General features: G+C 42.4%; 4 protein-coding genes across 7 annotated transcripts in view; 1 reads left to right on the top strand and 3 right to left on the bottom strand.

Annotated features, from left to right (window-relative positions):
- The window catches only part of LOC309674261 (cardiac-enriched FHL2-interacting protein), a 22,347-nt gene extending 11,601 nt beyond the window's left edge, over positions 1 to 10,746 (top strand). For all 4 annotated transcript variants that reach the window (XM_082486262.1, XM_082486260.1, XM_082486263.1 and 1 more), the window contains one exon: positions 1,279 to 10,746. In XM_082486262.1, coding sequence (XP_082342388.1) covers positions 1,455 to 6,107 — 4,653 coding nt within the window. In that variant the 5' untranslated portion in view covers positions 1,279 to 1,454 and the 3' untranslated portion in view covers positions 6,108 to 10,746. The remainder of the gene's footprint in view (positions 1 to 1,278) is intronic.
- A 12,125-nt stretch (positions 10,747 to 22,871) lies between these two features.
- On the bottom strand, positions 22,872 to 39,703 carry DRGX (dorsal root ganglia homeobox; the record flags this gene model as incomplete). Its single annotated transcript, XM_082486581.1, has 6 exons — positions 22,872 to 23,137; positions 33,168 to 33,280; positions 33,612 to 33,784; positions 36,387 to 36,488; positions 36,732 to 36,829; positions 39,670 to 39,703. The coding sequence occupies 6 exons, from the start codon at positions 39,701 to 39,703 to the stop codon at positions 22,872 to 22,874; spliced, it is 786 nt and encodes a 261-aa protein (XP_082342707.1).
- A 16,696-nt stretch (positions 39,704 to 56,399) lies between these two features.
- Positions 56,400 to 61,242, bottom strand: LOC309674553 (bone morphogenetic protein 2-like; the record flags this gene model as incomplete). Its single annotated transcript, XM_082486623.1, is given in 8 exon segments — positions 56,400 to 56,848; positions 58,488 to 58,689; positions 59,497 to 59,613; positions 60,389 to 60,528; positions 60,762 to 61,086; positions 61,088 to 61,124; positions 61,126 to 61,208; positions 61,210 to 61,242. Coding segments are annotated over 8 exon segments (1,386 nt in total).
- Positions 61,243 to 67,851: 6,609 nt separating this feature from the next.
- Positions 67,852 to 117,619, bottom strand: ERCC6 (ERCC excision repair 6, chromatin remodeling factor). The gene is made up of 20 exons (XM_082486531.1): positions 117,165 to 117,619; positions 114,513 to 114,633; positions 112,030 to 112,138; positions 109,429 to 110,143; positions 100,048 to 100,173; positions 96,096 to 96,254; positions 91,241 to 91,376; positions 83,587 to 83,757; positions 82,958 to 83,134; positions 81,537 to 81,653; positions 80,031 to 80,126; positions 77,987 to 78,205; positions 77,108 to 77,218; positions 76,188 to 76,307; positions 75,047 to 75,141; positions 72,851 to 72,996; positions 72,035 to 72,766; positions 71,218 to 71,419; positions 70,806 to 70,884; positions 67,852 to 70,364 (listed from the first exon to the last, which is right to left on the bottom strand). The coding sequence occupies exons 1-20, from the start codon at positions 117,593 to 117,595 to the stop codon at positions 69,936 to 69,938; spliced, it is 4,491 nt and encodes a 1,496-aa protein (XP_082342657.1). The 5' UTR covers positions 117,596 to 117,619; the 3' UTR covers positions 67,852 to 69,935.
- Positions 117,620 to 144,179: the final 26,560 nt, after the last annotated feature.

Genomic DNA, 144,179 nt, shown 5'->3' with positions numbered 1-144,179 from the left:
GCAATTGTACTAGGAAATGGAGATATAGATCAGACTTTCTTTAAGGAGTCTAAAAGCACTTTTACCTAGCTCTTGAATATGCTTTTGCAGTAAGTCTCGCCGTAGTTTAGTCTATACCCTGCTCATGCCCTTGAATGTGAAAATAAGTATCTAAAGAGTTTGCAGAGTAAACTTTAAAGAGTTTTAGTGTATAGATTTCAAGTATAGCTGAAAGGTCTATTTTGCTTATACTTGTTCCATCCAAAGATTCCCCCATCCTGTCTTCAGACTGACATGGAGATACAAAAAACCCACAATGCTGTGGCTCTTGACTGTGCATCGTAATCGGTGATTAATGGAAGGCTGTGAGATTTTAGAATTGTGTTGAATGGGTTACCTTTTGCTCTCAGCAGTTCTGGAATTGAAACCAAATGTTTCCTGTGCTCCTTTAGTGGGTCTGCGAGAGTCCCCTAGGCACTCCTGCCTTCTGCTGGTTAAGCTGATATTAGCAGCCTCTTCAGTTTCAATATACCAACCCAACCGTATCTGGATATGGGTGGCTGATGGATTTTACCCCAGCAATATTTGCTTGGAACGTGCTAATGCACAGTAAATCCTCTTTACCTGTGGTGCCATTCTGCTTTCTCAGACAAGGGTTCTGCTCAGGGTGATCGTCACAGCAAAGCTCCAGCCCCATACAAGCAGGTTCATCTCTATAGACTTCATTTTCCATAGTCTTGAGCTAACAGATGAGTGAGAATAGAATCCTCTGTAATAACTTTGGTTTTCACAAAATATTTTAAATTATAATTATGATGTCTTGCCAAGTAAGTTTTATCAACTTTTCTTTCATTTTGGACGTAGCGTGCAATCGATGTACCCAGTGACATTCTTTTTTTAAGTATGTTTTCTCCCTTCTTATTACTAATTCTTCCTGTCCAAAAAATGGTTAACCTTAGCTAAATACATGCATAGCACTTGGAAGTGTTTATCGTTGGAGGTATGGAAAGGGGAGTACTTGAAATTTAGCTCTTATAACCTGGTTTAAGAGCCCAAGTAAAGAATCTGAGGTGGAACCACTTTTTTTAATGGCACTTTCCAGAAATTAAACTATCTACAATAAGCTACTTGAGTTGACCAAAATAACAATTATTTTTCATGTTGTTTATTGTGTTGCTAGCGTCTTGTTTAGAATACATGCAGGAGCAAATTAGTCAGTGACTGATATATCTGGAAAAAGCTTTCTGTCTAACAGTGTTAATATTGAAAAATGGTAACTTATAATTTTTGGCTTTGCAGAGAAGAAATTTTCCTTCAACTATTCCGTAAGATGAATTGATATGCAGTAGCATCATCTGGAGGAATTGCTTTGTGCTTGTGAATTGCAAACAGCTGGAACCACCCCACACAGTCACCTGCCTATTTGCCACCTGAAATTAATCCTTTGGATAAGTCATTCATGACTCCCATGAACAATGCAGGGAAATAAGAAACATACAGAAGGACATAGTGACTCCTCAAGTATTGGGAGTCTCCTGGATGACACGGACAGAGAGGTGAGCAGCCTCACAGACCGAGCTTTCAAAAGTTTGTGTGTGGCAGAGCTTGAAGACTCTTACAATGAACCGGATCTCGCCATTTCACCTGACTTTACCCTCCAGTTGTCTGCTAAATTTCACCCAGGGACGTTAAATCACGCCATCAAGAAAAGCAACGTCTGTAACAAGCTAACGGCAAGAAACAATGAACATACAATATGGGCTTCCACATTCCAGCAGTTACCAAAGTGTGCTCCGGAGGAGAAAAGGATTGCTAAAAATAACACCTTTGCCACTGAAAGGAAAAAGCTGAATTTGCCAGTACCTAGCCCAAGGAACAATAAACATGTTTCAAAAGTGTCCTCGTTGATTAAGACATTTGATAAGACTGCAAACCAAGGGTCAGGAGGTTCCCTGATAGCCATTAAGCAGCCTATTAAGAATAGCTTTCAAAAATATAAATTAAATCATGGAAATGATATGGCTTGCTGGGATGACACAGGCATTTTAAGCATCCACAAGGAACTTTCTGAATTTTCTGAGGCTAGTCAAGGTAGCCACTCTCTCAGAGGCAAGCATGAGCCACAGAGAAGACCTAATAAAATAGACCTGAGTTATTGTGGCTCTGATGGTTATTATCCTGTGCTGATTGAGATGTCAAAAGTAGCCAAGTCAAATTTTTCCCGTTCTTCTAAAAAGGCTTTAAAAACCAGAAGTACGAAAGTTAATGAGCCAGCAAAAAAAGGTAATTTTCTTCACAGCGAGAACAGTGCTTTTGAATCATGGAATGTTCATCATAAAAAACTGACTGAAAAGGAGGAATTTGTTGATGTGAAAATGAAAAAGGAAGGTCTTACATACCTGGAAGAAGCACCATTTATTAAAGGATCCCACACACATGAACATAAATTGCCACCTGTCAAAACCACTGTTGCTAAGAAGCAGGAGAAAGATCTTCAGATTGAGCCAACGTCATCAGAAGCTGCTTTCAGCATCCCTCTCCCAGCTGTATGTGTACCTCAGGGCCCCCTCCCTTCAGAAACTGAATTTCTTGCTGCTCTTCCGCCCACACCTCCCCCTAGGATTCATGTGCACCAGGGACCTCCTCGGCCACCCCCTCTCCCACAGGCACTTCCTCTTCCACCCCCCACCCAGCAGGGCCATCCCCCAACACCCCACATCCCTGAAGCCCCTCCTGTGCCACCTCCCCCAGTGCCAGCTCAGCTTTCCCCCTCTGCCATGTCCCAAGTCTCTGTCTCACCCCAGTCCACATCCTACAGGATGGTTTCACACTCACCTATGTCCCAGGCACCCAGCCCACCTCCACCGAGAGCCCTGGCCACCTTAACTGAAGAGGAGGTCCTCAGTCCCCAACTGGGCAATACATGTCCACCCTGGAGGAGACAGAGGGCTACAAAAGGGGCAGCAGAGAGGAGACAGACTTCAAAGGAGCAGTTCACAGCCAGCGATGAGATGGTTTCATTGTCTGAAAAGGCAACTGGTGCTGAACCTGGTCTGGATGTGAGTCCTCTGACTAGACAGGTAAACTCCCCTGGATCGAATAGCCCCTCTTTCAACATCACCGAACTCTTAACACCCATCATACCACCAAAACAGGAGGTAGACCCTATGGAAAGTGAGCTGATTCCGCTGACACCTCCTCCCACTGAGAGCGCGGCAGCGAGAGACCACGAGGGGAGCGTCTTTAGCGATTACAGATCTCGGGATAGTTACAAATCGAAAGCATCGAGTCTGTTATTCAATTTGAAGGATGTGCGTAAACGTGTTAAAAGCATTTATACCCCTTCTCCCCTGTTAAAGGCCTTGGAGGAGAAAAATAAAACTAGGGAAAACATACAGGAGAGTACAAAAATGAATGCCTCGCTCTTGACTTTACAAGAAAAAAGTAACAAAAATATTGCAGACAAAGATGAATCAAGTGATATAACCTCTGTATTGTCTGGCAGTGTACCCGAAAAGGACAGTAAAACTGATTTAACTGGACACTTTACAGACAATTACCTGACTTTGAGTTCACCCCAGACAACAGCAGACCTTTTATTTTACCAAACGGAAGACAACTTACAGCAAGACGATTCAAAATGCGAAGGTCTGGTTAAAAACACAAGGGGTAATGAAAACATCCCCTTGTACAGACACGAATCATATGAACCTGATTTAAGGAAACGTCTGCAGTATCCACCATTGAAACCATTCAGTAGAGACAATGCAGGTGCAACAGCTGGGCAACCTGTGCAAAATCCCAGTGTCCGTGTCCAGGGTGAGGAAAATGAAGGAGAGGCTGCTAATCAGAATGAAGAGTTTGTCTTCAAAATGCTCCCAAACCAACTCTCACCAGCAGAGGATGTACCTTACAGCGACATCCAAAACAACATGGTGGTAACTGGGCATGAAGCACATGGCAAAAGAAGCACAAGTTCTTCAGAGCAATCTTTCGTCTCCACGGTAGAGCAGCCACTTCAGGAAGAGCCGTTTCCACCGGTGCCCCTGATGCAGAAGGCAAGCCTTCAAGAAAGCCAGAGGACTAGGAGTGAAGTGAGTTCAGACAGTAAGAAAAGCCACAAGGAGAGAGGGAAAGAGGTTGGGGAAGATGAACTGCAATATTATGCTTGTATCAGCTCTGGTACTGGTGCAGCAGAGAAGAGGGAGGGGAAGGTTACTGGGAATGAACAGAGGAGCTTGTTGAAAGAGAAACTAAAGACAGAGAAAAGGCAAGAGGCCAAGAGCATGGATTCTGCTTCTGACAGTGTAAGGGACATGTCCATCCACAGGTCTGAGGAACCGCAAACACCACCATCTTCAAGCTCAACCAAACCCAGTCTGTTTATGATTAAAGATAACACATTCAGGTCACCTCAGGTAATAAAGGCTGTCAAGCTGCCCCTGTTCAGGTCCTTTTCCCTGGATGATACAGTAAGCAGCAGTTACAAGGAAATGGAAAGTAGGTTTATGTCCCCAGCAGAGCAGAACAAGAAGCACCAAAACAGGTTGCGTGCCCAGGAGGTAGGCTGGTTGGCATCAAGGTGCAGAGGGCAGCAGAACGTGAGGGATGGAGCAACCGACAAAGAGGCCAGTGAGCCTGGATCTACTTCAGCAACACTGGATCCCAGTCTTGGGGAAGATACAGAGAGCTTTTCATTAGGGAAGCTGATGGAAGAAGATGAAGAGACTTGTGCTTTGTTAAATAAAGTTGGGAAAACGAATGAGGAAAGTGTCTGCAGAAGGAAAGAGAAACCCCAGGCTAGGAAGGCAAGACACAGCTTAACACAGCCAAGTTTAAGTCTGGAAAATGACCAAGCACAAAACAACCCCAGCTATCCCGCAGAGGGAAAGACAAATTACTTTAAGAATCATCATTTATCTAATCGCAGAGGTGGCTCTTGTGCGAAAAAAATAATCACTAGGGAGACAATTTCCCCTGTGACTGGCTCCATATCAGAGGACCACACGTATTCTCCTGTATTCCATGAAGCTTTAGAGGACATCCTACGTACAGAAGGTGCATCGGATTTGTTAGACAGTCTCACGTGCTCTGCTGTTACAAGCCCCAGGTCAGGCAGCACCATGCACTCGCTTGCTGCCAGTTCATCGTCAGACAAACCAACAATTTCTGCCCTTAGAGAGGCAGAGGATGTTACAAACCCTGCCTTGCTGAACATGGCACTAAAGAACCAAGCTGATATGTCTGCAGAAGAGATACTTGATTCAGCACAGAGGAATCTGCTTTCCAATTCTGCAGGGGAAGCTGAGAGACTGGAGCCCAGGGGACTCGGGGAGAGGGCAGCAGGCAAGCCTCCCGCTGTGCCACCAAAAACAGAAAAGGCTCTGCGGCGGGCCAAAAAGCTGGCAAGCAAGAGAAAGAAAATGCAAGAGCAGCAGAAAAAGCATCAGACTGAGCATGAAGATGCTATAGGGAGAAAGCCGCCTCATTCTGGACAGACACTAGCACCTCCTTCACCTTTGGGATATTCTCCTCTCCATCCTGCCCCTCACTCAACTTTTACTCCCACAGAAACCAGTACAGGAAGACCCAGTGCTGCTTCGGCAGTGAGCCCTTCACCCTCCTCAACCCAGCGTAAACTCCTCCAAGACCCTGACTCTGGTCAATACTATGTAGTTGATTTACCAGCTGAAGTGAATTTAAAGACATTTTATGACCCAGAAACTGGCAAATACGTTCAAGTCTCAGTCCCTTCCTCGGAAGGGAACTTAAATCAGCCCCCCTCTTCAGAAATTATGAATTCTCCCTATGCATCCTACCCTAGAGTGCTGCCTTTACCAGCTTCATCTGTAGCAGTGCTGAAGTCACCTTCTCAGCTCTCTGAACCTACCTGGTTAATGCCATCTGTACCAGGAGAACCAGCTGAGCTACCAGAAGATGGCCAGCAGGACTACAGATACACGGAAACTGTGGATACTCAGCCCTGTATTCAACCCGCCTCTTACTCCTATAGTCAAGAGGCTGAAGAAACTCAAGTTCGCTTACAAAAGGACATGAGCCCAACCCCAAATACCAACATAGTGTCCCTCACTGATTTAGATGATTTTGCTGCTGAAGGAGTATCTTGAAAACTGAAGTAACAAAATATGCCAGCTAGTGTTTTTAAGAACTGTTTGGACAGACACATGCACACAAAAGCACACGCAGATTTGATGTTTGTACAACACTTTATGTCTGAATCTTGTTGTGGTTTGGGTGGGAAGGAAAATGAAAGCTGACCACATTGAGAGATGTGAGGTGATGATCACTCTGAAGAAGTGTGAAACTGAGTAAGCAACAAATTATCAGTGAGATGAAGGGGCAATGCCAGCTAAACAAATAAATACGACAGAATGAAGCCACTGCTTGCTGCTGCTGCTGCTTTGCCATTGTGATGGCTGGGATTGCCAAAGCAGGTGTCCTTTTGTTCAGATGTGTTGCATACGTGACAAAAAGTAAAACCTATGAGACCATCCTGTCCATCCTATGAGACCTAGGAGAGATGCTGCATCTACCGAACTTTCCTCATTCACTGCCTTTGAACTATATTGACGGGTAGAAAGCATATGGCTGCAAATATGCCATAAACCCACGATTCATTTTTTGCACACATTGATTGCCCAGATGTTATTGACAAAAAGATTGTATACTGGATGCACAATACAACAGCTATGTCAGAAAACCTTTAAACCACCAGAATACACTTACAGCTGCTCTAGACTTCTGCAGACACTTTTGCAGTGTCCACTAACATGCTGCTGAATTCTTTATATTTCTTGATAATCTCCAAATAAGTTCTCTTAGAGTCAGGGGTTATTTATAATGCAGCTTAAAACTTCAACTTATCTTGATATACTTGGCCTGAAGTATTTTGGTAAGGAGCAAGGTTGAATGAAATCCCATAACAGTATTTAATTTCTTGTTAGGATGAGAACAACTTTGCTTATTGTAATTGGAGTGCTTTTTATTTTGTTTTGTTTTCAGGCTCCCACTGAAATACAGCCCTAACTTTTAAAACCTGAAAAACATCGTACCTAATTTTGGTCTTGTGAATTCCGTGGTGTAAAGGAAAGAAAAAATAAGAGACAAAAACCATCCAAAGTATTCATTTCTAGAAAAATGCTTCTTTGGATTATCACTTTTCTTTGAAAGATCTGTATCAAAATATCACTCATCCTTGCATAAGCTTTTTTTTTTATCATCATAGATAATGATAGAACCTTGGTGAAAAGATGGAAAAATTGAATGTAATATACCTGCTTATAAATATCTATATTTGGTTATGGGTTTCCTTTTTCTCTCTCTCATTTTTCTACTGTTTTCCTCAATTGAAACCAAAGCATGGGAGCTCTAAGGAAGAATTCTATCAGTGACTTTCAGCTTGAGTCACATCTCAGGCTATTTTTACAGGATTGTTTTCAGTGAATTGACTCTTAGCTTCCTGAAAAGAAAGGGAAGAGTCAAGCCTTTAGCTAATAAATGCAACGTGGAGAAGGGACGCAGGCACTGCCCAACTCTCCCAGTTTTAATATTTATGATAGAGGTTTTCTTCAGTAGGTTCTTAGTTTCCCAGGACTGAGGCTGCTCTCAGGACACAGACCGACACTTGGTGGTTTGGCTCCCTCCCTAACCTGAACTCAGCTCCCAGCCTTCCCCAGCCCTGACAAGAGCCATTCGTTCAGAACCTGTCCTCATCCCATCAGACTCTTCCTTTTGTCAGTGCTAATTGCTAGACTGTTTCCCTTAGAGGAGCTAGATAGACACTAAGGACATCTCTTGATTGATTTCAGTGTGGTTTGAATTTGGCCCTTAATGATTTTCTAATGTTCATTTCACCTGTTATGCAGAGTTGTGTCAGATTTGCCATTGTATGACTTGGCAGGGACATTTGCAGCAGCGTGGGGTGGAAGTGGAGACGTTTGTACTGGTTTGGTTTGGATTTTGAGCACATTCAGCCAAATGCCCCTATTTGAATAAACCTTTATTTGTTCAGTCTCCACCCTTGAAAATTTTCAACACCTGACTGGATAAAACTCTGAACAACCTGGGCTGGCCTTAGAGCTGACCCTCCTTGAGCAGGAGGTTCACCCAGAGACCTCCTGAGATCTCTTGCAGCCTAAATTACCCCATGATCCTATTCTGCAAACATTGAAATTTTTAAACCAACTTTGACTTGGAACTCAGAAAATGCAGTCTGCCTGGCAAAGGGCTCATTTTGAAAGAAATAAAAAAGAATTTGAAAATCAAGAGTGTTTCAGGAAGCAAGGATCAATTTTCAAGTTGTTAAATTAAGGGAAATGGCTCCTATTATGAATATTTTTCCTTTTTTTTGGTCACAAATATTTTGGTAAACTGACCTGGTGCAATTCATGTTGTACTTCTCTGTTGCTTTCACTGTATACAGCATAATGTCTATCCAGTATAGAGCAGAATGTCATCTACGTGTTAAAATATAGATAAGTAGGTTGATTAAAGTTTTCCATGGTACATTTAGACAAAACCTATGTAATCTGAAAGCCTAGTAGAGTGCACAAGCCATTTTTTTTGTTTGATATCACAAATTTAAATGCCCTTAACAGCCACAAGTCAAGAAATAGGCAGGCTCTCAAGAGGACAGGAGGAGCTTTCCAAAGGGAACCTGTGGATACAAAGTATCTGTGCACAGATATAAAAGCTGGTAATTTGCTAAGCAAAATACATAACTGCATTAAAAACAGCCCTTTTTGCTTGGTTAACTAGTTTTGTGGATGCGCAGCCTTCTGCACCCTTTTTTCAAGGGCCGCCTTGAACTCTTGCTGAGGAGAACAGGATCCTCCAATATACTACTTCTAGGTAGGCAAGGAAAGCAGGGTGTATTTTTCACTCTACTGTGAAGGCAAACTGAAACGTGGGCATCTGAAAAGGAGCCAGTCCTAACTTGGATAACAAATACATTTCAAGTAGGACTTCTTTATTTTGGCCAATCCTTTCTGTTAGCTGGGGGAGCTGCATTTACAGCAGACTCTTTCTAAGCTTGCACATGTCCCAGAGGGAGTTTTGAGCTAGAGAATTTGCAGCTAAACAAACACAGAACTGGGGTGTTTTGAAAGCAAATATGAAAGTGATTCTCATCATATGACAGGCTGACAGAGTTGGGGTTGTTCAGCCTGGAGAAAAGAAGGCTTCAGGGAGACCTTATTGCGGCCTTCCAGTATCTGAAGGGGGCCTACAAGAAAGCTGAAGAGGGACTTTTTGCAAGGGCACGTAGTGATAGGATGAGGGGGAATGGCTTCAAGAGGGTAGATTTAGATTAGATATTAGGAAGAAATTTTTCACTCTGAGGGAGGTGAGGCACTGGAACAGGTTGCCCAGGGAAGTTGTAGATGCTCCATCCCTGGAGGTGTTCAAGACCAGGCTGGATGGGGCTTTGAGCAACCTGGTCTAGTGGGAGGTGTCCCTGCCTGTGGCAGGGGGGGTGGAATTAGGTGATCTTCAAGGTCCCTTCCAACCTAAACCATTCCATGATGTATCTAGATCTTGCCCTGTAGCACTTTGCCACAAGGAGTGAGTGATGTTATGCAAGTGTTGCTCCAGGTCCCAGCGTGGTATTGACTCCATTTGAGTATGAACCTGCCAGCAAACCTGTTTCTGGCCTAGACCACACTGTTGGCCAACTTCTTGCTAGGCCATGGGAGTGTGTGTGCATGCAAACACACATGCAGGCACATAAACAACCCTATATAGATAGATAATATTCTTTTTTTATATATATAAAATATACCTATAAAACTTCCATTTGCATATCAGTATAAGACAGCAGTAATGCCTGTGATGGTGAACACAAAATGTTTGTGCATTAAAAGGAAGCCAAATGACACCTTTTCAAATAACAAATATTTTTCTTTCCTTGCCCTTTTCTGTTTGTGTTTGTTGTTTGTTTTTTTTTTTTTCCATTGCTGCTGTGGGAAACTGGGATGGAAGAGGTCATTACTAGGCAAAATGACAGCTGTGAATTGACCTCTTTCTTTTTGGGGGGAGGGGGGGCGTATGGGAAATGTGCAATAGTCATGAAAGCAGTTGTAGGAAAGCACTGTTTCACGATGCAAAATGACAGTGATATTAAAATAGCTTAAAGAGGTGTTAAGGCAAATTGAGCTGAATTCTGCCTTGCCAGCAGCCGGTGGTTAGGACTAAGGAACACAGCAGGCTCTTTGCGTGCACACAAGCACAGCAGGCTGAAGGGAACAGGGGCCCATTCCTTTCACTGTTCCCTTCTCCTGCATGTGGCTTTTTTTGCAAGTTGCATTTCTGGGTTCCCTGAGGGTCATTTACAGCGGTGGTTCTTCCACGGCAGATGTGACTGAGGCCAAACCTGCCTCCCCTAGTCTTTGGCTCTAAGGCCATAACCACCTCCCTTTGAACCTGCTTCTCTTTCTGGGGCAACTGCAACGCCTTCCAGTCCAGTATTCATGTCCACACAGCAGACTTGGACTGCCATCCCACAGCCATGGCTCTGTCCCAAGAGCTCAGATTTCCTTGTGCAAAATGCTGGATTTGTTTTAGAGAGTGTGGTTTAATTGACATGGCCTACGTGTGTGGATTTTTATCAACTCCTCATTGCGTGTTCAGTGCCTTCCTAAGTCATCTGTCCAAGAAAATGTGTGTCATCGGCACAGACGCAACTGTATTTGCAAATAAGTAATTATTTATTGATTAATAAACAAAATAAATGGGACTTGTTTTACAGTACTGGAATGACTTCTAGCCAGCTTTTTCATTGTAATTATGTGTCGTTTTAATTTCATCCCCAGTTATGCCAGCAGAAGAAGTGGACAGTATGGAAGTGTGTGTTTGTGTGCGCATGTATGTGGTATACAATTAAAAGATCTAGGAGATGACTGGATGCAGGGCTTCATCCCCCTTTCTCCCCCTCCTAAAGAGAGAGAGCAGAAGGCTGGGCAGAAACACCTTTGGCCCAGGACTCCAGCGCTCATTCCCACATTTCCCTGCTGTGCGAGGGCAGCAGTCTGGCCAGAGGACCCTGGGGATGTGGTACCAGCACCCAGTCCAGCAGCATTGGAAGAGGATCACCTTCTTGCCACCACCCAGAGGACATCAGGGCTTTCGCATTCCCTGTGGCCCATCCACCTGGGGGAAGTTACCAGGTACATAACTTGATGCAACTTGTCTTTTTCATTACTAACCAGTCCTGCAGACTGTATGTAGCCTCCAACGTCTTGTCAGTGATGGTTTTACATTTCTTCTCAGTTTCTTTTATTGTCTGTTGCACTATGAAACACAGGGGAGACTCTTCTCGAAGTGAATTTCATTTAGATCTGCTGTACTTTGATCCCTGGCTAGCCAAGCAGCTCTTGCTAACAGTGAAAGAGTTACTGTGGTGTGAATATAACAGAAAAGTTGGGTAGTTATGTTTTTATCGGAAATACATTGACAGATTTGCATATCTGTATTTGGGGATATACTCTGTTTCCATTCTGAGTAAATAAAGAACTCTAAATTTGATCTTCGGTCTCACTCAAAAAACAGCACCAGAAACTGGTGATATTGTACATGATGGGTTACATGGGCTCTCCCGATACATACAAGTGTGTAATTTGGAGCAACTGGTGTTCATCAGTCATTTTTATTAAAGAAACTCTGCTTCAGAGCCTTTTAGGAGATATAAAGAACATGGAACACTTGAGTAAATTGAACTTCAGTGTGGGGTTTTTTGTGAAATGCTCATTATAACAACAGAGGTCAATGATTAATTTTTTTTGTCTTTAGGATGATTGTTCTGGTCTTATGATGATCTTACATTCACCACTGTCCCCTGATATTAAAGATAATATTGTAATTACGGGGTTTAAATTGGTAGGGAATGGCTGAAAATGACCTGTGGTCTTCCCTTGTTTCTTTTTGATATTCTCAAAGTTTTCATGATGTTGATTTTTCACATTAGACAGTCAGGTCTTCGGTGCTCTATGGCCAATTAGAGACTTGTTTCTAATATGCTACTGAATATACTTAGAAAGCAGCATTTCAATAGTGCAGAAAGAAAAATCATTTATGTCCCAATTGCCTAAAGCTCTGTGCTTTTATTAAAGCAGATTTAACTCAAGCCTTTGGGGAAGCAGCTTGCAGTGCTAAAAGGTAAGCATTTTCCCATGTCAAAGTGCCTATCGAATAAATTGAGACCTGGGGTACTCTGAAAGAAGGAGAGGGGGAAAACTCTGTGAGAAGCAGGGCCAATCTTTGAAATCCTTCTAGCAATGGAAAGAATTTGAACTCCAGCAGAAAGTAAAAAACGTTCAAAGCTGGAGCTACGCTTTGAAAAGCCAGGGCTTGTCAAAGTCAAGCTGCCCGACCGCTAACACTTCTTCCTTACTCTGGCTTGGACTCCCTTGTCCTGGATCTCCCTGGTGTGTTCACGCTCCTGCCTGCCGGCGCTCGCAGTCAGAGCCTCGTCTGCCCCTCCAGTTGCTTAAAACTGGCATAGGTAGTGGCAGCACTCAGAGCACATAAAAAAAAAAAAGCCCTCCCCTGCTTTTTTGCTGTGCCAGAAATGCCAGTGTTGTCACCAACACCGTGAAGCATTTCAGGTGAGCTAAGGCAGCCCGTTTCAGGGTCTTCCGTACATTGACAGGCCACAGATGGCACAGGCAGACTCTGAGATAAAGAGCCATCCTTCTTTCTATTCCCAGCGCTGACAAGCTGCCGAGGACGCGAACTGGACCTGGCCCAAAAGAGACCCTTTCTTTGACTGCTCTGAGATTGCTGAAAGTCTGTTTGCAGAATTGGTTTCTGCTGGTGAGCACTGCCTGCCTGCATCAGGTCTCCTGAGACTGTGTCCCTTCCCAAGAAATGAGGATAAAAACATTTCAGAATTATTCCATGCCAAAACTGGCTGTAGCTTTGTGAGCTTTCCAAAAGGAAAAGTCAGAAAGGAATGAAAGGAGAACGTCATACTACATTATAAGACAATGTTATTGTTGATAATATATCCATACATGGATGTATGCCTATATGAAGATATATCTAGGTACGTCTGCATGTCTATATATAGTTATACATATAGTATTCATGTCCTGCTGAAGTGTCTGGATGTGATCTAAACAGTGTCCCTGAACCGTCCTTTGCATCTCCCACCTGTCAGTCCGCGTGTCCTGTTACTTGCAGGGTCTGCCCCAAGGGAGCTCCGTTTTCCCCTGGGCTTCCCGCGTTCTCTGGCATGTTCCACTGCCCTGAGAAGATGAATGTTCACCTCTTTCCATATTCTTGCCAGGACTAGGGGGTGTACCTGGGATGCCCCCATACCTCCATCTCTCCCGCTGGAGGAGCAAGGGGTCACCCTCATGCAGACTCCTCTTGCTAAAGGTGGTACAGTTGGTGAGTCCTCAGCAGTCCACCCGCCGAGGCCAGATGGGACAGTAAAGGGAGATGGAAAAGCCCTTTTGCTTAATACTCCCCCTTCATGCAACCACTGCATTATGAACTCCAGACAACAAACACTTCTCCTGGCATTGGAATCAGCCCCAACTGTCCAACCCAGCAGCATAACTGGCCCTAGCACTGATCCAACTAACAGTAAACTTCTTACCTTAGCAACCAGATAAGCCCTAACACAAACCAAGCAGGATCAAATACCAGCTGGAGTACTGGCCCAAAAACCTACTGACACAGCCAAGTCACATGGCTGCACCTTAGCAGGAATTTTCCCATAAAACAGCTTCTCTGCTGAAAAAAAAGGCTGCTTTGACAAGACTGAAACTGCTGGTTAAAAAGCATGTTTGGAGTGGTTTTTTTCAACTGCTGTCTTCTGATTTGGGAAATTTGCTGAAAAATTATTGAGAAATCATCATTTGCTTACATGTATGTATAGGTAAACAGCCCTAGAGATTTCTTCTGGATTTTAAAAGAAATCATTCATTAAAAAACATGTATTAAGAAGTTAAAACTAAAGCAAAAGTTTTCAAATATCTCAAAATGTTTCCAATAGTCCAAGTTGGTGTATTACTTTGTGGTTTGTTGGGCTGAACATTGTTTTGGCTTTTTTTTTTTTTTTCCGTGTTTGTTTTTTGGATGGGGGTTTTTTGTCAAGTTTGCAATGAGGAAGAGATGTCAGTGTCACCAAAAGGGCTATGTGAGGGAAAAACAGTTTCTGGTCCAGTCACAGACAAGTGCTCCCAGGGCTGTCAGCCACGGATGAGCCACTGTGGAGCTCCCTCTTGTGCTGGACTGTCCGTATCTCTGGATACAGCTTCCATGAGACCAGCTCCGGGCTGATGGTCTTGTTATTAACGGGGACGGGGGGTTATTCCCACTGCTAACTAACTACGTTTGCAAGTGGTAGAGGAACCTGGTTGTAGTTTTATATCTTTCTGGGCATCCAAGACATGTTTAATGGTGTGCAATATCTGATCCCTGGAGTATACTCAGCGAGGTTATCTGATCGCACTCAGTAGGACATTAACCATGTGGATTATGCTTGTCAATTTTTACGCTTCTCATTTGAAAAACCCAAACAACAGCCTGGTCCTTGAAAAGCTTCCAGACACATTCACGGCATGAGAGCGGCACTAATGTAAGAGCAATGGTATAGTCATACTGCACTTGAAGCGCTCCTTCAGGGACCACAGCTTTGTCAGTAAAACTGAGCTTTGCACCATGGCAGTAAGACCACCCTGTAAATAAATCTGACCCAAGTGGTAAAACAAAGGTTCTATATATGTGACTGCATCTGTACTATGGGCTTTTGCTGCAACAGCATTGTCAGCCAAGGTGGTGTACGCCTGATGGGGCTGAGCAGGAGGAAGCCTGCGATGCTCAGGAGCATCACAGATCCCAATGCATGCTCTTTAATCACCTGCCCACACAGTGGCAGTAGGAACAAGGTGTCTCCAGTACCTTGGCTCCTCCTTTCCTGGCTCATTAATGTAATTCTAAAATCTAATTAATAACAATGACTCTCATTTATTCACTCCTTTCCTGTTTCCAAAGTGTCTGACAAACAGCGCATTGCAGAACAGAAGAGCACCAGTGACCGGTGTCACTAAAGTAATTTTAATATGTATCTGATTCATCGAGCTGGTGCAAAGGCATAGCTCTTAACTCACTGGATTATAATTTAAAAAGTTTGATTTGATCTGAACTGGGTAGAAATTGGAAGGTGTCCAGAGTTTCCCATAAACAAGAGGCTTCCCAGCCTCAGCAGCTCCCTAGAGGTTTGACATTTGCTCAGAGCAGCAGACCTATGACATTTCAACAAAGGAAATGGAATCCAACCAGCACTACCTCAAAAGAAAATTTCAGCCCAGATCTAGCGATCATTTTGTGTGGGGCAAAAGTATCGCCTGTATCTTTAGCTGTACTGCTCCTCATCTCTGGTGACGGTGTGACGCAGCCGAGGCAGAGTGGCATTGAGCAGCCCGGTGACGCAGAGGCACTGAGGGCTCCCAGATGGCTCCTGTGCCCTCACTGAGGGGACAGCAAGCATCCCAAGCTGTGGAGACTGGTTCAGTTACGAAAGAGGGGGATGCCTTAGCAAGAAATACCTCCCTTTGTTTGTCTGCACTGAAAAAACAGTTCTGTAGGGCTCGGGGTAGCTGGACACGGTGCAAAGGGATCACTTGTAAGAAAGCACTGAGTAGGAAACCGTCCTCCTGCCTTTCCTTCCAGCCTGGACCCAAGTTGTGAGTTCTGTCCCACAGCCTCACAGTGGAGGTAGGGATAAAATGTTGTGCAGCACATCTTGGGCTTCGCTGACAGGGAAACGGCTCTGTGGGGCGCATGAAGCTGACTCACCTAAATGCAGGTCCTGACCCCTATGGAGGGAAACCCCATCACAAAGAGATGAAGCTGGGGTTTGCTAACACACACACACACACACACACACACACACACACACACACACACACAGGAACAAGCCTGGCTGCTTGTTATCTGTGTTATTTGTCTGAACAACAAGCTGCAACATCGATCTGGATTATTCCCGGGTTCAGCCCCATGGGAGAAGTATTCAGGTATTTGGCTTTCTGAGTGGGATTTTGAAACTTTCCTTTCTGACCCCTGTTGGACTGTGACTGTGAAACCCTCCCTGGAGAACCTCTGGCTCAGTCCCAGTTAGGTTTAGCTCTAAACATGAGTAATCGTTCAGAGGAGGAATAGGATCAGCTCTTTTCTCCTGTACATCTTCTTTCCCTGCCAGCAGCCAATTTCTTGTGCATTGCTATGGAAATATTTCTAATAAAAACGAACAACTCCCAGGGTTGTTCCTGTCCCTTGCTGTGCCAAGGACTGATGATCACATCAGCATCTTGGTTCTCAAGCATCTGCCAAAACCTGATGGCTTCAGCCAGAATGAGGAGCAAGGGTGAGCCAGCAGTGCCGTAACAGGCAGAGTTTAGGTTCCTGGGGAGTCTTCTTTGCAGAGATGGGCTTCTTCATTTAATGGGCCTTGGATCTTATTTAACACATCGGCTCATGTACGGTGCGGGTGTAAAGAAGCTGTGTGCATATAATAAAAGACCTCAGCCTATTCAATACCTATGGGAGTCCTAATAAATTTGCCACTATAGCAAGTGTTGGTCTCTAGGGCCAATACTGAATGCTAGAGTTTAATAAACAAAGATTCTCAAGCAGGACAACTGAAAGGTAAACCAGTTCAGTTGACAAAGGAAACACAATTTAATTAGAAATTAAAAGTTTTCTCCTGGCCTTGACCAGTCTCAAGGACCAGCATCTCAGCCTGGTTGTGTCCGGGCTGCCTTCTAAGGGCTGCTCTCAAAGTGCCCTCTCTGACCTTACTAGCAGAGGTCTCCCAACCGGGGCTGAAGGACACTGCTCAGACTACACGGGAACCTGCACACCAGAATAGACCTTGGCAGCTAATGAGCCGTGTTTGTCCAGGCCATCTGTGGGGCAGAAGATGGGTAAGCTAAGTTGTGAAGGATGACATACTTCCAGGTGTCCACCTGTACACAGCATTAATGTCACAATACTCTGGTTTGTGCTGGGGCCTACAAAGCATGGCAGTAACAACCACCCCACCAGTAGACCAGCCCAGAGAAGTGGGTATTTCCTCTGTACAAACAGAGCTGTCACAGTCTCAGGTGCTCCAGGAGACTGTAGGGTGACTTAGCTAAACTGTCAACTGGCCAAAACCAGAAACAGCTTCAATGCTGCTGTCACCTTTTATGAGAAAATATAGATGTAAAGTAACTTCCAGCCCCATCAGAACAGAGCTGGGGGTGGACATTAGATCTGGAAGTGATTCAGCCTACAGAAAAGAGCTGCCTTTTGTTGCTCTGCATGTGAGAACTCTTCTTGGCTAAAATGACACAGGTGGTTACGTTTTTTACCTTCTCTGTTTCATGTCATTTATGTTACAGCAATATTGCAAAAGCACTGACTACAGAAGAAGCCATCCAGGTTAAATACTGGAAAAGTTATGCAGGCCAATACTTTAAAGCCTGGTGAGTTTTAACTATTATGAGTTTACCACAGGAGATTTGTCATAGCTCCAAAAAATGATGCTCAGTCTTCTGAGACAGCAGACCAGCAGCTACTTGTCTTGTGGCAGAGAACTTAGGGAAGGCAAAAGGGACGTTGTGGTTGGATTATTAAAATATTGTTGACACGTCACTCTCAAATAAGGCTAGGTTTGCTATATGCCAATGAAATTCTCATTCTCACGGGCCAGATCTGTGTAAAGGCTTCTTTGGTTGGTATCAGGAAAAGATCGTGTTTTGCGGTAATATGGTCACCTGAAGTCAATATTTTACTACAGTGCAAAGGAAGTTTTTAACTGGAAAGAATAAAGCATTGTTTATTGCACTCTACTGCTCTTTTATTTATGGCAGGGGTGTCAAACTCTTCAGTGGAGAGGTCTGAATTATGTACTTGGAGCCTGGGTATCAATTCAGGGCTTCTCGCTTCCTCCCTGCCTTCACACACTGCTTCCACCGCACAAACAGCCGGGCACAACAGGATCTTTATCGAGTAACAGCTCTTTTAGAGGGAGAATGTGCCACAGCAGCACACCACAAGCATTTCATCTCCATCCCTGCTCCCTCGTGGTCCGCCCGGCAGCAAATGACTTCCTCCTGCGCTGCGCTGGCTTTTTTCTGCTGCGGGGATGTACAAAGCTTAAGGATGCAGCAGAAGTGCAAAATTCCCAGAGACACAGCCCTACCAGCAGGCTTTTCTCCCTGGCCCTGGCACAGGATGGGGGAGTCCTCCGGGAGGTGCAGAGAAGGTCAGCCCAAAAGTGCCAAGGGCAGCAACCTGTGGGGAACACGCACAGGAGGACACCAACTGCAAGAGGGAAGAGTTTAATGGTATACCAAGATCTTTTTCTGCATGCACATGGCCTTCAGCATCATTGTAAATAATACTCTTAATAAAGAGCCAATTAGCTTAACAATCTCATTACTATCCAGCGTGCAGTGCAGGAAGCACTACCCTACAGCATAACTGAGCGAAGGTGCATTCACATTTCCTACTATAATGTATGTAGGCATAAGGAAGCCTGCATAGATGTATGTGTAAGAGGTAAAAAGCAGGGAGAGCCAAGAGGATGGCATGCAACCTTATAAAGAAGGTCCCACAGCCTGGCATTTTTTCATCAACCCCTATTAACAAACCCCAGACCAACGCGCTGCAATAACCTCGCACACAAGCCCTGAGCGCCGATTCCCCTGCTGGCTCTGCCGCAGCCTCCCCGGGGCTCGGACAGGGCTCTGCGTCGGGACAGGGGGACTGTGGCAGGGGAACAGCACAAGCAGGGGGTCAGCACCAGAGGTGGAGGCGGGACTGTGGGCTTTCTGCAGGGCAGGGAGCGGGGATGCTGGAAGATGGCCTGTGCAGGGAAGGTGGGGGATGAGGGGAAATCGGGGCATTGTGCATGTCTGTGATTTCTTGAGAAAAGAGCGCAGACCTGGAGATGCTTTGCCAGAATCATGGAAGTGACATTTGCACAGAGGCCATTCGTGCTGCGCCTGGCTCATGCTGGTATGGAAATTCACAGAGAATTACTGCATGGGATCTAGTGACAATGCAGTAAGCCGTTAAACAAAACGTCTTTGTCTTACATCTGTCCCTCAAACCTTGGGCCTCCATTTTTCCTTCACAGAAACTGAAAAAATATCACGCAGGCTGATTTTGGAATAGCCCGCATGTAAATCATCCCCTTGGGCTTGGGCTTCTCACGCTGGGGTTCAGCCTCAGTGACTTTTTATAGCCGAGTTATAAACTTTTAAATGCCAGACTTAATCAGAGCTACTGACATGGCCATTACAGGAGTGGTTTAAGTGGCATAGCCCTGATATATGACAGCAAGAAAGAAGGTAGGTGGCTCACCCACAGTGGGCAGTCTATTTGGGGGTCTGGTGGCTAGAAGCGGGCATGACTGAGACAAAGATCTCCTGAGTTTTGCTCTTGCCCTTGTGCTGCTGCTCAGTGACCTCGAGCACGTTCCCTTGAGCTGCACTGCCCGGAGCAGAGAAGTCTCAGATCAAAACTTGAGAGGAAAATGTGGCTCACCGTGCTCTGGTTTCCCCAACATGCTAACGAGAATGCAAATACATATCTGTCTCCCCTTAGGGAAGTCACACGAATTGTTGGCGAATCGGCCTCAGGTTTAACGTGGCACTGCGCAGACTCAAACCATACAAATCTGAAAACTTCATTTATGGCTGATGTAGAGCAACCACCCACAAGATCATCCTGAATAGTTATAATCGCTGACACATCAGACACTGAAGAGTCTTAAAAACTTTGGGCTCAGGATTAAGGGGGGGCTAATGCCGCTTTGCTCCTAACAGGAGGCTCTGCAAAACTTTGAGCCCCCTAATTTTGCAATGTGGTGAGACACCCAGCAGGTTCCAGCTGTGAATGTGAGGAGCCTCCCCCACTCTGCAACATCTCTGTGGTCTCCGCAGGACTGGGCAGTCAACAATATGAAAGCAGATGCTTGGATGGAGAAATTGAGCTGAATGAAAACAGTACAGGAACTTTTCAGGGTCTTCTTTCTAAATTTATTCAAGTATTAAACAAACAGAAACTACAGCATGCATCAGAGACTTTACTGTACAACAAAACTATGGACTTGTTTGTAATTGCAGCATTTCCAGCAACATCAGGCAGACTTGTCGATGTTATCCAGTTTTGCACAGTCACTAGAGTGTCGCATCATGAATTATTAAATCAGTGCTTCGTGGTAATACATAATTTCTTATCAATTATTCATGCTAATGTGCGTGTAGTTTACTTAATTGTGTTATTGACGATCAAAAGTAATTTCCTGAAAATCCTCAAGGACAGAAAATTTAATCAGCGTAACTACTTTTCAGATGCAATGCTGTTAAGTATTCTTAATTTGCTCAACAATTCACTTATTTATGTACCTTTCTGGAGGAAATACGAGTTTAATCAAACAATTAGATTGAAGAGTTAGTGTACAGAAGGGCTGAAGTTCAACTGAATGCAAGGTAATTATGTTGAAATGAAGTTGGGCTTGCCTCTTTGGAGTGGAATATTTTTTTAGTCTTTCTTTGGGGGGGAAAGCCACAAAAAAAAATATGATTGGGAAGATCACTAAGAAAACAGTGATTCTCTCTTCTCCAACTGCTCCCCACAACAAAGCACACAGCAATCTATTTTATTTTGGTGTAAGAAAAAGGTTGCTGCTGTTTTTCAAACCAAGCCATAATTTGCAGGCAGGGAAGCCACCTCCACCTACAGTTCAGCAGAGCAGCTCCTGAAGCTGGAACACAGAGGCGGATCACAGAATACTGCACGTTCCTCCCACAGCTCGGACAGTTCACGATTGCCAAAAAGAACACATGGTGTGGCAAAAGTAAAGCAAAATGACTCCATTTGATGAATGTGGGCCCTGTCGGACTTTTCTTTGTACTTGGATCCAAGGACAGACCCAGCACTGCCCTCCCTCACGGCTTGTCTCCAGAAGAAACAAATCCCACCCAGGGGCAAAGTCTGGTACCCTTCACTCCTGGAGCAATGAAGGTGCTTGGTGCTACCATGTCGCCCTCCAAAGACCAGGGCTGCCACCTTTCGATGGGCACTGATACCAAGCCATCTCCGAGGTGTGCACGGCGGGTATGGTGGGGTCCTGTGAGCCCCAAAGAAGTCCCAGGCTCTGTGAAATTCATAGGCTGAGATCGGTCGGGTAAAGTAGAGAAATTTTTGCTGCCAACCTTACTTGGCACTGCCTTTCTAAGCACATCCTCAAGCTGAGATCCTGTGAGAAGCCAAACACAACAGTGTAAAAATATGTGCTCAGCACATTGCAGGAGGTCCTCAGCACAACGCAGGAGGTCCTCAGCACAACACGCAGGATCAGCCCTGCATGAGGAGTGGCAGAAAAAAACTTGCCCTGGAAATCTACAGGCTCTGCTTGTCGAGATTCTGTGCCAAAATCAGCCTGTGGGTTAAACCACTTCTAGGGTTGTAATGGCGAGCCTCTCATTGGCAGTAGGACAGACCTTAACAGCATTCTCACGAAGGACCTGCTCTGAAGACATTCAGAGCTGACAGGAATCCTTCCACTGGCCTCTGTGTTACTTGGTCAAGTCTCAGAGCAGTGGTTTCACCCTGTTCTCCAGGGATATCTGCAGACAAGCCTAAGGAGTCTGCAAAAGGTACCTAAGAAAAGCAAGTCCGTGTCACTAAGTTTAAATCTGCATCTGCATTTCCCGTGGAAAAAATGCGGGGCAGCTGCAGATAAAAATGCCTGCTCTAAAGCATCAGATCTTAGTCTGCTTTGCTTTGGGGAGTTCTGGGTCAGAGACAAGTCTATATTGCCCGAGGCATCAATTTCTCCTTTGCACTGTGGCCACTCTGTAATAATTAAGACATTTTCATACCTAGATTCATTACAACAAGCCTTCAGTGAATGGAACAGTCTGATATTGGATGGCATAAAGGAATACCCTTCCAAGCTTTATTTCCTTTTTATTAAAAACACAACATGCAAGGACATAGTTGCAGTGTCGCAATGCAGGATTATTTTGGTTTACAGTCTTTCTTTCCAAGAGAATGATGCTAAATACCTCAGCTTTGTGTAGATCTAGACATAACTGCACTCTCCGTTAAGTACCAGCATTACCGTTTGAAGCTATGAACGCTGCTCTGGAGCCATGTGTCTTTTCTGTCTAACCCAGGGAATGGCAAGAGTTACAGACTAATGTTCACACAGAGACTAGTGCAAGGATTTTATTCACAGGTAAACTGATCTCAGCAATTTCCCAGTAACATCTACTCCACGGAAAGTTTCCCTTTCGGGCAAAAGAAGGGAGAAGAGAAAAATTATGAAGAGTTCCATTCTATTTTCTGCTTCTCTTACACGTTGCCTGGGATAGATTTGGTTGAAGCCAAATGCCATCAGGAAGAAGCAGGCCAAGCTGGTTTATACCTGCACGTTCCTTCACCTCTGCTGTGCGCGGTGAGGTAAATGATGCCTGGATGCCTCTCCTGCTCCGGACCTCAGACCTGGTGTCTGGAAGCACTGCACGGCTGCCAGCCCTCCATCTTGCACAGGATGGGGAGCTGAGGTGTGCAGGAGCAAGCCAGGACCCTGGGTGTTTCGATGTCCCTGGGATGTAGAAGGGGGCTAAAAACAGTTTCGTGAACCTTTCCAAACACAGATAGTGCCAATAAATCAAGGGAATGAACCTACAGCGGCGCAAGAAAAGCGAGGGTGCGTGAAAGGTAGCCAAAGAGGCCACTCAGATTTGCCTGGTCCCTGGTGGCCCCGTGGCGTCCTGCCGGGGCACGGCCACACTGCAGTTCACCCTGCGGCAGGGCCCCAGTGGCAGGTCCCTGCCCTGAGCCGAGGGGCCGGCGCCAGTCCGGCCTCATACGCTCTTCTCTCCTTCCATGTGCTCCTTGGCCGGAGAGGGCTGCTTGTCCTGGCTGCCCTCGGGGATGGGTTTGGCAGGAGGAGTGGGGCTGCTGCTGGCGGCGGGCAGGAGGTTGGCAGACTGGAGCACAGCCTCCGAGTGCTCCCGGGCCTTCATGCGCAGCGCGGCCACGCTGGCAGTGCGGTTGCTTTGGCAGCCGTAGGTGGGCAGGAAGGAGAGGCCCATGGGGTCTGGAACGCAGCATGAGCACAGCGGGCTCCCTGGGGAAGAAGGAGACAAGGCACCATCACTGATGGAGAAGGTCATGGGAGTGTCTGACTCTTCCCTCCATGGTCAATCTGGAGAGGGCAGAGATGGGGTTGGAGTCTCGAATGGCAACAGCCCCCTCCCCTATTGACCTTTAGTGGGTACACAGACATTCTCGGGATCAGGGCTGGAAAAGCCAGATCCTACTGAGGCCCACTGTGAGAGATCTTAACACTGTGAGTTGTCCAGGGTGACAAACACAGTGAGTGAGAGCAAGCAGAGTCAGGAGCAAACAGTGACGTTTAGAACACACATGAGATTTCCCCATAAGCGAAGCTGAGCTCATCCCATGCTCTCATACCAAGCTGCTGCTCTGTGGCTACCATCAGCCTCATGTTGGAGGTGTCCCCTGCCCTCCACCCACACACTGAAGCCTAATCAATTTGGGCAGCTGCATCTGTTGGGGGAGTGTGGGTCACTTATCTACACCTGAAGGATTACTGCAGAGAGAAAGCTGAAAATATCCTGGTTATTATGCAGGAACTAATGACCTTCTCCTATCTCACTATAAGATGAAACAGGTTTTTCCTTGGCCCTGCCAACTATTGGCATCATGTCTACCTGCAGGAGTCTGTTCTACCTTTACTCACGCAATGTCTCTGCTGCTTAAGGATGACACCTCGAAGAGAACAGCCTCCAGAAGTATGCCAAGCCCACCTAAAGCTACTGCTGCTGACGTGGCTTGAGTACTATCACAAGAGATGGGCCAGACCGTCTCTTCCCTGTCATCTGAGACACATGGGCTGTTCCAAGCAGGCAATAAAACACTGGAGAGAGGATGAAATGGGTATTCCTCTCCCTTTGAGTCAAAAGTCTCCCCTGCAACCCGTTGACAGGAGGCATTCCTCACTCTACCAGCTACCTTCCTGAGCTGGACCACTTCAGGCTCTTCCTCTGCCTTATCTTTGATAACACTGGGACTTGGGCCAATTCCCAAACAAGCACACCTGGAAGTGTAGGTTGACCGCTGGGCAGGACATGCAGTCTATCCAAAAAGCCATCCCGGTACCTAGCTTAGATGAGTCTATGGAATCAAGGAGAATGTGTCAGAGGAGCAGGGAGGGAAGGCAGGGTGGGATGGCTGAGCTCCTATAATTTGCTCTCTGATGAGAAACGTTAGGTGACAGCATTTTTCCAAGGGTCTCAGAGGCCGCCCAAACTCCACATCCTCTTCTATACCCCTGGCAAAAGGCTGTCCTTTGCTGATACGCTACCTCCCAACAAGAAACAGCCCGGCTGTGCACATCCTGACACGATGCAATGTCTTCCTCTGATCTTTCCAGGCCAAGGACTTGCTTTAATTTCTGCAGTTAATATTTGAGTTAAATGGCTCATGACTAAGTGATGGAACTAATAACCTGCAGGGAGCAGGTAGTCTTTCTTTTACACTTCTGCTCTTGGTAGCAACGGGTCAGCACCCATCTGCTAGGGATGAAGGCAGACAGTTGTTTGTTTTTAGGATGTTGGCAAGACTTCTCCACAGCACTTGTCAGAGATTAGCAGCTTGCAGATACCGGTCAGGAAAAAGTACTCTTTGCATTAAAAAAAAAAAAAAAAAGAGAATCTACAAGGGACAAGTAATTGATGTAAACGGAAAGTCTTCTTTTCTCTTGTAATACTCCTCTGACAGAGCATATGACAGCAGACCAACATTTCCGTGGGTCCAGGCATTCAAATGAATTGCACAAGCAAGTTTCAGCACTTGACTAAAATCCTCCATTTTTTGCTTTTAGCACTAGGAAGCTCAATCTTGAATTCTGTGGTTGCTTTTAACAGGTCAGAAGGATAGTTTATAACAAAATCCACTCAGTAACTCAACTTACAGTTTTTGCCACCAACAACCATGCTCATAAAGTCATTTTTTTTGCCCTGTTGAATCGCAGCCGCTTCAGGGGTGCTGGATGGCCACTGATTCAACAAGAGGGAGGAGAGGAAGATGGGCACTTCAGAGTCCCTGCAGTTTTGCAGCAGGTCTTTAGCTGCAGAAGCCACACAGAGGTATGTATTTTCACTACAATTAAGCCTCACTATCTTAAGGTTCAGCTCTGAAGTGGGGGAGCACGGAGGCCTGCCTGTGCATCAGCTGTCTTTGCACTGCTGCTTTCTAACAGAAACCGAGTGAGGCTTTCGAACGTGGCTGTTCAGGTCGCAGGCTGAGGGGAGGGCTGGCCCGGCCGCGGCACCTCACGCAGGACCGAGCACGGACATTGTCTCCTTAGTGGGAGATGGGGAGAAGTGGAAAAGAGCCTTCCCCTTTTCAAAAGAGCAGGAATCAGCTCCATCCCCGAAGAATAATTTTCATTCCATTGTTAGAGAGGGATAAAATATTTATCAGTCTTCGGTACCCATCTAAGCTCTTTGCTTAATAATTAGACCTGATATCACCTAGCAGCTCTGCAACCTGAGGGTGCAGTTACCTGTGGTGGAATCTAGGCTATCTCTAGCAATAATGCACCCACAAACCATTCTTTTCATTTTCACTGAGCTTAAAACACTTGCAAAACAACAGCTCACACCTGTAAAAAATGTAAAGTAACAAGTGTGATTTGCTCCAGGGTCCAGCTAGAATACAGGAGAGTAGGATTTAGCTCTGTTTGTAGGTTGTAAGGAAGGATGAATCTTCCCTGCAATCGCCTGTGTCTGAGGGTAGTATCGAACTTTGCTGGCATGAAAGGCAAGACAAACAGTGGGAGACTCAGGAGCCCAAGGTCTCCATCTGCCCATCAGTCAGCCCACGATGGACAGAGATGTGGCTTTCACCAGGAAAGAGGTATCCACGTATAGCAGACATCAATGCGGTTTTCCATCTTATTGCAGTAACCCTGAGTCCACAGTGGGGAAGGAAGGAATCGTTCCTACTAATTTTGGATCCTCAGAGGAGATTAGGCACCTAGCTCCCATCAAAATCAGCGAGGCTTAAGCCATTATCCCTAAACCCCGATCCAGCTTCCACTAACATCTATGACAGTCTGATATTACTTTAATGGGATTTGGATCAGGTTGCTACAATACGGACAGGGTACTGTTTTCTTTCTTTCAGGAACTTACTGCCTCCTGTACACAAAATTAAAATACACAATTAGATTTCCATTAACTTACAGCAAATTCTACTGAATTGATCTGAACCTCCTTGTATTCCTATATGAGATCATACTTTAAATGCTCAGCCTGAACATAAATACTTAATGTAATAAATACAGTCTGAAATATTTGATCCACTTGGCAGTTTAATTGATCTACTACAGAGACTGACAGGAAAAATTAAATTAGTTCTGTCTTGTCTCTGCCAACGTCACATTTCAGTTGTAATGATATTTGATCTACAATTTTGGTTGCAGACCCTTTTGTGCAGTTCCAAGGTTCAGTTTCAGCTAAGAAGAGTGGGGTGGAAGCGGGGCCCATATTGATACATAACTATTTAAAACACTTATTCTGTATTTTAACTCAACCGTTTAAAGAATTTAATAGATATCCCTTCTAAAAAGCAAAATCCCAGTCGCCTTCCTCTTGCAGTATTTGTGCATATCAGCACTTGATGAGAGCAGCTGACCAGCAACCTGACATGGAGGGAATAGAGGAAAAATTCCCGTTTAAAGTCTTCACCTGTCAATGCATGCTGTTTGTTTGCAGCGAAAATATCGTGCTTGAATTAAGTATTGTTCTCATCTGATAGCAGTCACATCGGTATGCTTGAGCTCTAAATCCTCACAAACTCTGAAGTCACTTTCACAAGAGTTGGAAGGTCAACAACAACCTCGAGTTCATAGTGACATTTACCAGCGAGAGCTGATTCAAAGGGAGCTCCCTCTTGTTCTTCATACATGATGCCAACACTGTGTCTATTAAAGTCTGAGGCACAAGCAGGAAAAACAAAAGTGGCTTTATCCAAACCTTTTTGAACTCTTAATCAGGAGGTTTAGAAGAGCATCAGAGGCACGAACTTAAAGCCCGAAATGAGGAGGAACCAGATGCTCCCAATATAATTTAGGGTAGCCTCAAGGCTGCTGAAGTGCTAGATGGTTCCTCCTTCTAGTGCCTAAGCTGGTTAAGTGTGGAAGACACCCTGTGCTGCCCAGAGGCTGGAAGAGCACTTCAGAGCTGACAGAAGAGCCTAAATGTTATAATTTCACATCTCCTTGGCTATGTGCCCAATGCAAACAACAAAGAGCTGATGATCTGGCTCAGTTGCTCTAGCAGGAGCGGTTTTGTGTGAATAACACTGGAACTGGAGGATTTCATCCTCCTTTATTTGTGCCATTAGCACAGTTCCCAAAAAAATAATTCAGAAGCCAGGACCTTGCCTGTTTGGACATGAAAGCTGGCAGCAAAGCCCACAAAAGCTGGGAGAACAGAACCAGTCCTTTGAATACTGTCAGCTCAGTATTACCGCTCTTCCATTCCACATGATCTGACCCTAAATCCTGCTGACACGTGGCACTCCAAGAGGAACAGGAACCCCTGCCCAGCTAAGGTCCTCTAACCTAATCAAGATTTGTCCTGGAGGAACAAGCCAGCACCGATTTCCTTCCCATGGCTCTTAGGGCTCCTACTAGCTGCGTATTCCCTAATATTTGTGATCAAGACCAAAAAAAAAAAAAATCTACCTACGATGTAGGGCAGTGCTAGAGTTGGGGACTTGTGGTACAAGAATCAAAAAGTAATTTGCTCAAGGTCTGTGCATCTGTAGAAAACTAAAGAAATGTTTTAAATTCTCTAAAGTCACAGTGGCAGATAAACTAGGGAAAATGCCAAACAGAACCCCCTTGATCTATTCGCTATATTATGTGAGAAAAGTCAGTAAGTCCATAATCAAGAATGCCAGAAAAAATAAAGGACCCCAAGAGTTTTAATTCCCATTCTCCAGTCTTATGGTAAGCAGTGGTGCTTCAATTCAGTAAACATCAGCTCAAGGGTAAGTTCAGTCCTTGAACGCTTCTTTCTCAGCCTTGGCAATGGGAATTGCCCAATGGAATTGGGCAAATTCTCTTCATCTTTCCATAACAGAAATTGAAACGGAATGGATGGGCAGTCCTAGTTGTTGTGTTTTTTTTCCTGGATACTGCAATTAAGCCTCCCTAATATGAACAACAGCAACCACAGCAGCAACAAACCATAAAAGAGCCTAATCAATGGTGCCCTGGAACATCCACTTTGATGTGCATAATGCAATCCTGCTTCTCTGTCAGTGGTGTGGAGGTGCCGTGAAAACCAACTGAGCTATAACTTGCACAGAGCAGAGCTGTGGGTGAATTATGAAAGTAATTCCCTGGCAAGTGTAATTATTTCTCTCCTCACACGCTGCACTCATCACAGGGTCTGGGGAAATTTCAGTGTATGTAACAGACACACTCTTGGCCTCAGCCACCAGGATGGTAGAACACTTCCGCTAAAAACCGGAGATTCTTGTTTACACCCATTAATAACATCTTCTACATTAATGAATTGCATTCATGCTGTCATCCATTAAGAAGGTACTTTGAGGTCTCTCTCTGCGCAGAACGCTAGCTTCTCCTGATGACTCTATTGTTATACAGCCCATAAATAAAACAAGTATTTTCCCTTCATATTTGAGGTCTGCAATTAAATCTACTAAATGGACTGCAGATGCATGGTTTACAGTAAGTGATTCATCTTGGAAGATCATGGAAATGTCGAAGTCACCACAATGAAGTAGCATAGTTGTCAAATTAGGACAATTTCAGAGACTAACGAACACCAGAAATTTCACCTATTGTGAGGCAACCTTCTTCCCAACTATGGCCGGTGGTGAAGAACTAAAACCTGCAGTAGGAAACCCTGTATACCACAGAAATTATGATCTGATGCTAATGTTTCAAATGAAAAACTGTATTTCCTGAAAGAATAGTATGTAGTGAGGTGATGTGGCAGTTAACAGATGCTGGCTACTAAGTACAGCCTCCAAAGTGCTAAACTTCAGCAAGGGAGAGGCCTCACCTAAGGAAAGGAAAAGGTCTGTTGTATTACTGAATAGACAATATTTAGTAGAAACAGAGAAAAACTGTCCAGTGGTAATATACTCTTCTCTGGAACAGTCTATGCTCTGAATTACAGTTCTGACTGCTGTTGTATAGCCAGCCTGCTCGCTTCGCAGAACATCCTGCGGTGGTAATACCACCCCTTTGAGGGAAAAAAAATCTGAGTTTCAGAGACAGCAGGGTTCATGGGGCATAGTGCTCAGGGGGAATAGCCGCCTTCTCATTTGTCAGAGCAGATCTAGCCTCATGCTCCAATAATATCCCCCATTTACCCAGAAGTGGCACGTGTGGGGATCAGATGAGCGCTGCCTGTTGAAGAGCTGCAGAGCCACACAAAGCACAAGGCAAGCAAAGCACAGTCTTTCCAAAAGCCAAGTTGCAGGCTCGGTCCCTGCCCCATGCTAGGCTGTCCTGAGATTTCTTGTCTCTACTCGACCAACCTCACCATCGACTATTATATCCTTATACTACAAATGAGACCCAGGAAGCATATGCCCTAGACTGTTTATGCAGCCTTGGAAATCTGGGTCTGGAGCCAAGCAATCAAAGTCAGAGAAGGAGCAAGAGAGGTATTAGTTTCTTTACAGAAGACAGAGAAGTCTCAGGTGGCGGAATGAAAATGGTCCCTGAGAGCATAAAATAATTATTAATTAGTTACATCACCATCATCACTTGTTATTCACTGCATTGATTATTGATCTTAATTGTCTCCTTCTAAAGCATCAGTCAAATATTACTCACTGACACCAACAAAGTGTTGGCTCACAAGCCCAACAAAGCACGTCTTGTCTCCTCAATAGAAAAAGAAAATAACCTCAGCTTCCCAGTAGTATCCGATGCGCTGAGAGTGCCCATTTGTCTGCAGGCAGCTTTTACAGCCTTACTGAAGAACCTGATTCCCTTTACTGGCCAGAATTATTATTCTCCCAATGGTGGGAACACATATCTATTTATGGGATCCATATAGAGGAGGTGCATTTAATTTGACTTTTGCATAGAAGAAAGCGGGGCCATGCATCCATTGGTAGTGAAATGGTGCTTTGATTCTGGAGCAACTATTTTGCTTTCAAAAGCACAAAGAGTTCCTAGTAGTTTCAAAGAACTAAGTTGGCACAAGAGAGATACCAGGAAGAGCTCTTGACCATGTCACTCTTCAATAAAACATGCGATATCTTGGAAAACCTTACTACTTGCTGAATTTCTCCTTATCCAAGCAATCCAAAAATGAAGCAGCTCAGAATCTTTTACCCTGTGCTGAGTTTGATGTGATTTCACATGGCATAACATAAGGACACATAAGGACACAGACCAAAGCCCACCCAAGTATAGGGTTAGTTCTCCTTTGACAGGCCTGAAGTGTACAAATCAGCTCCTAGCTCAAAGGGGAAAATGGGAAGGGAGAGTCAAACAAACTGAATTGAGCAAGACGAAGAAGATCAAACAAAGGTTTTGTGAACACTGTGTCTCTCCCTGTCCTTTCCTTCCTTCCCACAACCATTATCTCTTTCCTCCAGAGTAACACGTGAGCTTGGTTGTGCTCTCAAATACGTTGGTTTAGATGAACCATCGTTCACCTTGTGTTTCCATACCAAAGAAAAATAAAATGTCAATCAGGCCTGTGATACTTTTGGTCCACTCAGAACCTCTAGAGATCATCCTGTTCATCGTTGCCAATTAACGAGACTGAAGCTCAATGTCTGCTGTGCGCAGCCCTTACCCCAGCCCATTGCTCTTGGAGAAACAGGGAAAGAGGAACTTGGGGAGATGAGCCAAGGAAAGAGGAGACAATACTCCATGTATAAATACCACAAGAAAGATGCTACAATTATTCCCTGCTTATATAAATGAAATTTGTCACCTTACAGAACAACAAATTCTTCCCCCTTAACCTCAAAGCCAAAATTTGATGTTACTGAGACCTAGCTGCAGAAGAAAAGATCTCCCCTCAAAGCAACAGCTCAGTCTACCAGTTCTTTCCAAGTATAACAATATGTTGACAGCTATAGGGAGCTCCACAAAGCTCCTGGTAGGTGGATATGCAGATAGGCAAATCTGTAACAGGATTTCTTAAAATCAAAATATACTGCATTATCCCAGTCCCCTTGCATGTATCAGGAGATTTCTAGTGCCAGGCAGGACATACAGACTGAGCATCTCAGCAACGAACTGCACACGCAACTGACAACATTCATCAAGAGAACATGCGTGCATCTGACAACTGGCCATCCCTACACAAATTGTAAAAAAACCTATATTTACATTTGGGACCAATTTTTCAGGGACACTGCCTCTTAGCCTGGGTAATTGACTGTCTAATAAGTATTTCTACAAGAGATTCAGGAATAGGATTTTTCCTGCCCCTAAGTTGTAAAACTGCAATCGAGCAAAAAGGAGCAAATTATTAATTTCTCAATGTAGTGGCTGAGCTGTAAAATAATAGACAAGAATATCTGAAAGTCTTCCAAATAAATAAAACTAAAAAAAAACCCTGTGGCAATTTTTTTTTTCATTTATCTTGGCGTTTGTTTATTGAGGTTATTTTTCCTAATATTTAGCTACATTTAAACATGAAACAAGTGAGGACAACGTATTGATGCATTTAATTTTGAAAATGCTTAAACACAAATTTTAAGAAAAAAAAATCCCTTACTTCCATCCAAAATTATTCACTGAACACAACCCCATTTCCACACTTTTCAATCTGCCCCGGATTACATTTACCAACGAAGAATCTTTCTGCCTGAAGAATTTCACCTATATCTACTCCAGAGAGGCTGTTCCTGCTCAATGGAAGAAGCCAAAGGTCTCTGCCCCAAGGGAGAGATCCAGGGTGGAAATCAAGAGGATTCATGCAGTCCAACAGCTGCTGCTCACTTACAGGGTTTAGGTCGACAGCCATCCTATAATTTTTAGGGTTCGGGTCACACCTGTATGGCTTTTCTCGATTCAAAATCACGAGTCCCAGCAGTAGCTGCATGGTGTGTCTGGCTTCAGCTGTTTTGGAAAGACAGGAGGGAAGGGGGAACTGGGGGCAGGGCATTGGACTTAATGCAAAACTCAGCTGTTTCAAGCATTTGCTTCAAGGAATATACCTTGGCAAGACTGATTTAACTGGAAATACTCAGGAAGAGCACGAGGTATGGCAGAGAACACAGTGAGAGGTATTAGAGGACAGCTGTGTTTGTAGTGGAGGGTCTTAGACCGGGGAACGTTCCTCACAAATTATTGCACCCCATTGGGGCATAGAGTAAATGTATGTGCCACTTTGTGCTTGGCAGTGCTATGAGGTTTTGCATCCTATAAATCTATAAATTGAATTCATCCTGCTTACACCCTTAGTCTTACAAATTGTTAGACCAGGAACAGCTAATGGATCAGCTGGTGATTTATTTTTAAAAGATGCATACTGCTGCTTTTTGGGAACTCAAAAGGATATGGACACTGGCTGTACCCCTTCCTGAAACCTGGGTCCCAGGTGATGAGGGACTACTTCGTATCCTCCCCTGTCCCCACCCACGCACTTTATTCAAGTTCTCGAAGGGGACCTCCTGTTCAAGAAGAGAAAGGTCTGGCATTGCGCGGAGATGTACTGCAAAGGAAACCGCATGCAAAGAGCGGATGAGGCATCAGTAACGGTGCCAGGTAATCTATAATGCAAAAGGATGTGTATAACTAATTTATTAGTATAAATTTGACTCTTAGAAAAAAAGCACATGCAAAGAAAACTCTAAAGGAGCAAGCCCCACCTGCCTTGCTCCTTGAGGCAGACCCTGACCTCACTAAAACTAACTGAGTAAAATGAAGGAGCGTTGCCACAAACGATGCTACGGGTTACAACAGGAGACTCACCCCTGTACCTGCAGCATCGGTCAGCGCAAGTACTGCCAATCATAACAGAAAGAAGGATTCACCTCAAGTGGGACCACGCCGCTTAGCTTGAAAGAGCCGCTCTCTGAGTTTATCCCTGAAGCCAAACAAAGTCACTTACCTTTTAGAGAGGCGACATGGGATAAAGCTTGTGCGTAGGTGGCTGTGTTGAGAAGAGTCCCCGGCAGGCAGGAAGGGAAGAAAGGTCCTGTAGGACCCACTGCTCGACTCAGGCTGATGGAGAAGAAAGAGCAGCTTCTTTACAAAACCAGAACCAGCTGATTCCAAAGACAGCATTTGTGCATGCACACAAACACGTTAGTGTCTCAGCATCCAACTAGATGGGACCCAGCCTGGTTAACATTAGCCTCCCACAGGCACCAGCATCTCCACGGGGAGCAGCGAACTGCACAAGAGACAGCTCAGCTTCTAATGATTTGGGCTGTACCTGAAGATCACACTGTGTAGGTCAAGGCTTAGCAGCAGGAAAGTCTCTATGTGTGTACATACATATGATGCATGCTTGCCCCAAAGAGAGGCAGTTGATTACACGTATTACTCTCACCTCTGCTGGATCTCCAGGCCCTCTTTTTTATTCCTGGTTTGATCTGCTGGAGAAGGGGAATTTAAATTCCTCGCAGGAGGCGCCACCTCAGCCATTGTTTCCTTAGAGCCCTCTTGGTCAGAAGCACCCCTCTCTGTTTTCCTCCATTTAGCTCTTCGATTTTGGAACCACACCTGGAGCAGGAGAGCAATCCAGGCTGAATACCATCTTTAGCCAGATACAAAGCAAGGAAATTGTTACTCTAGTGAAATCGGTCATTTAGAAGCTTGGCTAAAACTTCCTCTTATTTTGGGTCCCTGTAGTTATTCTACTTGAGGCTTAGGATTGCATTTGTATCCAGAATATTTCTGTGTCTGGAAAACAAGCCAGGAAAGTCTAAAGATATTTAAAAGGCATGTTAAAAATAAATAAAGAATGAAAAAGTTTTGATGTTACTGTGCCAGTTAGCAAAATATTTAAACGTGTGCTTGCTTTTATGCACATGGTTAATTCTCACTGATTTCTATGCTTTAACACATCTAAAAGCCTTTTGGATAGAGATCGACTTAACCACATATCTAAGCACTCTAACAAAACCGTATATGTCTTCAAACGAGCTGCTGCTAGAATCAGAGAGGTCAGAAACGAAAAGGTATGTATTAGGCCACTTATCCAGCTCATTTCCTGGAGAGGACTGGTACTTGCTGTCATTCCTCTGATATATTTCTCCAGTCTGCATTTAGAGGACTCAAAAGAGGACTGATTTTGGAAGACCATTCTGTTTACAGTTTAATACACACCAGTTTCCAAAACTTATTTTTTTCCCCTGTAATGCAATACAAATATTCATATGCTTTATTTTACCCCCCAACTTTTAATCCAAACGCTTTTTTTTCTTCCATTCACCTTGCAGCTGATGCTCTGAAAGCACCTTATTTGAGGTGGAAAATGCCAAGCCTTTCTTGAGGTCAGGAAATCCACATTTTAATACATGACTTCAAGTATAGGCGAGATTGTTATTATTATTATTCTCTTCCTACAACTCCATTTTAGTTAGCTGCCTTTTAATTGCATGTATCAGCAAACGTTGAATAATGATTTTATCTATATTCTAAATTTAGAGCAGTTAAATGCAAAGCAAAATGCAGACACTTTCTTGCGTCTTAATTGAATGAAGGTCACAGCTATAACAACATTTAATTGAGCTATTTTTCATTATCATATTTTAATGACTTTGCACTGACAGTTCGCCTGCTTCTGAGGAAAGAGCATGATGAAGTCGTTTATTTCCCTATTTAGTTATTGTTTGACAACATCATCTTCGATTAAGACTCCGCTTTATAGCACATTAATCATATTTGAATGAGCAAGGGGTATAAATGTAAACATATCTCCCATCCTCTGTGTTTCCCCGTGTCCCTGCATGAAAGCAGGCTAAACAAATGCTTGCATCTATTGTCTGTTTGCATAATAGCCAACAACAAGGCTAAACACCAGTCCTCAGCAATCTAATTGTCACCACCCCTATCTCACCCTTGCACCTTTCAGGAAGAAGTTATGATCTTCCACTTCTGAATGCTCAATAATTGTCCCATTTATCTCAATTTGCAGTTCAGTCTTTAGGCGCCAATAGCCAAAATGGCATTTTTTATTGTTTTTTTTTAAACCAGTACCTACAATGCTGTGGCAAAAGGAGATTTTCATTTCCAAATAATAATCAGTTTAATTTGCCCGCATATGACCAATGATTCATGTTCAGATTTAATAATCAGGATCGCATAATCTGATTATAGGAGAAATAATTTGTTTACAATCCCCAATTTACTGCGGTGAATTCCATTATCTCTCTTCAGCCATTGGGTTTTAAGAGATACTAACATGACCCTAGGGAACAAAAGGCAAGCTATTATATTTCCTACAATTAGATCTTTGCATAGTCTTAACCCCGAGCACCTAAATGAAAAAAAAAAAAAAAAATACAAAAACAGCGTGCAGAAAAGCCCCATAAATAAAATTAATACATAATCGTATTCAAAAAACGGCCTGTAACTCTGTGGTGGATGCCTGCAGAGTTACAGGGATCCATCTCTGACAACTGCAGGACTGCTGTTCTTAGCAGAGCCTGCACACACACAAAGTTAACCCCTGGATACGGAAAGACAAACACCTGGATCAAAAAAAAAAGGGGGGGGGGGAAAGATCAGGAGAAGGAAGGAAGAAGAAAGGGAAGCGGTGGGAAAGAGTAGGGGTGGAAAAAGGGTAATCAAAGCCAATGGTATTTATTGGATCATATTAAAGGTGCGGGAATTGCTCTGCAGGATCTTCAGCTGTCTAAATTAAGTGTTTAGAAAGAAGGCGAAAGGGAGAAAAGTTGAAGAAGTGCAGAAGATTTCTTCCTGGCAGCTGGGCTCCCTGCAGCTGACTAACCCCATTGCTTGACAGTGGTCATAGCTGCTTTGGAGAATCACGTCTCAGCTCTTTTCTCCACACACACCCCCTCCAAAAGCAAGGAAATGGATGTGCATTGATGTAATTTAGTACCTTGGAGACGCGGACAAATTAGTGTAGAACATTATCACTAGTTAATTATGAATGACCGATTAATCAACCTAATCTAATATTCCACATTATGTTGATGTTATTAAAGTGCATCATGAAAATGACAGATCGTCTTCATTTGCGTTCTTTGGCCAAATGTGCACTCTGCAGTCATGATGTCAAAAAAAAAAAAAGGAAAAAAAAAAAAGTTTGCCAGTTTGAATACCCGAGAATTAAATAATTCCCCCGAATGTTTACCTGCACCCTGGCTTCCGTGAGGTTGATTTTCATAGCCAGCTCTTCCCTAGTGAACACATCGGGGTAGTGGGTTTGTGCGAAAACGGCTTCCAGTGCCTCGAGCTGGTGGAGGGGAGGAGAGCAAACATCTGTCAGGGGCAGGGCACAGCTGGGAGCGCGGGCCTGGCCGGCGAGCTGCCGCCTGGGGGGCGTCCGTCCAGCTGCCCCTGGGAGGTTCCAGCGAGGGATGGGGACAGCGGGGCCGCCCGAGGCAGCAGGGCGGGCAGAGCAGGCAGGAGCAGGCAGGGAGCAGGCAAGGGGCAATCGGAGTGCGGGTCAGGGGGGCAGCGAGGAGCAGGCTCCTACCTGCTGCAGGGTGAAGGTGGTGCGGTTGCGGCGCTGCTTCCTCCGCAGGAACCCGTCGTCGAAGTCGCCGGCGGAGTGACCTCCGAAGGGGGCCGCGCCTGCGGGCGGAGAGCCGCGTTAAGGGCCCGCGGGGCGCGGAACCGCAGCCCCCGCCGCGTCCCGCCGAAGGGAGGGAGGGCAAAGGGCCGGGGGCCGGGGCCAGCCCGGCGGGACCGGCGGCTCGGAGCCGTTCGGGAGCGGGACGGAGCGGGGGGAGAGTGCTGCCCCACCGCCGCGGGGCCCCGAGCAGCTCGGCCGGCCTCGGCAGCACCGCGGGAGCCCCGCTGGGCTTGGGGGGGAGGGGGAGGGGGTGTTCTGCCGGCACTTGGGGGTCCTGCCGACCTGAACTCACCCGGGAGCGGGTGAGGGGCAGCCCGCCCCGGGAAAGGGTCTTTTTCGGGCCTTTTGTGTTTTAAAAGGACGAAGAGCCGAGGCTTTGACCCAGGCGTGGCGACGGCAGCTTGACCTCGTAAAGCCCTGCCTGGCTGCCGGGAGAGCAAGGGGAAGCCCCCGTGCCTGGAAAGAGCAGGACTGGGGCCACTGGCAGTTTTCACACTCCGAGCAGCGGGCTAGCCGCCCCTCCGTGTGCTCGCCCTCGCCCCGGCGGCAAACAGAGAACACGGGCCCGCGGCTTCGTACAGCGCCGAGCACCGGAGGCGGCCGTAGCGCTGGTGGGGTTCGGCCACGGCAGCGGGGCTGGAGGAGGGAGCCCCTGCCCTTCCCCGACGGGGATGGTCGAGAGGCCTGAGGGGGAGACTGGGGCACCGGGAGTTTGTCCCCGGTCAGAGGCCGGGAGAGAGCAGGCAGTCCGCCGGGATGCAAACCACCTTGCGTGGAGCAGCCCCCGGCCTCCGCGGCTCCCCCAGTCACACATCACCGCTGCCCTGGCTGAAATGCTTCGCTCCCTTTCTGTTCGCTGACAAAACAGAGTAAAAATAAAACCAAAACCAACAACAACAAAAATTAAAAAGCACCAAGAAAACAACAACAACAACAAAACACACAACCCAAACGAACAAAACAAACCCCCAAAACCTAAACACCAAACCCTCAAGGAACACAACAGTACCCAAACCCACAGAAGCGTTGCTGAATGTCTCCAGGACCCTACTCGCATATCTGCCCGGTGGACCCCCCCCCGGGCCGGGCCGACCTTGCCTCGGGGCACAGGGGCTGGGGGTCGCCGCTCATCTTGCGGCATCATTTGGAAGATAAACACGGACGGCTCTCTGAGGCCCCGGGAGATGCTCATCACAGAATAAAATACTGTCCTGATGACCCCAGAGCCCGATCACTTCCCTCCGGCACAGTCGGGCCTCCGCGGGTGCCCAAACCCACCGAAAACGCTGGCCAAAAAAGGCTTTTCTGTTGCCGCTTCTTCCGTTTGGTGAATGGGGGGGGATGTTGGATGGGGGGTGTATTTTTTTTTTTTTTTTTTACTTGGGATGCTCTACGCTGTTTTCACCCTTTGGGAGGGCAGACCGGCCACCCCTTCACCCCGCTGCTGCCCACACCGGGAGAACGACGGGTCGGCCCCGGTGTGGTGCCCTCCGCCCGCAGCCCCCGGCGCCGGGGGAGGCTGCGACCCGCGGGGACCGCTCCCCGGCTCGGGCCGCCAAAACCAGGCACCGGCCCCAAACTGTCACCGGAGAAACAAACAAACAAACAAGAACACATTTCCAAAGCTGTCCTGCCAAAAACTAGCGAACAAAGCCGCCCCAGCGCCCGGCGGCACAGGCGGGGGCGGCCGGGCAGGCTGGCGGGGCGCGGGGGGACCCCAAGCACTGCCCGCCCGGCAGAGGACAACTTTGGGGAGCGAATTTTCCAGCCGGCTTGAGCCCTCTGGCCCTAGGAGCTGAAAGGGGGGGATGGATGACCTTTCCTCGGAGGAGGATGAAACCGCTGGACCACCTCTTCCTGGCAGCGCTACAGCGGGGAAAGCCCCTTGCTCGCCGGGTGATGCCCATGCAAGGACCGGGGGGGGGGGGGGGGGGGGGGCGGTCAGGGGGATTTTACGGGGACGGGCCGCTTCTCTCGCCGTGCAATGCCCGGGCACGGCAGGACAGCCCGCCCGGAGCTGAAGTTGCGCGGCCGGTGCTCCGGGGATGCTCCCTGCACGACGAGGGCTGGCCGGAGGGAGCGGGTGCGGAGGGCTCTGAGCATATGGGGGGGGGGTCACACGGGGAAATCCCGAAGGCTGACATATTTTTAAAAAAGGAAACAAATAAACAACAACAACAACAAAAATAAACAAAACCCTCTGATAAATAACACAAAGAAAAAAAATCTTCCTAAATACTTATTTTCCGCTTTTTTTTTTCCAGTCGTGCCCCGTCTTTCCCCATCCTCCCGCAGAATGTTTGTAAAATATCATTAAAGATTTATGCGGTCCCTTTGGCTGGAGGGAGGAGGCGTGACCACGTCCTGAAAGTGTCCCGATTACAGCCATGACACCAACATCTGTGCTGGGAGGGGAGAAAAGCATCTCTTTCGTAGCCTGAGGCTCAACCGCGGGATCGCTATCCACAGAGGGGAGGCAGGTGGCAAAATGACGGGGGTGGGGGTGTAAAAACAAGGCCTTTCCAACAGGAATCAAATTAAAAAAAAAAAAAAATAACAAAACCACAACGTGCAATCCTTCTTTCCATCCTGTGACAAGAGAGGAAAGCCGGGCGCGAGGAAGGGGGAATAGGGTTGTGTTTTCTCAAGGCAAAAGATGATGCGCTTTTATATTTATCTGTCTCTATAGATCTGAATCTTATCTCACCACATATCTGTACCCCGACAGTCTTGGAGCAGGTCAGACCACAGTTTGTCCCTCTATCCCCAGCGCACCCCACCACCCACCCCCCCAAAGTTCAGCTCTTGTACTCACACGTCTCTGTGCGACAACACTCACCCTCTAGCTGCGGGGGGCAGTGGAAGTAGAACATGGCCCTGCGGCTGGGCGGGCTCCCGCTGCCCGCCGCTGCGGGGCCGGCCGGGGCCGGGGCCAGCCCGCGGGGCGCGGGGCTTCCGCGCACCCCCCGCACCCACGCACCGGCACCAGCTCCCCAGCCGGACACCGCCGCGCACCGCCGAGGTGTCTCCTGCCGACCTGAAGACAGAGAGAGAGGGAAAGAACAGAATAGGTGAATAACTAGAAGAAAGCACCTAGAGAAACTCATTGATAATCCTAGATCCCATCCCAGAGGAAGCGGAGAAAGTAGTGTCTAACCCTGTGCAACGAACTGAAAAAGCCAAAGGCAGAAAACTCCGTGGTAGGTGCACAGTAATCAGAACCAGTCAAACTTTGTTGCTTCTCGTTGGTATCGTGTCGTCCTTTCGCCCCCTCCCCCCCACGAATAGCAGGTTATCTATCTCTTGTTCTTCTATCCATCCATCTATCCATCCATCCATCTATCCATCCATCCATCTATCCATCCATCCATCTATCTATACATTCATTCATCTATCTATCCATCTGTCCATCCACCTATACATTCATTCATTCATCCATCCATCCATCCATCTATCTATCTAATTATCTCAAAGATTCCTTTTCAGAGCAAATAATTGCGTAAAGAAAAAGAAATATTTCTAGCTAAGGATGAACTGTTAAAAAAAAAAATCTAAATTATTCTGCCTAAATGAAACAGCAATAAAATCTAAAAGCTGTCTTCTTTTTAAAGCATCCAACGGGTTGGAAACCAAAGTCCTCGGCAAGAAAAAAAAAATCAAATTTATATGCAGTCATATAAAAAAAATCCAGAAGGCAAATAGAAATAGTAATCCATACCTAAACCGAACAGAAGTAAAAATCACCAGTAAGGTTTGGGGGTATTTTGCACGGGAATAAGGCGCTGTGAGTTGTTGGCTGCAGAGACAGAAGGGCTCTGTGGAGTTCTGGAAGTGGCCAGATGTCTTTATATCTGTCTACAGCATGCTCTGCCTCTCAGCACTTGCCTTTATAATCTCACGCATAATTGGCCTTAATCTGATTATTTCCAGCGCTGTCTACAGTGAGTAACTTGGATAGGTCTATTGGGCCCTACAAATGGCCCACGTGGTATGCAGAGCAGGGGGAGAAAAAAAAAAAAGGGGGGAAAAAAAAAAAGATGAAAAGAAAAAACCCGTCATTTCTCAGCAAACACCAGGAATGTGAACAGCAGCAACAAAATCCCATTACTTTCTGAGCGTTGGCGCTCCGGGGCTCGGCGACCCCCCGGCGGCCCCCCCCCGCCCTCCAACCCGGGGTGCCCCCGCCGCTCCGCGCCTCTCCGCGTCGTTCCGCGCCGTGCCGGGCCAGCCCTGCCCCGCCGCCGCCTGGACTCCTGCGCTGACAAAGCGCCGGTAATTGCCGCCGGATGGGTTTTGGGGGGCCGCTCGGCACACGCCTTGCTTTTCCAAGCGATCGTACCACGGCAAAGTTTGATTTTGTTCACAGCGAGGGGTCTCTGGATTTATGCGCGCTTCCCGTCTGCAAATGATATGCGGCGGGACCCTTTGCAATTACTTTTAAAATGCACCCGAGACAGAGGCTCAGCGGAGAGAGATGGCCCTTGCCTCAGCCCGGGTGAAAATTAGACTTTAAAGTACCCAGATGAAATTTTCAAGTCAGGGACGCGGGATTGGATCAAATCACATAAACTGCAAAAAAAGCAAGTATAATGGCGCATAATTGGTTCTGTAATAGCATTACACAAGGATAATAGCCTGTTATGGCCCCCTGCACATTAAGTGCTTCCCTGGCGTAAAGCCTTTATGATATTAAAGGGGGAATATAATGATATTTTGGTTATTAAATGCGTGTAATTAATTTATGCACCACTGAAAATAAAGTTGGTATTATGACCCACTCAAGATGCATCAGAAGATGTAAGTCAGACAACTGTTGATAAGTTCTGGTGTCTATGTTTCGTCTAGACTGCTGATTTTATTTTGGAACAATTGCTTCTCCGGCAGACTACACAAATTTAATATTTTATAAACATTGTAATGTTCTGTGCAGGAAGGGCGAGCAAATCTACACAGGCTCTCTTAGATCTGATGGGAGTTTAAAGACATAGCACGTTCATACCAGAGCAAAGGAGATGGATACAGACGATACAGGTGCAAAAATAGACAGAGATTTTGAAGAGATGGTGTCTTTGGAAAGTTATTCTGCATATAAGATCTCATTAAATAAACACTAATAAGCCTTAGAAATATCTCCTGCTCTATCTGCCTTTCCCACTAGGCATAGATGTGGAAATTGCCCCAATGTTTATTCAAGCTGAAGTCACATTTCAATCCTGTAAAGCATTATTTCAACAAAGCAAGGCAAAAATTAATTGTATCCGAGATCCAAACTGAGTTGATCTGATCTTATCCATTTACCTATAATTTTAGCATACTAGTGATAGATTTAGAAAGTTGCATTCAAACATGTTTGTATATATATACACATATATATATTTACATGTATACACAAACGTAAACGTTTTTAGGGATATCACTGTTTGACAACAGATATTGACTTACCATCCAGGCAAGCCTCTAAACAGCAAAGTGTACTACCAATTCAGATGGCTTTTACAGCACTGTGCAAGATGCAAGACCAATGTTCTGAATCCGACTGTACTCCTTAAAATAGCAGCACAAGCTGGAGGTCAATTAACCTTAAAAAGAGGAACACAACCCGGAGGTACTGTCTGGATCTCCCCTGCCAGCTTCTCTATCCCGAGCTTTCAAATCCACGTAGGGCCAGTACCGCCGGATCCCTTTGCACAGAGACAGATGTGCCTTTTCCTTTTTCTCTGACGTTGGGAAGAGAGGGAGAGAGAGTGTTTTATCATAAGAACTCCTAATAAAATAATAATAACTTCATTATGGGCGCTCTCGGGCCTTGCTCTAGTCAGGGGGCTGCATTGCTGTTTTGGCTCCAAGACTCACTCTCCCCAGCAGTTTGAAGCCTGCAAGTTCAGCGTATTGCAGGAGGCGGAGAGGGTGAAATGGAGCACGGGGAAGCGCTCCAAGTCGCCGCTTTTTAAATAGAAGCAGAAGGAGCCCCGAGCCGGGAGAGGCTCAACTTTCTCCCAAGGAGCAGCAGCTGCAAAACAAGGAGATAACTAAGCAATATATAATCCCCCACCCCTCGCCCGTTCGGTGCCTGTTTAATTTTAATGCACCGAACGTGGGGTTGACATAATTAAAAGTTAGCGCTCCGGCGTCTCGGCCGCCGTTCTCGGGCGGCCGCAGCCCGGGGGCGGAGGCGGCGGCGCCTTTCAGCACCACGGAGAGCGCCCGCCGCTCCGCGCCCCCGGCACCGCCCGCCCCGCCCCGCCCCGCCCGGCCCCGCCCGGCCCGCGGGAAGGGCGGGGGGGGGGGGGGGCAGCGCCGGGTGAGCCCCTTTCCCGGGGGAAGGCTGCTGTCACGAGTGTTGCTGGGTCTCCCCGGAACCCCCCTTCTGTAGGCGCCTTCCTGCGAAGCTGGGGCCACAGGAAAAAAAGAAAAAAAAAAAAACCAGCAGAAAATTGCTTTGGATCACTGCTAGTATTTCTCCAGTTAGTTACTCTCATCTAGCTACCAAAGGCAAGCACTAAAACCAAGCTGAAGCATGAACTAATACACAGAGGGGAGCAACAATATTGGAGCAAAAAATTCCTTTTTGTGCAGAGTCCTTAAAGTCTCTCTCACATACACTTTTTATATTATTATTATTATTGTTATTAATATTGTTATCAGTATTAGTATCGTTGTTATTGTTACTGTTAATATCATTACATCAATTTTTATTACTAGGTCTGCAAGGAAAAGCCCAAGTAAATATAATTCTGGATAGATGTTTTGCTGATTTTTGTCTACCTTAAAGCAGAACCGCTCTTGTGCTGCACACGCAAACACTTCTCATTTTTCTCCCATGACAATAAAACCCCGCACTGAACTGACGAGCAAAATCACTGAATGGATGTTTTCCTTGAGAGTGCCCAGCTTTGAGGGGATCATCTGTAAAACTCAGGAAAGTCTGAATGGCTCAAGTTTGATGAAATGTCTGTCTTGTCTTTCCATGTCCAAACACTTCCTTTCCAAGGATCCCCAATAAATGACCACAAAAAAAGGCTAGCAGCTAAAAGGTTATTTTACCCTAATTCATGTGCAGTAAAATGTATTTTCCAATTAACCAAATTTGCCGATTTGTCCCGCTTGGACACTCTTATAATTTATAATGTAAAAGTGTTCTTTCTTTATCTAAAGACCAAGGTGACTGCTTTTAATTTTCTGTAACCTCTTTACACTTGATGTTCACCAGACTCATAATGTTAATTGGCTTCATATACGGATCATCAGTTTAATGAAGGAATAAATCCTATGTTGCTTTATGTCCCTCTGTTTTAACAATGATTGCTTTAATGAAGAATGTGACGTGTTTGAAATCAAAGCTGCAGGAGACATTAGAGGGATTTTTTTTATGATGAGTGAAATGCTTATTTAAAGCTAAAAACATGAGGTTTCCATATCTCAAGAGTTTTTACTTAAATCATTTTCTATGGAAAATACTGACATATTCTTCAGCAAAGAACTCTTTCTTTGTAATTGTGAGCAGAGACTGAGAATAACACAGTTTTGTAACATAAACATCCCAATTAAGTTATGAAAATATCTCTGAGCTGATTTTATACCACTGTGGTTTTCATTCAGAGTTTAAGTAAAACTCCTAGTGAGTTCAAAAGCAGTTGCGCCTGCCCAAATAAGAAGTATTTGGAGGTAACTAATATGTCTCTTTGTCAACCTAATGTATTTTCATTGTTCATGTGTAGATGGAGAAAAGTAGAGGGGAGAAAGAATTGTCAGTTCACACACAAAAGCTCTGGATTGCTGTAATCTATTTCTCCCCATGGGGATTTTAGGATTTCGGGAGCAAGGGTAAAATGTAATGAAACATGGGCTCATAGAGGAAGGTGACTGCAAATCAGAGCATCAATTAGGCCAAGCTGGAAAGCAGCAATTAGACCCAACTGCATGTGCCAGTTATACTAGATACAGCAGGTTTAAAATGTACAAAGCAAATGCGTTCTGGTAATTGAACTTTTACGTTCCTGGTCCCACTTGTAACGAAAGTAAGCTTGCTTTCTTTTTTTTTTTTTAATTTTCCTTTGTTTTTCTTTTCCCACTCTAATGGAGACTGCATATACTGGATTTTTTTTTTTTTTTCTCATTTGAGAGCTGCTCTCTGGACTGAAATTACATGATCCTTAGGTATGGGAACATGTAACATAGAAGAGGAAAGTCTCTAATCAAAGCCTGGGCCAGGGCTGAACAGCCAATGGATTTGGACAGAAATTTCAGGACATGGCAGCGGAAGTGCTTGGGAGGGGAAGAATATAATCTTAAATTACATACCACTGAGAAGTCATTCAGTGTGCCAGGCCTGATCATATGACCTATTGGGTTTATGTCCCCACAGGTATTATACTCATTCAACACACATCGCACCAAGCTTCAAGTAGATACACACACATCTTCTTTCCCATCTGCTGTACAGTATTGTGTCTAAGAGAACTCTGTGTTTCCTTTCAGAGCTGGCCAGGACTATAGTCCTATAGCCAGAATGCTATAAACATGCAGAAGACAGCCCATAAACCATCCTTCGCCTTCCTCCTCCATGGAGGACAAGAAAGTACCCTGTGGCATCTCTAGTGGCACAGAGGACTAGTCTGCCAGGAACCTTATTCAATAGCACCAGTTCTCTACTTGGAGCTATGCCTTTACCAAACCTACGCCTGGTCCCCAGCACTGGTCCCCATTTGAAGCGACTGGGAGTGCAGGCTGGGACTGTGCCAGGATTTGTTGAGGCAAAACTACACTGGTTTGGCGGGGATTGGCTGGGATTTTTAATGAAGATGCCATATAAAGATGTTTTGTCCCAGATGTGCTCTTTCCCACAAAAATAAGTCTTCTAACCAAGATTTGTGAGAAAATATTTCGGAGGGAGCAGCTGAAAGAGTGAGAAAAAGTAGTAGTGCTACTTGAAGGCAGGAAAACGAGATACAGAAAGACTAATTGATTTACTCTAGTTGACCATAATGGACAACTACTGCAGAAGAGAGCAGTAAACTCAGTGTGTAAGTTAACATTTTAACCATTTGACATTGCCTTTGGAGAGAATTTTTTTCCAGAAGCAGCTGCTCTGGCTTACCAGAATCCAATGTTTTTGAAAATTGAACAGATCTCACATAAATGTAGATAACATGATTATTGACATTGTTTACCTTGGTCAAAGGCAGAAAAGTGATCTCCTATTGCCTAAAAGAGCTACTAGAAGATTGAGAGTTGTGGAGGTCAAAGTTAAAAATCAAAAGACATGTGATATCTCAGGTTTAGGTTTTCACTTTCTTTGGGTGGTCCTTATTCTCCCATGGACTTGCTAGTTTATTTGGAATTTTTCAGATGCTTGGAAGTGTGTAGGACCTTGAAATATACATCAGTTGTACTATTGTTTATTCCTCCTTTGTTCTGGTGAAACGTATCTGGGAACAATATAATATGCTCAAAAATAGCTGCCTAGTTTTAGCTTCTGGATTCACGTAGAGCCACTAAAACAATGACCTGATTTTCAAAAATGTTGACCGTTGCCTGGGACTTTAGAAATCCTGAAAACAGCTCACCTTTTCCAGAGACATGGTCACTTGCCTTCTCTGCAACACCTGGTGTTAACAAGACAGGGTAATTGGCTTTCTGGCAGAATAAACTTGTCTCAGATCTCTAGCTGAGGACAAAGGTGGTCCAACACTATGTTTATGCTAGCTGGATAGGTATTTTGATGCTGTCAAGAACAACTTGGCGTTGTTCTTTGCCAAGTAGGAAAAAGTCACATCTTTATTTTAGTATCAACAAGGCAAGCCCTTGTGCTTATTCTGAAAAATAGCACAAAGAAAGGATTAAAACTTTCCTTTCCCTCTTTTTCTTCTTCTCATGAGGGATAGTGACATAGTTTATGTGTAACACCGCCTCAGTTCTTCAGCCCACACTTCTAACCATGCTTAAATTCAAGCCCACTCCTGCTCCAGCTCTTAATATCTGATTCAATGGGAAACTAGGACTCGGCCTTTCTCTATCCACATCCCTCTGGAGTTGTTTCCAAGGATCCGGATGCTCTGTGCTAATGAAAGGCATTGCAGAAAAACTGATAATGGCGTTCACTGATGTCCAGAGATGTGTTGATTCAGAGAATGAGATGGAACCATTTAAACAAACTGAATATTACATGAATGAAGGAAAGGAGGACATTGCAATTCATTCTTTGGGCTTAAGAACAAGGCAGTGCAAGGTCATGCAAAATTTAGAGGCAGGGTCTTAAAGCATTCTGAAAAATATTTGAGAGTTCATCCATATAGCCTTTCAGCCTTTCACTTCCAGCTTTCTGAACCTTATTTTTCCCAACATATTTTCTTAAATCAGGACTGCAAAGCCCTTCCTCCACCCTTTCGTATGCCCTCTGTCCCATTTTCTTACCTTAAAATACAGGTCCTAGCATTGTCCCAGGCACCTTGGAGCATTTGGTGAAATAAGTCTGGAAGGGTTGAGACAAGACATGGAACAGGAACAGGTTATCACATATCATGGAACTTGCAAGGTCACATACCTATCAAGTAAGAAGCATGACCTACCTTGTGGGCTTCTGTGTAGGCAGGTAGGAGTTGCCACAAAGTGCTGGTCTCATGACAGTATGTGGTGTAGAAGGAAAGGCCGGATGGTATTGAGGAGCACAAAGCTCTGGGGAGCTGATGGGCTTCTTGTACCGAAGGTTGGCATTGCTCAAGAGGCAACAGATAAATCCATGAGCTGTCACCCAAGAAACAACAGAAGTGGAATGGCCATAATCATGCTGTTAATCAGTTTGTTTAGGCTACCTGGCTGGGTGGGAGCGGAGAACCCTGCTGGCATTCTCCGGAGTTTATTTAGGGTTTGTAATAAAACCTTCATTTTTAATCGTTTTTTTATTAGGTTTATTTTCTTAGCCTGCCCTTAGGTGAGTTACATTTACACTTTCAAAGTTTACATTCACATTTTATATGTGTGTTTGAGTTGCAATCAGAAGTCTCAGAACACATATCTCTTGCTGCCCAAAATGAGAATGAACCTGTTCAGCATATTTTAATTATTTTCTTTTTAAAGATTAAAAGTTGAGCTTTGAACACCAAAGCTGCTAACAGGAAAAAAAAATGCCCTTTTGCCATTTTGTTTGAAAAATAATGAAAGTTTTCAAAATGTCCAAAAGGTACTTGTAATGAAGAAAAACCCAACATGATTTCAGATTACAAACATAAAATTATGTTGTTGAAATTTGAAATGAGAATAAAGGACTATGGAACTCTGAAAAAAAAAAATAATTAGCCCCTTTTTTTTTTGGGGGGGGGGGCGTGCAAAAATTTGAAAGCTGATTTGACTGCTAGACCCTGAAAATTCTCATACAATGGGGAAAAATATTTCTGCCCATTCCTGCGCAGTGCCTGCTGCAGGAAAGCAGTGAGGCTGTAAGCTGTTGAGCCACAGAAACAGCTGTGTCCTGGTGTGTCACCAGGGTCTGTCCTGGTGTGTCACCAGGGTCTGTCCTGTCGTGTCACCAGGGTCTGTCCTGTCCATGAACCAAAGACTGCTGCCTTTGAAACAGCTTCTGAGCTGTCGCATTTATAAACCAATACGAGGAGCCAGATTGTGGCTTTAGTGGCCGTGGACCCACCTCCAGCGCAGCACATCAGCGGTGGCAGCAGCCTCCAGGGAAGAGAGCTGGTGGGCAGCTGGCAGTGGCAAGTGTGGTGCAGCCTCTCGCTCCCATCCAACTGTACAGCAGTTTTTGGCTTCCGAAGCTCTCAGGCCAGTTTGAAATTGTCACTTGGTGACTGCCTGTCATCACTCTTCTGCCAGTGGGAAGTTAGTCTTGTGGTCCAGCTCTAAGACTACCAGGCTCTTGCAGGACCCCACATAAGCCACTCAGGGTGGGATTGATTTGATCCCATGTTGGTGTCTGTGTTGTCAGTATCTGAAGGCGGGTGAAGTGATTCCCAGCCCCATTTTCTGTAGGTCTCAGCCACCGGCCAGCCCATGCACACAAGAAGCAGTCCAATGTCCAGGTCAAAACCTCATCTGGGTAGAAGTCACGAGCTACAGTCAGTAATAGGACTTGAGCCTGTAAAACAAGTGCTGAAAACACAGCAGCTGTGTCAATATACTCTTGTGAATCAGAAATACTGTCATTGCAACAATATTTATAAATTATATTTGGAAACAGGATCTTATTATAATCTAGGAGAAACAATCCTAGGAAGTGTCAAGACATGTCAGAAATTATAAGTACCTGCTACCTACCCGCTGACTCATTTTTCACCAGAAAACTAGAAAGCAAAGTTTTGCATAGTTTTACAATACCGTATGAAAATAAACCAACTGCTTTCCTTTTGTAATCTATGCAATTATTGAGGCAACCTGTGTGAACTTTCCAAGGTAATATGTAAATGTAAACAGGTTCACTCAGGAACTGTGAATTTCCAGAGAAATATTGGAGAATTTAGAAATGCTTTTGCATTGTCATAATCTTAAAATAAATGTGAGGGTTTGATTTTATTTATTTATTTTTTACCAAGAAAATCTCTGTGACAAAAGAAGCAGAAAAACTGTCATAACCCAGTGCTAAAACTAAATACCGCATTTAGGCAACTGAAAGTTATTCAGGATAGGAAGGAACAAGAACCACGTGGAGTTCATCAAATGCAAAGTCTTGCAACAACCCCTTAGATTGGCATAGGTCAGAGGACTGACTCCTTAGGTTATCCGAGGATCCTTACGGATAAGGACTTGATCATATGCCCTGGGTAAACCTATGCAGCGCTGAAGGCCAACACCTAACCCCCTTTTGGGTCGCATAAGCAAGAGCACAGTCATGAGGTCAAGGGATATACTCATGCTGAGAGTGGGTGCGCAGTGGGACACGGCCCAAGAGACGCTGTCAGATCTCCATCTTTTGAGATATACATAACTCACCTGGACAGGGTCCTGCTCTGACTTTGAAGTCAGCCCTGCTTTGACCAGAAAGTTGGACAAAGATGATCTCCAGAGGCCCTTTCCAGTCAGTCTATTTTTTTCTGCGATTCTATTCTCGAGTAGTTTTGATAAATCAAGCACAGGAGTATTCTACAAGTGGCAAACTAAATCACTTCTTCCATTTCCCCAACACGGTGCATAGTCCTCTTCTTTTTGTGGTACAGAAAGCATAAATCTTACTAAATAAACTAAAACAAATCTTAGAAGGTATTGGTTGATCTAGTTAGGTTAGATATCCAGTGCAGCATGTAACGTGCTTACATTTGGTTGGTTTTTCTTAAACAGAGATGATGTGTTAGCTCTAACAGCAAACGTCTGTCTCTACAATCAAGAAATCAGAGTTTTAACTCCTATTGCTCAATTCTTTTTCTTGCAACATCATCTGTTCTAATCCTGATTTTGAACCACTAAAACCTTGACACCTTCCACTTACAGTCTGGACCTCAGCAGTAAAATGGGAATCCCGGGAATAGCAGTGAAGACCCAGAATTCACCGCTGATTCTGAAAACTGAGATGGTTTATTCCCAGCAGCACTTTGGCCTGTAGGGCTTTCACTGTCAGGAAAGCTGGCCCAATGCTTAGTTTGATTTAACCCCAGAGAATTTTATACTTATTTTCCTGAGGGATTTATACTTAATTCTTTTGTCTATGGCTTTTGAGGACGCGGTTCCCTGGCCACCAACACTGGCTCAGCACATTAAGCAGAAAATTCAACATGGACAAACAGCTGATCACAGTACAGAGTCTATACTGATTTTTAAGCACACACACCAGTTTTACGCTGCCTGACAACTCCATTTAACCTGATAGTTAACCAAGCAAGATTTTTGTGAGCAGATCTGAACCAGTGTACTGGAATTTATGCCATAACGCCACTTTATGTCACGAGGCCCAGATTTCCACCATCACCAGATCATGGTTTCAGTTAAAGGCCAATCACTTCTCAGTAACAGGTCATTTTCCCACGCACAGGCAAGACTTACAGCTTTTGTTCCCCAGAACCAAGACAGGCTGTGATCTAGCTCTGAATTAGGGCAGTTAGTATCTGCACGAATCTATAGCTGCACACATCCTTTTGACAACAGAAAGTTAGCGGTCCCTCTTATTCTGTGAATGGCTTCTAGCAATAAACCCAGGAGGAAGAAAGAAAACTTCAATTAGCTGCTTTAAGGCACAATTGTCTTATTCACCAAAGGTCAATTCACACCTGCTAACTACTCTCCTCGGAGGCGAGTGACACTCAACGCCAGAAGGGGAGAAATGGCCTAGGTGTGACATACTTTGGCACAAAGCCATTGAAACGCACCCTCTGGATGTGGCAATGTTCTCAAACCTGCCCGGAGCGCTCCGCCTCGGTTGTGGATAAGTAGCAGCATCCTTTGGGAAGCAGCTGGGGATGAACCAGGAGGGAAACTGCCTCTGAGCGCGAACGCATGTGCCCACGGGTGTACATAAGAAAGAACCCGGTTCTTTGGGTATACACGCATTTGCCTGTATATATTGGCATGTGTGACCTTAAAGGGACTGGGGACAAGCTGGAGGGTTCGGCGTCTGTGGGAAAGCCCTGGAACTTGTGATAGGCACCCAGCTTCACCCCTCTCTTTTCAGGAGACAAGCTCCAGGGCTATGAATCCAATACTATCCTCCATGGGTCTTTCAAGGAAAGCACATAAACGCCCCGTTTCCCACACGGAGAACGGGAACCACAGTAACGACCCCGGGCAGTCTGGAAACAACGCGGAGTATTTCTAACTGGATGCCTCATGCTGAGCACCGTTTGTGCGGGGCCGACAGAATAGAGCAGAGGCTTTTCAGCTGCTTACAGCACTGCCGCGCTCCGGCCGCCTCAGGGCAGGCACATTTAAGTTATCTCCCCCCTCACAAAGAAAACCATCCCCGACCGATTTCCCCAAGCCCATCCCTTCTGCCTTACTCGCCCCAGGACATCCTCAGCATATCCCTCCCCTGCTTCAGCCCCAAGAAGCGCCTTCCCGTCATCTATATACCTCATAGGTGACAGGAGCATCACAAAAATGCCTCAAAACAAACAGGAGACCATGGAAGTCTGATCTCTTGTGGATTCGTGCTCTTTACCATAAGCTCTCCCCCACAACATACTCAGATCCCACCCCCACCCCCCCTGCAGTGCTGTCGGGGCCAGGTTTAGTGCTCTCCCCACCTTTCACAATAACGAGTGTCACTGGACATACCTGGACCTCTTCTCCTTCCAAATCCAGGCCAAACTCTTTATCATGGCGTTGAGCATAACCCTACAGCTTTAACACAGGCTTGGATTCTCTTCCTAAGCATTGTCTGAGTCTTTCGGCCACGAAAATGCCACTTTCCTTGTGCCTGTGGGTATGAAACGCAAGCTGTGTTATTCACCAGAGGAGAACGACACTGGTCCCGTGCTATGGAGAGGATGCAGAGAGGCATGAGCTGTCAGAGATCCAAGCCAGGAGACCTTGCGCTGCAGAGCTGTGGGCTGTACAGCTGCACCACTGCGCAGGGCTAACGGGGCACTCTGCTTCCAGCCACCAGCTGAGCCTACTGTGGCTGTGCCCTCGGCGAGGCTTGGAGCCGGAGGCAGGGGAGGGATGCTGCGAGGCACCGTCCTGTAGCATGGGATTCTTCCTCTGTGTACCTCCGAACTTCTGTCTCTGGGGTATCAATGCTTCTGGGGGCATCTAGCATATAAAATGTGCAGTCATTCCTTTTTGTTTCTGCTCTTTACAAAGAGACCTCTTCAGGGCCAGGTGTGCTCCTCGTAGATTTTGGTCCAGTGCTTATTCACAACAGGGTTTGCTACCTGCCTTGCTTTCGCTTCCGGCTGTTGTGATGCAATGTGGTATAACTACGCACGATCTGTGTCACCCATCCTTTTCCAGACTGTCCATGCTGAAGACTACCCCTATTCCCTCCAAAACCCTGTTGCTTTTTGACATGCCACCTAAACATACGATATTCCGATTAAACCAAGACTCCAAAGTGTAGCATTTCATATGTTGGAATTCTTACTTATTTCAGTTAATGAAAAACAAGAAAATGTACGCTTATTCAAAAAATATATAAAAAAAGAAAAAAGCATACTTGTGCTTAATTGTTATTCTAATTACAAGTTCTGGTGTAGTGTAAATTTTTTCCCTTGGCATTATTATGAACCTCATTTCCTTACAAAGTCCGGGATAAACAATTCCAATATATTTTGTTTTAATTATCAGGGTTTAATGGGGCATAATGAGACTATGTTGAGTGGTGCAGAAAAAAATAATTTAATGTGAGCAAAACTACTGAGTGCTCCTAGCTTGACTGTGCATATTTCACCTATTGTGGGGCAGCACTACGTTAGCTAATATTCAGTGTGTCCATCATTTATTTATTAATCATGCTTGCTTTTCAACAGAAAATTTTCCTTTTCTTTTTTTTCCTGGCATCTGAAACAAGAAGAAACCCATTAAGATACCCTGGAAAAAATGGATAATTCTGAGTTGAGCAGTGAAGGATGCAGCTAATTCTCGCTGAAGATGTCTCTGCTCGTTGCAGGGTGGTTGGACTAGATGACCTTTAAAGGTCCCTTCCAACCCAAACTATTCTGTGATTCTATGATACACAGCTGATGGTGTTAGAAGCATTTCTCATGTCACAAACCGAAGACTGGAGCGTGTTGGATGCTGAACCTGCCTCAGCCAGTCCGGTCCAAATGCAGTCCTTCTCCCAGCGTCACTTGGCAGTCAAACCTTCTGGCTGCAGTTCTTAGGGCCCCTACCACAAGAAGCACAGATAACATCAGCTGAAGTCACTATTGAGAAATTCCCTTGTCTGCACTCTCATTTTAGATACACGTTCCCACTCCCAAGGTGTGGTTCCTACAGACTTAAACCACCACCGATACATCTGCAGTGAAAAGACAAAAGTGCAAACCAACAGCCTGGGAAATAAATCAGTAAAGCAAGATTACGACCCTTCATGCTTTCCAAGGTCCCTTTGCCAACGGCACCGAATCCAACGGCTGGATGTGGCTGACACAGCAGCTAGCACCACCCTGCTAACAGATTTATATTCCAATTTACCAGGGTGAGCATACACCAAGATCAAAACACCCTTCCCCCTCCCGGCCCCATACACAAGTTTTAGATAAGCAGAGGAAGATTTTGGCCACTTGTCTGGGAATTCTGAACACGAGGCAGTGTGGTCAGTGTGGCGATGACGGGCTGTTCTGCAGAAAGGACAAACGCTTTTGTTCTGCCATGCTGGGCACCTACAGCAGGTTTGAAACTTTCAGTCGTACTGGAGTCCCTCCCCGTGCCTGTGCCGTACAGCTCACCACCAGTTCAACACATGCTCTGCTGGATGGAAACACAGGAGCCCTATCACCGCCTCTTTCCCTGGCTAAGGAGAATCAAGCCTTTTGTCCCTAACAGAGATGAGCTTCCTGGATGCTCCACTGCCTGTTCCAGCCTGGACTGAGCACCAACTCCCTGGCCTTAACTGGTGCTCCCAGAAGCAAGACCTGCGCTTGGAGCTGTTCCGACATCAGGATGTCACATCTCTGCTAATACTTACAGCAGCCCCCGCAGCCTTCCAGAGAAACAACCAGTCAGGAGAACACCCTTCTCTCTACACTGCCCCATGCATGCCATCCGTTCTAAATCCTTGTCTCACTCAAGTGTCCTCCACTCCACCCCTCCCAGGCTGTAGTTCCAATAACCACAAGCCTGGCCTACACATACGGGGCACAGCCTTCTCATCTGTACATTGTATCTGCAAATAACAGTGTTTATTTTGTCCTGGCTTTCCAACTTAGTGCAATTTTAATGAAGGCATCCCAAGATACTAAAACATACATGAAAATAAGGCCTTACATACCAAGAAAACGGAAACCATCTCAGGTATGTTAAGTTCAGGACCTCCACGAGGTAGGCTTTGTTACAAGCACCACATGTGACCAACCTGAAGGGCTTTCATCTCTATGCCTAACTCCAGTGAGAGTTACAAAACGCTTCAATGCAACTTTTGCTTCAGGAATAATTACTGGATCCTCTCTGAAAGGAAACATCTATTCATCTGTTATAATCCTCGACATGGAGTCAGAGGACTTGATACAGTGCCCACTGAAGCCATTGGGAATGTCCTCTCTTCCTCTCTTCTGGAAAAGGATTTGGTTCACGACTCTAGGAAGAAGGTTCAAATACAACACAAAAAAACCACACCAATGTTACATTACATTTATTTGAAAATTAACTTTTTATATTAGAGATTAAGTTAATATACTCCAAGTGTTTGGGTTTTAAATAAAATAAATTTATTACAGATATCAGTATTTACAGAAAGAAAAACATTTACATAAATAATTTTTCTTTTTTTTTTTTTTAAATCTCATAAAAAAATTCCCTATTAAGTTTCTACCCATGGGAGATGTCATGTTCTGTGAAAAGTCAGCCTCCTTCAAGGGTTGATGGAGACAAGAAACCTAACCAGGCTTAAATTACAACTCAGTGAGTTGATTGAGGAACTGCAATGGGCTGGTTACCTGCATCAGAGTCGGGGGCCCCTTCCAAGTCTATGTCCTGTTCTTCAAGGAAGAATGGAAGGGAATCAGTGAGTATGTTCCATCAAACTTGCCTCAGATACAAGACCAGGCCAGCATCCAGCACGTTCTCATGGACCTCCAAAGTGTAGCGGTCTTCTTCCTGCTAAATTCTGGGGATTCTGACCCAAGCTTAGGATCCCATTGTACAGCCACGGTATAAATATACAAAGGCAATCTCTGCTGCCGCACAGCCTACCAGCTACAGCAGACCATGGTGGAAGAGAATGATTTTACAAAGAGGAGGACTGGCTGACCCTTCATCATACAGAGGTGCAGCCCTGAGTTCGAAGCCAAGTTTTCTGATTCCCGACAAATACTGACCTATGTGTTCCCTCAGATTGGCTAGCAAGTCCCAGGGGGGCTTACAAGGAGGTCTCTGCATTTGGTAGAGCTGCATAGAGAACAGGGGGAAGAAGTGCATTTCCACATAATGCATGATCTGCAGATGGTAAAGGCCTCCGAGATTAGTTCTGGGCAAACATCCTGAAAGCTCTATGTAGGAGTGTATATTCCCACTGGATCATGCAGTCAAAACTGACTGAAGTTCTGTTACCAAGAGACCTGTACCCCATCCCGGATTGAGGCAGAATACCATGCCTGTTAAATAATAGGAAATTCTGCACCTTAATATACAGAACAAGACCTTAATTTGAACACTCAAACTTAAGAGTTTCAACTCCTTGACATAGCAAGTTCCTGGTTTTAATGGTTTCCTCTGGTGTACAGGCACCCAAAGAGCTCTCCATGCAGGTCAGCATACCCTTCAGAAGCCCGTGGCTCTTCAAAAGCCAGCCTGTTTAACCCTTCCAGACAGCCATGGTGAGAGGAGAAGGATTTGAAGCACAGCTGAGTTTCTGGCTCTCCTGTCCTGTAATCTAAAATGCCATTTCCTTTGGTAATGGCAAATGGGGAACTGAATCAGGTGGCAAACAGGGAACTGAATCCAGGTGCAAAACAAATGCAGTCAAAAAAGGTCCTCCTAATGACAGCCACACCTTGTTGCCACCATATCTTTATAATTTTTAAGGACCACATTCTCTTTGTCATCAAAGTAGAGAAGATTGAGGGACTTCAATTCATCTGGCACACAGCAGGGCGTGCTGACATCTTGAGACAGTTTAAGTGTATGGACTATGGACTGAACTGTAGCATGGTTTGTTGCATTTAGACTTTCCCCCAAGGGGAACAGACAGGATCCTCTGCAATAAAACGCATTGTATCCACTTGGGTAAATAATCCATCCTGACCAGCCAATAGCACGGAAGTCAACGTAGAGTTCCCTTCGATGACATGCTGCTACCTGGCTGTTGGCAGAAGGGACTGCAGCAGCTCGAGGTCTCCTGCTCATGCCTGTATTGCTGCTTTCGATGATCTGAGTTTCACGAGGCACACGTGAAGCATCATTTTTGGCAGGGCTCATCTCTGGTCCTGAAAGGAAATTGCATGTTAATCTTTCTCAAAATAAATTAATTTCCTAAGTATGGTATTCTGCATGAAAGTCTATTCCATACATCTGCACCTTAGTCTTCAGAGTAGATTTAAAAAACACGTTGAACTGTGAAAGTACCAGAAGGGGTGCGTACTCAACTACTATTTCAGTCATATTTCAAAAACTGCCAAATCTTGTGTTTCACTTTGTGGCCTGAAAGGCCCAAACTCAGCAGAAATACAAAGGAAAAGCTCAATGATATACTAAATACATTCTGTGAACTCCACTTTTCAGCACTGAATCTGATCACAATGGTATTAACGATCTTTATACGGCCACTCCTATAATACAGACCGAGCTGCGCAGTGCTAACAGAGGGTGAAGACTACAGCCTTTTTCTCTCTCCACAGTTCTCCTCCCAGGAACTCTACCCATACACTTGCAAAACAGAGTGTGCTCCTATAGAGTAACATTTTAAAAAATATTTTTCAATTTTTGGATCTGAATAAATTACCACCAGGTTTATGGAACTCTGCTAGAGAATGAAGCTTACTGACAATTAGGTTTGCTTTCTTAAAGTATCTTCTGAGAAGCCTTGATGAGGTCTCCATGGGTATTTGAGATCCACGGAGAGAGGCTGAAAACCAGTGATATACAGGCTGGCAGAATAACAATCTGCACAGATTCATTGACCAACAACAGGCAGGGCTAGGGAGTTTCTTCATTGAGAAAAGGGTATCGACTTCAAAATCCTGGCACGTGGCTTGATGCTCATTAAATTGGGATCTAGGATTTCACTATAAATTTTTTCTTTGGAAAACAAAAGTAAACAGCCCAGCCTATTTTTGTTTGTTTGTTTCTGATCAATTTCACCACCAACTTCCTAATATTGATGCAAGTCCTACCTAGTTCCTTTCTAATATGCAATGCAACCGTTTACTGGAAAACCCTGCAAGCAGAAACATTTTTGCACCTCCTCACATTTATCACACTCTCAAATCCAGTCTTAGTTGGTTTTACTGGAAGACCAGCGGGAGAGGTAAGACGCTGTGTTTCGTAATTTAAGCGATGAGGGCGTTGTCTTTGATGAAAGCAGCCTTTACTCACAATGCTAATTAGTCACTGAAGTTAAATAGGTGCTTAAAAACCAAGCCAAGGACAGAGAGGTTTAAATTGCTTATTTATCAACCTCTTCCACTCTTGAAAACTGTGCTTAATAACTCTACTTACAGTTGCTTTACCAGCATTTTCACAGCGTTTTCCAGGTCACTGAGTTTTTTTTACCCTGAACTTAATCTATCATTTTCATGCACCACAAAAATAATATAAACAGTAATTTAAAAAAAAAAAAAAAAAACAGAACTCTCACCCCCACCCCTTTAACAAACAAAATAAACCAGATTCCCCCCAGGCTTTACGAATAGTTTTTCTGAGGGGAGAGACAACTTAAGATGCTGGGTGACCTACTAGCAAGCACTATCAAACCAAACTCTGACCAGTGACAAAGCTGAGCTTCAAACCTGTTGAACACTGCAAGTAAATACTGAGATTAGGTATACGCGAGGCAGCAGAAGGTAACAGAAGATGAACAGGGATTTCGCATTCTAAAACAGAGCTGCTGTTCTCATGCGAACTTACTTGTGGAAGAGGGTACAAAGCTGGAAGACCTCCGTTTGTTACTGTTGGTGAAGAGGACAAGGAGAGCGTTTCTACTCTCCTGCAAAGCACCCTGGCTCTTTGCAAACTTAACCAGGTTGTGCTCAATTCTATTGTTGAAGACACGCGTTGTAGTTATCAAAAAGCCATGGTTGGAGCTGCGGTTTGCAACCCACTTGGAAACCTGGTAATGAAAGCGAAATGAAAAAAATATTGTTTCAATATTCTTATTACAGCATTACTATTAAGCAATGTTTTCATTAGGAAAAGGGAACAGGCAACAAGCTATGAGAGCGTAAGAACATATATTACGACAGAATTGAGGTAACTGTATAGCTGAGACTCAATTGAGTTTAATATTTAAACCAGTAATTCTACTTTTAAAAATACAAAATACTACATGCATTCCCCAAAGCTACATTTACAGGAAGATAATTAATTTTAGAGACTCTACGAGTGAATAGATGAGTCTAGGAGTTAAAATTAACATTAAAACAAATCTTCTCTGATTTTAGCCAGGAATTTATTTTTCTTAGCAATGTTAATAACAGAATAGTATGAACTCTCCAGACTTTCTGTAGCATTAAAACTCATTTAAATCTAATAAACATGGCATTTGAAGAAATTAACTCACAATCAAGCAAATTTACTTTATCTAATTGTTATAATTACAGACTAATAGATAAGGCCAGGCCATTCCCAAGCGGAGCTATCATGACGTCAGATGGAACTCAACCAATCATCCAAGCATGCTGCTCACACTGATATTAAAGCTTCGGCAACAAAAAACACTGACTGAGAGTACAGAGTGAAACCCAAGAAACTGTACGTTTTAAAGCACATTCGGTGTTTTTCTATGGAAGGGCATTCACATACTGTTATAATTTAAGGATATCTACAAAACAAATCTTGAAACTAACAAAGAAAGAAGTCCACAGAGGAAGTTAAATGGGGATTTAGAATTAAAACGAAGTCAGAATTCTCTGCTTACTGTCTGTGTGACATTGAATACTTCCCAGCCTTCTGCATACAGGGACAATAATCTTGACGCAATGAGATGTTTTTTTTGTGGCTTACTTCCACTCTCCAAGAGCTCATACACTTCCACCTTGATGAGAGCAATATAACAAAACAGTAAGAAGTGAAAGCAATTGTTCTTCTAGCAAAATAAGGAGAACGAAAACTATGAACATTTCTACCACATCATAGCTGGAAAACTGTACTATCATTCCAAAGCAAGCAAAAAGTTGTTTTTGGACAGTTTAACAGAAAAACAAGTATCAGCACATACATCGACTTCTAGATGTGTTCAGAGGCAGGATACTGGAATGTGTGATACTATTACTAGACTCTTTGATACTATAGAAAAATATCCCGAGCATCCCTTTTCTTTCTCTTTTGAACGTCCAATATGGTCAAAGTCTTCTGCCCCTCCACATCTTTGCCTTCAGGTCTGGTCTGCAAAAAGTCTGAGCTTGGCTTTTGCCAAAGGAACAGGTACAACCAGCATCAGTCCTCACCTGTCCTAGTTTCCTATGGACTCCAGATGACTATTATTTTTTTTTTCTTTTTAGAGTGACTCGAGCAGACAAATTGCGATTTGAATTTCAAAGCACTTGAAACCCCAGAAGAGCACAGTATGGTTTGCGACAGGTATCTTTAGGGACAGCTCACCGCCATAGCGTGCAAAGGACAGCATGCTGCCAAAGCCTTGTGACTACTCCTTTGCATGCCAGAGGCAAAGAAAAAGTGAGGACGACCATCAAATAAAAATAAAAATAAAGCAGGTTTATGTGGTAAAGTGGTTGCACTCCTCATTTTCAGTATTGCTACCAATGGAAGCACGAGGAAGTGTTTAACTGGCAGGTTATTTCCCCACTTACTTTGCAGAAGTGTTTCACGTCAGGCCTTCTGGACACATGCGTCCTCTTCAGCTTGAAGACCCTGAACTCGGCTTTCAGCATCTGCTCGCCCTTCTCCATCGCGCTGATGTCGAAGTAGAAGTGGTACTGGTCCACGGCCACTGCAAGAGACCCTTCCTTAGGAGCAACGCAAGACCCCGCACAACAACCTCTGCCACCCCACACGCCCCCTCCCCGTTTTCCGCAGCAGCTGCCGGCTCTGCTCCAACCTGCTGGGGGTGACGGGGCCCCGCAGCGGGCATGGAGGCCGCTGCCCCCGCTGCCGGGGATTCACCTCTCGGCCGGGCCCCCGCCGCCCCCCGGCCCCGGGCCCGGCCCCGGCCCCCGGGCCCACCTCGGTCCTCGAAGCTGCGCACCACGTCTCCTTCCAGCAGCCCCGGGGCGCGGGTGATGCCGTTGGCGTCGGCCACCTTGTTGAAGAGATCCACCATGAACTGGGGCGGCTTCTTGCGGGGCAGGACGTCGGGCGGCAGCTCCTCGATGTCGAAGACCTCCCGCAGCCGCTGCAAGGCGGCCGCCAGGACCTCGTCCCGCGGGCCGGGGGCCAGGGGCAGGCCGGCGGCCGGCGGCAGGCTCAGCAGCCAGGCCAGGCCCAGCCACGGCCACAGCCACAGCCGCAGCCGGCGGGCCGCCATGGCCGGCGGCGCTGGCTCGGGAAGGCCGCCCGGGGTGACCGCGGCGGGGCGAAGGGGCAGCGGGCCCCGGCCCGCCCAGGCTGAGGGCGGCGAGGCGAGTGCGGGGGGCGCTGGGCTGGCAGCCCAGCCCTGATGGCCGCTTGCCCCCGGGGCTGGGCGGCCGCGCCTCGCCCGGGCCATTAAGGGCCCTTTAAAGCTCAATGGGGGACATCGCCGCTCGCTCGTTAACATCAGAGGGGCCGCCGGCTGTCGGTTTCAGGGGAAGCCAAGCGGCTGCAAAGACGACCGCACTTGTGAAAGTCTCATTCTTTAAATTTACTTCTTTTTTCTGTTTGTTTGTTTGGTTTTTTTTTTTTTTTCATTTGGTTGTTGGGTTTTTTTTGTTTGTTTGGTTGGTTGGGTTTTTTTTAAAAGGCTTTGATTTGGGCAGTGCTGTTCCCGTGTGCCGTTTCCTGCCATTGCCATAGCGGGAAAACGCAGCCGTGGCAACGAGCGTGCTTCCCCCTGTCTCCCACCGCCCCGGCCCGCAGAGCGCCCCGCCGCCCGCCCGGACCCGCCGGCACCCGGGGCGAGGCCTGAGGGACAGGGTCCGGGGCCCCGCTACTGCCCTGCGGCCGGAGCGGCCAAGCTGCGAAGTCATTAGGGCTGGGGGGAGGCACCCGCATTCTGAAAAGCTGCTTTAAGGCTTAAATAATTCCCAAACCGGCTTTCAGTGATTTGCCTTTTCTTCCCCCTTTGGTGGATGAAGTTCCACCTCCCCCCCAAAAAAACCAACCAAACAAACAAAGACCAAGACACCCCAAACAACCCCAAACCCTAAGCATCCTGCATGCTAGCCCTTTTTAAGGCAGTCTGGCAACTTACTGAGGAGCAATTCTACATTCCTGATGGCTGACGCAGCATCGCCTGTTCCGCTTGGGCCACATGGCCCCGTGGTCCCTTTCCAGGTGGGAAAGAGAAGGGAGGTGGGTTATGGGGCAAGTAAAAATGTTCTGCGGCTCCTGTGCTTAGGCACACTGTGTTAGACAGGAGTATTTGCACTGAGCGAGCATGTGGGCCCACAGAGGAATGAGGTAGTGACAGAGAGCTCCACACGCTCCCAAATTAGCCATCTGAAGAAAGAAAAAAAAAAAAAAAAAAGGCTTACTCTGGATTGTTCTAACAGTTCTCATACAGGAGGCACTCACCTTTTCTGCTCTCAAGCTGAAGTTCTAGGGCACTTGGCCATGTGGCTCTTCCACTCCAGACTCCCTCTTTACTGTCACTTGTTCCAGCCGTCAGCTATTGTAGCTACATGTTTGAAAAAAAAATTTGTATAGTTATTATTGCTATGGTTTTTTTCCACCAGGACACCAGCTTACCAATGCAGTTTGCCACAGGAGGTGCAGAGGACTGATGGAGGAAGACAAGAAGCAGTGATGGGTTAATCAGACCAGTGTAAAGAGCGCTGTTACTGCACATAAAGCTCTCCATTTGTCTTCTAAGGGCTGTAGGTATCTCAGCTCATGGCTAACAGCATTGCTGGATAAAATAATATCCATTCAACTACCTGCCTGAGAGCATGGAAAGAGTAAGATATGAGAAATCATGACTAGACTGTTGTTCAGTCATCCTAAAAGCTTTGCTTCCACTCCACTGCTTCTTCGCATGCTTATCCTCACAAACCCTACCCTGCCCTTGGGCCTCTTCATTTACTCCTAGTATCCTCCCTAGGCATAGACCTCCATTTCTACTCCCATGGTGCTGCTTGCAGACATTAATGTCTGGAAACACATAGCTAGGGTTCCCAAACAACCTTAACTCTGCCCTAGAGGCAAAGATTTATGAAAAAATCCTCTCCGTTTAATATAAGCTGGGACCACAAACAACGAAATGCCTTCATCGCAGTAGTGCAACTGCAGAAATTCCAGCCTACAGTTAGCCAAACGTAACCCACTGAGTGCTGTGTTCTTTTATTTTCATATTTCTGATTAGGCAAACAACATAATGAAAGCCTCGCTCCCTATTCTTTCGTAAGACTGCATGACTCACCACTTATGTAAGCCTTATGCAGGAGTTGGTCATAGCTCCACTGATGATACTACGTACTGGTTTGCAATTAGTGCAAGGCTTCAACCTCCCTGATCTGTACAATAAAAATAGGTTTCTCTCAGCTTACATGTTGTGAGCAGTGAGGCTTTGGGAGCCCAGGAAAAGCAAGGAATCTGTAGGGAACTGTGACAGTTAAAACCTTAAAATGTTAGGTGGATTCTCCAAAGAGTTCAGCATTGGCATTGCTTTTCTTTCTCCCTCTCTCAAATGACTTGATAAACAGCTTGGAGGGTCTGAAGAGTTCAAAATCATCTGCCTTTCAGGTATAGCTTATGGGTAAGAACAGTGGGATTTATTATGTGGAGTGCCACACCATCTTTGATGACATTATAATTAATATGAGACAGCAATATTGAAAGAATATGGTTATCACACGGTATCAAAATTTACTTGGGAGCCTTTGTTGTCCATTTCAGAACCTTAGCAAGTTTGGACTGAAATGCAAGTCCAACCCTGCCATTCAGAAATGAAGAGCTCAGCTCAGCATATACTCTCCCTTCTCCCGTTAATTTCATGTTAGCACAAACAATAAGAAAGTAGCGGATGAAGCAGACTGGAAGTTTCTCTGCACAGCTGCCTGACACTTTGTACACTCTCTGTGCAGGTTCTGTAGTTCCTACTTTAGCGACTCACAACAGATCTCTTCTTTCGTGGGAGAAAAAAAACCACAACAGAGTAGTTTTCTGCTCCCTGAACACAGCAATGATGCACTGCAGTCTTCACTGGCTTTTGCAGGCAGGGAGCAAGAACACAAGGTATTTCACTCACTTCACAGCAACTGTCTTACACCCATTTAAAAAAGAAAAGAGGAATGACCCTTGAGTGAAAGGTAGTGGACTTCTCTTTACTCGTAATGACAGTAGGGGCAGCAAAACCAGGCTCACCAATGGAAGTTAAGAATTACTAAGAAAAACTTCAGCATCTGAGTCTCAGCTGAAGGAACAGGACTGTACACATCAGCGATACCCTGTGAAGTAGGAGCGTTGACGTCACCCCAGAGCCTAGAATAGCAATCCCTTGAGGGCTGGGGAGATGGAGAGAGCCACTGAGTTAGTAAGCGTATATTCAGCATTTAGCTTGAATGTTGGAACAGGGAAATTATAAATGGCCCTAAGTAGCAGAGAGTGTTTTTACCGTGTATCTAATATATAAATACCTCTCCCGGAGGAGATAAACTCCCAAGTGCAGACTTGCCAGCACATCCTGACTCCAAGGCATCTGCCCTACTCAAGTCCTTCAAAAACTGGACTCTCAGCAATTCTGCATGATAGTTTTGTGTAAACTACAGTTGCTGAATTAATGATCTAGACAATAAGATGCCATATTACCTCTGTTTTTCCAACCAGGACTTCTTTGTCCTGTGCTATCATTTCCTGAAGCATTTCCAAAGGACTTGAAAGATTTCTTGCCTTTCCCAAAAGACTGTGTCCATCAGATGGGGAAACCAATGCAGCAGGCAGCATAATACCGCACCCAAAGTCACCCAGAGGTTTACAGCAGGAGAAGCCAGATCTCCCTGCTCCTAAAAGGCCAAACAGGTAGACTACTCCACCTTTTAAACCATCTCAGTGACTATGCTACCTAACTTAATTCCTTCCTAATTTTTCCTCATCGTTTAAGTAATTATTTGGCCCATACATTGGGAGTAAGCCAAGTTTGGATAAAGCTGCTGTGGGGTCTTTCCACATCTATTTTTTCGTCATCTGTATGTATCATTTGAGAAACCACAGCCATCACCAGCACAGGAGACACTGCATCATCCTTCCTTGCTGAACCACCAAGATATGGCTGTTCCTCAACACCTCCTCCCTCCAAGACAGGAAACTGCTTAAACTGTTATTACTAGATTTGACATAGGAATCACAGCAGCATGCAAAGAGAATGCAAGTCAGGTATCATCCCACCAATGTTATTATTCATCTATCCAGTTCCTTTTTTTAAAAACAAAATTATTTTATGTTGGAGAAAAGTGTTACCCTTTTGAAAGAACATTAGTCAAGTTACTGTTTTCTCTAGGACTGTTTTATCTAATTAATTGCTTAAATTACCGCTTCCTGTGACAGCTTTCCCTGAAGGATACATCCTGTAACAATAACTTGCACTGCTTTTTCTAGTTATGCCTGCCTGGATATCTTTGTCACTGACGGTATATCATTATATGCGATATTTTTTTTTTTTTTGACAGATCTCAATGTGTAACATTTAAAAATCTTGCAAAATTCCCTCCTTCCCCACCAATGCTGTTATGAGGATTCCTCTCTCATTTTCACACTGTTGCACAGTAGTATTATTGTTTACTGAACAGATTTTATGTATCTGCTCAGTCTTAGCAGGGGCAAAACATTCTCCCCCTGTGAAAGAGCTTTTTCGTTACATACTAGTGATGGGGCATTACGTGTCCTGGCAGTATTCATTCACTATCAAACTGAGTTAATTAGTAGATGAGGAAAAAAGCCCTGATTCAGTTGCAGACTAACATCAGTATAACCCATACATGTATTTAACTGGGGAATCAAGACATGAAGATCTCTTCAGATGGCTACTAACATCACTGCCATTACCTATCTCCATGATTTTTGAAAAGCACATCTCAAAATGTATCTGGAGTTCAGCCAAAAATGGAGCCCACAAGATCATTCTTTGTGAAAATCAACCAAAAACCTGCATGCCAGGCTATCCCTTTTCAGGAGCGCAACTCACCTCTAATTGGTCCTTTCCATACAGCAGTACCGATACGCACACAGGAACTGGAGAAGGGCTAATGTTCTGCAGCTGTTTCAATCACGTACGTGCGGCATCCCAGATAAGACGCTTTTTGGCTCTGACAAAGGCCACATCCTTGAGGAACAGCATCAGCCCATTCATGTCCATGGATCTGCGTTTACAACAGCTGAGGAACTGGGAACTTCTTAGTCCTAATGACTCAGTAGCTCAAAGAAGGGAAATACTGCAGGATTTTATGAACAACAAGAAAAATCCCATCAAGTCCTTTTGAAAGCCTTGTCCCATCTGTTGCAGCTTCTTGTAAAACAGAGAACTGCACTACTACATCACAGTCAAAATTAGCCAAGTTTATCAGCCTTGGAATCAAAAGCAAAGTTGGTCTCACGACTTGAGTACAACTGTCTATAAGTGACTGTCATCTGAAGCCAAAACTTACAGATATAAAAGCTCAATTCTCTACAGCTTTTCTTGGGAGGGCAAAATTTATTGGCTGTAGTAGACTCAATTCTCCACATGGTGTAGCCCTTTGAGAAGGGGCTGAGCCACAGTATGAAGTTATGGATTTAAAAATACTCCTCTCCAATTTTAATCACCATTTTTATCAATCTGTCCATTCAGCATCTTGCTGACGTTTCTTTTGTGGTAGGTCATTATCGTTCCAAACACCTACAGCCTTTAACAGATTCTCTTTTCTCTAGGTTAGAATTTAGTTCTTATACCAGAGATGAGCAAATTGGCTATACAAGACTTAAGTGTTCAGCAAAAGGATGAACACAGAGAATAAACACCTGGAAGAATGTAAAAGGAGGACAGGATGGGGGGGGGGGGAACATCTTAATAAAAAAAGGAAGAGGGTTTTTTTACCTTGCCTTTTAAAAATATGGTTTGAAACCAGAAGGAACAATTATGGTAAGTTTTAACTTCAGCTGTTGAAACACCAGTGCAGTGTGTTTTACCCAAACAGCGTACCCAGTCCCCATAACCACTTACAGGCCAATCCAAGGTTTTGTTATACACCTTTCTAGATTTTTGTTCAACAGCATTTGCATGCTGAGCTGTGTGGGTAGTAGGTCACATCATCCACACTGGCACAACATTTTTGGAGTAGCATGGTGCTCAGATTCTAGCAACTTTATAGGAAATAATTTTTCAGTAGTTCCTTCTGGTATACTTTTTTTTTTTTTTTTAAATTTAAAGATTATACTCACTGTTTCATGCTGAAACGTCCTGCCTTAATAACATTTAATTTAAATTTTTTTCAGTTTGATTCCTAATTTAACATCAGTAATTTGATTTTTCTTTATCCCCTTTTTACTGAGGTAGGACAAATTTTAAAACCACAAGCATTCCACATGAGTGATTTCGGAATCATGCACAAATAAAGTAACAACTACCAACTGCAGCATTGAATACTTGGAAACTGAGAAGACTAAAATACAAGCTTTTAAAGATATTACATATCTATAAGCTATTTTATGGTAAACATGTTTGAGTATGGAATATCATTAGTCAGGAATTGTTTCAGATATTCTTTGAAGATGTGAAAGGAATTCACTTTACACAGGTATAGTTAAACAAATAAAAAATCAGATAATACTTTATGGAATAAAAGTAGGATTATTCTGAAATAACTCTTCTACTTTAAAATGCATAGCACCTATATTATATTCCAGAACAATTTTTACCAATAAATCAGCCTGCAGACCTTTAACCACATACACTTTTGAGATTAAATGCTTAAAAATATTTGAGAATTATACTAATATTCATTCAGTCTTTTAAACATTTTAAACAAAAGCTAGTACTGTAAAAAATCTAGTTGCTAGGATGCCTAATTTGAAGTTGTATGAAAAATGGAAATATATTTAAAGATAATATGAATCATTCACTCAGTGCCACACTATACAGGTGGCACCCCCACCCCATTCTTCCCCCACCCCCAAAGAAGACTTCTAGAACAGACTTTTGGTTTTGTGTTTTTAATAAGTTCATAAAAGCCAAGGATTTATAAAAAGCACATGCAAGTCCATTTACATTAACAGATCAGCGAGAAGCTGCAAATTTTCCTTAGTACAGGAACTGTGTCTTTAAGATTGGAAGTAGTAAATAAAACAGGACACCACAACTGGCAGCTAAGGTGACAACAGCAGCTTTGCTGAGAGCTGAATTCCTGGTTTGTTCCTGGGGCACAGGGATGCATGGGGGCATGACACCCAAAACCAATTAAAATACTCTACAGCTTTGGAGAGAACGGCCAAATTGGTTTGGTTTTACTCTTTTACCGATCCATTTTAAGCCATATGAACAGATCTACAATTTTTGAAGTGTTTTGTAATTGCAGCCTCGATTCTTGGTTTCATCTTTCTCTTGAAAGAGGGAATGTAAGTGAATATAAATGGGATCAGAAAAAGAGATGCCAAGAAAAGGTGCAACAGTCCCACCTTCAAATGCCACAAGGAAAAGAAACAGTTTTTTGGACTGCCTACCCTCGCCAACTCCAGTTTGTGAAAAGCCAACTGACCAGTTACTGAAACAGTGAGGCCCCACTTTTTGCTAATCTCTACAGATCCTTTAGCACTGAGCAGAACAAGAGAAAAAGACATTGGAAATATCTTAAAGACTTTCTTTATGAGAACAAAGTAACAGTTTGTATTCTTGCTTCACCATTCATCTTGCAATATTTGTACTTTCACTTGAAGTAAACAAGATACTTTCACATTGAACAAAAACCTAAAAATAGCTTTCCCTTTTCTCAATAGCTTATGAGTAGGAAGGACATTAGGCATATTTAACTGTTCCTAGTTTAAGACGTACAGTAATTTAATGTTGCTGCAAGAAAGTGGTTTTCTTCTGAAAATTTATCAATCCCTCCCCCCTCTTAAGATTTCCTTCTGTAGCACGCTAGTACTTTGAAGACAGAGCCAATGTAGGGTTTGCTACAAATAATCCAATCCTTCCTTCCTTGGAAGGAAATGGGTATTAGAAGTTGTCTGAAAGTCAGGAAGATTGACATTTTCCCTATCTGCAGAAGATATGACCTGTAACTTCTGTATATGGTCCAATTATGTCTCTGGCCGAAAGTTATTATGTTAAGTAAAATACAGTGAAACCATTCCCCCTCTGATCAACTAACACCTCAGCGTTTGTCAAGGTATAAAATTTTAAGTGCTAACAGGGAACTGGAAAGTTTTTGACATAATTTACAGTGAGACCCATGAACATTTAATGGCATTTCAATTATCAGTCCACAACCTGTGACAAACATAACAGTTACTGTCACCTCAGTGGTAAGAAATATTGTACCAAGCAATTGCCAGTGGTGTATGGGACTGTAACCAAATTGATGATTATGGTGTAAACGGGTTTTCTGTAATATAATAAGTTTACCATAATTATTAACTGTCAGTCATCTCAATATCCTGCCAGGCTTTCCATTTTTTTGTGATTAAATCTCTACGGCAGTAGAATTACTTCCCAAGCTAGCTAGTGATGTAAGTTACACTGCATATGCTGGATGCTGGCAACAATGAAAGCACCAACATTAAAACATAATTCTCACCCCTGATGGAAGTGGTATACAATAATTTTGATGCAACAAGTGAATCTCTCATGCCATGCCATCTCCTTTTTTTTTTTTTTTTTTTGATGGTGTGCCCCATGACCATTCAAGTAACATACAGGAAATCAAGAAAGTTGTTCTTGGAATTTCACAGAAATCAAACAGAAGTCTTACAACCCACGGCAACATCCATGGTTCTTATTGCAATAAAAAGTCAGTATGTAATCTTCATCCCATTTATATTAAGATTTCTTTTAAAGAAAAGGTGCTGATATTTTGTATTGTTTCACCTATGAGGTAGATGGCACTTTCATATAAATAGTGTAAATCAGAAATTAAGTTAGCTCTGAGCCTGCAATAAGCGCTGCACCACTGACTGCTCAAGTCAATTGTTAAATCACAAATATGAAATAATTCCTCATTTTAAGAGAGATGAACAGTAAGTCTTTGAAAGGAGAGCAGTGGCCGAGCGCAGACGGGTGCCTTCCCTTCACAAAGGTCAGTGGAATTCTGGCTTTAGCCTCCAGACACCTTCACCGTTCGGGCTTCTATGGAAGGTGCAGAGATTGCGGAGAAGTTCTCTAAAGACGCAGGACTGTGCCACAGGCAGTTTGGACTCAAATTCCTGCAGTATTTCCTGAGTGCTAGCTTCACCGTCCACGCGGGCCTGGAATGCTATGAAGTTACGCACGTCCACGAGCAGTTCATCGTATTCTGTTGGACTCAGGGCTGGGGCGGGTGCTTGCTGATGATTTTCATCTCCCTCGTTCCCTGTCCGTTGTGGTAAAATAAGGTGGTTTCTTGCCCTCATCTTAGCTAATAAAGATGAAGAGTCTAGTGTGCTGGACGATGATTCTCCAGATTTTCCATCAAAGTGCCCATTGGAACTACACTTCTTTACATTTTCTTTCTTTATTGTATCTGCATCCTGCAAATAAACATACAGACTATGGAGAAAGTTGGATTTTGAGATCCACAGAATCTGTTGAACAAAATCTGCCTGCTGTTTAGACTTAAACAACAAACATGAACACTCAGAAGCCAGTAGTCTGAAATACACAAAGTAGTAACCTGGTCTGGTCTCAACTTTAGAATTTGGGAAACTAAAGAAAAGCATTGCTGGTCTTGAGACAGATAACCAGACCATGTTGCAATTTGTGACAGCTCTATCTAATTAGTCTTCATCAAGATGCTGTATCAAAACATGAAAAATTGAATTCATGGGTGACTAGGAATTCTAGAATTCTATATAATCATACAACAAATTGGTATGAGACACATCTACAGTATAAATTGGATTTGTTGTGTAAATCAGAACATTTCACATATATCAGCTATTAAAAGAGAAATGTTAGCTTGTGCCTCTTACCTTGCACTTCTTTGCAGGTGATGGGCAAGTGGAATGTGAAGAAAGCAGCATGGAGTTTCTTTTTTGACCAAACCGACTCCTAAAACCCACAGAAGAATTAACTCCATAAAACATCCTTCTCAAAACGATTAGGATAGTTTTGCCAAAGACACTGACTGGGTTTGCATTTTAGGGTTCTCAAGAGCCCTCTGCCAAACTCTCTCTCCTCTACTGTGCAACAATAATGCTTTCTTTGTACTTCAGAATGGACTTCCTAGGCTTGTAATATGCCTTCATGTCTTTATTAAATGTAAAACATGAAACTCCAGTTCAATACATGCTACTGCAAATACCAAGTGTCAAAAAAGATGAATCTATAGCATCCTAAGGAATTCTTCTGTTTTTGAAAAAGCAGTGTGAGAACTGAACTTACTTTATTCCTGATGGTGCACCTGAAAGACCACTCATGCCTGTCCAGGTTGGCACACCAGAAGCAGCTCCTAAACATCGCTGTCGAGACACTTTTAAGGCTCTTAAGGCATCCTGGGCCACTCTGTTTGCTTCTGCTTCCACCAGCACATGATCTGCACTGGAAGCTTCCATAATGACATCATGCTTCATAACACTGTGTACCCCTAAAAACCAGAAGATACATGAAAAGGTGAAGGACATCTCTTAATTTACATGGCTGTCTGTAAAATTAAATATTCAACATTTAAGTGAATGCCACAGTCACGTTTTTCCTTTTTCAGGTTGATTATAGTCAGGACTTCAGTATAGTAATTTCTAATGAAAGAACCCGCTCCTATCAGTTAAGCAATCAATTTGACAGCAAACCACTTCTGGTGTGCTGATGAGGTCATTATTCACAACAGACTTGGCAATTATGTGGGTAAATTGATCATTTCTATAGTTATGGACAGGACAGACAAAAGTGAAACCCTTGTGTAAATGAAGGTTGGTTACATCCTTATCTCCAGAAGATACACTGCATATATCCAGAAGTGTCTCTGGAAGGCCGCAGACCTCTCTGAAATGTTTGTGCAAAGGTAATTAGCACACTCATAAGGGGAGCATTTCAACAATGACCATTTTATTGTTTCGCTACAATAACAGAATAGATAAACCATGTTTTGTATGGTAGCTCTAACCATCAGAGTAACAGAACTGCTCCTTCCCTTGCTTCCTTAAGTTTTATGTACCTCTGTAAGTAGCCTGATACTGTTGAGTAGCCAAATAACGATGGTTACCTGATTTTTTGAAGAGTTTCTCCAAGACGTAATCATCATTTTTCTTTGAGTCTTCCTCCTTCTCTTCACTGATCTCCTTTCGGTATCGCTTTTGTTTCACTAGATGAGGAATGCGCTCTCCTTCAAATTTGGCATCTTTGTGATGTTTCTTCTTAGACTTATTTTTGTGGCTCTCGTTTGACAGCATATCCACCCTGTGCTTTGTTTTTGAGGTACATTTATAATGATTATTATCTAATTGCCCATCGTCAGTTTTAGCAACCTGCTTTTCCCAAGAACCAGCTGCACCACACATAAGGCTAAAATCTCCCGTGACATTTGCATTAGATGCTCCATGTACTTCATCAGCCACCACAGCGTTCAGACATTTGGCATTCTCTGAAGACCCTGCATCACCTGGCAATGGCTGGGACATAGATTTGTCAGCTCTTTCCAAGCTTTCCTCCTTGCTTTTGTTCAATGAATTTATATTAGTAGCAGCTTGCGCATTATCTTTTGCACAGCTGTTTGGATCAAAGGTTTCCAAGTTTCTTTTGGTTTCCTCACTTGTCTCTATTGCTTTAGAAGAAGAATTTGTCATGTGGGTGGTTGAGTAGGAATTGGATGACTTGCTGTAATTTGGTGAGCTGCTTTCTGGAAGATGGAGGTCACCTTTAGAAGTGTTCTTATCAGGTGCCTTTTCAAGTTTCCGTTTAAATTGGTGTTTTGGGACTTGAACATCTGAACCAGTACCTGAGGGATGAATGAAATTAATATCTATTTATCAAACACTTCAAACATTTTTTTTCTTTTAAACAAATAGAAAAAATTGTGTACCTGCAAAAATTGCGCTTGTTTCTGTCCCCTGAGACACATCTGGGCTGCTCAGGGTAAAAAGTTCATAAAGGTCATTTGATTTGAAAAAGCGCCGCTGCTTAGGATCTTTCAGCACTCTGTTTGTTAAAAACTGTTTGAAGATTTGTCTAAAAAAGAAAAAAAAGAAAGTACTTTATGCATGAAACGATGTCTAGCTATGTTTAAGTACTGAATACAGTACTTAAACAGAAAACTGTATAAGCACAAATGTTACCCTGCAGAACAATTAAGCCGTGGGAAGATTATGTTAGTTTCCAAAAGACAATCTTGAGTTAGTAACTTTCAAACCACCAACTAAATTGTTAAACACAGGGGTTTATTGTTTTGCAACAACCCCATAACACAACAGGTAACCACCATCCTGAAATGTCCTATGAGGCATCCCGTAACCAAGCAATAAATAACTTCACAGCTAGAATTTTTTTGTCCATTAAAACTGAAAAGCTTGCATATATTACAATAAAACTATCAGAAAGCTCCTTGAAAGAAAAACAAGAGCTTGTTAAAATGACAACATTTTAATGGTTCAATTGGTTAGAGGAATCAAAAGCAGCAGAGTAGCTCAGTCTGATGGCGATGACTGGATGACAACCACTGAAAAGGAAAATCAGACTTGTGGTTGAGAGGAAGGGAAAAAAGAGAGTCCATCTGCAGAGGACTGAAAGGAACAAATTTGGGGGAGAACTCAGCTGCAAAATGTCTTCTACTATTAGTAAATCTACTTCTATGCCATATTTGTACTACATAGCTTTCGATTGCAAGTTCTAGGCACTATTTTCCTGCACAAAAAATACATACCAAAATAGAGCTGGAAATCAGTTCTCAAGAAGTGTTTTTATCCTGGTTTTGGCTCTACTGGCATTAAGCAAGGAAATTATTTTTAAATCCAATTGGCAAAAATTAAGTTTAAACATAGGTGCCAGCTACTGTAATAGCTTCCTGCAAGGATGATCGCATATTTGCAGGAAGGAAAAGACAACTTGCTTAAAGTTCAAAGGACATTGCATCATTCTGGAAATAAATGAATTTCTGATGGCTGTCCTGACCTTTAGAGCCCACTTCCTTGATGTGGTCAGTGCTGTTCAAACAGAAGTATGCCAGAGGAACGCAAGCCAACTAACAGCGGATGCTTTGTGTGTCCATGTGGTGAAAAAGATTAAAAAAGGCACTCAATAAGTGCTGGTATTTCATTATTTAGAGCTTTTCATTCATCTGCACTTTCAAAGAGGTTCTTCCAGTTTTAAATTGTAATGCCTAGACAGAGGATTCCCATGTACATTCATTTGGAATTCATGTGAGTGAAGCTAACTACTGAGAAAGCTGAATGGGAAAGCAAAACAAAAACATTTCATTAATTTTGAAATACAAGCACTTTTCAAGGCTTTAGCTACATTTTGGAATAAATAATCTGAATATGACTGGTGGTTCTTGGGACTTAATTCTCTCACTTTGGAACGATTTGGGAATAAAATCAAATTTGGTTTGCATAGTAAAAGGATGTAAGGAGTAGTAAAAGGACTGAACATTAGGAAAGAATTTTTCACAGAAAGAGTGGTCGGGCATTGGAATAGACTGCCCAGGGAGGTGGTTGAGTCACCATCCCTGGATGTGTTTAAGAGACATTTAGATGTGGTGTTGGGGGATATGGTGTAGGGGAGAACTTTGTAGAGTAGGATAGATGGTTGGATTCGATGATCCCAAGGGTCTCTTCCAACCTAGACAATTCTATGATTCTATGATGTAGGTACCACATACGTCGTTATATCCTAAGGACAATATAAAGAACTTGTTGATTCCAGTTTTGTATTTCAGACTTGCTGAGTCTCATGTTCTGAGAAAGGGGCTCATTTTTTCCTGACTATGCCTCATACTCCCTCGTTTACAGTGAATTCTGGATGTGCTGGACACAGCTGCTGGAACAGATTGATGTGGGTCTTGGAGCTAGAGAGGCATCAGCACAGCCCTGTGGATGGGAGCCTAATATTAGAAGGCGGCCCATTTCTTAGTGGTTTTCTGTCACGTGCCCATCATGACCAAGGCTGGGGGTTACATGGCATGTGCGTACATGCACAGGTGTGTCACTGTTACACCACCTCAGATTCGCTACAAACATTTTCTTGAGCATATGGTTGTATCCAAGGAATTGTGCAGACTGACCTGTGGTATATCTTCTCTTCAATAGTACCTGCAGTAAGAAGCCTATACACAGTCACCTGTTTCTTTTGGCCTATTCTCCAAGCACGTTCCCGAGCCTGGAACACAAAAGGTTTGGTTACTGGACATTAGGCTCTTAGACATGTGTTTGACAGAGAGCTATGGATACCGCTGTTTCAAACCCAGTTTAGACATTTAACAAATAGTTCAAGAAGCGACATAGCTGTGGTATTTCTACAGCATTAGGACAACTAACTCAGCAGGAGAAGAAAACAATTTAGAAAGTTTACATATGTAAAAGGACAAGTCTCCAGTTGTACCAAGAAATCTATGCAAAAAATCTCAAAAAATAAATTATGTTAAAATTAGAACTCGTATCTAGGAGATGTACTTTATATAGACTTATTCCAAAAGCGATCTGTTTCACAGTACAACTTTAATATACACACTTCCTTTGATCTTTTCTTCTTTGTCTTAGCTGAAAACTTTCCTACAAACATCTTGAACCAACCGCTAAAAGAGACCACTCTAGGTCAGACTACACACTTGCGGATCTCAGAGCTATGTACAATTTCCATCAAAACAAATTTTTATCTCTCAAACATGTAAGCGCCATATACTGTTAAGGGATCTGATAAAGTCTCATCACACCATCAGATATTGGCTTAACAGCAGCTTCTAAGGACATAGCTACATGTCATTATTTAGTGATAAAGCCAATCTAAGCAACACTTGTTCTCCTTTTCTTACCCTGCACTGCTACCACGAACAGTCATGCCTGTTCAAGAGCTTGCACAGCTGTACTCTCCCTTCAGAAACATCTAGTTTGTTTATTTATTTAAAAAAAACCCAGGCCATTTCAGCTGTTTGTTTGGCTACACTCTAAACAGACTATATGAATCCACAATATTGAAGAGTGGTAAGGTATAACAGCATAAAGGGGATGTGGTGGCAACCACTTAAATTGGCTTTGCCACAAGAGTAATCATAATGTGGAACTGCACCCTAAGCGACTGTTGCTGGGAACAGCAACTTATAGAAGAGTAACATACTGCTTTAACATTGTTGGAGGAGATGAATGTCATTCCATCTTCAGTTTTATTTCAACTTAGCTGGTAAATGGAATGTAATGAACCAAACTCACCTGTGTGTCTGTACTGGGATTCCAGTCAGGATCATAAATAATAACCCGGTCAGCACCAGTCAAGTTAACTCCAATTCCACCAACACGAGTGGTTAGAAGAAAAATAAATATGGATTTGTCCTACAACGCAAGAGAGAATTTACTAAAAAAAGAATTACTAAAGTACAAGACTTTTTTTTTTATTTCCTGGATTCTTTTATTATCAGCATTATTTGCAAAGATGCAAAGGGAGCCAAGAGAAGGAATACACTTCCTTGTTTGCCTAATACCTCTTTTGAAAAGTAGATCTAAATTTAATTTACTGCTGTCCAATAGAATTTCTTTTCCGCCTTGTCATGGTTTGGCCTCAGCCAGCAACAAAAAACCACACAGCCGCTCGCTCGACTCCCACAGCCGTGGATAAAATCAGCAGAAAAGGGCAAAACTCGTGGGTTGAAATATTATAAATTAACAGAACAAAGGGAAGAAGAAAGAAAAACAGTAACACCGGTAAAGGAATACAAGAACGCGATTACAGTACCGCCGCGGACCCGCACCGAATGGACCCGCACCACCGCAGCCCGCCCCCGAGTGGCGACTGACTCCCTCTCCCCGGCTAGCGCCTTTTATAGCGGGGCATGGGTCACGTGGGATGGAATACTTGCCTCCCCTGCCGGCTCCTAGGGAAATTAACCCCATCCTTGCCGGAACCAGGACAACCCTTTTCAACTCCGTTTTTCTCTCAGCAGAAAACCCGACATAAATGTGAAAAAAGTGATGACATTTTCCCCCTCTCACAAAGAAAGTGATTTCATTTGACTGAACTCCCCAGTTTTGTGTCTAAAACCTGAAGTAGTATATTTAAAAACAGAGCAAAAAGGAATGCAAGAACTCAATCATACTCCCTAATAGGCATCAGTGTGTGGGATGCAACATCTCACCTCATTATATCTTGTTATAAGGGGTTGTCTGGAAGCTATTGTTGTGGTGCCATCCATCCTGAGGTAGGAATAGTTTCTGTCTCTCACAAAGACTTCAAGTATCTGCAGCATCTGTTGTGATGGAAAAAAATCTAATGAAATCCAGACGTGAAGACTGAGCAACTGTCTGATCAAGTTATAAGAATTTCTGATACTAACTGCAGTGCCAATCAAACAGACAAGATGATGACCAAAAACTTGTGAATCTTAAATGAGCAGAAAATTAATTAACTTATGTAACTGGGGAAGAGAAAAGTAGTTATTTCACTGCTGAATGCACAAGTGGAATGTATGCGCTTGGTCTGGGAAATCCAGAGCCATGGTCTCAAGACAATTAACGAGGTAAACGGTGCCGCATTCTAAGGGAATCCATGGAAGCAAGACAAAATTATTAATACATAGGGAAAACAAATGAAGGTTGCCGTCTGTGCTGCTGGCCCAAAGCACGCAGTCCTGAGGATTAGATGTGCACATGCACTAAACAGAGTGAGCAAACTGACTACCAGTTCTATCCTGAAACTACACAGTAGGGACAATAAATACATCACCAGTGCTTCAGCCCGGTATTATATGGGTATAACTGATACAAGCTTTGACCCAGTACATTGAATTCGGGCAATGCTGCTACAGCACTGTGTCATTCCAGTAAAGCTTACTGAGCTTGGGAACCGGTCTCCAATTATTCCAAACACATCGGGAATTTTGGTATCTTTTTCAATAAGATGTTAATTTTCAGAGCACACTACAAAAGGTGGTTCTAATTGTCTTGTTGGGACACACACACACACACTCTTTTAATTTTTGTAATAACTAAAACTAAAAGCAATTAGCTCGTCTTACCTGTCTTGACTGAGTAAAAAACAACACTCTGTGGCCTTGCTTGTGCCATATTTTCAGCAAGGATTCTACCACTATCATTTTTCCAGAACGTTTCCAATATCCAAACTGATCTGCTTCCTCCACTTCAGCATCTGGTACACCCTTCAAAATCCTGGGACCACCAGAGAAGAGGTCAGGGTGGTTGCAAATCTTTCTCAAAGCTACTAGTCCTGAGAAAATCTAAAGAATAGAGGAGAAAAATATTTTTATTTTCTTGACAAATACTTGTATCTATACAGTTTGTGGTTAAGAAAAATAAACAGCAATGGATGAATCCAGTCATCATCCAGAAGTTTGTTTTTAATAGTGGTTTGCTCTTTAGAGAAGCCAATGGACACTAATACTCATTTCATGGGAAATGTTAGGAAAAATCAGTACAAGAGAACGTCAATAAAATTTTATATTCTTGTGAGCCTATTCTGGTGACAACGTTAAGAGAATTCTGCAACAATTTCCACATTAGCAAAAGCAATCCCTAGCTGTAACTCACAAATTTTTCCTACTCGGTGGAAAAATTCCACCACGTTTGTTACTTGAAATTATTGTGTCCTTCCTTCCAACCTCCACGATGTTAGCAGGTAACTTAAGATGGTCCTTGAGGATAGCAAGTATACCCACCAGAATGCATGGTAACAAAGAACAGATAAGTACACATATTTGCACAAACATATGAAGCTGAAAATTTCCACTTTTGATGCCATGTTAGAAAGGTTCTGTTCAGTTATTCATTCAATAATACTACAAGTGTTATTTACTCTTCTGATATAATGGGCACTCATAAAAATGAACTAGCTTGAAACTGCAAATCCCTCAATCTTCTATCGCTACAAGTTGGATGAGCCTGCTCATAATTTATGGTTTGTTTGTACAATGGGGTTTTTGTTTTTCTGCTGGGATTCACTGTTGTCATCACAAAACAACTAATAAAAGCATTGACATTTACTGTTCAAAATTTTCAGAACTCTAGCAAATATGATAGCCCATTCTGTAACATCTTAGAGAAATTTCTGCAGATAGTCTTGTACAAGCCACCTCTCAAAGATCAAGCTCCTTAAAATAGTTTTCATTAGGATAGCTAAAATGTCTAGGTACTTGAAAAAACTCGGCCACTTTACATTTGTGAGATCTGGAAAAATAAAAATGTCAAAACAGTGATAAGGTCAACATCTGCTTTGTATGGCACTACAATATACATGGCTGTACTGACCATACAACTAACTGGAGACACTGGGGGTGAGGGGAGAAGGGATGTCACAGTTCACAAGACAAGAAAATGTGGTAAATTACACATCATAACCAAGGCACATTCTCCTCTTACAAACAAGAGATCTGTATCCTGCAGCTAAAATGGGACTGAAAAATGTCCAGTGCATGCACGTCAAAGTCAAATTGTGACTCTGCAATTGACATCTGCATTGCAGACTTATTACACAGGTGACAGCAGGCGTTTGAAACTGTATTTGAATTACAGATATCATCCTGGCCACAGCAATTTTAACACTTACATTGTGAGGATGGAGGCAAAAGACGTTGAAGTGACTTGTAAGACAATAACAAGGATGTTTGTTATTTGCTCTGCTATACATTAAGACTCTGTGAAATCATCAACTGTTGCATCATGAAGTTATTATACTTGAACTGTACTCTCAGGACAAATTATTCTTTTACTTTGCTTCACTTTTGCAATTGATTAAAAGCACACATACAGTTTCCTACAGCAGCTCATCCAACAAGCCATAATTTGTTCCCAGGACAACAAACACATTCCAAAGGCTATTCCATTCCTATTTTTATCTGGTCATGCCACTACATAGGGATCACTAGCTGTATATATTCCATGGAACATTTCTAAGAAAAAAAAAAAAAGCAGACATCCACAAAAGCAGAACTGAGATCAGTGTGTTTGCTTCCCTTTCTGCTCAGAATGCAGCTAGAACAACGTGAAGGTCAGTCCATGACTTCATTCATCAAACCCTACCTGCCATTAACCTTAATTAATGCCAACCTGCATGTCTCCATTGAGAATCTGGTAAACTTCTTTAGAGTCGATGAAATTTTGATAGACTTGACGCTGCTCGTCTGTCAAACGGCAAAAGAGGACCTACCAAAACAAACAAACAAACTGCTCAAGCCCAACCTGTAAACACCAAATAGAGTAAATTTTAAAGTTTAATGATGTGCTACAATGAAGCTTCACAGATACTACAGAAATCATTAGAAATAAAAGAAATAATTTTTTTTTAGAGAATGAACATAATCATTAAGGTGAGTTTCATAAGTTTTTCTGTGCCCATTCCCAGCTGTTATGTTTTCCCCTCAAACTGCTTTAGTTTTCAAAGTGCTGCCATTTTCCAGTTTTAATGAGGTAACTGTGCAACGTTAGCATTCTCTCAAAGCTATGTTTATAGGAAACGCTTTCCATTGTGTGTCTGTTATGTCCCTTACAACTTGCAAATTCTTAGTACCTCATGGGAAAACTAGGTTAGCACATGTAATCTGTTCTGTCATTAGCCTTTGAGTGTGAGCATATAATGATTTTTCAGATGGTCTCATGGGCTGAAACGGAACAAAATCACTTCCTCACATCCTGTAAGGCACCCAACATTATGCTGTAAGTCAAACTTATGTAGTGCCCTGTGACTGATAGGAACAAAAATCAAATTTGTTTAATCGGTTTATGACTGCATTCCTTGGAGTAAATAGCCCAGACTCTTTAAAGTATATAGAAATTAAAAATTTGATTAAAAAAAGATCATTAGACTGCACAGCAGAAATCGAGTACGGCCTACTCATGGGTTATATACCTTTCAGCACTGTCTTACAAAGACTCGCATGTCTACTCCTCTTTTAGAGGGAGGAGACAGGAAGGAAAAGAGTGAGCAGAGGACAAGAAAGCCTGAAGCACTGAAACCGGAGTGGCAGAAGAATCTAATAATTACTAGAAGTGAGTATTTGTAAGAATCTGAATTGCTTAAATAATCCTTTCAACCTCCTCTACTTTCCTAAAAAATATCCCACCTCTTTGTCGAGCAAACAAGTTTTAAATCAAAAGGCTAGTCTTTTAGAAATTTACTAGAATGCACCGGCTCAGCTACCTTGCAATAGGAACAACTGCCATCAAGTATTTCTCTACTATTTGCTACCCAAATTAACCTTTTTACAGCAGAAAACAATGCTGAAGTGCCCAAGAGATGCGCCACAGGACACGCTCCACAGACAACTCATTTGTATGCACCTGTGATCTACGAGGACAGTATTAAACAGACCTGACTACACTTCTTATATCCCTTGTTTTTCAGATGAACGGACTTGTATAGACCTTGCAAGACTACAACCATTTCATATTCAGAAAACAGGTGAAAAGAATAAGCAACTTGAAAGCTTTATCTATCTTATCTTCAGTTAAAACAGTATTTCGTCCGCTACTAGCAGAAATTATTTCCAAATATCCACGAAAGACTGGATTTTGGGGAGGAAGAGGGCTCAGATATAACAGTAAAGGTAAGCAAACCTGTTCATTTTTATCGGGAAGTGAAAGGCTCATTTTTACATCAGCCTTCATCCTTCGCAGCAAGTAGGGGTTTATGGTGTCCCGTAACACACAGGCACATTTGTATGCAGTTTTTACCTGAAAAAGAAGAAAAAGCAAAAATTCTATTTTGATTCTCGGTATTAATTTTATCAACAAGCAAATTTCTGTAATTAGTAGTAGAAAAGTCCTTGTGAGAAAATGGGATGGTTTATGATTTACGTGGACTTATTCAACACAACATGAATTGCAACAATAACATTGAATAAATAGGTCTTCTTGGATACCACTAATTTATCTTTCCTAATTTAGTGCAATTTGAGAGAGAACAGAAACGAGAGATTCTTTTAGAAAACAATCTACACAGTAAGCATAAACTTGCACAAAAGAAAAACCCTCATGAAAAACTGCTAATGCATATACTGCAGATCAAAAAAGAACCCTGCAGCAATAGTGGTTACTAGACAATAAGTGAAGATTAGTGCCCGCTTGAGACTATTAAAAAAAAAAAAAAAAAATCGGTACAAGAAAATCCCCATGATCACAGAAACTAAAGGTCACTCTGGCCTTAAATGGAGCATATGGTTCTATAATGGGTAATGGATGTGTGAGATGGGTATTAACTGTACATAATGGCTAAAAATACCTTCATTTCTCTTAAAGCAAAACAAAGAATAGAATAAATTATTGATATGTAAAAAACAAGTTGGCTGTCCAATTTAGTAAATTACCAAGCTTTAGACAAGGCAAGCACTTAAACTAAAAAAGAAAATAAAACTTCAGAAATGTGTGTAAAACATTGGAAACAATATTTAAAAGGAAACAAGTTTATTAGCATTTATATGAAACAGTCTGCAGATTATTATGCAGACAATTTATCTATCAGCTAATTTGAAAAATGAAAGAAGTCGTAAATACTGAGAAACACAACTACAAAGATTAAGACTTACTCAAAATGATACTCCAAATATTTTTTCCCTTAGAAATTAAACAGTTTATCTACTTTCAGACTTCCAATACCTATTTTAGCTTTTTTAAATGAAAATAATTTTCAGTTTGGATTTCAAGATTCCTCTATTGCATAAGTTGCCAAAGCTTGATATTAAACAGGAAAATTCTATTTAAATACATCAAAATATGACATCAGTCACCTTCCACCCCAACTTGCTTATTTTTACTTTATATCAAATACTTCTAATGACAAGAAGAACTTGTGTATAAATTATACGCCCATATAGACAAAATGATCTCATAGTTCTTTCCACACACGCAGCAGTAAAACACACATGCAACTCTCTTTTGGGTTAGTGTCTAGAACATACGGCATAAAGTACATTTAAAAGTCAATTTTGAAACTACATAACAGTTTTCTTCAAGCAAAGAGATATTTTTGATGCATTTACCTGCACAGGAGAGGCATTGGAATACCCTCCCATGGTTATTGGGACAGAAAATTGCTCCATGAACACAGGCAGTGTTCCCAATTTCCCTGGGAATACAAAGTCAAAGAGGGACCAGAGCTCCTTTAGGTTATTTTGCATAGGGGAGCCAGACAGGATGATTCGATGGGGTGTGCGGAACTATTAATAAAAAACACAAAACCAAAAGAAAGTTATTCTCATGGTTCATGGTGTAACCCGCCTCAGACGATATTCAATTTCACCATCAGTGAATTCTCATTTTAAACTATGTGGCCTCATATTCCTGAAATAAACAGCTTTCTGCATATATCGTCCATAAATTGTCAGCAGAAAATGACCACCAGCAATCTGAGATTTATCCCTAATGGTAAACTACTACACAATTTAACATTTCTGATTTTTTTCTCTACCATACTTCTGTAAATTTACCGATGTAAACTCATTAAAAACATTAAGTAAATTAAATAGTCCAGTATAGACCATTGTGACTTATGCTTTTATTCTTTATTAATATTCAAATGTGTATTGTTATCATAAAGCAATATAGGCTATTATATTTGGAACCTCCCACCCAGCACTTAAAAATTTTTCATCTGTTTTTGATAAAGTACCTGCTTGCACGCAAGTGTGACTGCAGCATTTGGATTTCGGATTTTGTGACCCTCATCCAGAATCACATAATGCCAGTCATAGCTGTGGATGATATCCTGCATCAGTCGAATGTATGAATAAGATGTAATTAAAATTCCATGGCATGAAGCAATTTCACGAATTAGTTTCACCTAAAAGCAAAAGGTGCAGGTTGTCAGTAACAGTGAGACAGAAAACTCGGACCTACTAAACTACAGGTTTGCTGTGCACCCTGCATACAAAAAGTTTTGAAAAAGCAGATATATCATTTACTTTGCAAAGAAAATAAGCATGGGCAAGACTTTGATAATACAATTCTTAGCTCCTCTGTAAAAGAATGAAGCACTTGAATACTGTGGTGTAACAGATCAGAATTTGATCCGAAATCTGGTCAGTGGGGTTGTTTTTTGGTGGTGGGGTTTTTTTGGCAATGTCTGAAATACAAACATTAAATTTGATTAAATTAACTGGCTTCTTTAAGTTCTCCTATAGTCACCTCCCAAACCCTGCTTTGTGTACTGCCTGCAAGATCTAGAATGTTAGAGGAAAACTAAACAAGTGAAAAACCAATAAACAATCACAAAAATCTATTTGGTTAATCCTAAACTCTGTCCAATCTTTCTCATTAACAGGATTAATATATTTGTTAGGAATGTTCAAATTTTGTGCTTCTCTTGTAAGTTATAGCTGTAAATTAGGTAGGGTAGAGACAGTCTACATCACCTTCCACAGCATTCACAGTATTCAAGACTCATCTTTTTTGCATTTATCCTCCACATATAAATCTCAAAGACTTAAACAGAAGATGATGGGCTGGGAGGTGATTCTGGATGAGACAATCATACCCAATGTAAAAGAAAAAAAAGAGTAGAACCACCACAGAATTTGCTAAAGGAAAGACAAAACCCTTATTACTAGAAGTGTCTTTAAGAAAAAACAAAACAAAACCACAAAAACGAAAGGGAAAAATCCATCTCAAAGACGCAGATGGTGTTAAAAGCCCATGAGTTCTTATTGTAAAATTTCTTGCTCAGACATACCCCAAGATTCAAAAAGCAATTCTACATTTAACTGTTCAAGAATTTCTACTTTCTGATTATCATCTCCTGATAAAACCATGACACATTATTTAATGTTGACATCATGATTCTCAAGAGAATACGCAACCTTTAGAACACTTTGTATTATGGACAGAGTTGGATTTCTAGGCAGGCGAGGACACCCAAAGCTTAATTCTAGCTGGTACATTGCCTATAGCCTGCAACCATGTCCTGTAGTCTCAGCAACGGGCTATCATAGAATATTGTAGACATCTCTACCCAAACACTTAAGACAAATCATCTCGGGCGATTTCAAATTAAAAGCTTGTAAAATATGTAACCTCTCCTAGTTTTTGCAATTAATAGGGTATGTCTGCAATTAGCCTGACTTACAGAATGCTACACTGTTGTCATTAAAAGATGTTTTGTGAAAGTGCTGCTGTTATTATGGAGGCTCAAGAGACCAATCCCTCCTAGAGGGCAAACAGTGGACTAGTAGAAAACAACAGCCATAAATCACGTTGTCAGGTAGCAGAGAGAACAGAAGTGAAACACAGGCACATGAAGGCCATTCCCTGTAAACACACCACAGCAGAATCCTAGTCAGGATTTACTGAACCTGTAATTAATTAAAGTTTCCTTCAAGCTAAATTTTTAATAAACAAGGATTTGTGCTGACAACGAAGAAATACAACACCACAATTTTATCAACTCTCACCACAACATTTATTAACTCTCATTTTACTGCACTGGGTACTTTCTCAGAGGTTGCCTTCGCTTTAGTTGCAGCTTTTGAAATAATTTTAAATGTTTTAAAATATGGTAACAGCTTTAATATTGGATACACAATGTTTTGAGACTGTGGCATTTCAGAATTGATGCTATTTTATCATGTACTCTTTAATTCACAATTCCTGTTTGGTCAGATTCAGGCATGTTTTATTTTTTTTCTCCCCCTCAGGAAAAACACTTCAATTAAATATTGCAACTGACATCATCTACCCGGACTGTGCAAAGCATTTGACGCTGTCCCGCACGATGTCCTTGTCTCTGAATTGGAGACATGGATTTGACAGATGGACCACACGGTGGATAAGGAACTGGCTGGATGGCAATTCAAAAAGTTGCAGTCAACGGCTCAATGTCCAAGTGGAAACCAGTGATGAGTGGTGTTCCTCAGGGTTCGGTATTGGGACCAGTGCTGTTGAACACCTTTGTCGTCGACCTGGACAGTAGGATTAAGTGCACCCTCAGCAAGTTTGCTGACCACACCAAGCTGTGTGGTGCAGTTGACACGCTGGAAGGAAGGGATGCCATCCAGAGGGACCTGGACAGGCTGAAGAGGTGGGCCTGTGCAAACCTCATGAAGTTCAACATGGCCAAGTGAAAGTTCTGCATGTGGGTCACGGCAATCCCAAGCACAAATACAGGCTGGGTAGAGAATGGATTGAGAAGGACTTGGCGTTGTTGATTGACGAGAAGCTTTACATGAGCGTGCTTGCAGCCCAGAAAGCCAATCGCATGCTGGACTGCATCAAAAGAAGTGTGGGCAGCAGGTCGAGGGAGGTCATTGTGCCCCTCTACTCTGCTCTGGTGAGACCCCACCTGGAGTACTGCGTCCAGCTCTGGAGCCCCCAACATAAGAAGGACATGGATCTGTCCACGGGCAAGTCCAGAGGAAGGCCACAAAGATGATCAGAGGGCTGGAGCACTTCTCGTATGAAGACAGGCTGAGAGAGTTGGGGTTGTTCAGCCTGGAGAAGAGAAAGCTCTGGGGAGACCCTATAGAAGCCTTCCAGTACCTAAAGGGGGCCTACAGGAAAGATGGGGAAGGACTCTTTATCAGGGACCGTAGTGATAGGACGAGGGTTAACAGTTTTAAATTGAAAGAGGGTAGATTTAGATTAGATATTATGAAGAAATTCTTTACTCTGAGGGTGGTGAGACACTGGAACAGGTTGCCCAGTAGTTGTGGATGCCCCATCACTGGAAGTGTTTAAGGCCAGGTTGGATGGGGCTTTGATCAACCTGGTCTAGTGGGAGGTGTCCCTGCCCACAGCAGGGGGGTTGGAACTACATGATCTTTATGGCCCCTTCCAACCCAAACCATTCTATGATGTCAGGGCATGGAATGTTAAACTAAAAAAAAAAAAAAAAAAAAAAAAAATCAGCTTAAGAGAGATAAATCCTAGTGCCAAAAGATTACACAGCAGTTATCCAGCTTTGAAATTCTGAACTCTGGCCTTTAAAAGATGCTAATGAATAGAGGAACACGCGAACAGATAGAGTCATTCTGATCTTGTAGTTCTGTTCAGCACAGTATTTCAGGCCTTCACAATTCAAGGACAGTATTTTCTCCTAAGTTGGGGCGGAAAGTTGATTGTGTTGCCTTGTCTTCACTGGCACACATGCAACATACAAAGACTGGAAGATTTTTGGCACGCACTGTTTCTTAAGGGTAAAATGTTTATGATTTATTCTAAGGACACACCTCTAAGCAAATGTTTTTTTTCCTGTTGGTACCACACTGTAGCTACATGTTTGTTTCTGAAGCTATGAAAACAAGACAATTTTTTTGACTGATGCTTACAGAAATAAGGTTTATCTTTTTTAGCATAAAACAGTCTTTTAAAAAAAACATTCAGACACCTTTAAGGCAAGAGTGAACTTACAGAAATAATATATAGTCACTTACACAAGCACATATCACTTGCAAATCAAAAATGCATTCTTCAGCAGGGCTTATCAGTATCTCGTAACCAACCATTAAGTGCAGAGATCCATAAATTCAACCTATAAAACCTCTTTATTATTTCCATGCCCCCAACAAAACAATCTAAATGGCACCATGAAGAGGCTTCAAAAGAACACATTACGATGCTTAATAATGTAAAAGCTGTAATAAAAAGAGCTAAAGCACTTACTACATATTTAACAAGAACGCTACTTCTTGTGGCACGATACTAAGTTTATCTGAGTTTGGTCCTTAACTCAGAAATAGAGCCTTTGGCTAAAACAAAGGTTTCACATGCAGTCATGCCAGTAACTGTAATCTCTGCAGCTTGTTTTCTTTACATGTAGGCTGTGTACTCTACTGTGAGGGTAGATGGTCTAAAACCTTCAGTGCGCACAGTCATCTTCAAATAGATGGTCCCACAGATGCAAGCATCACTAACTGACAATTGCTTTTGAGGGGCTGCATTGTGTGTCCAGCATTTGACAAGAGCAAGGGAATGTAAAGTTACAGCTTTACAAATGGTATGTGATCACTGCCAGAAAGAATTGTTAAGCTCAGTGATACCTTTTCTAAAGATTAAGAAATTAAAAGTTTAGCCTTGACGTTAAAAAATACAGCCTCCCTCCATATGCGATATGTTAAACCAAGATAGCCAAAGATCATGTTGCCTCTTACATTCTATGGTTTACAAATGCTCATGTGCCATCAGAAGTTTTGAAACAACAGGACAACTCTTTGTACAGAAGGCTTTTTTCCCCCCTACACTTAAAGGGCTGATCTTCTTCTGTTCTTCCTTATCTTCCGTTCTATACCATAAATAAAATGGTATTTATGGTACACTACATTAGATGTACTTCTCCATTTTCTCTCATCCTTGGAGGTCTCAGAGTACTTGACGTGTTTAATTCACTTTAAGCTACATCAGATTTGAGTGTAAACCGTAGTAGGAGGTTAATCGCATAAGACAGCACCACAGGACATATTTAGCAACAAATGCTGTAATTTGTTCAAACCGAAAGCTGACTTCACAGGGGAAAACTCCTACTTAAATCTGGTTCTTCCTACTGCTTCCAACTTAAGCACATTTATCATCATAGAAGAACCAAATGATCTTCTGTGATCACAAATAATAAAAAAGCAAGTTTTACATTTCATCCAAATGCCTTAAACTTGGAAACACATCCAACTTACTATTGTGTCTTCCTTCCACCATCTAAAATACCAACCTGCCTTCCCTTGTGAATAGCTTTCCCTTGCTGCCAAAATTGTCTGCCATTGCGATTTTAGCGAAGGAATGAAGTAGTCTCTCTTTTGAAGCATCACATATGCTAAAAACCTACACAAATACTATAGCAACAGAGATACCTAAGCAGGACATCTCAATGACTCATCTGAAACAGGCTGACCAGATTTGCAGCCAATCTGGTACTCACAATTCAGGCTTTTATTAAATACCATTATTGTGGAAAATCCTGAAGTTGCTTGCAAAGAAAACCAAAATGGACTGGGAATAGAGGATATGCCAAGCTAATGCTCTGTGAGCCTTTCACTTAAGACACTGCTCAGAAGTCCTTCCCTTATGGAACACCTGTCATCGCTTAACTCTCTTGCTCAAAAAAATCTCCTTCACGAGTTTTAAGATTAAGCTTTCTCTGTTCCTTAGAAATTATTTGTTTCTCTTTCACAGGCCTGTACAGAACAAGCTGTAATGCTGTGTTTTACCACGAACAATCTGCTGGCCAGCTACTACAGGATAATACGTTCCTCAAAAGCCATTAAGATCTTCACTGTCTGATGTCTGGTTAATTTGAGAGACAATTATGTTCTTCCACAGGTCCAGACCATTCTAACCTCTGTTAGCCCAGAGGCTGGAGTGACCTTACTCACTCCAAAGCAGTTAATAACGGTCAGTTCCCCAATCCTGTCTCCTTGCAAGTTACCTGTCCAACATAAGACTCCCCTCAAGACTCGTGATAAACCCCGGTACACTAACAGAACAACAGGCGAGTCCTGGAATTGTCAGTTTAATTCCAAACAGGTCTGTGCAACATTGAGATCACAGGTGCACAGCTACTTGGCTTTTGGCCGTGTAAAATTAATTTCTATCAAAGAACGCATTTATGTTCTCATGCAGTCTAACCATGGTTTTCTTACTTATTTCTTACATTTATTTAGGTTTATGCCTTACGCCAGAGCATAAGAGCAGAACACTCCCTGGATCAGTATTATAAAGTTAACATACACAAAAGGAGTCTCCTGTAATGCCACAGGTTATCAGGAGATGGAATTGTCACGAGATCAGATCAGCACTAATATATTCATAGAAAGAACATATACTGAAAAGAAATACTAGGCTGGAGTAAATTACCTGACCTATATCTGATGTAATATATTTTCAGTGTACAAGTTTTATTTATGCTAAAAAATTACTAGCAAACTTTTCTTGCAGGTATAAGGACAACTAGAATGGGAAAGTTTGGTTGTTTTTTTTTTTTTTTTTATAAAAAACCTTTAATCATAAGCTTGCTCTTCTCTGATTAAGAGGCATCTTGGAAAAAAGAGTGCGTGAGGTGAAGACCGCATCAGCAGTGGCACTTGTTTAAAGCATACTGTGGCAGCTCTCAGAAGACGAGGCATTAGGGTGGAATTAGAGAACTGAACCTGTCTAAAGCAATCATATGGTATACAAATTCCTTAGTTTTAAGTTGTTGAGTAAGCATTTGTGGGAGGACAACAGAAAAGTGAAGTCCTGAAAACCTGGCTATTCCTGCAGATGCAAAAATTTGAGCCAGCGTGTCAAGTGCATTAATTAACAAATACCCCAAAATACGCACACATGATTTAATTTAGGAAGACATGTGAGCACGTTATTGAAGTCAACAGACTTTTAGGTCTTGAAAACATACCAAGTTAATTGAACAACAGGAAGCTATTAGCACATTAGAGTGTGCTATTCCTTTTTGGCCATATACTGTAACGGCATCAATTACCTCAGAATACGTTTAATCAAGTGCAATTAAGCACCATATAATTTTAATGTTATTACAAGAAATTCAATAAATATTTAAAGAGAAATTTAAAAATGCTTTGCTGAATCCTGAAAACGCATTTAAGCATCTGAAAGATGAAGCCAAGGAAAAACAAAAATTTAAGTTTTCCTTGTTTTGTTCCTGCAAGGTACCAAGGATCAAAGCTTCAGACGAGTCAGGCTTGTCAACTTAAGGAATGGAAAAAGAACATGCATATTAAAAAACTGGCCAAGAAAATTAAGAGACAGAAAAGCCACTGCCTGAAAAAAAGAAAACCAGCAAAGTAACACTGTCATTAAAGAAAATGAGACTAGATGATAACAACTGACATACTGACCAACTGAAGAGAAATTACCTGTGCAAGAAAAATGTATTAAATATTAGATCAATGACATACTGATGCATGAAAGTGCAAGGAAAGAATTCACCAGTACTAGAAGCACATATCTGGTGTACAAGCAGTCTTAGTCATGAACTTCTAGCATAGACTACAGTACAAGCAAAGCTCAAGCAAGAAGCCTGTTACTATGTTTAATTTTTTCAGGCAATGCTAGTCTATATCATAATATAAATATACTCCGTGTCATCCCCTTTTTGTCCCCCTGCCTAATCTATACAAGACAGAGAACTTTTTCTTCTTTTAAACCAATTCGAGAAAGAGCACAAGCTTGCACAGAAACATTCAAGGATATATTTTTTTGGCTAGCACACAAAAAAAACCCCCCAAACCACCCCCCCCACCCTCCCCCCCCAAAAAAGCAAGGAAAAAAACCCCACAAAACAAAACAAGAGAAGCTTCGGGAATTACAAGATGGATGTCAACCATTACCTTTTTGTCGGTATAAGAACCAGTTTCATGGAGAACGGCAACTCTAAATGGAGGCCACCAAGTGTGGAGTTCCTTTACCCACTGATGCATCACAGTAGCTGGACAAACAATCACTGTTGGACCCAATCCCTGGTACCTAAAATAAAATATTCAAGAAAAAACCCAAAGCCTTTAACATGAAATAAATACATGAAATATTAAGTGGCTCATTAAAGTACACACATATTAAAATGACACACTTTGTAGTTCATGTGGAATATGAGCGCTACGGAAATGAATTGGCAGTTTGTTTTTCTGGAAGTCTGTTTTTTAAAGGAAGATGAAAGGGGTACCGCTATAAGAACCTATCCACTGAACAGTTAATGGATGCATCTATCAAGATAAACACAGAAATTGAAAAGCTTCAAACAATAAGGTGTAAGGGAACTTCCTCCTGTGGTAATATAAATCAGGTTTGGGTGACTGCTGTTTCTATAAGAGAAAAGAAATCATTAACAAACAACTATTTTATTACTTCTATTAAAAAGAATGTGTAGCTAGAGTCTCACAAATGGACTTACACCCGGGTGTTCTGCGCTTCATGTTGGTAATACACTGTACTGTTATCACCATAATTTACAGATAAGACAAGGACTCTAAAGCAGCAGAATATGTCATCTATGGAAGTTGAGGTCTGAGCCGGGCTTAAACTGTCTCGTAACTTTCTTATTCATAATCATATGATTGTTTCTGAGAATTACTGAGGATGTTTGAAACAAAGTCTTTCTGTATAACAAGTTCAGGGCTACTCTTAAGGTTAAGAAAAGTCTCTTGCACAGCAGCCAAACAAGAAATATTACCATCACAAACAAATACCAACAATCATATAGGAAACATACTAAGTAGTGGTTACTAGCAGTTATTTTTCAAATACATTTGCTCTTTAAAAAACAGAACAAAATGACTTTGCAAACAAAGGCAATGGCTACCATTATCACATACTGATCTGTGTCTGGCCGACTATGTACTATTCAAGCGGCAAAAAATAAAGGATTCAAAAGATCACAGTACACATTCAAGATCACATATGTATAGCAATAAAGAAGGATTTGTCAGACCCCAGGAGTACCCTGCTTTAAAAAAAACAACCACCTGTTAATGCCTTCAGAAACTGCTGACAATAAGAAATAATATTCCTTATTAAAAGCTTATACATATGCAGAATGACAATATGGATATTGCTTATCTCCTTCATTACGGAAAAAAAAATAGTATATAACAATCTTACATAGTTTAATTAAAAAACTTCCAGGAACCCAAGAGGAAGTTAGAAGTTGGAGATGCAAAAAATAGCTTAAACTATACTACGAATCCAAGTAACCACTGCTACTGCTCTTAAAAATATCTACACAAAAAAAAGCCAACTGCTCTTAAGAATATCTATAGCAAAAGTGTCAACTTTCCCACAACACCTTAGTTTCTCATTCTTCATGAGTAGTAACAAGTTACCTCTGTTTGATACAGACCAGGGGAATAAACAAGCTCAAATGCTGGGTTTATCCAGGGTTCTCCCTCCCCACCCCCCAGATTACACAGAGTTCACGCTTACTTTGATCCACTTTCAGAAAATCCACTCCCCCTCCATTCCATTGCGTGAAACCTCTTCTGTGTCTAGTCTGGCCCTAACCACTTTCCGCTAGCCAGCATTTTATTCTTCTCTTGAGAGCTTTTATTTATTTATATAGAAGAGTCATCTAACTTCTTCCAGTCTGTGCTGTTTCACAAAACTAAACAAACCACACACTTCTACTTGCTACACTTGGGAGGCATCCATCCTTCATTCTCCTCATCACTGCAACAGATTTGCTCTGTGCCCATCCAAGATACGTGTGTTTTCCTTGAACAAAGGTGACACTAATAACATTCCAAACCAAAGTCCTACCAGTGCCTTGTACCAAGATACTAATATTGCCTCATTCCTACCCCAAATATATTGTCATAATATAATCTGTCCCTTTTTCACAGTTGCTTTGTACTAATACCTTATGGCCGATATCACATATCATCAATATACCCAAATCTCTTTCTTCTTCGGTTGCTTCTGGTTTATAAAACCCAAATTCACAGCAAGTATCCTTTATTAGTTCTTATTTAATTGGGTGTGATTAGAATTGCAAATAAGATCTATTCCTGCAACTTACTACCAAGAAAAAGGAAGCTGTAGTCATACTATATTTATAATGTTTAAGCACTCAAAAAATTAACAGTGGAAAACATGTTGCATTATAACCAACTCTATTGCCACGTGCTGGAAAAATCGTGCCTTCAAAATTAAGCTGAAATGACAACTAAATCCTAGTGAAAATAAAAGAACAGGGCAGCAAAAGCAATACAAATTTTCTGGGGCAATGGATTTTTATTTATGTAATCACCATGGAAATTAATCTCTCTGCCACTCATAGTAGAGATTGAGACTTAATGTTTAATGTGTATGATTACATCTCAGTATCCTGAAAAGCACAGATGAGTAAATAATGAGTGCATAAACTTTATGGCAGAGTTTCTCATCTGATCTCTCAAATAAATGAAGCAAAGTCTGTAGTGAAAGGCAACATCATTGTTAAATAAAATAATGTATATGAAAGATGCAAACTTGCGGATCCCTAAACCCTTCAACAAGTTTCACCGACAGATTTCAACCTAGACACAGGTTAGAGATGGGTTACTTGAAGTTCGCTGCTGCTTTTGTTTTTTTCTTGTGAAGGGACCATTAGCCTGAAAGCTGTTGCTTGTTCCAACTACCTCAGTTTGTTTAATAGACCTTTCCCCCTCTATGAGTCTTGCTTCCCTTTCATCCTTACACCACCATAGCTGCAACACTTCTACGTGACATTTGGCTCTCCCCAGCTGTACGGCTCAATAACTGCTAGAAGTGAGACAACATTTTAATTTTTGTAATAGTTATACTCCATGTAACAAGTAGTTCCTTCCTTCAGCTAGTCTTCAGGCTCCTTCAAAATCAGAAAAACACTAAAATCAGAAGCTGTTTACAACAGGAAATTTCTACTCACCTTATTTGGCAGAATACTTTTGCCGAAAATTTCACTGATAGAAAGTAAAGCTGAGTATTTTGAATATCAACAAAAGCCACCCTATTGTCTTAATACTCAAGTGCCTCCAAATACGACCATGACCAGGAATGACAGTGTTATCTCCATTTTACAGAAGTCCAGTTAGGCTGGGAAAGCCCCCAGTGCCGGTCATACAGCACCACGCTGGCTTCACCTACGTGTCAAGGTAATGAGATATGAGCTAGGCTGGAAGACATTTAAACATGCTGACAACACAACTCCGGCCACTCTTAATGCCTGCTCCTCAGCCAGACTGACCAGAAGGCCTTCTGCTTACCAGACTACATGGCTTTGAGATGGAAGCTAGCTAGCCGGCTACTGCCTTTCTAGTTCAGAGTGCAGATGGGGAAAATACTGACTATGCAAAGATCAAGTTGTTTAGACCCTCTGTCTTACAGCGCACACCCAAAATCAGAGTAAGTTTCATTAAAAAATTAAACCTTGTTTCTTCCCATGGAATTACTATCATGATAGACTTAATGACATACACCAGCCGAAAAATGAAACCGAACACATCATCTTACATGCAGAAAGAAAACTGCAACTTAGGTGTGCCATTATATTTTGGCCTTTTCAAAGTTTTATTGTAGTTCCACGGTAGTATCTTAGGTCTTAAGCTGTAACTGTGTAACAATGTCAAGAGATGTTCCTGAAGGATTTGCATCAACTCAGTGGTCTTCCAACTGGGGCAGGGAATATACCTACACAAAATAACCAGTACAGTAGCATCCTTAAATCAGGCAGCCATATCAACGTAAATCAACTGGCTAGAGTGATGGAGAACATGGATTTTTTTATATAAAGGCTACAGTAGGAAGCAACTGGAGACAAGACAGTAATATTTTCTCTTGAAAGCATTATTTTATAATTCAAATACATGCTGAACATAATTTAAATATATCTCTAAAGTTATTTATTTTTGTTTAGTATAGTACTACGATATTTGCTTAATCACATGTAGTAATTTACAACAGGTAACCAGGCCAGCAGAACTAGAAAAATCAAGTATTATTCACGCGTGCATTTGTAAATCCAAGGACACCAACAAGTATCTTTTCCGGTAATTTCACCCATGAGGAAGGAATTTGAAAGCATTGTTCAGTAACAAAAAGCGTAAAAGATCTTGTAAGAAAGGCCAGTCACCCTAACATAGTTTTGAAAAGCAGCAACAACAACAAAAAAAATACAGAGAAATTTCCATCTGCTATAAGTTACTGGTTTTACTATTACTACTATTTTTTTGGCACGGATAATTCCCTGCCGATCAGAAACTCTAACTTTCATTGCAAATCAGCTTGCTACTTCCTGTAAAGCATTTACCTGGTGGCTTGCCAGAACAAATATTTTAATGTAAAATTTAATAAATGGAACTAAAGGTATTACATCTAATTTAAAATTCCATATTGTGTAAACTATTGATATTAATGTAATTGAGTTTGTAAACAATCCATTTGTGGAAGCTAACCTTAGACACCGTATTGACCCAAAATATCTAGCGTGGCTCATCTGCAAAATGAAGCATCAATGCCTGGAATTCATTAAAAGTGTTACATGTTTAATTTTTCCTGCCCTACAGCTCCATTGTCTCGTAAAATTTTTCCTTTGATGTCCCCCACTAAAAGAATTAAAGGAATATTGTAATTGAAATGTCATTAATAATTCACAGGACCCTCCTCCACCAGCAATACATCTGATGAAATATTAATTGAGCTCCACAGACTGACAGTCTGCAGAGGAGCACTTGCCTGTAATTTGAACCACGAGTCCTGATCTTGCTGTAGCTCAGACCTGCCAAGAAGGCAATTATCTGGATGGTCTTGCCCAATCCCATCTCATCTCCCAGAATTCCTCCTGCCTGCTGGCAGTGCAATTCCCAGAGCCACCTAACACCTGTCTGCTGGTACCTAAAACAAGGAAAAGAAGATGGCAAATGTTTGATAATACAGATCATAACAGAAAGTACTCATGAATTAATCATTTGGCAAGGTTCTTATACTAGTTACAGTAACGTGCTGGATGTGTGTTTTACATGAGTGCTGTATTTACTTGGTCATACATTTTTGATGCACTCAGACATTACATGTGACTTCCATTCTTTATGCAACACTAAAACATTTCTAATTAAACTGATAGTCATGGTAATTAGAGGGTATTTTATTTCATGCGTATTTTAAGTGTTAAAAGCAACTTGGAAAGCTACTCTAACAAAGCATTACCTTTTCAGAAAAGACGACACGTAAGGGTAGAGTAAATTATACTATTTGGAACATATACCTTGAAGCTGAAAGAAAAGCCTGATTTGTAAGGGGTACAGACTTTATACTCCACTGTGCAAACTGAGCACATCTGCCAAAGCATGCTTTCTTTTTGCATAAATTCATTTAATAACATTTAGTCTCTTCCAATGAAGAAAAAAAAAAGCCAGAAAGGCAAAATGTTTTGGAAGGCAAAACAATAGAAACTATTCCAGTGAATGGGATGCCGCAGAGCATTATTACGTGAGAGTATCAGGGCAATTTCTACGCCCAGCCATTCACTGGGAATTGTGTAAGCAACAATGCAAAATACATTCCAGTTAAAAACAAGTAGACTAGAAAGCAAGATTTACAATGGGAAGCTAAAGAGGTGGAGATAAGATGCTGCACTGAGAATCACTTTAGGACATGCTTTTTTATCATGATATGAAATAGTGAGACCAGTAGGAATAACACACCACGTGCATAGGCTAAATTGAAAACAGAACAGAAAGAAATGAAGAAACAGTATATTTAAGTTACAATTAAAAAAAAAAATAAATACATGTTTCAGCACTTCTGTGTCTGGTAACTTAAGAGAAAGAACAAGGTTGCTGATATAATTTTCCTGATGGCATGCATTCTTGAAGTGCAGAGCATAGCAAAGAACAAAATAAAATAACAATAATAAAAAAGTAAAATAGGGATTGTTCATTTTAGGGCATTGTCTTGCGTGCATTTCAAATTCCTGTTCCATTCTTTGAACAAATAATATTCAGGACTACTGGCAGCTAATGACAGTAGTGTCTACAAAGTACTATTAAAAATCAATTTATGATGAGTTCTGTATGGATTTAAAGAATGCTAAACGGAGACAAACAAGTAGCTTGAGTAGTTAGAAAAAGATGATCAAAGAACACATTTAATGGTTCAGACACCATACTATCTACTGGTGTCTCAAATGCAATATACCAAGAAGGCCTTAAAAAACCCCTTTTATTAGAAATTAATTCACCTTAATAATGCAGCAATCTAAAAGCAACTATGAAATGGCTTGCAGGATTAGCTATAATTGGGTTAAGATGCTACCATTACATTTTATGAAGACAAAACATTTTCTGAAGGAAATATTCAAGAATTGGAGAGAACCCTAATTCCATTCAGAAGCGGCCCCCCCAGACTAATGTTCAGCATGTCTCTGCAGAAAACAACCATTCAAGAACTTCCTGATATTATTCTGTATTATTTCTCAGGATTACATCCAGTGCTTAAAAGCTAGCTGCATTTACAAGCATCTTTCTCCCTCTCCCCCCTTCTCCTGAGAAAGTTTCACAGTAGAGAAGTTTGTGAAAAATTCTGCTCCAAGATTATCTAAAAATGGAAAAGATGCAGGTACTTTCTTTGTATCATCATATAAACATGCAATTGTTGCAACTATGCAAAAATTAAAGTACACCCCCCCCTAATTTTTTATGGTCGCATGGAGACATAAGCAATTCTGCTAACCCTATGCTTTCATTGCAGCCATTTTTATTTTTTTTACTCCAAAACTACTGTAGAAGTGAAATAAAAATGTTGCCTGGTCTTCCAAAATATTGTGTTTGAACTGTATTTCACATGAGCAATCACGCTGTGATGCATTCCTCCAAATTCACCACAGTAGCTACCAGAGATTAGCTGCATTGTTGCAGGGACAAAATTGCATTTCCAACCTATCAGGGAAATCACACGCTGAAAGCAAATCATGAAGAAACCTGGTTTCTTGTTTATGCAGACAGCATTCTCTCAGGCTAAGTGCAGGCAGTAGAAAGCAATGTTTGCGAGTCAGTTTTGCTCATTATGTTTGGTTTGTTTCCACAGCAGCACCAATGGTATTCTTGCTAAATGTTCCTCAAAGCAGACAAGTATATAGGGAAGAAACAGATTGTCCCCTTTAACGGGCTTACCAGAGAAAGGTAATCCTAGCGTGAGCCAACTTTTTCGAAATTCAATTCAACTATGCAGCAAAATCACTTACAGTATACAGCTATACACCTCCTTGGGTCAATACACTCCCATGTTTTGTACTAAACTTGCTCAGAACTCACAGTTTAATGCCTATCGACTATGGGCCTTCCCACACTGGAGATTTCAGCATTTAAGTTACAAGTCAGACAAATCATTCAACTCAATTGATCCTTCTAACCACTTAGGAAGTTTTGCCAACTGACTCATGCTTGCAGGGATACCCTTCATTAGCGAGGCTGATATCTCTAAGATTAATTTTTAGTTGTCTGCTTTATTTCAATTCCCTTTGGGTTGCTCAGACCACACATCCGTTCTCAGGATGATTACTTCTGCAGTACCTTTGCATAAACAACTGGAGACCACATATTGGCTGTGTATGGTCCTGGCAACCGAGTCATTAATTCAACTCCATTTCAGAGCTAGTGCTTTCCTTCCGAAGTAACTGCAGGACAACAGTAATAATTTCTTTGAGGTTAAGACTAAGTGGTCCTGTTGGAAGGGATACCACGCCTGCCCGTTATAAACCAGGGCCTTCTACTCCACTAATTATAAGATTTTAGAGAGTTCGCTTTTGAAAGAGAATATTCCCCCCCCCCGCTGTGTGAAATGTTGCCAACAAAAACGAATTCAAGCCTATTATGCATAAAAGTTAAGGGAGAGATTACGGATGAAGTTAACTTGTCAGCTGCTAGCTTATTTGGGCTGCCTTTTGTAAATAGCTTTTTTAAATGAACTTGAAAGTATTGAGACCATGGGTACCAGAGTCTCAAAAAACTGAAACAGAAAGCAGTCATGTCCAGATCTGTAATCCAGCATTAAATGACTAAAGAATGAGTTGTAGAGCGTTTTCCATCTACTGAGGGAATTAAGAATACACTCTCCATATTTTAAAATTTTACTGGCCAAAACGTTCAAGCATATTTTATAATATGAATTATAAATAGTTGAGTACATATTGAGTAGTTATTTAAAGAAAAAGCTGTCTATATTTTTTGCTAGCAGAAAATTGGCAAGTTGTGATAAGTGAAAACAAGAAATGTAGGTGTTTCTGTGATTCGGTGGAGTGAGTGAAATTTTCTGCCAGCAACACAACCACTCCACACTTGAATTAAAAGAAAGCACTTATCAATAAAAGAAAGCATTTATAAGAATAGACAAGGAGGCTTCTCAATTTTTAGTTTAGCTAATACACATTCACAATATTCACATCAGCCAGTTATCATCTGTATTTCCATGGAACTATGTTTCGTACTTGTAATACATTAGTTTCTTTGAGGTTTGATCCTGGAGACTTTTTTTTAAAGAAATAACCCTACAGAAACAACTGATGAAGAAGTTGAGGCATAATTCAATGAAGTTACAGCAAAGGGCATCCAGAAATCACTATGACTGCTGCTACTAATATTATTAACAGCATAGAGCAGCATAATATTAAAATAAAGTACACAATACATACTTAAAAAGCTTTTTGAAGAGAAATCCTGGTACTTTGAAACCCTCTTCAAATTCAGTGTCACTTTCTTCAGAAATTTCCTCAGCTGTTTGATGTTCTTTGTCCTTCAAACGTTCTTTTTGCCACCTCCTAGAGCGACACAAGGAGTCAATATTTAATTATCGCATAGAAAAGATAACAATATGAAAACTACACTGAATTTTCCATCAGGTAAAAACCAAACAAAAATGCATTCTCCGATGTCATGATTTAAATAGTAATCCTTTGGTATTAGTACAGCTAATAGTATAATAATAGTATAGCTAATTAGTATAGTAATAGTATAGCTAGCTACAATTTTCTATAGACAGAAATACTAATTCAATGGAACCAACAGTTAACACCATCAAAAAAATCTGGCTACCTTAAATTCCTAAACCTCGTTAAAAACCCTCACAAAAATATCAATAAAGCTGAGGTATTCCAAAGCTATTTTATTAATTTAACCAAATAGTTAAATAACTTCACATCGAGAAATGTGCAGCAGAGTACAATCTTATACAGAGGACTCAGTTGGAAACATCACCATCTTTGGGGTTATGTGCTCTAAATCTATTATGCAGTCGTTATTAAGACAATGAGCTTTTTGAGGTTTTGAAATTACAAAGTGATTTGTGGGCTGCAGCCTAACCTTGTTTGGATTTTAGGCAGGTTAAAGAATTACCTTCTCGTCCCATTGTCCCCTTTTGAAAAAGTACCAAAGGATCTTCAACATCCAAGGAAACTATGAACTTGTGTTTTAGTGACCCCAAAACATCTATCTGTAATAGTAAAGTGTATGCTACTGCTAGCTGGGTATGTCCTAACCAATCAACAGTCCTTCACTGACAATTTGGGTTTTGCTGGAATTCTCCCATGGAAATGCCAGTCACTGCAGGTACGCTGCATGTCGTGTATAAACTGACAAAATCCCTAGAGCAATTGGCAAGCTATAGAACTGATGAAAAACATCCTTATGTTACTGTTCTGGATGCAGTGCAAAAGCAGACAGATTTCAGCTCAGAAAAACGCTGAAGGAGAAGAAGAGCTGATAGCCTAGAAGTATCTGAAATATAAAACAGGAGGACCAAAATTGCTCAGGTCCCGAAGAACTATAAATAGTAGCAATGGGATGAAAAGAAGCAAATGGAAAATTCAGGCCAAAAAAAAGGAAGTTAAGCCACCTAGCACTGAAATCTACTGCATTAAGTGACAAACAGCCTCCTGAGTGAGATGCTGGAAAACTCATCTGTCCAGTCTTTTAAGTCTACATTGAAGAAATCCTGGAGAATGTGCTTTAGAACAGCCCTGCAGGAACTGGATGGAGGGGCAATACGGAATGCAACAGCTTTCCAGTACACCTCCAGTTTCTGAATGACAAACATCACAGGTAAGTGAATCATCTGTTCCCCTCCTGGTAACATTTTACCATTTACCCATTACACAAATGGCTTCTTGTTATCTTAGGTTCCCCCTGTAGCAGCAAAAAGAAAAAAAAAAAAAAATCTCTCAGGAAAATGGATTAACAGAGTTCTAAAAAAAGCCACAAACCCCCTAGCCCCCTTCCCCCAAACACACTCCATTTTCTGGGAAAAAGGATTTCTGAACTATTTCAAAATGTGAGGATATTCACATACTCCTCTTTTTTTAATTTTTAAAGTTATTTGTCCAGTTTTTTGAAAAGCTCTGCATTGCTTTCAAGCATTTGAAGATAAACTGCATCTAGAGGTTGACAAACTGTGTTTTACTTCCAGCCTTGCTATGCACAGTCCAGTGTGCTTTAAGCTTATGGGCTGAGTGCCTTATGTTTTCAAACCTACTAGACCAATTTTATCCATGTCAGGAAGAAGCAGCATAATCATAAAACCGTTAGCTAATTTCTGGCCTAAAGTTGACAATATCATCAGCTATGGAAACTTAAACAGTTTATTATCTTGATTTATATCCTGACCTAATTAGCCAAAAGGAGGAAGATAGAAGTAACCGTTAAAATTTCTCTCAAACAACTGCCTGTAAGACAGCTACCACTCCTGACATTTTGCACTTCGAACCTGGCATACAAACCAGAAGACACTACAAAACATCTCAAGCGTTGCTCCACGTCCTTAAGACTTCAGCCACACCGCTATCTAGCTCAGTCACGTTAAGAGCAGACACAACTGGCACAATGTCACATACAGTACCATAACTCCTTCCAGCCTGATATGAGAAGTGCCTTCTCCACTAGAGAAAAATCCTCTCAGCTAAAACCATTTAAAAATAAAATTTGATTCAAGTTTTCTATCTTGAACACATAAGTGAAGAAAAAAAAACCAAAACCCAAGAACAGGCAATGAAGGTGTAAAGTTCCCCTTGTATTTTTTAACTACAAAGGCAGTTCTATGGGCAATTAAACCAATGATGCCTGTCTTCCTAAGGACACTACTCTTCATTCTCTGGTATGAAATAAGGTGAAAACACTAAGACACTCTTCTTGCCGCTAGGTCATTCAAAATCATCTTCCACGGGATCTGCAAACTCTTAACAAGACTTAAGCTCAAGCTGTGTTTTCTCCAGTGGCAGCTTAAACAGAGTTTCTCTTCTCTTCCTGACCACTTCAATGAACTTGTTGAGACTTCCACTTAAAGGTTTCTGCATCTCTGGCAAATTTGTTTAAAAAAAACCTTGGGTTAGGGACAAGAGAACAGGGCAGAAGTTCAACACTTCACATATAAACAACACACATACCCTTTCTCACAAAAGAAAGCTAATTATGACAGGTTTCGAGATCAGCTTTTCACCAGTATCTTTTGAGAAATCACAGTCTGCCTTTATGGAACCAGTCACCAATATGGAACTATGATATTGTTTTATTATGTGAAAATAAACACCACCGTCTCCAAATATAAACAAGTTACAATAACTGCCCAAAATGACTGCACTGAAAAACTAAAAAACTAACTAAGACAACACAATGCTTGTGTTGAGGGCCAACTTCAATGGAATATATTTTGATCTCTTAAGACAGGAAGTCTTCAGAGGCAAAAATCACAACGGAGAGAAAAAAAATCACAAACGGAGAGAAAAAAAAAAATCACAAACGGAGAGAAAAAAAAAAAATCACAAACGGAGAGAAAAAAAAAAATCACAAACGGAGAGAAAAAAAAAAATCACAAACGGAGAGAAAAAGCAGCACTTGCAGAGGTTAAAAAAACAGGACGGACACAGATTCTAATTAAAAACTGATGAGTTGCTAATGTTTATTATTGGATTGTTCCGATTTCATTGTATGAAATCATCTATCCAGTTAAGTAGTAAAAAAAGAACTTACTAAAAATATATGAAGTGTCGAAGTTTTCCCCATAGATACTTTTATGTATCTATCCTAACACAGGAATGGAAATCTCTATCTTAGACAGTCTGTTAAATGCTTGATTTAGGAAAATAACATTCATGCTCTGGAGTCTAGCAGGCAGATATAATACATTCTAGAGGCACAGAATAAAAACGCATTTATTTTTGTTCAGTACTACCATGTTGTGTTATCAGGGACTGATGCTCGATTATTCTTCTGAGTTCCAGAAAAAGATCAAGGATTCAGTTGACAAATGTTGACAGTCATTGCTTCAGACTGCGTAATTACTGGAACCGAGACACATCATAACTTGATTATTTTATCTGACCGGGTTATGATAAGACTCAAAACAAGGAAGAAAACTCCTACTTACCACACTAAAATCAAAACAATTGTAGATTACAAAGCTTCCGAAGTGACAGCTAGGTAAAGAATCCATATTAAACTCAAGTAGGGCAATAATTTGTACAAGAGTTTCTTTCTAATTCTATATTCCAATATGAATCGCCACCAGCCAGCACTAGTTTCAGTCTCCCCTGGGAAGAAACAGATTGCCCTCTAGTGTACGTTAGAAAAAGTGATCCAGAAACAACCAAGAAGAAGCATTTCTGAGATTTGCTTGTAGCTTGTAGTGTCTGTCGTACAGACACTTCACCTTAATATAACTACTACACTTTATGCAAGAAGTGATTGCTGTTGCCATTTCCCTTAAAATTACTAGATACCTAGAAAATACGTATGTCTAGAATTTGAACTAATAAATCCTGAACTTAATTTTCCTAAAGAAGAGTTTACTTTATACACGCTGTATCTGTTACTTTACTGAAGTATATAATTACACAAGCTGTAGTACTGAAGGCTCTGGGTGCTACATCTCTTTCAAAGGTCTGGAAGTTTTTTTCCCCCTCAATTATGAGTTTAAAGAAAAAGCTGCAATTTGTTGTTACCACTAACAAATTTCAAAGTTTGAAGAAGCTATTTAGTTTTTGAAAGGCTGTGAACTTAATGTAAGACGTTGTATTAAGATAGTCTTCACTGAAGCTTCATTATTTTCTTTAAAAAAGTGTAAATATCTAAATGGCTGAAGCAGCCTGGTCTTGTACCTTTCCCCAGGAGTCAAACTTTGGAGGGAGAAACACAACTCATACTTGACTTAACTACACAGTAACATATTTACCATTTGGTCAATATGTTCCTTATGCACCTTACCTAAACGTCATTAGTATGCCTAAACAATCAGAAAATACAGGTTTTACTCTATCACCAAGGTCTCTTGAAAATGAAAGCATGACCTTTAAGAAATGTATTTTATGTTGTCCACGGTCATCGACATAAATACAATTTTATCCTGAAAGTGCAGTATGAAAGCCATATATCATGCAATTAAATCTTTCTTAATATAAGAATGCATTCAGATACTAAGCCCATTTCCCACTTATTGCAATACCCTAGAAAGAAATTCTACATCCCAAACAGTAATGAGCACAATTTGATTTTTAAAAGAAATAATACAGTCAGGAATCAAGCTGAGTGTTTAATATAGTTTGCATTTGCAAAGCACAATATGTTTTCTATTTTAGACAGCTAAGAATCCCTTACAGATTATTCTAATTTGCTAAATTGAAGCATTCAGCATTACTTTTCTGATCTAACTTTTTATGGTCTAGATGGGTGGGTTTAATTGGTACGTCCTAACAGATGTAATGCATGCAGTTAGTACCACAAGTCTCCATAAGTAAATTAAGACTGATGTAGACAATTACACACTTGAGCTTAGAATGAAAGGTGTACTCAGCGAGTGAGCCAAAATATATCTTCATTTGTGTCTTGGCTTTGTCATTTTAAAGAGCAGTTAGGATGCTCTAAGAAAGTATCTTTCAGGAAAGGTAATATTTAATCCTTTTTTAATTTATAACTGAAACATCAAGAGATTCAGTGACTCAGATACTTCAAAGAGAGCTAGCACATGAAAACTGATCTGATTTGAGAAAAACAACTTATTTTCAAGCAAATTTTTTGGTTTGATTCTTTGTATCAACCGCTTTGTGCACTGATAGCCACAACTTCCAGCTACTCGGCTGCTTGGATGTCACTTGGGTGACGTGGAAAGAAGCAGCTTTCCTAGCCTTGCCTCTGAGCGCTGGACAGCAACTGAAGAATTCAAACAACTGTACTCCACAGACTATACGGAATACACAAGAAAACACAGATATGGCACTTATGTCTTATAACATGACACGTAATTCCTTCCTTGAAGCAGCAGGCAAATACATACTGACAACTGCTATGGGAATAGTGACCGCAAGACTGCTAATTTTTTGTTCTGTTTTGACTCTAGGCTATTACGTTATGCAGATACTGTATTGGTGACGTCAATAATGTAACACATTAACTACATATATTATAAGCAGCAAAAAATTACTTGGTTATGCTTTGCATTTTAATACATACAAAGGAAAACCAATTAATATGCAAAAAATAATCCTGATAAGTTGCAGTTTCCACATCTGCAAAATCTTGAGAATACTACAAGAAAACCATGCAGCAATTTTGTTGTTAAGAACACAGAAAAGGCTGATTTCCTATACATTAAATCTGTATACAAGGTTCCTTTTATTTTGTGGTCCTAGGTAAAAGAAGTTGAAAACGGGTGCATTTTCAATTATTCCATAGTCTTCAAAGAAACTGGCCCTCCCTTGACGGGACCATTCCACCAGGCAGGAGGCAACAGGTTAAAATTCCACCAGCACCAATTCTGAACACTACTAGACCAAGATGGTCACTGTTAAGTATGACAAAACATACATCCATAACATACCTGTTGATGGGCATTAAGTCTCAGACCTTCAGCACCATCCTAGAGATTGACTGCCTAATCCTCTGGGTTCAGCTGGTAATACTCAGTATGAAGGACGGCTGGGAATGATGATACGCTACTTTTCACTGAATCTTAAACTTAACTTTTAGCTGCTTGACAGTATCCTACTTATTTACCTTACTCTCCATAACCCTGATGTTCCTTGCTACTGTTCATTATTCTTGCAGGCTATGATTCACCTTAGATGTTAACCTTTCCAGAATACATTTTTTCCCCGTGTGCCTGCACAGCACAATGGCTCCAGTAACAGTAACCAGAGAAAGGCAAGACCCACGCAAGGGAAAAGAACAAATTACTGAGAGCATAAGCTGAATTCTAGTTTCACGCTCATCTTGCTTTGAGTGACTATGTCGACCACTGCAAGCAGGCTTTAGGAGGAAAGGAAAGAGCTGTGTCCTCTCCTGCCTGGCCTGTTTACAGCACGTAACATCAGCTCCTGTTCTAAAAACAGTCTCTTGTTCTAGAAATGCTTTGCAGTCCTACAGTTCGCTAATTATCATGCTTTAAGAACATCATCGTCTTTTCCCCTTGACACAGACCAATCTCTTCAAGTCCCATCTCTGAAAAGTTTTAATGTAAAGGAAACTCATTTTCCCTCTTTAAGAGCGTAGGACTGTATTCAGCACCAAGCACAAGACTAGATGTTCAGAAGACTAAAGTAATCCTAAAGGATTTTCCCCTGCCTCTCTCAGGGGTAAAATACACCATAATCTCACCCATTTGTTTGCATTCAAAAGTGAAACTGACATGAAACAAGACATAAATGTAAGCAAATGACAGCATTTCTATAGCATTCTTAATATGTTTCTTAATTCACTACATTTTATTTTCTCATGGCATTTCCCATAATGAAGATTACCTGGGGGTGTCAGCATAAAAACGTCAATGTGGACAGCTGCAGCTTAACAGCCACAATAACTGCAGCTATGAAATTTTTAAGAGATGTAGTGTTTTGGTAGCAATTACAGTTATTGATATTTCTAAAATTCATTTAGGCTTTTATTGTAACTTTACTAACCAAAAGAAATGTAGTCTATGATATGACTTTGCTAAGGATAAATTGTCACAATCTTAACGTTATTAAAAAACGTGTTTGAATGAATTTAAACTGTGAGTCATATTAAAACTTTCAATCAAAATAAATTACTCTTGATGAAAACACTGAATTAAAAATGATTTAATATTGGTCTAATTTAAATGCGAACAGTACAGTTTTATTCAATAATACAGTAAATATTTTACCATTTAAGTACAATTAATTTTTGTTAATGCATCCAATAAAAAACATATTTCTTTTTGACCCTTTGGACATTGCTCAGATTAGCCTCTTGCCAAAATCTTCTACTTAAGAGCAATAAACTATGCTTTAACTTTGAAAAGAAGCATCCAGGGATTGCAAATCTATTGCTTCATATCAGCTCCTGATCTGCCTTTATAACCCGGGATATGAAAGTGAAGTTGGGCTCTTCCTATCTGAGGTTTTGTTACCAGTAATTCTACAATTGTGAGTATCTCTGCTATCAGAAAATACTTCTTCCTCCAAAGCAACTCAGCCTTACGCCACAGGAAGAGATGGTGTTCACACCTCTACTTCTTGACCCCTTCTCTGATACTGCTTCATTTAAAACGTTAAGATTTTGTATTTCCATAGAAGTATAAAATTTGAGTCTCCCAAGCATTAACTGAGCTCCTTTGCTAGGCCTTATCACTACATCAATCACCCTTCACTGACAGCTCAAATACCTATTCTTCCTTTCACTCTAGAGCAGCTGTTTTCAAGTTGGAATCCATGATTTTCTAGAGGACTATAAAACTACTTGAAGGACATTCACTAAAGGTAATTAATTAAAAGTAAGCATGCTATCAACAAGCTGAAGTTCATTATACAAAGCTCAAGCCTTATACTAGAAAAGAGACAACATGCCAGTGGTTAGAGAACAATTAAAACAAAACAACCATTTTAGTGATCTTGACCTTTTGACTCCCAGTATGGGCAGAAATGGCTCTTAGCTTCACGGGCATGTCTAGTTCACATTTTAACAGCTTAACAAATTACATGTCACTTTGCTGCCCCTTCAAAATGTTTTCCCAGCAGTTGTGAAAATGGAAACGTTGCTCAGTCTTATTGTTAGGAGCTCAACAGCTATGCTATCGGTAGAGAAAATATTTTAAGAGCACACTGTAGAGAGATCATCAACACTTAGCTGTACTTCCCCACCTAACATACTAGATTCTCCTTAGAAACCTTCCTCAGTTTACAACCTCATGTCATCACTGCAGTAGAAAACACCACTACTACCACCATTATCACTATCGCTTTAGATAAGGATGTTTCTACCCTCGCTCTCGTCAAGAACAAAGAGAGGAAAATCGCTGTCAAACAGCAGCTCTTTTTGGACTTGACTAACAGCAGTATAAATAAATGTCCAGTCCTCATTACTTCTGCCTTTTAATACAAGTTTTGCAATAGATAATAAAATAATATAGCTATTGCCCTTTCCAGTATAATGATCCTTTTAATATTGATTTTCAAATGAACGTGTTAGCCATATAAACCATATGTAATTCCCTTGGATTTCAATAAACTAACAGATTCTACAAAAAGAGTATGCAACTATAATTTATTCAAATTATTTCTTCTTGACTAGTGTTAATTATTTAAAGCCAAAAACTAAGCATCTCACCCCATCCCAAACCAATAATTTTTCCCTCATTGGAAAAGTAGATCCCTCCAAAGAGGGAGGGAATTGTCTGTCTGCACTCTAATTTTGTCTATCAAACAGAAGACAACTTTTTTTTTTTTTTTAAAGTAGGTATATGATCTACAGACAAAGGCAGTACTAGTACTTAAGGATAAAGTTGCCAAGTAATATGTTGTTTTGACTTTGGGCACATTCATAGTTCTGTAAACAACAAACACACACTGATATACAAATAGCTGAAGTATACAAATATACTGAAGGACCTATAAAAATCAGGAAAATCTAACATCAAAGTCCTTATAATTAAGAGGTATGTCTGATTCCTTTTGGAAGGTTATGATCATTTTGTCTCGTTTTCCTTACTTCAATTCCTCGCAGTGTATTACAGACATCGCCTTTTGCATGTTCAACATAATTTGTTCATGTTACTAATAAAAATATCTAGGACTAACCTTAGTCTCTGTTTATAATAGTCTTCATCTCCATCATCTCTCCACCTCTTTACTTTGCGCTTCCTCAGTGTATGCTCTTCTTCCTCAGAGCTTGGAAAGAAGTTAGCATCATCTTCAGCTTCTTTAAAACCTCTCTTCAACGAATATTTTTTTCTTTTTGACAAATTCCTGAGTTCATAATCAGAATCATTCTCAGCCTGCTCTTCCTCCTCTTCTGCTGCTTCTGGATCAAAGAGCTCCTCATCAGGTACATACTCAGACTCCCCACTATCATCCTCCTGTTCACGCCTCACCTTCTTGTCCTCAAGATATTTCTTTTCTTTTGGAATCTCTGCCTTTGACTGAATCTGGAGGGCATGCTTCTGAAGTTTTCTCAGGTGTTTTTTTAAGCGCTTATCTGTTTTTGACAGGGTTTTACCCCTCTTTTCCCTTGTAGTAGATGTGGGTGCTATGCACTGAACATTTTTGGCTTGTGCTTTCTTTTTTGCTCCTTTTTGAAGAGATAACTTCTTTCTTTCAGATAACAGCTTATCTTGATCTGCTAAGTACTTCTCAAAATCAGACGTGTCATTTAGCATTAATCGTCGTGTCTTCTTCTCTGGCTTCTGAGGTATTTTAGTTCCAAATGGAGTCATCTGGCCAGTACGAATAAGCTCGTCCCACTCCGTTTCCTGAACGGGCATAAGCATACTGCCAAGACATGATGGACCAGGTTCTACAATAAAAATCAGAACATACGGCATGCCTTTAACACCTTCTGAATAACTCAAACACAGGAACAAGGGTGTTTTGGTTCCTCCCCCCCTCCCAGCTTTATATACATTCAGTTCAGTTTTTATATACAACTTAAAAGTCCAAATTATTGTCACACATAATACTTGAAGTTCAAAAAAGGCAAAACCCAACAAACAGAAGGTTGAAAAAGACAGACTGAAACTTTTACTTCAAACTACTTCTCAAACTTCATATAGGAAACACTGCACATACTATAAAAATGCAAATACCTCTGAAACAACACACAGCAGCAATAACTACCATAAAATTAGTCTCCCATGGCACAAGAACTCTAATGTGCTCCCTATGCTGTCAATTCAACCTATGTCATCACGTTCAGTGCAAGACTCTACTGCCTTCCCATATGCAGCAACATAGTCCATTTTTATTTTATTATTGATTTTCCAGTCCTATTCATAAGTTTGAAATTTGACATTTCCATTACCATACCAAGACAGACACAAATATTACAAAACACATAAAAGACTCTCTTCCCACATACTTCAAAAAAAGGAAAAAAACCTAAACTCCATCTTCCTACTCTACAATACTAATATTAGGATTATGAATTTAAAAGTCAGACTGGCCGCACAGCACATTGCCATAAAAGAGCACTTCAGTTTAACTGTATACATGGTTACTATACATATTAACAGAAACTATAATTGGTATTTGAAACCAAAGAGGTGGAAAAGCTCTTGAATTCAGGAAGCTGAAGGGGAAATCCAGCCTGAAATCTATTATTAGGATCCAAAATTTCAAAACAGCTGTACCAGAACTGCCAGCACAACATGCCACTGTATATGGTCCCATCTAAAGCACTGCATTTATCACCAAAACATGTTTAACGAGTAACAATGATGCATCAGGCATGAAACTCCTCCCTCTCCACCCTCTCAGTTTCTCAAACTACTGAAATTACTCAACTCCATTTTTTCTGTCTTGGGCCCCATTCACTTCCTAGTTACATTTCATCACACTGGTTGCCTGAGTTTTACCTCATGAACCCGTTCAAAGAAAAAGGATTAAAGATGCTTTTCTACTAAGAAAAGTTTACTGAGGTTCTGACTCCTGTAAGATTTGTTGAATCAGAGGAGAAGCACGAGTTCTGTGAGATCTGGAATCCACTCCAGCCACTTCTGCAACGAACAAATAGCACAGAGAGCTCACACCTCTGCAAACAACCATATAACCCCAAAGGCGATATGCACATGTCAATGGGGTCCAAACTTGCCCTGCAGAATATTGCAGATTAGCGACTATGGCAAAGACACAGCCAAGCTGGAGTTACATAATCCAAGCTCATCTTGCAGAGAGCAGTGAGAAAGAACACCTAGCGAAACATCGAGAGCACAAATATCCTACTTTGGAAGAAGCCTTATTTATATTTTTCTGAAACACAGCACAGCCTGAAGAAGAGAAGCACTTCCCCCTTCCATTTCCAGCAATACTTCCCAACAGTAAGAAAAAACAATTTTGTTAATGCTGATTGATAGCACCCAGCATATAAGATGTAATTCAATCATGATGTTAGTCATCTTTATCAAATTAGCTGTGAAAAAATGCTAAGATTTCCAATTTATTAAGCCCAATACTCTAATGTGCCTCAGCCATCCCTACTGAGCTGAACACGGATTAACATCCATTACTTAAAACTTCCCACATGAATATGCCAAGATCTGCAATTCTGCAGGTGCAGAGAATAAGTGTTCTTAACTCTCTCTTTGAAAGCAAACCACTGAAATATATTTCCTTGTTGGCAAAGGTCTTGAAAACTAGCTTCAAGCAAAAAAAAGGCATTACATCAAATTAAGTCTTCTCCCATACCTTCATCTTCCTCAAATTCAATCTCATTTACTTTATCAAGAATGTCTGTTCCACCAAGAATTGCTTGGAGACGCTTTTGTTTTGCTTTGATCTTCTTCAGCTGTTGTTCCTTGAATGATAAGTAGATACACAATTGAATTTTTAAACTGGTTCACAAACTTGTTATTCTTTTAAACAAGACTTAAATTACTATATTTGCAGGATTTTCCACCAGAACCTCATATTCAAATGTTCATAGTATTGTATTTGAAACAAAAAAAAAGTGCAAAAAAACTGTCACCACAATAATCTGTAGGGCTCAAACACACAGAACACACACAATTTTGTGTGTACAATCACTTTACAATATGTGTACAGTAAGATCAGATTGTTCATACACACAAATTTCACATGCACATTATGCATTTTTATGTATGTTTTTTTAGGTCATTTTATGAATGTGTTGATTTTAGTGAAGGAAGCCCATCAAGCAGATTAGTGATGTGCACAGAGAACACCAAAAGATTTGTTCATTATTTGCAAGAGTGGGTCAATGGTTTATAAGCAACTAAAAAAAGCTACAGGATTTAGAAGGTTTGGAATGTTTTGCCAGAAAGAAACTGAAAGTGTAAATCAGTCCATCATCCTAATATATGTTTGTACACAATGAATGCAAGAGTGGTCACAGCTAATTTAATAGCAAAAACTACAGAGTATGTGAAAAACATCAACATTGCAGACGCTGTAACAAGTACACTTCATTACTGCTATGAAAATAATTCATAGTTAGCTCTTCTGTTACACCTTTTATCTGATTGTAATATCCTTAACTGTATATTTACTGGTGATGTTGTGATTCCTTGGTGTTGCTAACTTTCACTTATGAAACAAGAAATTCCAACCAGTAAAACAAAGACATAGGCAACACAGTTTTCCACATTTCTGACTCTATTCTTTACCTAGAGAGGCATATACTTCAGTAAAAATCAAGTTCATTGAAAATGAGCAATTTTTTTTTTATTTTTGGTGAAGAACAGTACACTAGCCTGCCCATGTCTTCATGTAGCACTTTTCAAATCACAAAGGGTAAGTATATTGATGTACGGTACAATATATTATCTCCCATGTACGCACTATTATCCTTGCTACCAGAGTACTTTATATCATAAAACACTCCCTGTATGACAGCTCTAAGGAAATAGCTGTCTTGTACCAGCCATTAATTTCCCATTTGTCTCAATAACAGAAGAATTCAGTTGTCTTTAACCGTTTTTTTTTTTAAGTACTACAACAGGAAGAGCACTAAAAGGCACTTCTCCATGCAAAAAGTAGCTCAAGATCAGCTTTAAATACACTGCCCATCTCCAAACAGCCTCCAAACCACTCTTGAGGTTATTAGGACCACTTTTACAGATTATAGTTTTCATACAGGGATTTATTCTTACACTTCAAGGACTGTTAGAGATGGCTAACAATGAATTTGTGACGAGGTTTAAACTTCCCCTGCAACTAACACTTGTGTAAATAACTTCAAGTAATATGAAAACAAGTAAAATACAGTGTCCAATTACATGATCACTCTTTATTGGTAAGTCTGATTTAATGCATTTCTTCTCAGTACTTCCAGCTACTTGTTCCTAGTCCCGTGCTACGGTTCAGTACTGTCCCCCTCAATCTCTTAATTGGCCAATTGTTAGCACAGTGTTACCCAAGCTGCTGAAATGATGAAGGTTAAAAACCAACCAACTGAACAAGTCAGTGGCAAATGGCCCGAGACTGGGAAGAAGCATCTGAGAGCACAGAACAGTAAGTTTTTCAGTCAGGCTTATCATTAGGGAAAATGCTAGGGTGAATTTCCATCAGATGGAGAGCTGATCAAACTGCTACATTCCTGATCAGGAGAAGTTTCCCTTTTCTCAAATCTCCTTCTTCCTATTCACAGCTGCATAGGTCTATTGCTTACATTACCTTGATGCCTGCCAGACTGCTCTATGAGCTCCTTTAACTTACTACTTTGGCAGAAAAAAGAGGAAGCAGTTTCTGCCAAATCAGTGAGTTAAAACAGCTCACAGAAAGGAATGATGTGTACTGGTACCAGAAAGATAGAGGCAATGGAAGAGGATTAAGGAAAAGAAGGTAGGGAATGAAGACCACAAGAGCTGTGATTTAGGTCAACTATTGAATCATGCCCTAACAATGATTTGCTAATTCTCCAAATACTACTGGGAGTGATTTAATTAAATTAATGCAAATCAGTCTTATTAGCAGGTCCTGGAACTTCAAATAAAATAAAATTAAAAAAAATAATTTAGCTCTCATTTTCACATCTTTAAATTGGTTATTTACATTTTAGTAGAAAATTAAGCCATTTAAAAGGGAAGGAACAGCAATCGTAGACTGACTCTGAACTATATAATTAAGCAAGAATTATATCACATAATCCAAACCTTAATCCAAAGTACAAGATAAGTATTGTCAGCAGGAAATTAATATAATCCCATCACCTTGTTATATTTTTGCCGTTTTACAGAATCTAGTTTTCTGTTTATATCTTTATTGTCAGCAGCTTGAGGTGAAAGTTGCTCAATAATTTTATTTATTTGCTTCAGAGATGTTGTACATGATCTGAAAAAACAAGAAGATTGCAATGTACTAGTTAACTCCAGAAAGAAAGATAGCACATTCTTGATTCAGACAATTTAGAAATTCCAGAAGATTTAAGGTAAGATTAAAAAAGGCCTAAACGTAAGTTTCTAAATAAGCATCTCATAGTTAAACAACACTGAAAATACTAAACGCTTTAAAAAATTGCATATCATAAAATATTTTTAAACAATATTTTGCTAATACTAAAATTCGAAGGGCGAGGAAACCAAACAAACCACTGCAATATTTAGTACTCAAAAGTTACAAGTCTGATGATGATAATCAGCAAGTGATAGTTGTTGCTTTTATTATTCAAGATAAACAAAACTCAAACCAAAAATCTCAATGGGAAATCCCATGTTTTCATTTTCTAAAACTCTTTTAATAGTTTGATGCCATTATACAAGGAAGCCTATTTCTTTTATCTTTACGATGTCTCTTTTACACAAAGAACAGACTACAAGATATAAATACAGTTTCAGCAAGACAGACTAGCTCAAAGAATTAACAGCACATCATAATTAATGCACTGGCATTTTTCATGTTTCCATATATAATATGAAATTCCGGTTGAAACACATACTACAACTTAATATCATCTGTTTCTGCTGTTGAACTAGTTTGCAAAGGAGGCACTGCCCCACTGTCAGAAGCAACAAACCTAGCTTTATTGATTCAAATAACAGAATATCTCATAAGGATACACAAATTATCATCTCAAAGCATTATGAAAAGTGTAAAAGAAAACTCTTTACAACACCCGCAAAGTGGCCATTATTCACCTCACGCGCAAAGAAAAGCACTACAAAAGTCTCCGCAATTGTCAGGGAGTAAATTGTTGGGTCATGTTTCTCTCCAGCTCTAATCTGGATTCTACCACTGTTCCCCAAGGAGATTTATTCTACCAGCTCCCCAGCTATCACTGCCATCTGCACTTCTCCATCGTCTTTCAACAGTTTTGAACCATCCCACCCCCCTTCTCAGTCTTCAGTTTTGTTGCTTTGAAGCACATCATCTTCTTGCATGTCTCCCACCTTTTGGCTCTTGCTTCCTTGGCCCTAATGTCTCTTGACACATACAGTTACTGTCCTCCTCCACAAAGCTTTATTTAACAGGACTGCCAAATTTACGCAGGATTTAACTTCAACTATTTTTTATTCTCCTTCCTCTGCTTAAATTTGTGTGAATATTATACAGTCATCCAGCTTCTACCGTGAACTCTGTGCTAACTACTCAAAAACCACTTCTTGCCTGACTTTACCACTAGTCATGCATTCCCCGTGTTACAGGACTTTAACCAACACTACCATGCTCTACTCATAGTCTTTACTTTTGTTAGTCCCTCTGCTCAACAAGTCAGCTATGTCTTTGCTAATTTTCTCCCAAATCAACTTTCAGACTTGCATATTACATATTATATGGAAGAGGTTCTACAGGTCTGCAGAAACCAGTTGTACCCCCCTCATGTAAATATTGTTTTACAACTTTAAGTGGAGAGTGAAAATACAGGGGTAAGAAAAGTCATAGGATGCTTCTTAAAGAATAATAGGAAAAAATCACCTAATTGACAATGCTGTGCACCACTCCTTCAATAATCTAATTGCAATGGTTATGCTGCTCCATTCTTCCTCTCAATGACCATCTTACTTATTATGTCCTTCTGCCATATAACATCTGAAATTACGTTCCGGTTTTGCAAACTTAGTTAGTTTCATATATCCACACCCAAACTAGAAAATTAATGAAGTGCATTAAATTAAGCATATGCATAACAAAAGAGCTATGCAAGAGTTCACATAGGTAATGGAGGCCTACAGAACTCTTGAGCACTAAAATCCAACATTAATGCAATACAGCTAAAGATGCACAGGTAGTATTATTTACCTGCAGTAGTTCACACAGTAACTCTATAATGAGACTAGAAACAGAAAGGGAGATCTAAGATCACAACTCAAAAGATTAGTGGCTTCTATCCTGCAAAGTCTTCTACTATCAATATATAGTGTTCATTAAGCATTTGATTCTTTTAAGGTGTCATTAAGTACTTCATACAAGCATTTGTGATAAGGTTGTTTTGGCTGTAGTCACTCATGACATGGAGTCATCCAAGTTACATAAGGCACGTAACCAGAAGCAGATAACCCCATGGAGTATACAGAATTGAAGAAGTGGCACTTTTTGTGACTACAAATTTGAATAACAGAGTATAACACAGTTCTCCACTGCCCAGAAAAGCAACATGCATCTTGGTAAGGTGGGAGACAAAGCAGAAAAAGGAGATGTGCTGTCCTCTACTGCCTTGATGCATGACTGAATTAGTGAAATAAGAGCAATGAAGCATTGCTCTGATGTGAAAAATATTTTCTCCTTTTAAAAAAAGTGGGTGACTCAGAAGAGTACATGTGCTCCAGTGCCTTTAAAACATGTTTTCATCTTTCAAAAACATGAGACACTGAGCCTCATTAGATAGTCAGTAACAGAAAGGAACAGTAAGAAAGGACACAATTTACCTTATGTCATCCAGCACTGACTGATATTCTTTCTCTGCATCAGCTATTTTTGTTGCTTTATTAGCTTCATTAATTGCATTATCTACTTGCTGAAGAACTCCTTGCTCCAATACATCCTGGTCATAGACATCAACTCCTAAACCTTTGAGCTCAGCAGCCTGTGCGCTACATGAGATGGACTGAATCTGCTGCCTGTTGATCTGTAAAAAGGGTTGTCCTCTTCTGGGCACCTCCAAAGGAACCGCCATGGAAGACGATGACTGACTGGCAGAGTTAGGAATTGTAATACTGTTATCCAAGTCACTGTCACAAACACCATTTTCTTGTTCCATTCCTGATTCCTCTGCATTATGCAGGCCATTATTGCTTGAAGTAGTAACAGGGTCTTGTTCTTGGATACTGTCTGGCACGTGGCTGTTGTCTGTTGGCATCCTCAGCTCAAAGGCAACAAAGAACCATATTATCATAAGTACATTCACACACACAAGGCTCCTTATGGAGACTGTGCCCCCCAAAAAGTAAGCAAATCAATAAGCATGTTTCTTTATGAAAAATTCTTGTTTCAAAACATCTAGTTGTCTACTCTTCCATGAGTCCTCCCTCCAAAGGCTTCTCCACACTAATTTCCACAATCCAAAGGAAAAGTGGCCAAAACTTCTTAAAGGCAACTATATGGAATACTCCTGGAAAATGCTGATCTCAAGCCAAACAAAACAACCTGTAAAAATTACACTCCTTGCCAGAGAGTGAACTCAATCTTGTGTGTAAATGGTCATGCTGCAGAAGACTATAACACAACAAAAACACATGCAACTTAACATATCCTAAACCAAAACCCAAAAGTTTTTTGAACAGGATAAGACTCACCAGTGAAAGCACTGATGACAACAGTTGGCTGTAGTTTGACAATTCATAGAATGGTTTAGGTTGGAAGGCACCTTAAACATCACTTAGTTTCAAGCCCCCTGCCACGTTCAGCTTTGAAGAACATAAAGCATCTTCGTTGCTATGAAATTAACACTGGAGCTGGTATCGTTTGGACCCATCAGGGTGAGACTATCTTCTGAAAGGATGTATTTTTTATCAACTTCGGGGAGAAACCAGTGTTACTAACTCGCAGGAAGACACTAATAAGGCAGGTGGGCTTCCTCAGCAACCCCTCCTGGCATGGCAGCCCGTTGACCTCAGTCCCAGCTCACGGTTTTTCTTCCATCAGCTCCCAACACGCACGCACCGGGTTTGGCCCTGCACCAGCCAACAGGCACCGTGACCGCGCCGCGCACCGGCCAGCCCCCCTCCAGGGACCCCGGACGCCGCCCACCCCCCGCCTACACCGGCCCCCGAGTTCCCACGCTTCACCACCTCCCCCCGCCAGCGAGGCCGGAGCCGGGACAGGACAGGACAGGACGGAAGGCTGTCCCTCGCGGCTGCCGACAAGGCCCCGCCCGGGATGGAAACGCGAGGGGCTCCGAGGGGCTCCGGGGGGCACCGCCTCCCCCCCGGCCTCTGCCCGAGCCGGACAAGCCGCGGCCGGAGAGAGGGAGGCGACCCTGCCGCGGGACTCACCTCGCCGCTGGGGACCCGGGGCGCCTCACCGCCGCTACGCACGGCACCGGCCTGCCCACGCCGAGCGCGTATGCGTCACTTCCGCAACGTCCGTGACATCACAGTTGCGCGTGCGTCGGGCGGCAGGGAGAGTCGGGCGTGTGTGGCATCGTGTAGGCTGGGCTTGTGGCGGGCTGAGGGGTGAGCCGCCGTGGCCGCTGTCTTCGGCGCCGCTGGCCTCTACCGTCAGGCTGCTTGGTTAGTGCGGTGCTGCCTGGCAGAGCAGGGGGCCGGCTTGCGCCGCCGCTGGCCCACAGGCCGCCTGGGGCTGGCCGCGCTGCGGGGGGGTTGATGCTCGAGGCAGAAGGAGCCGCTTACAGGGACCACTGGAAGATTTCAGTTTCCCCCCTTGACATGCCGTAACGTGAGGTGATTGTCCTTTGAAAAGCTCGGAGAAGGAAACGTGGTCTAGTGGTTGCAAGTTAGCCCAGGACTCAAAAAGAACCCCCACGCGTTGTGAGCAAATTGTGTAATTTGATTGCATCAAGGTTCCTCCAAGGGAAAAAGAGAGAAGGATGCTCCACATCTTAGGATTTTGCAGCAGGATTGCTTATAGGCTTCGTAAGCAATCGGTGAGAGGAGCAATGTTTCAAGGGCTACAGGTCTCATGCCTGCTGGGCTCTGTAGCAGCAGTTTGTTCTGTTTTCTGCATGACTTTCTGTTTTCTCCCCGATTCTCTGGTAGCCACAAAAGCAGAAAACTAGATTTTTCTCCATGGCACCTGTCACAGTCTGTGCCTGCTTGCTTTTTCCTTCTGTTTCCCCATTCCAGTGGCATGAGAGTCTTGGACACAGCTCCTTCTCTTTTGGGCAGCAGAACTGAACTTACTTGCTGACAGCCTTGGGCCAACCATGAGAGGATAAATACGTGGTAGAATATACATGGAAATTTTTTGCTAATTAATGGCTGAGGCAGATAGAGTTTAACAGGGACAATTTGTGATTCACTTTGACCACAGAGTTGCTTTCTTCAATTATCTTTTAGTTGTCCTGCTCCATGTCCTCTTAGTGCCATCTTTTTGCAATGAATGTCTTGAAACAAGATACAGATCTAAAAAAGTGTATTATTGTTTTGTAAATTATTCAGGAGACAAGGCATATGTAAGTAAGTGACAGCCATCATACCTTATCCTTCTCACACTTAATTTCAACAAAATGCTACAGACCAAGAGAGAAAGAAAGCTTGTCCAGTAATGATAACACATTTATAGTGCACCTTTGATCCAAAGAAATCCCAGCTCCTGCTGATTAGTCACCCTGCATGTAGAAGATTATGACTGTAACTATGCAGAAATGCCACAGTTGTTTAACAGGAATAGCAGAGGTAGTGTTTGTATATTACTAGATGTAATGTTTAAATCATGAAAGTTTAAGGATGTAGGTTAGGGTGTATAGGGAGAGAAGATAACTTTTATTAGATTTTGGGCTTTGTCGACTTTACACGCTACCTTTAGATATTTGTACACATTGGTGAGATCTTCCCTTCCTTCTTCTTTAGGCTATACAGTACCAGCTCTTTTCAGCCTTTCCTCATAGGGGAGAGGGTCCAGTGCCCTGTTCATCTTAGTGGCCCTTAGCTGGAATCTCTCTAGTAGCCCCATATCTCAGCTGTGTTCCTACAGTGCATTGATGGAGCCCACATTGCTGTGGTAAAACACTGTTGATAAACAAAGTACCCAGTGATCCAAGCATTTCAAACATCACTGAAACATTTTTTTGCCAAATTTGTGGCATACTTACCACACCCACAGAGTCCCCACACACTTGCTCCAAGAGTTGGAGTTCTGTTACTTTTTCTCATAAATCACCACCATTAATTTCTAGTAAAACACTGTATCCTACCAAGTTCTCTGTGTTTCCAGCTCTTTAGGACACATTATACCGTTTCCTCTAATACCCGCTAGTGTGAATATTAATGAATAACTCTCAAAATTGTTAATTGCCTGGCTTTATTCTGAACTACAATCACAGATCATTGCCTGAAGATGCTCCTTTCCCTTCTATTCCCTTATTCCCTCCATCCCCCAATGTCTGGAATTCTCAAGAAAACACTCAAAATAAAATGGTGCTTACTTGATATGCTCTTTATTTTTGTTTCCTTTGCTCTGAAATATGCTATCACTTCAAATATCCTTTAATGACTAGAATGAGCAGGCTTATTTTTAATGTTTGTTGCCTTATTCTAAATTCAAGGAACAATGCTTTGTAGTCGCTGAAACAATTGAAAATGCGGAGTGCAAAGTCTTTCAGCAGAGTGAGAAAAGCAGCGACCAGGGGGCATTTAAGGACAGAGCAACATCAAGCTGTTGTCAAAACTAGACTGAATGGTAGGCTCAGTTTTCCAGAAACTGATTAATGAGGGGGAAAAGATAAGTTGTCCTGGAAGAAGAAAAAAAGAGCTTTGTATTATTTGCTAGGAGAGGAGTCTTCAAATGAAAGACTGCTTCTTTCCCAAGCTTGAGAGGAAAAGGAGTGAAGATTTTCTTATATGTTAGTAGACTTCCATGGGTTAACAGATTACTAATGTGAGAGATGGTCAGTACTAAGTCCAGAAGAAAGAGGATATAATCCAACATTAAATACTAAGGGAGGTACTCACAAAAAAAAGCAGTTACACTGGTATCTGACTGACTCCAAACATCCCTGGTAGAGCTTGCTTATAAAGATCCCTATTTTGTATGAGGCCTATATGGGACTGAAGATGATCTTTGTGGGAGTGTTCTGAAACCATGATCTAAAAATGCAGGAGGCTCTTCAGGCAGAGACTGATCAATGTCACCTGTCTGTGAAACACCATACACACTGGGAATGGTGTATAAATAATAAGTCTATTGTGCAACTAGTCTGTTGCAAACTGGGTCAGGCTCTCAGATGGTGTGAACGAAGGCTGTTTGACCGAAGTCTGCTGAAGCTGGGTCTCCCACCATTTGAAAACCAATGTGGCTCCATGGAAGTCATAGCAGGAATAGGTTCTGTAGGCCTTTAAAGCTAGTTCCGTGGTGGCCCATCCTTGACGCATTTCCAATGCCATGCCTTTCTTTACCTCTTCTACCTCAACACAAATTTTGCTTAAGCAGGTGAGATCTATAGTTTCAATCTGTTTGCAGCCTCGGCTGTTGTCTGGCACTGTCCATTACAAAGGCTGTAAAAGTACAAAATCTATATTAAAAAACAGAATGACTTTGAAGTTATATTTTGAGTGCAGTCATTTTCACAGAGAAAATTAATCTCTGATGAACCAAAAGTTCAAGTCTGCTTTCAGCTACGTACACACATGGCTTCCAACCCTTTCACATAGTCACTGGCAGAGTCCCAGGCATCCATGTTTCTTGGTATTTTACTGCAGTATTTCATTTCATTTACCTTCATTTTATTTTTTTTTTTTTCTACATGTAGATGATGTAGCAGTGCAGCTACTCTGCTAAATTACTGGCAGTGTTGTTTCCCGGGTAGGACTAGTTCTGCTTGTTTGGTTAGGGTTTTTTTTTTAATGTTAATGTAGCCACAATCTTCACCCCCTCCCATGAAAGCATTAGTGATGACACTAAATCCTTGCTGGAGCTGGTTCTGGCAGCTTTTGACAAGCGGTAATTATGCTCTTTTACTTGAACTAGCAAGACTGGGAAATTAAATTGCATGGACATCTTCCCTTTCTATCAGCCTTGAGGGATTACTGAGAAGGATCCTGGCAGAGTGTGTAAAGCAGCAGCTCAGAGCTCAGCTGTCAGCTCTGGAGGTCTGAGAGGAAACGCAAGCAGGCTTCCGAGGAAGCCCAAACAGAATAACAACTTGGAAAGGAAGCAATTTGTTTTGGTGACTATGAATTGGGTAATGAAAAATCAGATTCTGTAAATGATTGTCAGTGATGAGGGGGAAAGGAGCAGTGGTTTAATTTTTAGTCCATAATTTTTATTCTGTTTCCTACTCTAAAACATTATCCTGATAGTTGTGGCCTGGGAAGTCTATGAGGAACACATCCCAGTGATGTACCCAGTGTATCCAGTAATAACTTGCCGTGTATAAGTCCCTGGTTCTCAGCAGGAGATGATCCTCTCAAGCCCTTTAGTGGCCTGGTTGTGCTGTTAAGGGTGTGCGCTGCTGACAGTTGGCCAAATTTTCAGTCTTGCTTTTTCAATTAGGCCTTTACTCCACAGATTTTAGTATGTATTTTGCCAAACTGAAGGCTAAGGAAGGACTTTGTGACAACATATTTATGGATTTTGTTCTGAGGAAATCCTGTACATGAACTATGACTGATTGCAACGGAGCCACCACACAGAAAGGCTGGGACTGACCAGCTAAGGAAAAAGTAATCTGAACCATTACATTTTCAGAGTTAAGTGACCCCAGGATTTGAACATCTTCTTCGAGTTCTCATCACACAAGTGTTGACGTGCATTAAGGTGACCTGAGATGGCTGAGCCTCTGGCATGTGACTGCTACTCTTATTTATGGAGCAGTCCCGGTGGACACAGTGCTTTGCTAAATATTTAAAGATGCTCCTTGTCTCAAAGTGCTTAGGCCTAAGATTTTCATTTATTCATAGATTCATAGAGCTTAAGGCCAGACGGGACCATTAGATCATTTTTTCTGACCTCCTGTGTGACACACAACAAAAATTCTCACTCAGTAACTCCTGTATCAGGCCTGTGTCTTGGAGCTGAGGTAGCACAGATGGCTTAGCAAGGCATCACGCTTTGATTTAAATGCACTGAACAGTAGAAAATCCACTACATGACTTGGTAGATTGTTCTAGGGGCTACTTCCCCTTGCTATGAAAAAACATGTTTCAAGTAGCCTGAAACACGCTAGCTTTAAAAAAAAGCCAGGTGCTTAAATAAGGGGCTGGCCTGTTAAACACAGTGGAGGGAAATACTCCAACAGAATTTTGGAAGAAGCCACAAGCACAGTTTTGTAAAACCTTGAGACTGAATTTCAGGGGGGCAAACTTTCCCTTACCCGCTTAGAAGTCTGCAATGGGATGGACACCTCAGGTTCCACCTAAAACTTCCCTAAGAAATTACGTGCTTCCCTCTGCTATGGCTATTCCTAGAAATGCTGCTTTTGCGGCTGAGCTGATCAGCTGGGTACACTCCTCCTGCCTGAGGCCAGTTTAGAAGCTGAAAATCCCAACGCTACGCTGGAGGGGTCAGTTAGTCAGGTATGGAATGTCCTAGTGCCCACAGACAGCACTGTTCTGTTAAAAAACAGATGGCAGCGGCAGATTTTAGTGCATATCAGTTTAGCTTCTCTAGTTTTCTGTCCTTTCCCGATGAAGTATCAGCTGTGGGTGTGCGCCAACACCCTAGGGAGTTTCTGGGCTGGTGGTGAAAATGCTCAACACTGAGGCACACTGACACTTTTAAAACAAAATGCTAAAACTGTGAAGATGTGATGAAAATAGATAATAAATGATTTAGGGGCTGCATTACTTCTCAGGAGGGCACAGAATTGCCAGCAGCATTGGCAGAAATGGGAATTCCATCCACAGTAATAAAGCATCTGTATCTCTGTACCAGGGAGTTGAGTGGCAAGTATCTCTCAGAGCCATACCAGTGTAATAAAGCTAATATATCAACTTAAGAGAGATGCTAAGCTCTTTGAAAATAATTGTGTAGTTGGCAAGCAATCGTTTTTACTCTTTATATTGCAGAGAAATAAAAGAGGGTTTTTTCCTCCCTCTCTCCCTGCTGTGGTGCATTTAGGAAATTAAATGCAGAAATCTACTCCTAATGCACTATTAGGTTGAAAAAATCATGACTGCAAATGGGAACAAATTCCAGAAGTGAAGGGTTCTCCCACTACTTTACTGTGGTTAATTGCTCACCTTTTCCAACAAATATTGCTGGGCTGGGGCTCACATGTAAGGAAGTTCTTGACAACGCCAAATTTTTAGGAAAGTGCCGTGTTTGTGCTTATTTGGGCTGCATGTTTCTCCAGAGGAAGAAAAAAAGTAACTTTCTAGCCGAATCTGCTGCAGCTCGTAGAGGACTGTTCCTGAGCTTGCAGCCAGACCATTGCTTCACATGTGTCTTTGCTGTCTGTCTTTTATAGCACTTTTTAAGGCCCCGTATAAAAAGCCAAGAAACAGAGATTAGTTTTAAGCACAGAGTAAGCACGTAATAGGATGTTGCCAGAGCAATTGCATCAATCTCCTGCAGCCAAAGAGGGAAGTTGAACCTGGGAGTTTATTGAGTCTTTGCAAACCAGCCTTTCACGTTTTGCGTACTTCATAGCTGTTCAGCGGGAAGCTTATGATGAGGCTCTGGCCCTCGTATCCCAGAACCAGGATCTTCTGCTTCCGTCTTCCCTCGGCAGCCATAGGCTGCTGCTTTCTCACCTGCTGACGACCCAGGCTGGGTCTCTTTGCAGAGTAGGATGATTCCTAAAGCTCCTTGGCGGAGACACGCTAAGACCGTGTTTGAACTGTCAGATGGTGCCAGGAAGAGAAGCATATAAAAATATTCGAGCACTCGAAAATCTTTCACCTCCTCAGAGCCGGTAGCGGCCACCTGCCCGCTTTAACACTAGAGGGAAGCATCGCCTAAAAGAAATCACAAAGGCTTCTAAAATAGCACAATTTAAAACGATTTATGTGCCTTGGAAGGGAACAAAACACTGATTTCTTTTTAAAGCCTCTGTTTTTATTGGAATACATTATGGGAGGCCTCATTTGTTGCCCAGAATGCTCTTGGCCAGAGCGAAATTCAACCTTCCTGATGAGGCAGGCAGATTCAGCTTGCGCTGCTCCGCTTTGTCTTAGCCGGGCTCTCCTGGGACAGCCTTCTGCACAGGGCCTGGAGGTAGTTCAGCCTCTATAAATAGCTCTTTGCTGAATTCTTGTGTGAGCAGATTTTGAAGGCTGTGCCAGAGGATAAAGACTTGTGTTGTTTTAGTTCACTTTAGACTGACACACTCAAACAGATTTCCCCGTCTGGCCTCAGTTTGTACTCAAAGCAGAGGCCAAGAAGATGAAATGTCAGTGCCTCACTCTGTATTTATTTCTCCTTAATTGCAAGGCTATAAGCAAAATAATAGGGATTGACTTAATGATGGTGGCTATGTGGGGATGGTTGTGGTCCCTGAGGACACATTCCCTCTCCCCCTTTATCCCATTAGCTCCTCCTGTTGCAGTGTGGATGCTGTACCATGTTAGGGGTAGATAATGCGCAGCTCCCTCATCCATGGTAAGGACTGCTTCCATGTCTGTAAACTGCATTTTGCGAGGTTGCACAAAAAGACCATAGAAAAATGTGAATAGTTATTTGAGGGCTCCACAGCAGTTGACAGTAACATAGAGAGGTAAAAGGCATCTATTGTACCGAGCAGAGTCTTGGAAGTTACATTTCTAAAGTAGGGACCGGGTAGCTGAAAATCCTGCAAGTTAGTTCCGGCAAAGGGGGAGTGGGAGTATGATTACCTCTTCTTTCTCCCACTCCCTTTTTTGTCAGGAGTACAGGGTGTTCGTGGATAAGGGAGGTGGGGTAGTAGAAAGGCCCCAGGAGCTTTGGATATCTTGCCCAAATCTTTCAATGAGCTCTATTCAATGGAGATGCTTCTTTCTTCTTCTCCTAGACTTACATCTGCCTTGCTTCAGCTGATGACCGCAGCTACACCTAGCAGGGAAAGGAGGAAAAAAACGTGCTCTGAGGCAGTCTTTTTCCAGTCAGGTAGGAGGGATGAAACACTGCTGAAGGAGAAAGGGAAGCAGAGCTGAGGCGTGCAGACGGGGCCAGAAGGAAACGTGTAGAGGGGGACTGTAGAGAAAAGAACAGATGTGAAGAGTGTGGGAAGGGCTGTTATGAAATCTGGGCTGTTTTGAGTGCACTTAAGTCTTTGAATTGAAGCGAGGTATGGCATACACGCTGATGGGCCCAGGCGCTCTAAGATCGCTGTGATGAAGGTCTTGAGAGATAGGTCTGTTGTCAGAAGGTGCAATTGCAGACACTTCAAATGGATGGCAGGAATTTAAAAGAATAATAAAATTTATGAGTTACAGCTATCAAGACCCTGTTTAGAATCACTTAAGCTGTTCCATGAATTTATCCTTTAACAGGTTCCAGACAGTGCCTTCCTTTCGTCCTTTTGGCAATGCTTAAAATGTCCTGAATCTCTGCTGAAGTGGGACTCGGTCCACTGTTCCTATTGCATCATGCTGCTGCTCCAGCTCAGCCGTATACTGCCTCTAATAAAGGAACTTTCACAGTGTCTGTCCGCAGTTTCATTCTGTTGAATCCCTTGGACACCTCATCATCTGTGATTCTCACCAAAGGCCTTGAGATTTGTTTTGTTAAACAGCTAAAAGAAAATTGCATTGGGAAAGCTGCTGATGTGGTTCCTTTTGCCTTTCAGAACATAATCCTGCAGATCTGTAGTTATTACAGCAGATCTCTGTTTAGAGCAGGGAAGATTTCTCAAGGTGCTGTTTAAGACTTCCTGGTTTGTGCTGCAAATTGTTAATCAGTCCATGACAGCATAAATAAAATTAAAGGGTTTAATTAAAACTAATGAATGAGTGAATGGAGAATACACAGCATGTTCCACTTGCAGAGCGCTGGTACTGTGAATAATTAAAATGTCACAAAGTAGGAGATGTCTTAGTAAAAATGTTGGAGCTGCAAAAAATAGAGGCCCCTGAACTTTGGTAGTTTGGGAAGGTTTTGCTCTTTAAATTGGTTGAAATTGGTTTACGTAAATTAGGGAAAAGATACAAAAATATGTAAAACTTTGATTTTTATTAGGATGGAGTTGAAGTTGGAAGCTTGGTGCCAAACAAACCCTGCTGCATTTTGGATCGGTTTGTATGTCTGAAGAGCTAACTGTTTTCATACTATATTAATTCTAAGCCTGTATTACCCACGGGTTTAGTTTCTTCTTTTGACTCATCTGTGACTGCGTTATTGCAAAGCAAACTTGTTATTACAGGTTATTACACTGTTGTTACTTGTTAATGTTCTACCTACTCAAAGCACAAGCATTCTTTTGATTTAAACCCAAACCCAAACCATAGCCTGAGCTGGATCTGCCTTTGGCTCAGGTTTGATGTATATGACATAGTCAAATAACAGGCCAAGAAAGTCATTTTAGCTGAGCTTTTTTAAACAGATCCAGGGGGCATGAGGTGGGAGTTAGAAAGATGAGGCCAAGAGGCTGACCCGACTGTTGTAAATCTTGGGATTACAGATTAGGCCCAGAATATCAGTTCTAGGAATAATAGGAAAACATCTTCCATCTTGCTGCTTTACAGAATCTTGCTGTTGTGCGTGGCACAATGCGTTTGATACCACCGCTCTGTGACCCGTTCTGAAGCTGGTGCTCTCCTCCTCAGCTCCAGACTTTTACCCAGATCTGACCTTGTAACATCTTCTGAGGCAAGGAGCCTGTTGGAGGATGAAATAGGATCTGGATAAATGTCCTGGCTACTGACATCGCTGATGGAATAGTAATGCCCCCGCAGCCTGCTTTTTGTGTCATAATGGCCCAAGGTGAGCCTCAGTGAGGGACCTTCTGCAGTGCAGGGTTTTAACTACATGTGTTGGGAGGTTTAAAAGGTACCGTACCTCCATCAAGTGCCTCTAGAGGCCATGATCTAATGGTAGGCAGTATTAGATGCAAGTTAGAATAGGGTGAAAAGGTGAAGATCATCTATGAGGTAAGCAGCTATTCTGTTGTATAGTCCTAGCTCTGTATAATGTAATTTCTTAAGATGGCTGAGTGAATAAATTTACCTTGAGAATTTCCACCAATTTAGCTTGGTAGGTTAAGACTAGAAGAACAGTTTAACTTCCAAATGGCACCATGGAGTCTTCCATGTCCAGACTGGGCATACAAAGCCTCACTAGTAACAATATCCACAATATATTCCCTCCCAGTGCTTGGCTGTCTGTTTCACAGAAGATCAGACTAGATTATGATAATAGTCCCTCTGAGCCTTAAACATTTATAAAGGAATGAGAAGACTCTGCCAGGAACTCAAGTGATTTCCTAACATTACTTTAAATAGCGTTTAACAGTATGGCATAACCCTAACGTATTTGCCGTTGGGTTAATGCTTTGGCATTACGACTAGCATGGAAAAAAGGTATCCCCAAAATGCTTTTCTCTCTGAAGAAGAGACTTTTGAAGAATATGGCATTTTTATGCCTGAAGTTTTTGCTTTCCACGTATGTTTTTGTCTTATTTTGGTCAAAAAATGCAAATATTTTGGAAGCAAACATTTAGTCTATCTAAGAAAAAGCGTAATTCTCCCTGCACCTCATTTGGGATGTGTTTGAGTTGGGGGAAGTTATACTGAAGAAAATGTGGGCCTTTCAGTATGCTACAAATCCCAAATATCTATACGTTTTCAAAGCAGACTAGACTTCCTGGCTCACCCTGTAGCAACAGGGGCTTGGTTACCTAGAAAAAATAATAATTAATAACCAATAATTGGAGTTAATTAGGTATGGTCAATTCCTCACATAAATTATGCTGATTTATGTGAATTCTTAGACTTTAATGGATATATTAATAATTAACTACAAATTAAAAATAATCACAAGTGCAATTGAGAAAATATCCTCCCACTGGTTACTTTATGATTCAGTTTCAATTAAAGCATTCAGTACTCATTTTCAATCAACCAGGGCTTGTATGCTGCTCTTGGTGACATCACTGTAAATCTGGGGTGAGGTTCTTATGAAACTCATGGCATTACTCCAGATTTGCACAGATCTAGCCAAAAGCAAAAGAGTCCATCAACTAAAACATTCCCTTATCTTCAAAGGGAATTGGTTTCATCTGTAATAAAATATCTCAGGGCAGCCTAGGCTAAGCCTAGTTATTTGGCTTCACCGAGGCTCTTTGTGTGAATGAATCTTTTTAGATTTGAGCCTAGAAGGTTGAAATCCATAAGCAACCTTCCATAGACTTCTCTGGAGCAGATCCAGGCTTTGTAGAGCCTCTGCTAAAAGGCTTTTCATTACAGCAAGATGCAGTTAAGGTTGCAAAAACTTGTTGGGCTTTTCATAAGCATGCATATAAAAACTTATATTTCCTAAATTCCAGAAGCTGCCAAAGATGATTACAATGTAGCTAGAAAGAGGAAGGGATGAGGTGTTTGGAACCCTGTCTATGCCCATCTGTTTTTGCAAGGGATAGTTCTGGTGTAGCTATATTCTCTTGCTGTATACATCAGCACAATATTTTTTTCAAAAAAATGGATCAATCAGTTACCTCATTAGTTTATTTTCTTCATTACCTGTGAAGTGATCAAAAGACAAAACTTCAGATCGAGAATCTTCAGTGAATGGTCCCTTATTTTAAACTTAGACTTACTCGGTTTAATGCTTGCTACACGGTAGGGTATACGGTGTATAATTCTAGGACGTAGGAGCTCTGGTTTGTATTTTGCCATTTGGTTAAGTATGGCAAAGCAGAACAATACCTTTGTTTAGGTATATACAAAAGATATTGCTATGCTTTCCTTCAGGGCACATAGTAGGAACTGTGAGCCAGTAAGTTCTGCATTAAAATCTATGTCTTTGCTCAGTCCATTCAGGATGTTGGCACACCTCTTCCCCATTCCTACGTCTTTCTTCAAGAATAATATAAAGTAGATCTAGGATTGGTTTACAGGGCCCAAGATTTTTATCTGATGGGTTATTTGCATCCTTTCTGTGGAAGGGAATGGTGGCATCGTGCAGCTTTCCCCCTACCATCAGGTAGGCTGTTTGATAGTCCTGGAAGTATCTGTCTTACCGTGTGTCAATATCACTGCTGTTCAGCATGTGTAGGGCACACAGTGCTCCCAGAACTGCTGGATGCACTGTAAGGAATGGTTGGAGATAAGGTGTCCAGGGGTAAGCTGCTGACACCAATATGACTTTGTCAGCGTTCAGTATGCTTTCAAGTTGCTGCAGGGAGTGATCCTAAAGAACTGTCTTGGAGAAGTGCACAAGATGGGCAGGCTGATCTAGCTGATGTAGGAGCTCATAGCTCCTGCATCAAAAGGAAGCTTGCAAGAATTTTTTCAACGTATCCATGAACAACCGTGTAGGGAAGAGGGTGTTTTTCCTTTGGTGGAGTGGGAGCCACACTAGACATCTCACTGTTAGTGTTCTCTGAATGTTTTGGGTGTAGATACACTGTTTCACAGTCCTTCTCCCTATAGGGTAGCTGGGGACAGCATTAATTTATAACCAGTATTGTGACAACATTAAAAGAACAAAATTCAGACTAAATATCAAAGAACTTAATGACAGCTAAATTTATTGCAGTTAAGTCAGCCTAAAGAAATATTAGAAGCCCTGCAACATAGGTCTCATACAACTGTGATATACCCAAACCTGGGAGAATACCGTGTAAGGAGTAATCTCTGATTTTTGTATCCGGATGATGAAGAAAAAGAACAGTAAGGACAGTCTAACACTAGTGCAGGGGTCCAGAGGGGCTCGGAAATCTCCGTCTCTAGCATGTAATTGGAATTGCCCTTGTTGGATACTGTTTATTGCTGCTCGTAGTATTCATCTGATTTTAGACTGTTTATGCCAGCAGGCCATAGAGTCACGCAGCTGTGAATCAACTCCAATAACTAGGGGAGGATCGATACCTAATTCTATAAAGAAATCCTCTTAAAAAGGACAGGAGACCAAAGCTAGGATTAATAGAGGCATCCAGTGTACACCTCCAATTGCACGTCAGAGAGTTGTCAGTATCCCTGATACAATTTACACCGCATCAAAAACACAAACCTCAGCAAGTACAGAAAGTGAAAGCAATTTTGGAATGATCTCTGCTAGAGCAATTCCCTCCACAATAGGTCTAAGCTAACCCAAACTAATGCTTTTTACACAAATGATTATAAATAGAAGCCAAAATTTTGTCAGACCAATAGTGCAAACTTAACATATTGGCCCCTTGGTGTCATTTGAAGAAAATTAATGCAGAGGGCCAAAGAGACAGAGTCTGCAATATGTAATGCTCCTGAGACATAGCTGAGATTTTGTTCCTAGTGTAGCAGAAATAAATGCTCTTGGCAAGTCATAGGGGAGAAATAAGACATGTGCATAAGTAAGATTAATCAGTAAAGCCAGTGTCTATCTCGTGAGTCATATCTGACATCAAAAAGGCCAAGGTTGTTGCATGTTAAATTTGTGCTACTACAGGAAAGGAAAGATAACAAAGAATCTCCTGTGCAAATTGTGCTATAGATTTGGAGAACGTGCAAGCACTGGTGAGAATGGGGGCAGGGGAAGAAAGAGGGGGCGCTTCTCTTTTCTTTCTCAGTAGAAAACTAAGTGAGGAGTCACGGCCCAAGCAAAATCAGTGACAATGCTCCTGTGGCTCTTAGTGGGGCCAGGTTCTGCCCATGGTTTGTGCATACTGGGTTGCAGGGGAAGGGCTGAATTTCTCGGACTTTACTCAGGTAAACTCTCAGAGAAGTAAGCGGGAGAGAAAACTGGCCAAAGAGCCCGATTCTCTCTGCTGAAAATGCTAAATCTGTTAAATCAGAGGCAAGGGAATTTTTCCTCAGTGAGGGTCAAATAGGCTTTTCCTATACTTTTGTGAGCCACCAAAGTGCATTTGAATAATGGAGGAACCGGGGGGAAAGAAATGACCGCCAGAGTGTATAGCTGTGGCCCCCAGGCTGCAGGTCCCCTGCTCACCTCCCCTTCCACGCAGTATGTGCGGGAGGGACCTGACGCCGAAGCGCCTCTTCTCTTGTGTGCTGAACAGCGATGGCGTGGTGTGTGCTGCTTTGCCTCCCTTTGCAGTGAACCACTGTGCCAGCTGTTTGCCCTTCCTGCGAGGACGGGGGGGGTGGAAGGAGAAATAGTGGGTTTCTGTAGCATCGTTCTCAGTTTTACTCCTCGATTTCCTGGCACAGTTGAAGTTTGTGATGCATTGGGCATGGTTTTGCTCTGCATCAAAGACAGGTCCAGGAGACAGCACATCAGTAGAACCAAGAGCTGTTCTTTCAGGGCATGAACTGGAGATACCCGGTCTTGCTTTTGTAAAGAAGCGTGTGTTGAAGCGGGGCAGATACAAAGCCTCTTTTTCTGTTTAGTGCTCTTTTCCTGCTGGTCTCTTCCCCAGCGCTTTTCCGGGTCTTACTTTCAGAGCTGGGTGGACCCGTGAGGCCCACGCCACCCTCACTGTGAGCGAGGGAAGGGGCAGTGCTTTCGGTACAGCAGAGGTGACTGTCGGTCGATGGAAGGACGGCACCTCCTCTTGGAGAATCACGTTTCCAGCTTCTGCCCAGGACGTGCAGCTCAGTGGTGCTCCCACATGGGCCCAAGCCTGCAAGGCACAATCTGGCTCTACTAATTTTTGTGGCATTGGTTGTCTAGGCAGCTTCCCCCAGGGTTGAAATGAGAGACCTCCTGTGCTGAAAGCACTTGGGTCTGTCCAGGCTGAGCTAAAGCGGGCTCTGTAATTAAGGTTTGTAATGGGCTTATATCCTTGGGGAAAGGACCACAGGGCTCAGGAGGGGGGTGAACAAAGACTGGCCAAACAGTGGCCTGTAGGAAATGGCCACACAGGTGTCAAGTGTTGGGAATCCTGGGCACCGGGGCAGGAAGGTGGATGGATAGGCGTCCCCATTTTGTGTCTGTGGCAGGACTTGGTATGGAAAACACTGAGGAAGAACATTTGTTGCTGCAATGTCAAAACAGAGCTGTTAAGCTGGAATTTTGCCTTGCTCACTGTGTTAAAATGCTGTCCTGCTCCCCTCTGGCAGAGGGAAGGCTAACAGCTATCCTGCTCTTTAGGACAACTTTTTCCCCTTTTGTTCAAGTCCGTTTTTCACTTGCCAGTTCCCCCAGAACAGGAGAACCAAGTGGTACCCGAATACGGTTTAGGACATCAACCGCTGCACAGGCGAAAATAGGATTCGGCGGAATATAATCAGAAGGGGAAAACGTGCCCTGCTCGCACCAGAAACTCATCTGTTGCGAAGCATTTCCAAAGGGTTTGGGATGCTGATGCCAGTAGGGAAGAAACCAGCACCCATGGGGTCCTGCTGGCAGGGGATGAGTCGGGGGCGCAGCGGGGCCGGCTGATGGGCCAGCGGCAGTGGCAGTGCCCGTGCCCACAGGCTGAGCAGCCCCGGCCAGTCGGATTGCCGGAGCCCAGGGGCATGCTCACGTTTTGGCTGCAGGCAGCGTGCCAGTGCATTTACAAGGCACCAGTAGTGCCCAGGTTATTGGGAAGCTTTGTGATCACTGCACTCAACCCGGCGTGCAGATACAGAGCTTCTTAAAAGCTGCAAGACTTAAGGCTAGGTCTTGTGTGCGTGGGAGCTTTTAGTGCAGGAATGTGCTAGCTGTCCTGCTGCTGGCTCATTTGTATTAAGTATCTTAAATAGAAAGTGCAGACAAGAGGGACTGGTTGCCAAATGCATTGCTAGATAAGAGTTGTAAAGATGGAGTTAAAGGTGAGATTGTGTACCAGTCATTTAAAGGTTAAAATCACATTGTAATTAGCTGTGCAGTTCCAAGAACTTTTGAATACAGATTATATTGGCAAGACAACCTGTCATGTTAAGAACATGCAGTTAAAGCTTTTTTGCTCTCAAGTGACGAGGATGAAAACCCAATAAAGATGATAGACCTAGACTGAAAAATCACTGTCCTCCAGCTCCGCTCTCTGTGAGTCGTGAGAAGATAGTGTCCCACTCATCCGCATGGATTTGTGCAGTGAACGGACCCGCTAGCTGCCCTGCAGTTTATGTCTTTGTCTGTGGAGACCCACTGTGTGCTCCCTGGATGCAGGGAGGGAATGAATGGATGAGCGTGAGCGCTGATAAACTTATCTGCTCCTGGAGTCCCAGCGTAGTGCAAGTGCCTTGGGACAGAGCACTTGCCCTGCCTTAGAGAGTTCGGTGACTTGTGCCTCCCTGTTTTCTGGTCCAGCTTTGTATTGTCTCATAGCAGAGACATCCTCTGCTCTGCAGCTGTCATAACACTTGCAAACCACCCACTCTTCACAGGAGCAATTACATGTAACACAACCCCTTGCCGTATGTGCAAGCTGATCTCTCCCACTGCCCTCATTCAGGCTCCAGAATCCCTTTGTTTTGCAGCGCTGTCACCTCTCTAGCAGTCGCAGCAGACCAGCTTCATTATTTTCCAATTTGTGCTCCGGGCTGTGAGACCTCAGACCTGCCGGCCTTCTCCCAGGGGAATTCCACTTAAGCAGCTCAGACAGGGTGCTGTCTGCTGGAGGTTCCCTCGCCTGCCTCTTCTAGAGTAACTAACGGGCTTATTTATCTTTCTCCTAATTGTATCAAGCTATTTGTCAGTCATAATTTTTGCTTCTGATTTAATTGTCTCCTCTCTGCTCCACAGCAGAAATTTTCCGTAGAGCTTAGCTTATTGGCACGGATTTATTTGAGCACTTGTTGCAGTTTACTGCGGTCCGCCTTTCCGTTTCTGTGCTGCCACATCTCTTACTGTATCCTGAGCCAGTTCGAACGGAGATCATGGGGAAGAGCCATGACAGAAGGAGACCCCCCTCCCATGAAATCCTGTTAGTTTCATATTGTTTGATCCTGCATTTTTAAATCAGGAAATTTGCTACAGTGGACAGACCTTTCCAGAGATGTTGGGGCTGCAGTTGTTGCCGTTGTTAAACTTGCTTTCTCAGCCAGTGCTTGATTTGAGCTGAGATGTTCTGATTGGGATCTGGATTTTGGTTGCTCTGAAGTTTGATGTTTGTATGCACTCGGAATTGAACTGCTCCCACCCCCCCAACCCCACTAACAGATTTCTTTCTATAAAAAATATATATTCTGTTTGACCAGAACAGCTTTTCTGTTTCTCAGGAAACTTCTATTTTAGTTCAAACCAAAACACAGACCATACTGGCTATTTAATTCACTGATGTCACTGATAGTTTAGTTCAGTTATCACTGATAACTTTTATTTATCCATCTTTACTCTGTACAGCTTCTGCAAAAAGTCTCTGGAAAACTACTGGAGCTGGAAATGCTCCAGACACATGCCTGTGATGGAGATAGTCCCTCTGTGAGGGAATGCTCAGGCAGTTCAGAGCCTTCCTCACGGCCAGTCGGGACCTGAACTGCTGGTGTTGCTTTGGGAAACCAAACTCGAGTTACCTGCAGCAGTGCCTTTGCTGTGGGACTCTGCTCCTCTCTTATGTCTGTACCACAGCCAGGTCCCTCTGACCTTGCTGGAGGTGGACAGTGAGTGAGACCTTTCAACCTATTTGACTTCTAAGGAGGTCTTCCAGGAGAGCAGCAGTGCCATGGACTATGGTGGTGACCTGCGTTGTTGGACTTGGCCTGGGCCAGCGTCCATGGGGGCAAGGACAGCATTAACTTCATTTTTATGCCTTCATGGTGTTTCTAATAAACGCAAATGGCAATCAGGCAAAGAGTAGTGAAAAGCTACTTAAGATTTCTTTCCTGCTTCTCTGGCCAGAATTGTTAGCCAGCTCTACTAAGAGTGTTCCCCAGGGAGTTGTGTTTCGCAGTTAAAATTAGGATTCATAGGCCAACTCTTGAAATCTAGACTTAGGGATCTAAATAGAAATAGTCTGAAGATAAGACCAGCTTGGAATAGGAACACTCAGAAACAAAATTCTGCAGTCAAAAATACACTTTCTGGACAAGCCAGCCATCTATGGGGCTGTTGACAGAGTGTCACAAAAATACAGGCGCTGATGTAGGCTAGTCCTCTGCTGCCCCTTCTGTACTGAGACACACGGGAAAATGCTGTTGTGTGCACGGGGAGAAGGAGGAGTTTGCTCAGCGCCATGCAGATACAGTGGCCAGGTGCCAGCTTGACATTGGCTTCACGAGTCTGAGATGCTGCTGTTCTGTGGGGTGGACCTTCAGGTGAGGGGTCAGTGGTTGTCTAAAGTCAGGATCAGGAAACACCAATAGCTTGGTTATGCCATGAAGTCACCAAACCTAGAGATTATTGGCAAGGAAGAAAATGACATTGAAATAAAGCACTGGGACTGCCTGGACTGTCCTCCCCTCAGGAGCTGGCCCTTGGGTCGCATATGTTCAAGCCAAAATTTCTGCCCTAAGTGTAAAAGAGCTGCCCCTGTGTGGGGTCTCGCGGTGCGCAGCGAGTGCGAGTGCAGGGCTGTACCGCGGCTGGCCATACCCTGCTGCTGCGCAAAGCTGGGGGAACCACCGGTGGGAGGTCTGGCCTTCAGCCCTGGTGGAGGTGCGTTTGGCCTGGAGTTAGAGAAAGTGAAAAGATAGCAATATAGCAATTTTTTCTGGCCAATAGATGGTGCTCTCCAGCTGATTTTCTGTCGTGAGTGGGAGTTTGGTAACAGTTTGAAGGAAGCTCTTCGGTATTGTTAACTCCAGTGAATTTTTTCTGGACTGGGTTGAACTACCCAATTATGAAACTCAGAACAGGCATTGGAAAGTCTCTTCAGAGCAGACCTGGCCTGATTGACTAGGCAGATTTTTTTCCATTTGCAATTAAGATTGTATTTAAACTTAAACAATGGTTAAATAACAAAAAACATCGTCCCCCATGTGCAGTGTGCTGCTGGAAGCCTGACAACTTATTGCTCTTCACTTGCACAATACTGACCCAGTACCAAATAGGAACAGTGCATGTTCTTAAACATACTATCACCTAGGAACACAGCACGCCCTTAAACTCCCCAAAGCCTTGAATAATCAGATTGTGACAAACTAGTACAACCAGGTGGTAGGTAAATCACAGCAGAATAGTTCCTTCCTGGCACTTAGAACCTGTGTATTGGAGATAGAGGTTCACAGCTGATTTAAGCTCATTGGCAGCTGTGCTGTGGATGAACAGGGTGCTGTTGTGCACCCCTCTGCTGCTGACTGGGTGTTTGCATCCTCCCTGCGTGAGCACTGCTGCTGCTGTGGCTGCTGGATGAGGTGGGTCAGCTAAATGCAAACTTGGTAGATCAGCAGGCTGGTCCAGTCTGTCCCATGGCCACTCAGCTGTTTGTCCTAAGGAATACAGGAGTATTTTGGTACTGTACTTTCCTGTTATTTCCATCAGCGGCCTGGGCTTATGTTGCTGTTATGCAACTGCTCCTCGGTTTTACCTCATTTTATGAAGTCTTCTCAGACCATATTTTCGTTAACACACTTTTGTTGAGAGGTAATATGTGTGTCTCCTGCTCTTGCTCCTGGCCGTGTCATCCCATCCACTTTCTTCTGCCAGCTCTGCTGTTTGTTGGGTCTGTCTGTGATATGGAACAGCCCAGGCAGAGGTTTTGGGCCTCCTTGGAGTTAAGCATACCAATATGTGCTTCAAATAGCTACCTGTTGTCTGCATACATCACCCTTAGGAAAGCAGTATTTTAAAGGACTCACAGCTGCTTACAGGAAGGCGGTATATCACAAGGGAGAGATGCATGGCATCAAAGACAATGCTTTGTAAAGGCTACATCTGAGATTAACTTCCCAGCTGTCTCTTGATTTACTTATAATCAAGGGCATGTGAGCTGCAACTTCCTTCCCTTACTCTTCCTTGTCAGAAGGACCTGTTTAATGCAAAGCTAGGAAGCATGACAGGATGTTTCCTTATGCTTTCTCGGTGGTGTATGTGGACAACGCTAGCTTGAGTCACTCCGTTGGAGGTGTGGAGCACATCCTTCCCTGGTTAGTTCAAGAGAAAGTATCCAATGTGTTCAAGCTGGCAGGAGTTTCTTATTAACTCCCCTTCCCCCAAAAGTGTTATCACAACGATCTAATGCGTTTTTATGGGTATGAAATCTTCCCCCGATTACCCAGCTGAAGGGAACATGAGAGCAATTTGTTCCGGTTAATAACCAGGAGGCTTAACTTGAAATAAGTTGGAATGAAAGCAAGTGTAAACCAGATGCAGGGAGAAGAGAGTTGCAATCTATTGAAGAAGTGCTTGAGGTTTCTTGTGCATGTATTTCTTCAAAACAAATAATATGTTGAGAGAGCGCATCAAATCCATGGTGCTTTGTCCTTCCACTGTGAAAGCAGTTACGCGTTGCTGAGAACAGGGAAAAGCCTTGCTTTGAACAGCATGTGTGGGAGCAAATGAAGATGGTTGGGTTGCACCGTTGCAACTCTGGAATGGGCTTCTCTGGTGGGTGTTTTAAGGTTGCAAGATGAGCACACACTGTTGCTTTTTTTTTTTTTTTTTTTGTAACTCAGTGGCCTATAATGAAAGTTCTTATCAAGACTTTGTTGGGTTTTGCAAGACCTTGTTTCTGGTTCTTACAGCTTATGTCAACTGATATGTCAACTCGGAGTCACGTAGATTTATACTTTAATTTCCATCTATCTGCAAAAGTAATAGATCACAATGAAATCAAATTGTTTCTTTTGTTGTTGTTTGTTTTTTTTTTTTTTTTCTATAAGATCTTGCCTACTTGTTTTCATGCCTAGAAGGTTCGCATCCACCTGATCCCCTGGGGATGTCCTAAGAGTGACTGGAATGATTCAAGGACCAAGAATACAAGTTTATTGAGGTGAAGAGGGGAAATTCTCTACACTGTCAAGTCTTGCTTGTGTTATGATTTCCATGTTAGGGAGCATCAGTCACATGTCCTGAAAGAATCCAAAGCATGGAGCCTTGCTAATGGCAATCCCTGCTCTTGGCACAATTGGCACTTTAGTGCTTCTGTTAACTGTGACTGAGGATTGGTCTGGGAGACGAGGTTGTTCACTAGATTCAACAGAGTTTATGGAGGCCCAGATCATCTGTTCAGAGGCAGATGTTAGCAACAGCGTGTAGGCCCAGAAGCTAGATGGTGTTGACAGCTGACTTGGTGCTGCATCTAACAGAAGCATTTTTCTAAGTATTGGGTCGGCGCCAGAAAGGGAACCCCAGCTCTGGTTGTCTTAGTAGCACATACGACCAGTGCTTAGCTCTGTGTATTTTTGCCGTTACCTTACAAGTTCACTGGTGCTGCTGTTCTTTGTCAGAAAGCTTAATACATCCCAGAGCACCCCATCAGCGTCTGGGTACTGGAGGCTGTGTGTCCACTTTGCGGTGTTTATTTCTCTGAAGCTGAGTGGGTGGTAGCCATAACAAAGAGGCTTCACTAAAGTCAGGGTGGTTTTATTTTTCTCTGACATACTTCTTTCTCATGTCTTATTCAACAGAGTCTAAAAGCTCTTCTTACTGGAAGATAGTTGTGAGGCATGGGGGCACATCTGTCTTTCCGTAAACCTCAATCTTGACAGAACTCCACATGATGGCTGATACAGTCAGGTCAAGGAGGCTACACAACTCTACCTTCCAGAAAGCTGTATATAAGAAATAGCAGCAGATGCTTTAAGGTTGGCATTTTATTTTCTGCCACTTCCTCTTCATCGAGGGTAATGTAGCTACTTGTCTTGCCAGCCTAACCACAGTTTGCTCTGGTGGGATCTAGCCAGCATAGAGCATCCCTGGTCTCCATGGATTCTGCTAGCTCAGATCCTGTGTCAACACACGAGGATATATTGCCACCAACAGATTCAGACATTTTGTTTAATCATCAAGATTTTTTACCGTCCAGGTGGGAATGGCCAGAATTACTTGGCTGCTATAGATCATCTATCTGCCAATTATTTGGATGAATTATAGATATTAGCAGGCCTGCAAAAACAGTGGTTAAGCAGAGCTTGCTTTCTTCCAGCTCATTAGGCCGTATAGCATTGCATTACTCTCCAGTTCACATCAGATATGTAATAATCTGACCATCACCGTTTGTCAAGAGCTAAACCTTTAACCGAAACACAAAACAACTGTGGCTTAGTCACCATTAGAGGTGTGGGCTATTATATTTATTTAACAGAAGAAACATAAATCTAGGATTATGTTTCTAGGAGCTTTAGGAGTGCTGGGGGAAAGCAACTTTTACGGTAAGGCCACCTTCTACCATACACTTGGGTAAAGCAGTGGCTCAAGAAATAGGTTTCAAGCACAAGGAACTGACTGTTCCTCAGATCCTGAGAAGTCCCAGCTGCTCCAGGAGAGGCCATGAGTAGAAGTGTGACCCTTTTGCTCACATAGTGGCCCTTTCCCCTGCTTCCTCTGCGGCACAGTGTGGATGCAGAGACAGGGAGGGTGGGAAGTGAAGGAGGCACGGCATTTATCTATGGGCACTTTGCATGGTGGGGGACACTTTTTCTGCAGAGTGTGTGTGATGGCTAGTGAATGATACATGCTGCGGAAGTGGTTCATTTCGGAAAGCTTAATGGATCACAGATTCTCTGGTGGTCCTGAAGATTTGTTTCCTGAAATTATATTTTCCCCACTTTGTCCACCCACTCTTTGGGAAGAAAACCAAAACTTTTCTGATACTGTTGAGAAACTGCCCACGGACATAGGAAATTAAACCTGTTAGTGGGACTTGCCTATTCTGATAAGGATGGCCTTGCTCAAAGAGCGGCTCATTTGATGAAATTGTAATTCCCTTTTCCTTTGGTCTGGCCCGGCTGGGGCACTCTGAGCAGCTAAACAACCAAACTCATTCACTCGGTAGCCTTTGCTGCAGTTGCGCTTCACAGTTGTTTGAAAATAATTTTGCCTGTGAATTCATGTTTATGGTAGAGTTGAGAGCAGAAGAAAACCACAAGTGAGCTGCAGTCGAGAGCAGACTGGGACAGGAGCTGTGTCCAGGGAAAGGTCTCTGATACTGACATCTGTGACACAGACGTAGAGATCATGCAGTGTCCTGAGCTGATGGGGGAGTTTGTGCTCTCCTTCTTTGGTATGGTGACTCAGACTAGTGCTATACACATAAACCACCAGGGAAGTATAAAGAAATATTCAGTCATACTTCCTAGCTTTGCATTAAAGAGGTTATTTCGATAGGGAAGAATGAGGGAAGGTGCAGCTCACGCTCCCTCTGATTACAAGTAAATGAAGAGGCATTGGGGAGGTTAGCGTGGTCTGTTGGAGAAAATAGGGATAAGAGAAACTAAGTGGATGCAGGGAATTTTTTGAAGTGAAATGTTTCTTCTTGACTCCCTCCATGCTTCCTTCCTCTCCCCAGGGTCAGTTCTACTGACATCTTTTCCCAACAGAACATCTAAAGTTCAAGAAAACTACCTTTTTCAGCAGTGGAATACTGAATTGGTATCACAATGGCCCTGCTGACCCTGCTACTGGACGCAAAAGCCAGAGTCACAGTTGGATCACTATGAAATCTTTGGCTCAAGCTTAGCATTTATCTTTCTTTTAGAAAAGGGGAACAGGTCATTGTTCAGGAGGCCGTGGCTACGTCACCAGCCCTGACTTCTTACAGTCGGTCCAGCACCCATGGAAAGCATTGCCTGATCTAACCCCATGGTGACTGAGAGAAAAAATATAGAGAGGCATTTTTAAACAGAATGTGATGTCTCATGTTTCAAACAGCTATTTTTCTGGTGCAACAGAAATGCTCTGTAGGGACAAGTAGGCCGTATAATTTTTAAGTAAGATTGATCAACGCCTTTTGCTCCTTCTCACTGAGCCTATTCTTCACCTTCAGAAACACCATGCGGTTGCAATCTGCTCCTCGAGTTCATCCTACGGTTGGTTCACGAGAAGTCCCCAAACCTGCAGTAGATTATTAGCTCTGGCAGCATGTGGGTAAACATCCTCTGAGAAACTAAAGCATGGGGCTGAAGAAAATGCCCTGTGTTTTTGTTGCTGAGGGAACCAGAGTGATGTTTAAACTTCCATTTCCTAAATGGAGAAGTGGTCAGCTGTGACCCAACGTTATTGTCACCTGGAAGATTTGAGACTAACTCTGGTGTCCGAACTGGAAGTGAAAGGGATGCGATGCAAACTGGATCTTCTTGGGTTAAGCATGAGCGGTGTTCTGACAACTCAACTAGAGATCTGAGATCAGAGGATGCCATATGGGAATGTAGCTCTTTTCTCCAACTGCCTTCATGATATCTACAGTTTGACCTCTGGGAGAGGAACTTGGCTAAGGTGTACGTGGTCTCTGTGAGCATAGAAGAGTATCAGAAAGGCCAGGCAGGCCTGGCATAAATGTCGGCAGGGTGTTCGTAGTGTGGTTGCTTCTCTTTCAGTCCCTGGGACAGGTATCCTGCACGGTTTAATTTCACAGCGTGACATTGCCATGGCTGAGCTGTATATAATGTTTGAAAAAAAGATATGATTTTGAGTGAGAGGGCAAGACGCAGTTTAGCTCTAGGTCTACTAAACCAGTAGTTGTTTCTGTTGCCAGTAGTTAGGTTTGCAGCTGCCTTGGCACTGAGCAACCACTCGAGACTTAATAGAGGTTGCAGAGGTCAGAAGCTGTTGGGAAAGCTCTGAGGCTGTCCTGGGCGGTGGTGTGAGACCCAGGCGTGCACACGCTCACGCACACATGCTGGCCAGCATGCTACAGTGTTTCCCAAAGGGCTGTGCAAAAAATAACTTGAAAAGGGAAATGGTGTTGTTGAGAATATTTTCAGAATGCAAAATAAACTCTGGTCCAAGAAAAGGTATTACTTTGGAAGGAAGCCAGAAAGCAAATACAGCCACGGCCTGCAATGACCACAGCTTCTCTCTTCTGATCCCGGCCGGCTTCGAGCCTCCTCAGGGAGTGCAGCACTGATTAAAGAGAAGGTCAGCAGCTTCTGTCCTTATTTATCTGTACAGTGAGAAGATCAGACTGTCAGGGTACTGGGCTTGAACAGTGCCTTGGGTTGGTGCATAGAGAACCCGGCAAAAACGTCCCAGCCTGCACTTACAGGCTTCCTTGTGAAGGGGAGGAGGAGGAATGCTGCAGAAAAATGTGCTCACTGAACAGGAGCAAAAGCTTTAAGATCCATCTCTTCTCCAAATACAAATTCACTATACTCATTCAAGGATATGGTTGTTCTAGTAAGCGTCCTGGTTTCAGCTGTGAAAGAGTTAATTTTCTTTCCAGTGATTTCTATGAAAGGAATGTCAATAATACCTATTGGTTTTAGTTGTTGCTAAGTGATGTTTACACTATTCAAGGGATTTATTCAGCTTCTGATAGAAGCATAGACAGAAGTATGGAATGGCCAATGAAATATTCCATACCATAGACATCATGCTCAGTATACAAATGGGGATTGGCTGGGCGCGGGAATCCACCATCGCTGCTCTGGATGGTGAATTCACCAGGTGGTGAGAGTGACCCCTGTCATTATTATTATTATTGTTGTTGTTATTATTGTTATTTTTTCTTTTCTGTTATTGTTTCTATTGAACTGCCTTTATCTCAACCACTGAGGTTTTTTTCCTCCCTCCCCCCCTATTTTTTCCCCTCTTTCTCCCACCCTTCTGTGGGGGGATGAAAGGGGGTGCGTGTGAGAGAGCGGCTGCGTGGTTCTAGTTGTCTGCTGGGGTTAAACCATGACAGTAAGGAAAAGCCATTTTTATTGGATTATGTCAAAGCAATTATCTTTAAGATTCACGAAAAGGGGAAGCATTACAGGATTCATTCAGGATTTTTTCCAAGGAGTAAA

This window comes from Vanellus vanellus (assembly GCF_965231255.1).
Source record: "Vanellus vanellus genome assembly, chromosome: 7".
NCBI lineage: Eukaryota > Metazoa > Chordata > Aves > Charadriiformes > Charadriidae > Vanellus > Vanellus vanellus.
The sequence above is the reverse complement of the archived record's forward strand: the minus strand, read 5'-3'. Positions and strand labels throughout refer to the sequence as shown.

What these genes read in the sequence shown, in the direction of transcription:
- ERCC6 (XM_082486531.1), bottom strand. Translation starts at nt 117,595, where the DNA reads ATGCCAACAGACAACAGCCACGTGCCAGACAGTATCCAAGAACAAGAC. An exon ending in TTCCCGATAAAAATGAACAG is followed by an intron (nt 80,127 to 81,536) that starts GTTTGCTTACCT and finishes TTGTTTTGGTAG; the next exon opens with GTCCTCTTTTGCCGTTTGAC. An exon ending in TTATAACAAGATATAATGAG is followed by an intron (nt 76,308 to 77,107) that starts GTGAGATGTTGC and finishes CTTGCGTTGTAG; the next exon opens with GACAAATCCATATTTATTTT.